This window comes from Catharus ustulatus, chromosome 23, assembly GCF_009819885.2.
Source record: "Catharus ustulatus isolate bCatUst1 chromosome 23, bCatUst1.pri.v2, whole genome shotgun sequence".
Taxonomy (NCBI): Eukaryota; Metazoa; Chordata; class Aves; order Passeriformes; family Turdidae; genus Catharus; species Catharus ustulatus.
Genome location: NC_046243.1, coordinates 5,897,483 through 6,030,512, shown reverse-complemented (window position 1 = coordinate 6,030,512; position 133,030 = coordinate 5,897,483). Strand labels below are relative to the sequence as shown.

General features: G+C 52.7%; 28 protein-coding genes across 29 annotated transcripts; 14 read left to right on the top strand and 14 right to left on the bottom strand.

Annotated features, from left to right (window-relative positions):
* Positions 1–3,462: 3,462 nt before the first annotated feature.
* On the top strand, positions 3,463–3,783 carry LOC117006470 (feather keratin 1-like). Its single transcript, XM_033078943.2, has one exon. The coding sequence runs from the start codon at positions 3,478–3,480 to the stop codon at positions 3,781–3,783; it is 306 nt and encodes a 101-aa protein (XP_032934834.1). The 5' UTR covers positions 3,463–3,477.
* A 10,067-nt stretch (positions 3,784–13,850) lies between these two features.
* On the bottom strand, positions 13,851–14,596 carry LOC117006453 (feather keratin 1-like). The gene has a single exon (XM_033078919.1). It carries the CDS (start codon positions 14,576–14,578, stop codon positions 14,273–14,275), a length of 306 nt encoding a protein of 101 aa, XP_032934810.1. The 5' UTR covers positions 14,579–14,596; the 3' UTR covers positions 13,851–14,272.
* A 3,119-nt stretch (positions 14,597–17,715) lies between these two features.
* LOC117006450 (feather keratin 1-like) lies at positions 17,716–18,198 on the top strand. Its single transcript, XM_033078915.1, has one exon. The coding sequence runs from the start codon at positions 17,734–17,736 to the stop codon at positions 18,037–18,039; it is 306 nt and encodes a 101-aa protein (XP_032934806.1). The 5' UTR covers positions 17,716–17,733; the 3' UTR covers positions 18,040–18,198.
* Positions 18,199–20,081: 1,883 nt separating this feature from the next.
* Positions 20,082–24,787, top strand: LOC117006451 (feather keratin 1-like). Its single transcript, XM_033078916.1, has 2 exons — positions 20,082–20,125; positions 24,461–24,787. The coding sequence occupies exon 2, from the start codon at positions 24,482–24,484 to the stop codon at positions 24,785–24,787; it is 306 nt and encodes a 101-aa protein (XP_032934807.1). The 5' UTR covers positions 20,082–20,125; positions 24,461–24,481.
* On the bottom strand, positions 21,575–21,898 carry LOC117006452 (feather keratin 1-like). Its single transcript, XM_033078918.1, has one exon. The coding sequence runs from the start codon at positions 21,878–21,880 to the stop codon at positions 21,575–21,577; it is 306 nt and encodes a 101-aa protein (XP_032934809.1). The 5' UTR covers positions 21,881–21,898.
* Positions 24,788–28,068: 3,281 nt separating the features above from the next.
* On the bottom strand, positions 28,069–28,777 carry LOC117006620 (feather keratin 1-like). The gene is made up of 2 exons (XM_033079157.1): positions 28,706–28,777; positions 28,069–28,395 (listed from the first exon to the last, which is right to left on the bottom strand). The coding sequence occupies exon 2, from the start codon at positions 28,372–28,374 to the stop codon at positions 28,069–28,071; it is 306 nt and encodes a 101-aa protein (XP_032935048.1). The 5' UTR covers positions 28,375–28,395; positions 28,706–28,777.
* Positions 28,778–31,272: 2,495 nt separating this feature from the next.
* Positions 31,273–31,596, top strand: LOC117006613 (feather keratin 1-like). Its single transcript, XM_033079149.1, has one exon. It carries the CDS (start codon positions 31,291–31,293, stop codon positions 31,594–31,596), a length of 306 nt encoding a protein of 101 aa, XP_032935040.1. The 5' UTR covers positions 31,273–31,290.
* Positions 31,597–33,577: 1,981 nt separating this feature from the next.
* Positions 33,578–38,874, top strand: LOC117006525 (feather keratin 1-like). 2 transcript variants are annotated; one of them, XM_033079044.2, is made up of 2 exons: positions 33,578–33,709; positions 38,548–38,874. In XM_033079044.2, exon 2 carries the CDS (start codon positions 38,569–38,571, stop codon positions 38,872–38,874), a length of 306 nt encoding a protein of 101 aa, XP_032934935.1. In that variant the 5' UTR covers positions 33,578–33,709; positions 38,548–38,568. The 2 variants fall into 2 exon arrangements, with proteins under 2 accessions (XP_032934935.1, XP_032934936.1); XM_033079045.1 differs by lacking the exon at positions 33,578–33,709 and adding an exon at positions 35,673–35,741.
* Positions 35,202–35,532, bottom strand: LOC117006527 (feather keratin Cos1-2-like). The gene has a single exon (XM_033079046.1). It carries the CDS (start codon positions 35,512–35,514, stop codon positions 35,209–35,211), a length of 306 nt encoding a protein of 101 aa, XP_032934937.1. The 5' UTR covers positions 35,515–35,532; the 3' UTR covers positions 35,202–35,208.
* A 3,210-nt stretch (positions 38,875–42,084) lies between the features above and the next one.
* LOC117006524 (feather keratin 1-like) lies at positions 42,085–42,484 on the bottom strand. The gene has a single exon (XM_033079043.1). It carries the CDS (start codon positions 42,464–42,466, stop codon positions 42,161–42,163), a length of 306 nt encoding a protein of 101 aa, XP_032934934.1. The 5' UTR covers positions 42,467–42,484; the 3' UTR covers positions 42,085–42,160.
* A 3,116-nt stretch (positions 42,485–45,600) lies between these two features.
* LOC117006563 (feather keratin Cos1-2-like) lies at positions 45,601–45,924 on the top strand. Its single transcript, XM_033079087.1, has one exon. The coding sequence runs from the start codon at positions 45,619–45,621 to the stop codon at positions 45,922–45,924; it is 306 nt and encodes a 101-aa protein (XP_032934978.1). The 5' UTR covers positions 45,601–45,618.
* A 2,683-nt stretch (positions 45,925–48,607) lies between these two features.
* Positions 48,608–48,931, bottom strand: LOC117006651 (feather keratin 1-like). The gene has a single exon (XM_033079196.1). The coding sequence runs from the start codon at positions 48,911–48,913 to the stop codon at positions 48,608–48,610; it is 306 nt and encodes a 101-aa protein (XP_032935087.1). The 5' UTR covers positions 48,914–48,931.
* An 11,216-nt stretch (positions 48,932–60,147) lies between these two features.
* LOC117006646 (feather keratin 1-like) lies at positions 60,148–66,260 on the bottom strand. Its single transcript, XM_033079192.1, has 2 exons — positions 66,182–66,260; positions 60,148–60,552 (listed from the first exon to the last, which is right to left on the bottom strand). Exon 2 carries the CDS (start codon positions 60,529–60,531, stop codon positions 60,226–60,228), a length of 306 nt encoding a protein of 101 aa, XP_032935083.1. The 5' UTR covers positions 60,532–60,552; positions 66,182–66,260; the 3' UTR covers positions 60,148–60,225.
* Positions 63,434–63,757, top strand: LOC122149450 (feather keratin Cos1-2-like). The gene has a single exon (XM_042779941.1). The coding sequence runs from the start codon at positions 63,452–63,454 to the stop codon at positions 63,755–63,757; it is 306 nt and encodes a 101-aa protein (XP_042635875.1). The 5' UTR covers positions 63,434–63,451.
* A 1,966-nt stretch (positions 66,261–68,226) lies between the features above and the next one.
* Positions 68,227–68,623, bottom strand: LOC117006656 (feather keratin 1-like). The gene has a single exon (XM_033079202.1). It carries the CDS (start codon positions 68,606–68,608, stop codon positions 68,303–68,305), a length of 306 nt encoding a protein of 101 aa, XP_032935093.1. The 5' UTR covers positions 68,609–68,623; the 3' UTR covers positions 68,227–68,302.
* A 2,499-nt stretch (positions 68,624–71,122) lies between these two features.
* On the top strand, positions 71,123–71,907 carry LOC117006643 (feather keratin 1-like). The gene is made up of 2 exons (XM_033079189.1): positions 71,123–71,194; positions 71,505–71,907. Exon 2 carries the CDS (start codon positions 71,526–71,528, stop codon positions 71,829–71,831), a length of 306 nt encoding a protein of 101 aa, XP_032935080.1. The 5' UTR covers positions 71,123–71,194; positions 71,505–71,525; the 3' UTR covers positions 71,832–71,907.
* Positions 71,491–78,324, top strand: LOC117006650 (feather keratin 1-like). Its single transcript, XM_033079195.1, has 2 exons — positions 71,491–71,510; positions 78,004–78,324. Exon 2 carries the CDS (start codon positions 78,019–78,021, stop codon positions 78,322–78,324), a length of 306 nt encoding a protein of 101 aa, XP_032935086.1. The 5' UTR covers positions 71,491–71,510; positions 78,004–78,018.
* Positions 75,112–75,435, bottom strand: LOC122149449 (feather keratin Cos1-2-like). The gene has a single exon (XM_042779940.1). The coding sequence runs from the start codon at positions 75,415–75,417 to the stop codon at positions 75,112–75,114; it is 306 nt and encodes a 101-aa protein (XP_042635874.1). The 5' UTR covers positions 75,418–75,435.
* A 4,515-nt stretch (positions 78,325–82,839) lies between the features above and the next one.
* On the bottom strand, positions 82,840–83,325 carry LOC117006644 (feather keratin 1-like). The gene has a single exon (XM_033079190.1). It carries the CDS (start codon positions 83,305–83,307, stop codon positions 83,002–83,004), a length of 306 nt encoding a protein of 101 aa, XP_032935081.1. The 5' UTR covers positions 83,308–83,325; the 3' UTR covers positions 82,840–83,001.
* A 2,734-nt stretch (positions 83,326–86,059) lies between these two features.
* Positions 86,060–86,768, top strand: LOC117006652 (feather keratin Cos1-2-like). Its single transcript, XM_033079198.1, has 2 exons — positions 86,060–86,131; positions 86,442–86,768. The coding sequence occupies exon 2, from the start codon at positions 86,463–86,465 to the stop codon at positions 86,766–86,768; it is 306 nt and encodes a 101-aa protein (XP_032935089.1). The 5' UTR covers positions 86,060–86,131; positions 86,442–86,462.
* A 4,177-nt stretch (positions 86,769–90,945) lies between these two features.
* LOC117006654 (feather keratin 1-like) lies at positions 90,946–91,251 on the bottom strand. The gene has a single exon (XM_033079200.1). It carries the CDS (start codon positions 91,249–91,251, stop codon positions 90,946–90,948), a length of 306 nt encoding a protein of 101 aa, XP_032935091.1.
* Positions 91,252–94,001: 2,750 nt separating this feature from the next.
* On the top strand, positions 94,002–94,709 carry LOC117006649 (feather keratin 1-like). Its single transcript, XM_033079194.1, has 2 exons — positions 94,002–94,073; positions 94,383–94,709. Exon 2 carries the CDS (start codon positions 94,404–94,406, stop codon positions 94,707–94,709), a length of 306 nt encoding a protein of 101 aa, XP_032935085.1. The 5' UTR covers positions 94,002–94,073; positions 94,383–94,403.
* Positions 94,710–98,676: 3,967 nt separating this feature from the next.
* On the bottom strand, positions 98,677–99,000 carry LOC117006645 (feather keratin 1-like). The gene has a single exon (XM_033079191.1). The coding sequence runs from the start codon at positions 98,980–98,982 to the stop codon at positions 98,677–98,679; it is 306 nt and encodes a 101-aa protein (XP_032935082.1). The 5' UTR covers positions 98,983–99,000.
* Positions 99,001–101,986: 2,986 nt separating this feature from the next.
* Positions 101,987–102,316, top strand: LOC117006647 (feather keratin 1-like). The gene has a single exon (XM_033079193.1). The coding sequence runs from the start codon at positions 102,005–102,007 to the stop codon at positions 102,308–102,310; it is 306 nt and encodes a 101-aa protein (XP_032935084.1). The 5' UTR covers positions 101,987–102,004; the 3' UTR covers positions 102,311–102,316.
* A 2,162-nt stretch (positions 102,317–104,478) lies between these two features.
* Positions 104,479–104,802, bottom strand: LOC117006653 (feather keratin 1-like). Its single transcript, XM_033079199.1, has one exon. The coding sequence runs from the start codon at positions 104,782–104,784 to the stop codon at positions 104,479–104,481; it is 306 nt and encodes a 101-aa protein (XP_032935090.1). The 5' UTR covers positions 104,785–104,802.
* A 4,159-nt stretch (positions 104,803–108,961) lies between these two features.
* Positions 108,962–109,456, top strand: LOC117006655 (feather keratin 1-like). Its single transcript, XM_033079201.1, has one exon. It carries the CDS (start codon positions 108,980–108,982, stop codon positions 109,283–109,285), a length of 306 nt encoding a protein of 101 aa, XP_032935092.1. The 5' UTR covers positions 108,962–108,979; the 3' UTR covers positions 109,286–109,456.
* Positions 109,457–114,925: 5,469 nt separating this feature from the next.
* On the bottom strand, positions 114,926–115,880 carry LOC117006642 (feather keratin 1-like). The gene is made up of 2 exons (XM_033079188.1): positions 115,782–115,880; positions 114,926–115,415 (listed from the first exon to the last, which is right to left on the bottom strand). Exons 1-2 carry the CDS (start codon positions 115,878–115,880, stop codon positions 115,089–115,091), a joined length of 426 nt encoding a protein of 141 aa, XP_032935079.1. The 3' UTR covers positions 114,926–115,088.
* A 4,458-nt stretch (positions 115,881–120,338) lies between these two features.
* On the top strand, positions 120,339–121,171 carry LOC117006553 (feather keratin 1-like). The gene is made up of 2 exons (XM_033079081.1): positions 120,339–120,473; positions 120,845–121,171. Exons 1-2 carry the CDS (start codon positions 120,339–120,341, stop codon positions 121,169–121,171), a joined length of 462 nt encoding a protein of 153 aa, XP_032934972.1.
* The last annotated feature ends 11,859 nt before the right edge of the window (positions 121,172–133,030 follow it).

The window sequence follows — 133,030 nt, the reverse complement described above, 5'->3', positions numbered from 1 at the left end:
CCCCAGGATGGCTGTGTGGGGTCACAGCCCAGGGTGCACAAGGGAACAGGGACACAGGAGGGAAAGGAGAGAGGGGCAGAGGGCAGAGGCAGGGATGGGCTGTGCTTGCCAAGAGCCCAGGCTGGCCCCATCCTTCTGCAGGAGCTGCTGGGGTTGCTCAGCCCCTGGGGAAGCCAAGAGCTGATGCTGCGTCCCCAGGGCGGTTCCATCCTGGCAGTCCCTGGCTTCCTTGCCCAGGGCCATGGCCAGCAGATTCAGCAGGGGAGGCACCTCGTGCCACAGAGGCCACTGCCCAAGCCTGAGAGGCCAAAGCCCCCAGAGCTGATGGGCACTCCCTGGGAGCTGAGGATGCTGCCAACAGCAGCAGAGGTGGAGGATCCCACCACGGTGTTCTGGGGGAAGGAGCTGAGGATGGGGCCAGGCAGGGTCACCACCACAGGCGAGGGTTCGATGATGACGGTGGAGTCCTGGCACTGCCTGACACAGGGCTCATTGCAGCTGTTGGCCAGTGGGGTGGGGCCACAGGGCTGGCAGGGCCAGCACGGGCTGTAGCAGGACATGGCTTGGGGCTGCAGGTGCACCTGAGAGACAGGGAAGGGGGAAGCAGAGCACAAGGAGTGGGTGAGGATCAGCCTCCCACCCCACCACTAAGATGACCCTGCTTCTCTTACTGCAGAAGGCCCCACAAATCATGACAAAGTCCATAGAGATCCCCACCTCACCAACTGCTCAGGAGACACCAAAGCCAAGCCCCAGTGTCAGTCTCTGCCACACCTTCTGCCTCCTTCCCTCACCCATGGCAAGGAGCCCCATTGCCCAGCTGAAGACCAGAAATGCTTTAGAAATGCATTCCAAGGAGGACAAGGAGGAGGAGAAATTCTCCAAACTCACCTTATTCCCAAGGAGCTGGAGATGTGAAGGGTGGATGAGAGAGTGAGGAGAAGGAGCTGCTTTTATACTGCTCCTGCACTGCCCCAGGTCCACAGTAACTGCACAGGGCCACAATTTTCCTACAGACTCATCTCCAAACTAAATATCCTCCCTAATGCCACAGGCTGTGTTTTGCTTTCCATTAACGTTGTCATTTAATTTCCTCATTTCTGACATCCCCACTAGGTCATGAAGATGCCTTTCATGTTAATGGATGAGAAGCCAAATGATTTTTCTTGCAGGAACACATGAGTAATGGTTGGACTCTATGATCTTGGAGGTCTTTGCCAGTCCTTGTGATTCTGGGATTCAATAATTCTCTGATCAGTGGCAGGAATCAAGTCTCAAACAGAGCCCTGGGCCATTGGGTTCCTCCTCAATATCTGGGGAGGTGTTGGGTGCCTGGACCGTTCCCTGGTGCTCCCTCTCTCCTCACCCACGACGCCCTTTGGCTGCACAGTGTGGAGCCTGACCTGGATGACACACAAGCACAGGCCACTTTTCCAACACATGCTGTCAGTGCTGAGAACACACATGACACGTGTGAGCTGCCAAGCATCCCTTTTCCCAATGCCAGGATGAAGCTGCCGGGTGATCCATCCCGGCCTTGGACAACCTGCAGACATCACACACTCCTGCCTTGGCCTCACACCTCAAGGCTGACACATGGCCAACCCAAAATTAGAGTGTGACTTGCCACTGGTAGGTAGAGTCTCTCCCTGCAGATTTGCCTACTGAAGGCATTCCCTGCTCTCCTGGGACGCGGCCCAGCTGCCTCCATGGCTGCAGGGCAGGGGAGTGCAGCACTCCTTGATGTATTTTGAGAGCTGCTTTTGTACCCAGGGTGTTTCTGAGCACATTCCCTCCCTGAGTACCCCCAGGGATGTGGCACTGCAGTTTCCCAAAGCTCTCACAGGCTGGGGAAATGGAGGAAGTTTCCTTCTCTCTCCAGTGGTGCTGGGCTGTTCTCTAGGCTGAGGAGGCACTTGGAGAATCAGAAAGGGGAGGGCTTATGTGCCAATGTCTGCAGAAGCCAGAGAGCTTTGCACCCTAGGATGTGTCCAAAGCAGTGGGGTGGTGTTTTCTGAAACCCTTCCTTTCAGCTCCTGCGCCCCCAGGAGAGCTCCCCTCCACAGCCAGGAGCCTCTGACCAGGGAGATGAGTCCTTGTGTCCATTCTGTCCCTCCATCAACATCTCCTCCTTTTTTCCTGTGTTTTGCCTTGACTTCCCATGTTCTTTTGAACCACGAGGCGCCCCTAAGATGCTGCCAGCTTTTCTGATCTCTTCTGCTCTTCTGAAGGCACATCTCACCTGCCAGATGCCTCAGTGGGTGGAAGAGTGTGAATGTTTGAAGTCCAGGGTCTGTATCCTCCCTGACCATCTCTTTCTCTCTGTCCTCAGCTGCACTCCCTGACTGCCAGCACCTCCCAAAGGAGCTCTGAGGTGTTTTCTTGAACACCAACACTCCTGTGCCCATCACATTTTGCTGTTGCCCTGTGTGCAAGATCTTCTTTCCCACCACAAGCTTTCCTGATTCAGCTCCAGGAGGCCTTTGGCTTTCCAGTCCTGGAATGCTCAGACAGCCTGGCCAACGTTCTGCATCAGCAGAGGCCATCAGGAGGAAGGGAGAGGAAAGCATTTCCCTGCAGAAGCAGTGTCCAGTGGGTGTTGGAGTGAGGTGAGAGGGAGGGGAGAGCAGCAGGCAGGACGTGCTGCGAGGACAGGAGCCTTTGGGTGCCCTGCTGCTCTGGGCAGGGCAGGGCAGAGCTGGGGCTGTCCCTGCAGAGGCAGCTGCCAGCAATGGCAAGGCACTGCCCGAGCCAACATCCCCTGCCTGCACGGCCCCTGCGGCACGGGGACACATCCTGTGCCTGCACAGACTCGCTCTGAGCCCAGGGATCCTCAGGCCTGGCATGGACACGGGAAAGGAGCTGCAACACACACCAAGCATGTCAGAAATGAGGAAATGAAATGGCAGCCTTGATGGAAATCAAACCACAGCGTGTGGTGTTAGGGAGGATATTTTGCTTTGGAGGTGAATGTGTTGGAAAATTACTGTCCTTGTGCAGTGCCTGTGGGCCTGGGGCAGTGCAGCAGCACTATAAAAGGGAGACCTTCTCCTTGCTCTCATCAACTCCTCTCACCTCCATCTCCTTGCAATCCAGGTGAGTCCAAAGCCTCTCTCCTCTTCATCTTTTGGGCTTTCTGATCACATTTCCTGCATTAATCCCATGTGGGTTCTTGAGAACAGCCTGTTATGGGAGAAGGAAAGGGCAGAAGATATGCCTGGAGAGAGGTTGGATTTTGTCTGAGATGTCTCCTGAGTTCCGACATAGGTGTGCAAGTCCCTGGGCTTGGTCACTCTGTAGGAGATTCCTGGGGGCGTGGGCAAACAGTGAGGCTGTTTGGCCACTCTAAGCAGCCACCTGCTGTCTTCTCCTTTGCTTTTCTCCATCATGGTGGGCCAAGAGACAGCTCTGACACTGCCCTTTCTCAATTCTGCTTCCCCCTTCCCTGTCTTTTAGGTGCACCTGCAGCCCCAAGCCATGTCCTGCTACAGCCCGTGCCGGCCCTGCCAGCCCTGTGGCCCCACCCCGCTGGCCAACAGCTGCAATGAGCCCTGTGTCAGGCAGTGCCAGGACTCCACCGTGGCCATCCAGCCCTCGCCCGTGGTGGTGACCCTGCCTGGCCCCATCCTCAGCTCCTTCCCCCAGAACACCGTGGTGGGATCCTCCACCTCTGCTGCTGTTGGCAGCATCCTCAGCTCCCAGGGAGTGCCCATCAGCTCTGGAGGCTTTGGCCTCTCAGGCTTGGGCAGTGGCCTCTGTGGCACGAGGTGCCTCCCCTGCTGAAGCTGCTGGCCATGGCCCTGGGCAAGGAAGCCAGGGACTCCAGGATGGAACCGCCCTGGGGACGCAGCATCGGCTCTTGGCTTCCCCAGGGGCTGAGCAACCCCAGCAGCTCCTGCAGAAGGATGGGGCCAGCCTGGGCTCTTGGCAAGCACAGCCCATCCCTGCCTCTGCCCTCTGCCCCTCTCTCCTTTCCCTCCTGTGTCCCTGTTCCCTTGTGCACCCTGGGCTGTGACCCCACACAGCCATCCTGGGGAGAACCTGCTGGCCCTGCTCCCTGTGTGGACACCTGATTGGAAAACTCATCTTGAAAAACAACTGCTGTTTTTCCCTGGTGCTCTCTGCATTGGCATCTCAGCTTGGATTGACCTAATTTTCCTGTTTTGACTCATTAAAGTTCTTTTGCATCGCAGCCCATGTTTTCCTCTCATTTCTTCCCCTGTAGATCCTCTCCCCACATGCCCAGAAAGAGAGGTGTTGCTCAGGGCTGGTTGTGGGAGGGGATTTTGGGGCATGGTTGTTCACACAGGCTCAATTTAAATATTCTTATTCATGCCCTATGTAACTCTGTTTTGTAATACCCTCTACTGACCTGGGGCTGTGGAGCATGGCTGGTGCTCTTCAATGATCATAGCCATGAGAAAGATGATTTTTGGTCTCCCCTAAAGCATTCTCTTGCCTACACTCAGCAATGGACCTTCCCTACACTGCCTGGGCCTTCAGCTCTTCTCTCCAGCCAAGTGCTCCAACCTCCTCACCATCCTGCTCACCTTACACCAAACTCACTGCTCTTGCTCCTGGCAGCTCTTGCATTTCAGCCTGTGCCCAGCACGGGGATGGCAGCAGGCGAGTGCTGAGCAGAGCAGCACCGTGGCTCCCACCCCTCTCCTGGTTCCACTGCAGCTGCTCACAGCCCAGGCTGCTGGTGCCAGCCCTCGGTGCCAGGGCACAGTGGGACAGTCGCCCCTGTTCTGACAGGGTCATGTGCTAATTTGAGAGTAAAGCAGTGGGGGAAAGGAACCCCTCACAAATACCTTGAGTTTTCAGGTTAGAGTTAAATGGTAATAAAAGTGAGAGCAATGTTGGATTTGTCTTTACAAACAAGCTTTGGGTCAGCTGGTAGACCTAAGTCTAGAATTGAGAGAAAAAAGAAACAATGGGAAGGATTCCTCTGACTGATGAATGGAAAAAGATATTTGCCTTTACAAACAAACTGTAGGTTTGCAGATAAATGAAATTGGATATTGGAAGATGAAAGAAGCAATGGGGAAAATCCATGAATTCTATAAGAATTAAAAATTCAATCAGAGGGTTATGAATTAGGGGGGAATCTCAGGTATCAGGTGTTCCGGGAAATCTGTGCCTGTCGAGTACCTCAGCAATGGGGATTTAAGAGAGGGAAATTCGGCCGAGTAATTGGGATAAAAAGGAGGCTGCGTTCTCCAAAAATTGGAGAGATCCCAGGGGAATGCCCCATGGCCTCTCCCTTTATTCAAATAAAGTAAAAGGACTCCTCTGTCTCCTTTTTGACATAAACCTCTGGTGTTTGTGGATAAATTCTCCTGACAATTACAGTATGCACCATGACACAGAAAAACTGCCTTAACCGCACAAAGTGTGAGCCCAGCGTAGCACACTGCGGGTCAGGGTGGTGGTCACAGTCTAAGTGGTGGTTGCAGTTTTGTCCAAAGCAATGTTCCTATGGAAGGTCTGGTCCTGCCCCACATCTGTCAAGCAGTGGTGTTGCCCCAAATCCCCTGAGCCCCAGAGGATACACAGTCAGGTTCAGGAGGTTCCTCCCCCAGGGCAGGCAGCTGCACAATGGAACGATTTAATCCCTGCTGAATGTTGCAGTTGTCTATTCCTGCTGGGGCCATCGAGGCCATGATGGAGCATTAGCAGAGATGAGCTCCTGAGGATGGGTGTGGTTATCCCAGCCCAGTCAGTTGTGAAGACAAAAAATCATTGCCTTGCAGAGTTTGGATCTTCTCCCCTAACACCCGGGCAGCGCTTGCAAATGATTCATGAGGAATGATGTCACTGAGAGGAGAATACATACTTTGGTTACATCCCACACTGAAACCCAGGACAGGTGAGTCCAAAAACTCTAACTCTGAATTTCTGTGTGTAAACAATGGCAGGAAAGGTCAGGTGGGTGTGCTTGATATGGGGAATTCTAGCAGGCGCCCAGGCTTGTGCAATTTTGCTATAAATAATCAGTGCCTTTTCCAAATGTGTGATTATTGAGTTGTGGCAGAGTGGGTAACAAATCTGATACTGTGGGCCACAGAACCAAACTCATTCTATGATTCCATGGGAATGCATGTCTGTGAGAAGGCAGCCCACTGCACTGTGGCATCCTTTTAGGAATCCTTTTGGGAATCCTTTTGGGAATTTGGATAGGATGGGACCTCCTGCAGTCTGATGGGAAGCTGGTGCCTTTGTCTTGTCAGTAACATATTCACTGCTGAGTACTTGTGTCAAATGTTCAGCTTAAAGAGGAAAGAAAAAAGAGGTGCATGGCTGGATTTGAACAAAGTAGGGAAATTTTATTCTGTTCTAGGGGAATTCTGTTCTGTTGATACAGCCCTGCCAAGAAGGACTTGGGGGTGCCTGTGGGATGATAGGCCTGCCATGAACCAGAGCTGTGCTGTGCCTGCCCAGAAAGCCACCTGTGTCCTGGGCTGCATCCAAAGCAGCTGGGGCAGCAGGACAAGGGAGGGGATTCTGCCACAGCCAGGGGAGACCCCACCTGCAGAGCTGCCTCCAGCTCGGGGCTCCCAGCACAGGGAGGACATGGAGCTGTTGCAGTGAGTCCAGAGGAAGCCAAGACTATCAGAAGATGGAGCAGCTGTGCTGTGAGACTGGGCTGGCATTGCTGGGATTGCTCAGCCTGGGGAGGAAAAGCTTTGAGGTGACAGAATTGTGGCCTTGCAGCACATGAAGGGAATTTGCAGTCACAATGGAGAGAGACAATTTACAGGAATGTGTAGTGGCAGGACAAGGGGAATGGCTTCACAATGACACAGAGTTTAGATTGTATATCAAGAAATATTCCTTTATTATAAGGGTGGGCAGGCCCTGGCACAGGGTGCCCAGAGCAGCTGTGGCTGCCCCAGGATCCCTGGAAGTGTCCAAGGCCAGGCTGGACAGGGCTTGGAGCAATCTGGGACAGTGGGAGGTGTCCCTGTCCATGGCAGGGGGTGGAACTGGATGAGCTTTAAGGTCCTTTCCAGCCCAAACCATTCTGGGATTTCATCATTCTTTTCAGATCCATTGGGACAGAGAAACTCAGCTCCCAGAGGGTCACTCAGGGCACACTGAGCACAGCCAGTGCCAGCCTGTGCTGACAGCCAGTGCAAAACCAGCCCCAACAACCCCCTCCCACAAACAGCCCTGGGACAACATCTCTGCCCTGGGAGAGTGTCTGCAGGGCAAAGGATGAATCAAAGGCAGGGGCTGGCATGCAGCAGAATTTATTGAGTCAAAAGAGGGAAATGAGGGCGATCCAGGGGGAGGCCACAGTGCAGGGAGCAGCTTTAGCAGGGAAAGCACCTCGTGCCACAGAGGCCACTGCCCAAGCCTGAGAGGCCAAAGCCCCCAGAGCTGATGGGCACTCCCTGAGAGCTGAGGATGCTGCCAACAGCAGCAGAGGTGGAGGATCCCACCACGGTGTTCTGGGGGAAGGAGCTGAGGATGGGGCCAGGCAGGGTCACCACCACAGGCGAGGGCTGGATGGCCACGGTGGAGTCCTGGCACTGCCTGACACAGGGCTCATTGCAGCTGTTGGCCAGCGGGGTGGGGCCACAGGGCTGGCAGGGCCGGCACGGGCTGTAGCAGGACATGGCTTGGGGCTGCAGGTGCACCTGAGAGACAGGGAAAGAAAAATCAAGGCATGAAAGGGATTGGACGTGCAACCTGTCACCCCATAATGAGTGAAATCCTTTCCCTCAGCACCAGTGAGCCCCAGCACGAACAATCAAGTCTATGGAGGCACCCATCTAGTCCATAGCACAGGGGACACCTTTTTCTATATCCATAATTTTCCATGGAATAGTTTTCCTCTCCCACGGTATGCAGTACTATGTTTTGGGAACGTGAGAAGAAGTCTCAAAAGAGGATTATGTGGAAAGAGAGGAAGGACAAGGAGAATGAGAAGGAGGACAAGAAAGGGCTCCGAACTCACCTTGTTCCCAGTCAGATGGAGGAGAGGTGAGTGGATGAGAGAGTGCTTAGCAGGGCCCATTTTTATACTGCTCCCACACTGCCCCAGGCCCACAGTCACTGCAGGAGGACAGCAATCATCCCACAGTCTCATCTCTAAAGCAAAATATTTGACCTAATGCCCCAGGTGGTGTTTTAATTCCCAGCAATGCTGCCGTTTCATTTCCTCATTTCTGACTCACCCTCTGGGTCACAGAGGCTCCTTTCAAGTACCTGGATGAGGAGCCCGAGGATTTCCTGCTCAGGTGCCCATCAGCACAGGCAGCAGATGTGCTCCACTCCCTGGAGGGGCTGTGCAGCCTGAGCTCTGGGCAGATCTGTTTGCAGCTCCTTGTGCAGGGCAATGTGCACATCTTCCCACCAAGGCAGTGGCTCTTGGACACCTAAAGGCCACTGTGCCAGACTATGGAGCCCATCCCTCTCCCTCCCTGCTGCTTCCCTGCTCAGCCAGGAGCCACTGGGCATTGCCTCTATAGACAGGTGGCCTGCACTGCTGTTGTCAGATGCCTTCACTCAAGGAAATCTCCTTCTGAGGGAACATCTGCCAGTTGAAAGTCATCCCTTCTTGTGGCAGTCTCTGGGGTCCACAAGCTGTATCATCATTAGGCTTGCAGAAGAATGTTGTTCTCTCCAATTCCTTGATTCCTCAATAAACCTCTGCTCTCTTGATGTCACCATGAGCTTTAGCAGCAGCTTTGGGCACTTCCAGCAGCAGAGTCAAAGACCTGGACTCCTTTTGCAGACACAGTGAGAGTCCTGCAAGCCCCCTGGGCTGAGGGAGTGCTGACAGGACATGGAGAGGGCAGTGGCCATGGGGCTGCCTGGAGCTGTCCTCCAGTGCTCAGAGATGGTTTTACTGGGACATGGTGGGGCTGCCCTGGCAGCAGGGGCATTCAGCTCTCTGTGGGCCAGCACACAGGATGCCAAAAGGCTGACACACAGTCAACCCAAAATTAGAGCGTGACTTGCCCCTGGTAGGGAGAGTCTCTCCCTGCAGATTTGCCTACTGAAGGCATTCCTGCCCTCCTGGGACACGGCCCAGCTGCCTCCATGGCTGCAGGGCAGGGAAGAGCAGCACTCCTTGGTGTGGTTTGAGAGCTGGGTTTGTAGCCAGGGCCCCTCTGAGCACATTCCCTCCCTGAGCATCGCAGGGATGTGGCACTGCAGAGTTTGAAAGCTGTGAGATCACAGCAGAGGTCTGTGCCCAGTGATTCAAGAGTTCTTCCTTTTGCAGTGCAAGATTTACTTTTTTGCCACCTTCTTGAAGGCAGAAAAACTTGCATGGGCCAAGTCCCCCAGTTCATTTCCAGTGCTCACATGCTTTTTGTGACAGCTGTGATTTCAAAGGGAGTTGAAAGTGACCTTTAGGTGACAACAACCATCGCTCCTATGAACACAGCATCAAATCAGACACACTTGTGTCAGGATAAAACATTTAAATGTTCCCACACTTATCCTGTTGCAGTCTGGAGAAATCTTCCCATTTCCTGACAACCCGAGGAGCATCAGGAACTCAAATTGCTGACAGCAATTCCTGCCAGTAAAGAACAAGTCCAAGAACCCCTGGAGTACCTCTGCCAGGCATGTAACCCTTGCCCTCAGGGGAGCTGCCCTGTTGAATACTGGAGTTTGCCAATGCTCCCCTTTTCCTGAAGACCTTCTTGTTGCCCTCCATGTGCTTTGCCTGATTCAGCTCCAGATGGGTTTTGGCTTTCCTAACCCCAGCCTGGATACTCCATCAGCCTGGCAAACATTCACCCCCCACCAGAGCAAAGGGCATCAAGAGGAAGAGAGATGAAACATTGGCTCAGACAGGGTGCCTGGAGGTGCTGCAGATCTCTACCCTTGTAGAGAGAGGGAAGAAAGGGACACATCCCTAAGCAGGAGGAACTTTTGGGACTCTGGTAACATTTGGGAGCACAGCTGGGCATGTCTTACACAGGCAGCTGCAAAGAATTGTACTTCAGTGCCCCAAGCCAACATCTCCTGCCTGCACGGGACCGTTCCAGCACCACTGGCCCAACTGACATGGCTCTGCCTGGGATATTCTTTAGCTGCTTACTGCACCACATGAAAGGATCCTGCAGAGGAGGGTGAGAATGTCACAAATGAGGAAATGAAGTGGCAAGGTAGATGGAAACATAACCTGAATCAGTGCCATCACATGGGATATTTTGTTTACAAGGTGAGTCTGTTGAAAAATTACTGCCCTTGTGCAGGACCGTGGGCCTGGGGCAATAAGAGAGCTGTATAAAAGCAGGCTCTTCTGCTCACTCTCACATTCACTCTGCTCACCTCCATCTCCTTAGAACAAGGTGAGTTTGAAGTGCACTCTCCATTTTCTCCTTGTCCTCTGGGATTTCTCAGCACATACCTGTGACTTTGTCCATGTGAGACCATGCAGATGCTTTTTTGGTGAGAGGTGGAAAGGAGTGGGAGATGTGTGACTGCTGGGTCTTGGCAGAAGCATTGCCCCAGTTTTGGGCTGGTTGGAGCTTGAGCTCTTGGTGGAGTTTGTGTGAGGGGAAGAGCCCAAGTGCCTCCACAAACCCCCATCAGCTCTCATTGCCAGCTCACACCTTGGGTACCTCATGGTGAGGTCACAGTTGGATCCTCACCTGCTCCTTGTGATTTACTTCCCTCGTCCCTCTCTCTCAGGTGCACCTGCAGCCCCAAGCCATGTCCTGCTACAGCCCGTGCCGGCCCTGCCAGCCCTGTGGCCCCACCCCACTGGCCAACAGCTGCAATGAGCCCTGTGTCAGGCAGTGCCAGGACTCCACCGTGGCCATCCAGCCCTCGCCTGTGGTGGTGACCCTGCCTGGCCCCATCCTCAGCTCCTTCCCCCAGAACACCGTGGTGGGATCCTCCACCTCTGCTGCTGTTGGCAGCATCCTCAGCTCTCAGGGAGTGCCCATCAGCTCTGGGGGCTTTGGCCTCTCAGGCTTGGGCAGTGGCCTCTGTGGCACGAGGTGCTTTCCCTGCTGAAGCTGCTCCCTGCATTGTGGCCTCCACCTGGATCCCCCTCATTTCCCTCTTTTGACTCAATAAATTCTGCTGCATGCCAGCCCCTGCCTTTGTGTCATCCTTTGCCCTGCAGACACTCTCCCAGGGCAGAGATGTTGTCCCAGGGCTGTTTGTGGGAGGGGGTTGTTGGGGCTGGTTTTGCACTGGCTGTCAGCACAGGCTGGCACTGGCTGTGCTCAGTGTGCCCTGAGTGACCCTCTGGGAGCTGAGTTTCTCTGCCTCTTTGGGTCAGCATAGAATTTCCCTACATTGTCCAGGAACAAACATCCACTCTGTTTGCACTTCTTTTCCTTTTCCTTACTCAGCTCAACACTGTGACACCAGTACTGAGCAGTGAATGTGTTGCTGACCAGACAGAGGCACTGGATTCCCATCAGACTCCAGCAGATCCCATGGATCTGAAAGGATTCTGAAAAGGAGGGACAGAGTGAATTGTGCTGCCCTCTCACAGACCCCTGCCATCATGGAACCCAGAATGGGTTTTGTTGGAAGAGATTGCTAAAAATCATTTAGTCCAACCCTCCTGCCATGGACAGTATCCCAGCTCCAGCTGGCCTATTCCCGTTTAAAACTCCTGCCCCTTGTCCAATCACTTGATAGAATGCCTCTCTCCAAATTACTTACGCCACCCCTTGATGTACTGAAAGGCTGCAGTGAGGTCCCTGAGATCCTGCTCTTCTCCTGACTCAAAGACCTCAGCTGCATCAGCTGCCCTTCAGAGCAGGGGGATGCACCCAGGTGTGCAGCTGTGACCATTTTTGCTGCCCTTCTCTGCAGGGCAAGCTCTCCTTCCATCCACCCCACAGTCTCTGTTGGTTTCTGACATTGCCCCAAAGCAGTGTCAGGACCTTGCCCTGGGCTTTGTTGAAGGTCCTGAGTTCCATGTGGGACCCTTCCTCAGTTCTGTCCTGACCCCTGTGGATTTAAACCCTCCCATCTAGCAGAGCCATTGCTCCCCTCAGCTTCATTTCATTGCTGAGAGTCACAAATCATTAAGTTTGGGGAAGACCTCTGAGATCATCCCCTTAACAAAATAGCCCTATGGCCACTAAAGCACACCACCAAGTGCTCTGAGGGTGCCCCCAACACCACTGTCCATGTCCCTGATGCTCACAGACACCGAGGGCTGGCACCAGCAGCCTGGGCTGTGAGCAGCAGTGGAACCAGGAGAGGGGTGGCAGCCACGGTGCTGCTCTGCTCAGCACTCGCCTGCTGCCATCCCCGTGCTGGGCACAGGCTGAAATGCAAGAGCTGCCAGGAGCAAGAGCAGTGAGTTCAGTGCAGCCAGCATGGTGAGGGGATCAGAGCACTTAATTTCGACCCAGGGATTGCTGAGTGTGGAGACAAGAATGGTTTGGTCAGAGAGATAAAATCACTCTCAGAGTAGTCAGGGCAGTGAAGAGGTTTGGTTCATTCTATCCATCTGCAGCCTGGGAGACACTGAAGCCTTAAGGGATAATGACTCCCAACATTCCCCCATTTGTGGAGACCAGGGTGCTTTGGTGAACTGGGGGAGGTGAGCTCTGGGTGTGTCATGGCCAACCTCTGACCTAGTAAGAGAGAGGGGGAATGATGGGCTTTGAATGAGGTAGGAGGTGGATGCTGGTGCCTCTGGTCACTCCAAGCTATCGACCCTTGAGCGAGAGATGGGCACTACTGACTTGTGATCAGAATCCAGATTTTACTGTGAGATACATATGCTTCTATTCCATTATCAGGAAGGCTAGGAATTATTTACTACATTCATTTAGTTAAACATCACAAAGACAAACTTTGTAATTCTTCTTAGTTCGGTCTTCTTTCCAGCCACCAGTCTTGATCCAATTCTCTTGTAATCTTCAAAGCTCAGCTTGCTCTTGCCAAGGCATCTTGGCTATCCAACTGCATATGCCAATTAAATCTTGGCTGCCCTCCCTTGCATAGACCGTGGGCTTGTGGGACTCCCTCTCTTCCCCAGGGGAAGCAGCAGGACATTCATGTGTGCCCTGACAGTGTTCATCTCTGCTGATGGGCCAGACTGGGCCAAAGCCAAAGCACCTGTGCTGGGTGTGCTGGGCAGCTGTGTTCTCCTAGAAGGTGCCAAGGGCTCCTGAAGTGTCCCATGAGCCACAACATTACAAGATCCAGTGTGAAGCTCCAACCTCCAGGGGAGGAACCTGAGCATCCCCACCTGAAGCTGAGTGAATATCAGCCAAGTAGAGTTTATGTTCTGTGGATTTTCCCAGGGATTTTCCCCCAACATTTCTCTGAGACTTACCCCTCCACCTGACAGGCCCAGTCTGGGACCACTTTGACCAAGACTGCCCAGCAGCCAAGTCTCATCCCAGGACTCATGGCTGCAGAGATCTTCACAATCTTGCCCTTTAGCTCTCTTCCTTTCTTTTGCCTTGTGTATGTCTCTGGGTGATGTGGTTGCATTTTCATCTTGCACTGCTTTCATGTTGTTCTATTGCTTTAGAGAATAATACCCAAAAAGGCCACAGATGTGTTTTCCTGTGCAATCACATTGTTTTACAATAACCCTCTGTGTGTACTTACAAACAGCCAACAGTGTTGGTTCTCTCTAACAAGCCCAAGGGATGTATTAACAAGAACCTGGGCTACCCCTCACCTTCTGCAGTGGGACGTAACACAGACACATGGAGGAGGAAAGAAAGCAGCAATTTCATAAAACAGCACAGTCAAATCTCCCATCTTAAAAGGCACTCAAACACCTTTTCCTAAATCTGTCACACAGAACCATCCCTGAGGAACACCTCCCTCCCTGGGAATCTTGGGAGACCGACAACAGGGAAAGGATGAGACAGAGGCGTGGGCTGGGATGCAACAGAAATTTAATGAGTCAAAAGATGAGAGCAAGGACACTCTGAGTAGAGGCCTCAGTGCAGAGAGCTCCAGGGTCAGCTTAGAATCTGCATCACATGGCTGTGGCAGAGATGCCAGCAGGTGTCCCTGTGCCTGACCCAGAGGGAGCAGGGCCAGCAGGTTCTCCCCAGGATGGCTGTGTGGGGTCACAGCCCAGGGTGCACAAGGGAACAGGGACACAGGAGGGAAAGGAGAGAGGGGCAGAGGGCAGAGGCAGGGATGGGCTGTGCTTGCCAAGAGCCCAGGCTGGCCCCATCCTTCTGCAGGAGCTGCTGGGGTTGCTCAGCCCCTGGGGAAGCCAAGAGCCGATGCTGCGTCCCCAGGGCGGTTCCATCCTGGCAGTCCCTGGCTTCCTTGCCCAGGGCCATGGCCAGCAGCTTCAGCAGGGGAGGCACCTCGTGCCACAGAGGCCACTGCCCAAGCCTGAGAGGCCAAAGCCCCCAGAGCTGATGGGCACTCCCTGAGAGCTGAGGATGCTGCCAACAGCAGCAGAGGTGGAGGATCCCACCACGGTGTTCTGGGGGAAGGAGCTGAGGATGGGGCCAGGCAGGGTCACCACCACGGGCGAGGGTTCGATGATGACGGTGGAGTCCTGGCACTGCCTGACACAGGGCTCATTGCAGCTGTTGGCCAGCGGGGTGGGGCCACAGGGCTGGCAGGGCCGGCACGGGCTGTAGCAGGACATGGCTTGGGGCTGCAGGTGCACCTGAGAGACAGGGGAGGGGGAAGCAGAGCACAAGGAGTGGGTGAGGATCAGCCTCTCACCCCACCACTAGGATGACCCTGCTTCTCTCAATGCAGAAGGCCCCACAAATCATGACAAGGTCCATAGAGATCCCCACCTCACCAACAGCTCAGGAGACACCAAAGCCAAGCCCCAGTGTCAGTCTCTGCCACACCTTCTGCCTCCTTCCCTCACCCATGGCAAAGAGCCCCAGTGCTCAGCTGAAGACCAGCAATGCTTTAGAAATGCATTCCAAGGAGGACAAGGAGGAGGAGCAATGCTCCAAACTCACCTTATTCCCAAGGAGCTGGAGATGTGAAGGGTGGATGAGAGAATGGGGAAAACGAGGTGCTTTTATACTGCTCCTGCACTGCCCCAGGCCCACAGTAACTGCACAGGGCCACAATTTTCCTACAGACTCATCTCCAAAGTAAATATCCTCCCTAATGCCACAGGCTGTATTTTGCTTTCTATTAACCTTGTCATTTAACTTCCTAATTTCTGACATTCCCACTAGGTCATGAAGATCCCTTTCATGTTAATGGATGAGAAGCCAAATGATTTTTCTTGCAGGAACACATGAGTAATGGTTGGACTCTATGATCTTGGAGGTCTTTGCCAGTCCTTGTGATTCTGGGATTCAATAATTCTCTGATCAGTGGCAGGAATCAAGTCTCAAACAGAGCCCTGGGCCATTGGGTTCCTCCTCAATATCTGGGGAGGTGTTGGGTGCCTGGACCGTTCCCTGGTGCTCCCTCTCTCCTCACCCACGACGCCCTTTGGCTGCACAGTGTGGAGCCTGACCTGGATGACACACAAGCACAGGCCACTTTTCCAACACATGCTGTCAGTGCTGAGAACACACATGACACGTGTGAGCTGCCAAGCATCCCTTTTCCCAGGGCCAGGATGAAGCTGCAGGGTGATCCATCCCTGCCTTGGACAGCCTGCAGACATCACATACTCCTGCCTTGGCCTCACACCTCAAGGCTGACACATGGCCAACCCAAAATTAGAGCGTGACTTGTCACTGGTAGGGAGAGTGTCTCCCTGCAGATTTGCCTACTGAAGGCATTCCCTGCCCTCCTGGGACGCGGCCCAGCTGCCTCCATGGCTGCAGGGCAGGGGAGTGCAGCACTCCTTGGTGTATTTTGAGAGCTGCTTTTGTACCCAGGGTGTTTCTGAGCACATTCCCTCCCTGAGCACCCCCAGGGATGTTGCACTGCACTTTCCCAAAGCTCTCACAGGCTGGGGAAATGGAGGAAGTTTCCTTCTCTCTCCAGTGGTGCTGGGCTGTTCTCTAGGCTGAGGAGGCACTTGGAGAATCAGAAAGGGGAGGGCTTATGTGCCAATGTCTGCAGAAGCCAGAGAGCTTTGCACCCCAGGATGTGTCCAAAGCAGTGGGGTGGTGTTTTCTGAAACCCCTCCTTTCAGCTCCTGCGCCCCCAGGAGAGCTCCCCTCCACAGCCAGGAGCCTCTGACCAGGGAGATGAGTCCTTGTGTCCATTCTGTCCCTCCATCAACATCTCCTCCTTTTTTCCTGTGTTTTGCCTTGACTTCCCATGTTCTTTTGAACCACCAGGTGCCCCTAAGATGCTGCCAGCTTTTCTGATCTCTTCTGCTCTTCCGAAGGCACATCTCACCTGCCAGATGCCTCAGTGGGTGGAAGAGTTGGAATGTTTGAAGTCCAGGGTCTGTATCCTCCCTGACCATCTCTTTCTCTCTGTCCTCAGCTGCAATCCCTGACTGCCAGCACCTCCCAAAGGATCTCTGAGGTGTTTTCTTGAACACCAACACTCCTGTGTCCATCACCAGGTCACACACTTCCATGGGTGCAGTCTGAATAAATGTTCCCACAGCTGATCCTCCTCCTCTGCTCTGGGGAGGTTTTCCTTACCCCTATTTCTGAGGAATATCAGGAGGTTGATCCTGTGACAGGAAAATTTGCCAGTGAAAACCAAAGCCCAGGAGCCTTGGAGAAGCTTCCCCTTTCCTGTAACCCCTGCCCCCAGTGAAGCTGCCCCAGCCAGCCTTGGCTAAAGCCTCCCTTTTGCTGTTGGCCCTTGTGCAAGATCTTCTTTCCCACCACCCCATCTTTCCTGATTCAGCTCCAGGAGGCCTTTGGCTTTCCAGTCCTGGAATGCTCAGACAGCCTGGCCAACGTTCTGCATCAGCAGAGGCCATCAGGAGGAAGGGAGAGGAAAGCATTTCCCTTCAGAAGCAGTGTCCAGTGGGTGTTGGAGTGAGGTGAGAGGGAGGGGAGAGCAGCAGGCAGGACGTGCTGCGAGGACAGGAGCCTTTGGGTGCCCTGCTGCTCTGGGCAGGGCAGGGCAGAGCTGGGGCTGTCCCTGCAGAGGCAGCTGCCAGCAATGGCAAGGCACTGCCCGAGCCAACATCCCCTGCCTGCACGGCCCCTGCGGCACGGGGACACATCCTGTGCCTGCACGGACTCGCTCTGAGCCCAGGGATCCTCAGGTCTGGCATGGACACGGGAAAGGAGCTGCAACACACACTAAGCATGTCAGAAATGAGGAAATGAAATGGCAGCCTTGATAGAAATCAAACCACAGCGTGTGGCGTTAGGGAGGATATTTTGCTTTGGAGGTGAATGTGTTGGAAAATTACTGTCCTTGTGCAGTGCCTGTGGGCCTGGGGCAGTGCAGCAGCACTATAAAAGGGGAACCTTCTCCTTGCTCTCATCAACTCCTCTCACCTCCATCTCCTTGTGATCCAGGTGAGTCCAAAGCCCTCTCTCCTCTTCCTCTTTTGGCCTTTCTGATCACATTTCCTGCTTTAATCCCATGTGGGTTCTTGAGAAAAGCCTGTTATGGGAGAAGGACAGGGCAGAAATTGTGCCTGGAGAGAGGTTGGATTTTGTCTGAGATGTCTCCTGAGTTCTGGCCTAGGTGTGCAAGTTCCTGGGCTTGGTCACTCTGTAGGAGATTCCTGGGGGCTTGGGCAAACAGTGAGGCTGTTGGGCCTCTCTTAGCAGCCTCCTGCTGTCTTCTCCTTTGCTTTTCTCCATCAGGGTGGGCCAAGAGACAGCTCTGACACTGCCCTTTCTCAATTCTGCCTCCCCCTTCCCTGTCTCTCAGGTGCACCTGCAGCCCCAAGCCATGTCCTGCTACAGCCCGTGCCGGCCCTGCCAGCCCTGTGGCCCCACCCCGCTGGCCAACAGCTGCAATGAGCCCTGTGTCAGGCAGTGCCAGGACTCCACCGTCATCATCGAACCCTCGCCTGTGCTGGTGACCCTGCCTGGCCCCATCCTCAGCTCCTTCCCCCAGAACACCGCCGTGGGATCCTCCACCTCTGCTGCTGTTGGCAGCATCCTCAGCTCTCAGGGAGTGCCCATCAGCTCTGGGGGCTTTGGCCTCTCAGGCTTGGGCAGTGGCCTCTGTGGCACCAGGTGCCTCCCCTGCTGAAGCTGCTGGCCATGGCCCTGGGCAAGGAAGCCAGGGACTGCCAGGATGGAACCGCCCTGGGGACGCAGCATCGGCTCTTGGCTTCCCCAGGGGCTGAGCAACCCCAGCAGCTCCTGCAGGAGGATGGGGCCAGCTGGGCTCTTGGCAAGCACAGCCCATCCCTGCCTCTGCCCTCTGCCCCTCTCTCCTTTCCCTCCTGTGTCCCTGTTCCCTTGTGCACCCTGGGCTGTGACCCCACACAGCCATCCTGGGGAGAACCTGCTGCCTCCCCCCTGTGTGGACACCTGCTTGGAAAACTCATCTTGAAAAACAACCAACTGCTGTTTTTCCCTGGTGCTCTCTGCATTGGCATCTCAGCTTGGATTGACCTAATTTTCCCGTTTTGACTCATTAAAGTTCTTTTGCATTGCAGCCCATGTTTTCCTCTCATTTCTTCCCCTGTAGATCGTCTCCCCACATGCCCAGAAAGAGAGGTGTTGCTCAGGGCTGGTTGTGGGAGGGGATTTTGGGGCATGGTTGTTCACACAGGCTCAATTTAAATATTCTTAGTCATGCCAGAGTTAACTTTGTTTTGTAATATTCTCTACTGACCTGGGGCTGTGGAGCATGGCTGGTGCTCTTCAATGATCATAGCCATGATAAAGATGATTTTTGGTCTCCCCTAAAACATTCTCTTCCCTACTCTCAGCAATGGACCTTCCCTACACTGCCTGGGCCTTCAGCTCTTCTCTCCAGCCAAGTGCTCCAACCTCCTCACCATCCTGCTCACCTTACACCAAACTCACTCCACTTGCTCCTGGCAGCTCTTGCATTTCAGCCTGTGCCCAGCACGGGGATGGCAGCAGGCGAGTGCTGAGCAGAGCAGCACCGTGGCTCCCACCCCTCTCCTGGTTCCACTGCTGCTGGCACAGCCCAGGCTGGTGGTGCCAGCCCTCGGTGCCAGGGCACAGTGGGACAGTCACCCCTGTTCTGACAGGGTCATGTGCTAATTTGAGAGTAAAGCAGTGGGGGAAAGGAACCCCTCACAAATACCTTGAGTATTCAGGTTAGAGTTAAATGGTAATAAAAGTGAGAGCAATGTTGGATTTGTCTTTACAAACAAGCTTTGGGTCAGCTGGTAGACCTAAGTCTAGAATTGAGAGAAAAAAGAAACAATGGGAAGGATTCCTCTGACTGATGAATGGAAAAAGATATTTGCCTTTACAAACAAACTGTAGGTTTGCAGATAAATGAAATTGGATATTGGAAGATGAAAGAAGCAATGGGGAAAATCCATGAATTCTATAAGAATTAAAATTCAATCAGAGGGTTATGAATTAGAGGATAATCTCAGGTATCAGGTGTTCCGGGAAGTCTGTGCCTGTCGAGTACCTCAGCAATGGGGATTTAAGAGAGGGAAATTCGGCCGAGTAATTGGGATAAAAAGGAGGCTGCGTTCTCCAAAAATTGGAGAGATCCCAGGGGAATGCCCCATGGCCTCTCCCTTTATTCAAATAAAGTAAAAGGACTCCTCTGTCTCCTTTTTGACATAAACCTCTGGTGTTTGTGGATTAATTCTCCTGACAATTACAGTATGCACCATGACACAGAAAAACTGCCTTAACCCCACAAAGTGTGAGCCCAGCGTAGCACACTGCGGGTCAGGGTGGTGGCCACAGTCTAAGTGGTGGTTGCAGTTTTGTCCAAAGCAATGTTCCTATGGAAGGTCTGGTCCTGCCCCACATCTGTCAAGCAGTGGTGTTGCCCCAAATCCCCCGAGCCCCAGAGGATACACAGTCAGGTTCAGGAGGTTCCTCCCCCAGGGCAGGCAGGTGCACAATGGAACGATTTAATCCCTGCTGAATGTTGCAGTTGCCTATTCCTGCTGGGGCCATCGAGGCCATGATGGAGCATTAGCAGAGATGAGCTCCTGAGGATGGGTGTGGTTATCCCAGCCCAGTCAGTTGTGAAGACAAAAAATCATTGCCTTGCAGAGTTTGTATTTTCTCCCCTAACACCCGGGCAGCGCTTGCAAATGATTCATGAGGAATGATGTCCCTGGCAGAATACATACTTTGGTTACATCCCACACTGAAACCCAGGACAGGTGACTCAAAAAACTCTAACTCTGAATTTCTGTGTCTAAACAATGGCAGGAAAGGTCAGGTGGGTGTGCTTGATATGGGGAATTCTAGCAGGCGCCCAGGCTTGTGCAATTTTGCTATAAATAATCAATGTCTTTTCCAAATGTGTGATTATTGAGTTGTGGCAGAGTGGGTAACAAATCTGATACTGTGGGCCACACAACCAAACTCATTCTATGATTCCATGGGAATGCAGGTCTGTGAGAAAGCAGCCCACTGCACTGTGGCCCTCCTTTTAGGAATCCTTTTGGGAATCCTTTTGGGAATTTGGTTGGGATGGGACCTCCTGCAGTCTGATGGGAAGCTGGTGCCTTTGTCTTGTCAGTAACATATTCACTGCTGAGTACTTGTGTCAAATGTTCAGCTTAAAGAGGAAAGAAAAAAGAGGTGCATGGCTGGATTTGAACAAAGTAGGGAAATTTTATTCTGTTCTAGGGGAATTCTGTTCTATTTTCACAGCCCTGCCAAGAAGGACTTGGGGGTGCCTGTGGGATGATAGGCCTGCCACGAACCAGAGCTGTGCTGTGCCTGCCCAGAAAGCCACCTGTGTCCTGGGCTGCATCCAAAGCAGCTGGGGCAGCAGGACAAGGGAGGGGATTCTGCCACAGCCAGGGGAGAACCCACCTGCAGAGCTGCCTCCAGCTCGGGGCTCCCAGCACAGGGAGGACATGGAGCTGTTGCAGTGAGTCCAGAGGAAGCCAAGATTATCAGAGGGATGGAGCAGCTGTGCTGTGAGACTGGGCTGGCATTGCTGGGATTGCTCAGCCTGGGGAGGAAAAGCTTTGAGGTGACAGAATTGTGGCCTTGCAGCACCTGAAGGGAATTTGCAGTCATGATGGAGAGAGACAATTTACAGGAATGTGTAGTGGCAGGACAAGGGGAATGGCTTCACACTGACACGGAGTTTAGATTGTGTATCAAGAAGTATTCCTTTATTATAAGGCTGGGGAGGCCCTGGCACAGGGTGCCTAGAGCAGCTGTGGCTGCCCCAGGATTCCTGGATGTGTCCAAGGCCAGGCTGGACAGGGCTTGGAGCAATCTGGGATAGTGGAAGTTGTCCCTGTCCATGGCAGGGGGTGGAACTGGATGAGCTTTAAGGTCCTTTCCAGCCCAAACCAAACTGGGATTTCATCATTCTTTTCAGATCCATTGAGATAGGGAAACTCAGCTCCCAGAGGGTCACTCAGGGCACACTGAGCACACCCAGTGCCAGCCTGTGCTGACAGCCAGTGCAAAACCAGCCCCAACAACACCCTCCCACAAACAGCCCTGGGACAACATCTCTGCCCTGGGAGAGTGTCTGCAGGGCAAAGGATGACACAAAGGCAGAGGCTGGCATGCAGCAGAATTTATTGAGTCAAAAGAGGGAAATGAGGGGGATCCAGGTGGAGGCCACAGTGCAGGGAGCAGCTTCAGCAGGGAAAGCACCTCGTGCCACACAGGCCACTGCCCAAGCCTGAGAGGCCAAAGCCCCCAGAGCTGATGGGCACTCCCTGAGAGCTGAGGATGCTGCCAACAGCAGCAGAGGTGGAGGATCCCACGGCGGTGTTCTGGGGGAAGGAGCTGAGGATGGGGCCAGGCAGGGTCACCACCACAGGCGAGGGCTGGATGGCCACGGTGGAGTCCTGGCACTGCCTGACACAGGGCTCATTGCAGCTGTTGGCCAGCGGGGTGGGGCCACAGGGCTGGCAGGGCCGGCACGGGCTGTAGCAGGACATGGCTTGGGGCTGCAGGTGCACCTGAGAGAAAGAGCAGAGGGGGGCAGACCATGAGGGGTGTTTCAAGAGTAACCCTTCACCACACCATGCAGCTGCCCTGTCAAGCCGAGATGGGAACAAGAGCTGGAGGGGTTGTACTGATGCCCACAGGCTTCTCCTTCCATTTAGCCAACAAGGTGCCTGCCAAGTGCCACCAACCCCGGGGTAATCCCACGTATCCCATTGTTCATTTCAGTCAAGTCCCAAACTCTGCCTGTGCACGCTTTCTGTTCCTCTCCCTCTGCCCTCTTAAGCAGCACCATGAGCTGCATAGAACAAAGGGGCAGTATGTGCAGAAAACAGAAGGAGAGAGAATACAAGGAGTCAGAGGAGAAAACCTTACCTTGCTCTCAGTGAGATGGAGACAAGAGGAGCGGATGGGAGAGTGAGAAGGTCCTGCTTTTATACAGCTCCTGCACTGCCCCAGGCCCACAGGCACTGCACAAGGACAGTAATTTTCCAACACACTCATCACCAAAGCAAAATATCCTCCCTAACGCCACAAGTTGTGCTTTTGTTTCTGTCAACACTGTCATTTCACTTCCTCATTTCTGACATTCCTGCTCTGCCTTGCATGATGCCAGAAGGAGAAGATATGCCATGAAGAGTCGTGGCAGTGAGTGCAGAAGTACAGGAGGGGTCCTGTGCAGGCAGATGTTGGCTTGGGGCATTGAAGTGCTGTTTGTAATTGCAGTGGGTGAGCTCCAAGTCAAGGATTGCCTCGAATACCCAACCCATGCAAGCAGAGGGTAGAAGGGATGCACAGGCCTCATCTACCTGGCCTGAGGCTTGTCTCAGGCTGTGCTGGGGGTCTCTCCTGAATGCTTTACAGAGTTAAAGGTTTGCAGAAAACATCTCCCCACCATCTGGGACACAGCCCTGGACTTCAGGTGACATGACTTCTCTGGACATTGGTGCTTTATCATGCTTCCTTTCCCCTGACACAAAGGCTGCTTCAGCCTGGAGCACAAATCAGCACCACTGGAGAAGCTGAAAACTTGCCCAAGTGCCCAGTGAGTGAGAGCTGGAAGGATCCTGTGGGACCACGTGCCTGGTGATGCTCAGGGAGGGGATGTGCTCAGAAGGGCCCTGGGTGCAAACCCAGCTCTCAAACCACATCAAGCAGGGCTGCACTTCCCTGCCCTGCAGACATGGAGGCAGCTGGGCCACATCCCAGGAGGGCAGGGAATGCCTTCAGTAGGCAAATCTGCAGGGAGAGACTCTCCCTACTTGTCAGGAGTCACAGTCTAATTTTGGGTTGGCCATGTGTCAGCATTGTGACGTGCTGTGTGCTGGCCCATGACCCACACACAGCTGAATTCCCCTCCAGCAAGGGCAGCTCCATCCACGCCTCAGGAAAACCATCTCCAATCACTGGGCTGTTCCTTGTACAGAGCTCCAGGCAGCTCAAACAGACATTGGCCTCAGCATGAATTTGCTGCCATCACTCCCACAGCTCAGGGGGCTTTCAGGACAACCAGCTTGTTTTGGAAATGTATCTTCAGCTACTATGGGGCAAAAGTGTATGGTGACCTGAGAGAGATGGGAAGATCCAGGTATTTACTGAACCTCCACACACCTCTACAAGAGTAGAAGGGACCCAACTCCATGAGGCAGCTCAGGGAGTCCAGGTGTTCAGGAGAGCAAAGTTATCTTCCCTCAAAACTGCTGATGGCCCACCGAGGTAACCCCACAAGGCTGCCATGAAAGGGGACAGCCTTGCCAAACAACCTGCCACATGAGGAGCAGACAGGCTGGTGGCAGGGTATGTTCAGCTGCCTGCAAAGAGGGTAGAAAACAACCCCAGATACATCCCCAGATAGGTGTCGGCTGTCTGCACAGACCCTCTGGCACATGCAACTCCTCTTCTGCACATACTGATGTGTCACTGCCCAGAAAACCCTTGGGTCTTCCACCTCAGTGCTTGAAAGAATCCTTGGAGGCCTACTGGTCACATCAGAAACGAGGAAATGAAAATGGCATCGCTGATGGAAACAAAAGCACAACCTGTGGCATTAGGGAGGGGATTTTGTTTGGGAGGTGAGTCTGTAGGAAAATTACTGCCCTTGTGCAGTGACTGTGGGCCTGGGGCAGTGCAGCAGCTGTATAAAAGCTGGAGATTCTCTTCACTCTCTCATTCACTCTTTTCAGCTCCATCCCACTGGGAACAAGGTGAATTTCAAAGACTTTTCTCTTTCCTCCTCCTTATCCTACATTTCTTCTTTTTGAGGTTATCTCAACACATACCTTTCTCAGTCATGTTCTGGAGCCCTGAGAATGCTTACTGAGGGACAGGAAAGGATGCAGGCAGTGGGGAAAGGAAAAGGTTCAGGCTCAGAAGAGATGTCTCTGGAGCCATGGGCGCAGTGGGGTCCTGCCTGGGTCTGCAATTCCTGCTGCATTCCTTGGAGGGAAAGGAGATGCCTCTGGGCTCCTGGGAAATACTTTAGGGCTGAGGAAAAGGATCTTGCTCATGTAGGTGGTGACACATTGCACTTCAACCATTCCTGATGCCTTGATTTTCCCTTCCCTATCTCTCAGGTGCACCTGCAGCCCCAAGCCATGTCCTGCTACAGCCCGTGCCGGCCCTGCCAGCCCTGTGGCCCCACCCCGCTGGCCAACAGCTGCAATGAGCCCTGTGTCAGGCAGTGCCAGGACTCCACCGTGGCCATCCAGCCCTCGCCTGTGGTGGTGACCCTGCCTGGCCCCATCCTCAGCTCCTTCCCCCAGAACACCGCCGTGGGATCCTCCACCTCTGCTGCTGTTGGCAGCATCCTCAGCTCTCAGGGAGTGCCCATCAGCTCTGGGGGCTTTGGCCTCTCAGGCTTGGGCAGTGGCCTGTGTGGCACGAGGTGCTTTCCCTGCTGAAGCTGCTCCCTGCACTGTGGCCTCCCCCTGGATCCCCCTCATTTCCCTCTTTTGACTCAATAAATTCTGCTGCATGCCAGCCCCTGCCTTTGTGTCATCCTTTGCCCTGCAGACACTCTCCCAGGGCAGAGATGTTGTCCCAGGGCTGTTTGTGGGAGGGGGTTGTTGGGGCTGGTTTTGCACTGGCTGTCAGCACAGGCTGGCACTGGGTGTGCTCAGTGTGCCCTGAGTGACCCTCTGGGAGCTGAGTTTCTCTGCCTCTTTGGGTCAGCATAGAATTTCCCTACATTCTCCAGGAACAAACATCCACTCTGTTTGCACTTCTTTTCCTTTTCCTTACTCAGCTCAACACTGTGACACCAGTACTCAGCAGTGAATGTGTTGCTGACCAGACAGAGGCACTGGATTCCCATCAGACTCCAGCAGATCCCATGGATCTGAAAGGATTCTGAAAAGGAGGGACAGAGTGAATTGTGCTGCCCTCTCACAGACCCCTGGCATCATGAAACCCAGAATGGGTTTTGTTGGAAGAGGTTGCTAAAAATAATTTAGTCCAGCCCTCCTGCCATGGACAGTATCCCAGCTCCAGCTGGCCTATTCCAGTTTAAAACTCCTGCCTCTTCTCCAATCACTTGATAGAATGCCTCTCTCCAAATTCCTTACACCACCCCTTGATGTACTGAAAGGCTGCAGTGAGGTCCCTGAGATCCTGCTCTTCTCCTGACTCAAAGACCTCAGCTGCATCAGCTGCCCTTCAGAGCAGGGGGATGCACCCAGGTGTGCAGCTGTGACCATTTTTGCTGCCCTTCTCTGCAGGGCAAGCTCTCCTTCCATCCAGCCCACAGTCCCTGTTGGTTTCTGACATTGCCCCAAAGCAGTGTCAGGACCTTGCCCTGGGCTTTGTTGAAGGTCCTGAGTTCCATGTGGGAGCATTCCTCAGTTCTGTCCAGACCCCTGTGGATTTAAACCCTCCCATCTAGCAGAGCCATTGCTCCCCTCAGCTTCATGTCATTGCTGAGAGTCACAAATCATTAAGTTTGGGAAAGACCTCTGAGATCATCCCCTTAACAAAATAGCCCTATGGCCACTAAAGCACACCACCAAGTGCTCTGAGGGTGCCCCCAACACCACTGTCCATGTCCCTGATGCTCACAGACACCGAGGGCTGGCACCAGCAGCCTGGGCTGTGAGCAGCAGTGGAACCAGGAGAGGGGTGGGAGCCACGGTGCTGCTCTGCTCAGCACTCGCCTGCTGCCATCCCCGTGCTGGGCACAGGCTGAAATGCAAGAGCTGCCAGGAGCAAGAGCAGTGAGTTCAGTGCAGCCAGCATGGTGAGGGGATCAGAGCACTTAATTTCGACCCAGGGATTGCTGAGTGTGGAGACAAGAATGGTTTGGTCAGAGAGATAAAATCACTCTCAGAGTAGTCAGGGCAGTGAAGAGGTTTGGTTCATTCTATCCACATGCAGCCTGGGAGACACTGAAGTCTTAAGGGATAATGACTCACAACATTCCCCCATTTGTGGAGGCCCAGGGTGCTTTGGTGAACTGGGGGAGGTGAGCTCTGGGTGTGTCACAGCCAACCTCTGACCTAGTAAGAGAGAGGGGGAATGATGGGCTTTGAATGAGGTAGGAGGTGGATGCTGGTGCCTCTGGTCACTCCAAGCTATCAACCCTTGACAGAGAGATGGGCACTACTGACTTGTGATCAGAATCCAAATTGTGCTGTGAGCTACATATGCTTCTATTCCATTATCAGGAAGGCTAGTAATTATTTACTACATTCATTTAGTCAAATATCACACAGACGATCTTTACATTTCTACTCAGTTCAGTCTTCTTTCCAGCCACCAGTCTTGATCCAATCCTCTTGTAATCTTCAAAGCTCTGCTTGCTCTTGCCAAGGCATCTTGGCTATCCAACTGCATATGCCAATTAAATCTTGGCTGCCCTCCCTTGCACAGACCGTGGCTTGTGGACTCCCTCTCTTCCCCAGGGGAAGCAGCAGGACATTCATGTGTGCCCTGACAGTGTTCATCTCTGCTGATGGGCCAGACTGGGCCAAAACCAAAGCACCTGTGCTGGGTGTGCTGGGCAGCTGTGTTCTCCTAGAAGGTGCCAAGGGCTCCTGAAGTGTCCCATGAGCCACAACATTACAAGATCCAGTGTGAAGCTCCAACCTCCAGGCGAGGAACCTGAGCATCCCCACCTGAAGCTGAGTGAATATCAGCCAAGTAGATTTTATGTTCTGTGGATTTTCCCAGGGATTTTCCCCCATCAGTTCTCTGAGACTTACCCCACCACCTGACAGGCCCAGTCTGGGACCACTTTGACCAAGAGTGCCCAGCAGCCAAGTCTCATCCCAGGGCCTATGGGTGCAGAGATCTTCACAATCTTGCCCTTTAACTCTCTTCCTTTCTTTTGCCTTGTGTATGTCTCTGGGTGATGTGGTTGCATTTTCATCTTGCACTGCTTTCATGTTGTTCTGTTGCTTTAGAGAATAATACCCAAAAAGGCCACAGATGTGTTTTCCTGTGCAATCACATTGTTCTACAATAACCCTCTGTGTGTACTTACAAACAGCCAACAGTGTTGGTTCTCTCTAACAAGCCCAAGGGATGTATTAACAAGAACCTGGGTAGTCCTCACCTTCTGAAGTGCGTCGTAAAACAGACACGTGGAGGAGGAGAGAAAACAGCAATATCATAAAAAAGCACAGTCAAATCTCCCATCTTAAAAGGCATTCAAACACCTTTTCCTAAATCTGTCACACAGAACCATCCCTGAGCAACACCTCCCTCCCTGGGAATCTTGGGAGACCGACAACAGGGAAAGGATGAGACAGAGGCGTGGGCTGGGATGCAACAGAAATTTAATGAGTCAAAAGATGAGAGCAAGGACACTCTGAGTAGAGGCCTCAGTGCAGAGAGCTCCAGGGTCAGCTTAGAATCTGCATCACATGGCTGTGGCAGAGATGCCAGCAGGTGTCCCTGTGCCTGACCCAGAGGGAGCAGGGCCAGCAGGTTCTCCCCAGGATGGCTGTGTGGGGTCACAGCCCAGGGTGCACAAGGGAACAGGGACACAGGAGGGAAAGGAGAGAGGGGCAGAGGGCAGAGGCAGGGATGGGCTGTGCTTGCCAAGAGCCCAGGCTGGCCCCATCCTTCTGCAGGAGCTGCTGGGGTTGCTCAGCCCCTGGGGAAGCCAAGAGCCGATGCTGCGTCCCCAGGGCTGTTCCATCCTGGCAGTCCCTGGCTTCCTTGCCCAGGGCCATGGCCAGCAGCTTCAGCAGGGGAGGCACCTCGTGCCACACAGGCCACTGCCCAAGCCTGAGAGGCCAAAGCCCCCAGAGCTGATGGGCACTCCCTGAGAGCTGAGGATGCTGCCAACAGCAGCAGAGGTGGAGGATCCCACCACGGTGTTCTGGGGGAAGGAGCTGAGGATGGGGCCAGGCAGGGTCACCACCACGGGCGAGGGTTCGATGATGACGGTGGAGTCCTGGCACTGCCTGACACAGGGCTCATTGCAGCTGTTGGCCAGCGGGGTGGGGCCACAGGGCTGGCAGGGCCGGCACGGGCTGTAGCAGGACATGGCTTGGGGCTGCAGGTGCACCTGAGAGACAGGGAAGGGGGAAGCAGAGCACAAGGAGTGGGTGAGGATCAGCCTCTCACCCCACCACTAGGATGACTCTGTTTCTCTCAATGCAGAAGGCTCCACAAATCATGACAAAGTCCATAGAGATCCCCACCTCACCAACTGCTCAGGAGACACCCAAGCCAATCCCCAGTGTCAGTCTCTGCCACACCTTCTGCCTCCTTCCCTCACCCATGGCAAGGGGCCCCAGTGCCCAGCTGAAGACCAGAAATGCTTTAGAAATGCATTCAGAGAAGGACAAGGAGGAGGAGAAATGCTCCAAACTCACCTTATTCCCAAGGAGCTGGAGATGTGAAGGGTGGATGAGAGAGTGAGGAGAAGGAGCTGCTTTTATACTGCTCCTGCACTGCCCCAAACCCACAGTATCTGCACAGGGCCACAATTTTCCTACAGACTCATCTCCAAACTAAATATCCTCCCTAATGCCACAGGCTGTGTTTTGCTTTCTATTAACCTTGTCATTTAACTTCCTAATTTCTGACATCCCCACTAGGTCATGAAGATCCCTTTCATGTTAATGGATGAGAAGCCAAATGATTTTTCTTGCAGGAACACATGAGTAATGGTTGGAATCTATGATCTTGGAGGTCTTTGCCAGTCCTTGTGATTCTGGGATTCAATAATTCTCTGATCAGTGGCAGGAATCAAGTCTCAAACAGAGCCCTGGGCCATTGGGTTCCTCCTCAATATCTGGGGAGGTGTTGGGTGCCTGGACCGTTCCCTGGTGCTCCCTCTCTCCTCACCCACGATGCCCTTTAGCTGCACAGTGTGGAGCCTGACCTGGATGACACACAAGCACAGGCCACTTTTCCAACACATGCTGTCAGTGCTGAGAACACACATGACACGTGTGAGCTGCCAAGCATCCCTTTCCCCAAGGCCAGGATGAAGCTGCAGGGTGATCCATCCCTGCCTTGGACAGCCTGCAGACATCACACACTCCTGCCTTGGCCTCACACCTCAAGGCTGACACACGGCCAACCCAAAATTAGAGTGTGACTTGCCCCTGGTAGGGAGAGTGTCTCCCTGCAGATTTGCCTACTGAAGGCATTCCCTGCCCTCCTGGGACGCGGCCCAGCTGCCTCCATGGCTGCAGGGCAGGGGAGTGCAGCACTCCTTGGTGTATTTTGAGAGCTGCTTTTGTACCCAGGGTGTTTCTGAGCACATTCCCTCCCTGAGCACCTCCAGGGATGTGGCACTGCACTTTCCCAAAGCTCTCACAGGCTGGGGAAATGGAGGAAGTTTTCTTCCCTCTCCAGTGGTGCTGGGCTGTTCTCTAGGCTGAGGAGGCACTTGGAGAATCAGAAAGGAGAGGGCTTATGTGCCAATGTCTGCAGAAGGCAGAGAGCTTTGCACCCCAGGATGTGTCCAAAGCAGTGGGGTGGTGTTTTCTGAAACCCCTCCTTTCAGCTCCTGCGCCCCCAGGAGAGCTCCCCTCCACAGCCAGGAGCCTCTGACCAGGGAGATGAGTCCTTGTGTCCGTTCTGTCCCTCCACCAACATCTCCTCTTATTTTCCTGTGTTTTGCCTTGACTTCCCATGTTCTTTTGAACCACGAGGTGCCCCTGAGGTGCTGCCAGCTTTTCTGATCTCTTCTGCTCTTCCGAAGGCACATCTCACCTGCCAGATGCCTCAGTGGGTGGAAGAGTTGGAATGTTTGAAGTCCAGGGTCTGTATCCTCCCTGACCATCTCTTTCTCTCTGTCCTCAGCTGCAATCCCTGACTGCCAGCACCTCCCAAAGGAGCTCTGAGGTGTTTTCTTGAACACCAACACTCCTGTGTCCATCACATTTTGCTGTTGCCCTGTGTCTAAGATCTTGTTTCCCACCACAAGCTTTCCTGATTCAGCTCCAGGAGGCCTTTGGCTTTCCAGTCCTGGAATGCTCAGACAGCCTGGCCAACGTTCTGCATCAGCAGAGGCCATCAGGAGGAAGGGAGAGGAAAGCATTTCCCTTCAGAAGCAGTGTCCAGTGGGTGTTGGAGTGAGGTGAGAGGGAGGGGAGAGCAGCAGGCAGGACGTGCTGCGAGGACAGGAGCCTTTGGGTGCCCTGCTGCTCTGGGCAGGGCAGGGCAGAGCTGGGGCTGTCCCTGCAGAGGCAGCTGCCAGCAATGGCAAGGCAATGCCCGAGCCAACATCCCCTGCCTGCACGGCCCCTGCGGCACGGGGACACATCCTGTGCCTGCACGGACTCGCTCTGAGCCCAGGGATCCTCAGGGCTGGCATGGACACGGGAAAGGAGCTGCAACACACACCAAGCATGTCAGAAATGAGGAAATGAAATGGCAGCCTTGATGGAAATCAAACCACAGCGTGTGGCGTTAGGGAGGATATTTTGCTTTGGAGGTGAATGTGTTGGAAAATTACTGTCCTTGTGCAGTGCCTGTGGGCCTGGGGCAGTGCAGCAGCACTATAAAAGGGAGACCTTCTCCTTGCTCTCATCAACTCCTCTCACCTCCATCTCCTTGCAATCCAGGTGAGTCCAAAGCCTCTTTCCTCTTCATCTTTTGGCTTTTCTGATCACATTCCCTGCTTTAATCCCATGTAGGTTCTTGAGAACAGCCTGTTATGGGAGAAGGAAAGGGCAGAAGTTGTGCCTGGAGAGTGGCTGGATTTTTCAGAGATATCTCCTGAGTTCTGACAGAGGTGTGGAAGTTCCTGGGCTTGGTCACTCTGTAGGAGATTCCTGGGGGCTTGGGCAAACAGTGAGGCTGTTGGGCCTCTCTTAGCAGCCTCCTGCTGTCTTCTCCTTTGCTTTTCTCCATCAGGTTGGGCCAAGAGACTGCTCTGACACTGCCCTTTCTCAATTCTGCTTCCCTCTTCCCTGTCTCTCAGGTGCACCTGCAGCCCCAAGCCATGTCCTGCTACAGCCCGTGCCGGCCCTGCCAGCCCTGTGGCCCCACCCCGCTGGCCAACAGCTGCAATGAGCCCTGTGTCAGGCAGTGCCAGGACTCCACCGTCATCATCGAACCCTCGCCCGTGGTGGTGACCCTGCCTGGCCCCATCCTCAGCTCCTTCCCCCAGAACACCGTGGTGGGATCCTCCACCTCTGCTGCTGTTGGCAGCATCCTCAGCTCTCAGGGAGTGCCCATCAGCTCTGGGGGCTTTGGCCTCTCAGGCTTGGGCAGTGGCCTGTGTGGCACGAGGTGCCTCCCCTGCTGAAGCTGCTGGCCATGGCCCTGGGCAAGGAAGCCAGGGACTCCAGGATGGAACCGCCCTGGGGACGCAGCATCGGCTCTTGGCTTCCCCAGGGGCTGAGCAACCCCAGCAGCTCCTGCAGAAGGATGGGGCCAGCCTGGGCTCTTGGCAAGCACAGCCCATCCCTGCCTCTGCCCTCTGCCCCTCTCTCCTTTCCCTCCTGTGTCCCTGTTCCCTTGTGCACCCTGGGCTGTGACCCCACACAGCCATCCTGGGGAGAACCTGCTGCCTCCCCCCTGTGTGGACACCTGCTTGGAAAACTCATCTTGAAAAACAACCAACTGCTGTTTGTCCCTGGTGCTCTCTGCATTGGCATCTCAGCTTGGATTGACCTAATTTTCCTGTTTTGACTCATTAAAGTTCTTTTGCATCTCAGCCCATGTTTTCCTCTCATTTCTTCCCCTGTAGATCCTCTCCCCACATGCCCAGAAAGAGAGGTGTTGCTCAGGGCTGGTTGTGGGAGGGGATTTTGGGGCATGGTTGTTCACACAGGCTCAATTTAAATATTCTTAGTCATGCCATACCAAACTCTGTTTTCTACTTTTCTCTACTGACCTGCGGCTGTGGAGCATAGCCGGTGCTCTTCAATGATCATAGCCATGAGAAAGATGATTTTTGGTCTCCCCTAAAGCATTCTCTTCCCTACACTCAGCAATGGACCTTCCCTACACTGCCTGGGCCTTCAGCTCTTCTCTCCAGCCAAGTGCTCCAACCTCCTCACCATCCTGCTCACCTTACACCAAACTCACTCCACTTGCTCCTGGCAGCTCTTGCATTTCAGCCTGTGCCCAGCACGGGGATGGCAGCAGGCGAGTGCTGAGCAGAGCAGCACCGTGGCTCCCACCCCTCTCCTGGTTCCACTGCTGCTGGTACAGCCCAGGCTGCTGGTGCCAGCCCTCGGTGCCAGGGCACAGTGGGACAGTCACCCCTGTTCTGACAGGGTCATGTGCTAATTTGAGAGTAAAGCAGTGGGGGAAAGGAACCCCTCACAAATACCTTGAGTATTCAGGTTAGAGTTAAAGGGTAATAAAAGTGAGAGCAATGTTGGATTTGTCTTTACAAACAAGCTTTGGGTCAGCTGGTAGACCTAAGTCTAGAACTGAGAAAAAAAGAAACATTGGGAAGGATTCCTCTGACTGATGAATGGAAAAAGATATTTGCCTTTAGGAACAAGCTGTAGGTTTGCAGAGAAATGAAATTGGATATTGGAAGATGAAAGAAGCAAAGGGGAAAATCCATTAATTCTTTAAGAAATAAAATTCAATCAGAGGGTTATGAATTAGGGGGGAATCTCAGGTATCAGGTGTTCTGGGAAGTCTGTGCCTCTCAAGTACCTCAGCAATGGGGAATCAAGAGCGGGAAATGCGGCTGAGAAATTGGGATAAAAAGGAGGCTGCATTCTCCAAAAGTTGCAGGGATCCCAGGGGAATGCCCCATGGCCTCTCCCTTTATTCAAATAAAGTAAAAGGACTCCTCTGTCTCCTTTTTGAGCATAAACCTCTGGTGTTTGTGGATTATTCTCCTGACAATTACAATGTACACCATGACACAGAAAAACTGCCTTAACCCCACAAAGTGTGAGCCCAGCGTAGCACACTGCGGGTCAGGGTGGTGGTCACAGTCTAAGTGGTGGTTGCAGTTTTGTCCAAAGCAATGTTCCTATGGAAGGTCTGGTCCTGCCCCACATCTGTCAAGCAGTGGTGTTGCCCCAAATCCCCCGAGCCCCAGAGGATACACAGTCAGGTTCAGGAGGTTCCTCCCCCAGGGCAGGCAGGTGCACAATGGAACGATTTAATCCCTGCTGAATGTTGCAGTTGCCTATTCCTGCTGGGGCCATCGAGGCCATGATGGAGCATTAGCAGAGATGAGCTCCTGAGGATGGGTGTGGTTATCCCAGCCCAGTCAGTTGTGAAGACAAAAAATCATTGCCTTGCAGAGTTTGTATCTTGTCCTCTAACACCCAGCTTGCCACCTGAGGGGTTGGGTGTGCACTGGGCAGCTCTTGCAAGTGATTCAAGAGGAATGATGTCACTGGGAGGAGAATACATACTTTGGTTACATCCCACACTGAAACCAGGTGAGTCCAAAAATCTCTTTCCCTGGGGCTGCTGCTTGCCAGGGGCTGAGGGAGGTGTGGGGAGACAGGGATGCTTCTGACTCTGAATTTCTGTGTGTAAACAATGGCAGGAAAGGTCAGGTGGGTGTGCTTGATATGGGCACCCAGGCTTGTGCAATTTTGCTATAAATAATCAATTTCTTTTCCAAATGTGTGATTATTGAGTTGTGGCAGAGTGGGTAACAAATCTGATACTGTGGGCCACACAACCAAACTCATTCTATGATTCCATGGGAATGCAGGTCTGTGAGAAGGCAGCCCACTGCACTCTGGCCCTCCTTTTGGGAATCCTTTTGGGAATCCTGTAGGAATTTGGTTAGGATGGGACCTCCTGCAGTCTGATGGGAAGCTGGTGCCTTTGTCTTGTCAGTAACATATTCACTGCTGAGTACTTGTGTCAAATGTTCAGCTTAAAGAGGAAAGAAAAAAGAGGTGCATGGCTGGATTTGAACAAAGTAGGGAAATTTTATTCTGTTCTAGGGGAATTCTGTTCTATTTTCACAGCCCTGCCAAGAAGGACTTGGGGGTGCCTGTGGGATGATAGGCCTGCCACGAACCAGAGCTGTGCTGTGCCTGCCCAGAAAGCCACCTGTGTCCTGGGCTGCATCCAAACCAGCTGGGGCAGCAGGACAAGGGAGGGGATTCTGCCACAGCCAGGGGAGACCCCACCTGCAGAGCTGCCTCCAGCTCGGGGCTCCCAGCACAGGGAGGACATGGAGCTGTTGCAGTGAGTCCAGAGGAAGCCAAGATTATCAGAGGATGGAACAGCTCTGCTGTGAGACTGGGCTGGCATTGCTGGGATTGCTCAGCCTGGGTAGGAAAAGCTTTGAGGTGACAGAATTGTGGCCTTGCAGCACCTGAAGGGAATTTGCAGTCACTATGGACAGAGACAATTTACAGGAATGTGTAGTGACAGGACAAGGGGAATGGCTTCACACTGATACAGAGTAGGTTTAGATTGTATATCAAGAAGTATTCCTTTATTATAAGGGTGGGCAGGCCCTGGCACAGGGTGCCCAGAGCAGTTGTGGCTGCCCCAGGATCCCTGGAAGTGTCCAAGGCCAGGCTGGACAGGGCTTGGAGCAATCTGGGACAGTGGAAGGAGACCCTGCCCATGGCCGGGGGTGGAACTGGATGAGCTTTAAGGTCCTTTCCATCCCAAACCAATCTGGGATTTCATCGTTCTTTACAGATCCATTGAGACAGGGAAACTCAGCTCCCAGAGGGTCACTCAGGGCACACTGAGCACAGCCAGTGCCAGCCTGTGCTGACAGCCAGTGCAAAACCAGCCCCAACAACACCCTCCCACAAACAGCCCTGGGACAACATCTCTGCCCTGGGAGAGTGTCTGCAGGGCAAAGGATGACACAAAGGCAGGGGATGGGATGCAGCAGAATTTATTGAGTCAAAAGAGGGAAATGAGGGGGATCCAGGGGGAGGCCACAGTGCAGGGAGCAGCTTCAGCAGGGAAAGCACCTGGTGCCACAGAGGCCACTGCCCAAGCCTGAGAGGCCAAAGCCCCCAGAGCTGATGGGCACTCCCTGAGAGCTGAGGATGCTGCCAACAGCAGCAGAGGTGGAGGATCCCACCACGGTGTTCTGGGGGAAGGAGCTGAGGATGGGGCCAGGCAGGGTCACCAGCACAGGCGAGGGCTGGATGGCCACGGTGGAGTCCTGGCACTGCCTGACACAGGGCTCATTGCAGCTGTTGGCCAGCGGGGTGGGGCCACAGGGCTGGCAGGGCCGGCACGGGCTGTAGCAGGACATGGCTTGGGGCTGCAGGTGCACCTGAGAGACAGGGAAAGAAAAATCAAGGCATGAAAGGAATTGGAAGTGCAACCTGTCACCCCATAATGAGTGAAATCCTTTTTCGCAGCCCCAGTGAACCCCAGCAAGAATAATCAAGTCTCTGGAGGAACCCTTCTTGCCCACAGCTCAGGAGACACCCTATTCTATATCCTTAATTTTCCATGGAATAGTTTTCCTCTGCCACGGTAAGCAGTACTGTGTTTTGGGAACGTGAGAAGAAGTCTCAAGAGAGGATTATGTGGAAAGAGAGGAAGGACAAGGAGAATGAGAAGGAGGCCAAGAAAGGGCTCCGAACTCACCTTGTTCCCAGTCAGATGGAGGAGAGGTGAGTGGATGAGAGAGTGCTTAGCAGGGCCCATTTTTATACTGCTCCCACACTGCCCCAGGCCCACAGTCACTGCAGGAGGACAGCAATCATCCCACAGACTCATCTCTAAAGCAAAATATTTGACCTAATGCCCCAGGTGGTGTTTTAGTTTCCAGCAATGCTGCCATTTCATTTCCTCATTTCTGACTCACCCTCTGGGTCACAGAGGCTCCTTTCAAGGACCTGGATGAGGAGCCCAAGGATTTCCTGCTCAGGTGCCCATCAGCACAGGCAGCAGATGTGCTCCACTCCATGGAGGGGCTGTGCAGCCTGAGCTCTGGGCAGATCTGTTTGCAGCTCCCTGTGCAGGACAACGTGCACATCTTCCCACCAAGGCAGTGGCTCTTGGACACCTAAAGGCCACTGTGCCAGACTATGGAGCCCATCCCTCTCCCTCCCTGCTGCTTCCCTGCTCAGCCAGGAGCCACTGGGCATTGCCTCTATAGACAGGTGGCCTGCACTGCTGTTGTCAGATGCCTTCACTCAAGGAAATCGCCTTCTGAGGAAACAATTGCCAGTTGAAAGTCATCCCTTCTTGTGGCAGTCTCTGGGGTCCACAAGCTGTATCATCATTAGGCTTGCAGAAGAATGTTGTTCTCTCCAATTCCTTGATTCCTCAATAAACCTCTGCTCTCTTGATGTCACCATGAGCTTTAGCAGCAGCTTTGGGCACTTCCAGCAGCAGAGTCAAAGACCTGGACTCCTTTTGCAGACACAGTGAGAGTCCTGCAAGCCCCCTGGGCTGAGGGAGTGCTGACAGGACATGGAGAGGGCAGTGGCCATGGGGCTGCCTGGAGCTGTCCTCCAGTGCTCAGAGATGGTTTTACTGGGACATGGTGGGGCTGCCCTGGCAGCAGGGGCATTCAGCTCTCTGTGGGCCAGCACACAGGATGCCAAAAGGCTGACACACGGCCAACCCAAAATTAGAGCGTGACTTGGCACTGGTAGGGAGAGTGTCTCCCTGCAGATTTGCCTACTGAAGGCATTCCTGCCCTCCTGGGACACGGCCCAGCTGCCTCCATGGCTGCAGGGCAGGGGAGTGCAGCACTCCTTGGTGTGGTTTGAGAGCTGGGTTTGTAGCCAGGGCCCTTCTGAGCACATTCCCTCCCTGAGCACCCCAGGGATGTGGCACTGCAGAGTTTGAAAGCTGTGAGATCACAGCAGAGGTCTGTGCCCAGTGATTCAAGAGTTCTTCTTTTTGCAGTGCAAGATTTACTTTTTGCCCCCTTCTTGAAGGCAGAAAAACTTGCATGGGCCAAGTCCCCCAGTTCATTTCCAGTGCTCACATGCTTTTTGTGACAGCTGTGATTTCAAAGGGAGTTGAAAGCGACCTTTAGGTGACACCAACCATCGCTCCTATGAACACAGCATCAAATCAGACACACTTGTGTCAGGATAAAACATTTAAATGTTCCCACACTTATCCTGTTGCAGTCTGGAGAAGTCTTCCCATTTCCTGACAACCCGAGGAGCATCAGGAACTCAAATTGCTGACAGCAATTGCTGCCAGTAAAGAACAAGTCCAAGAACCCCTGGAGTACCTCTGCCAGGCATGTAACCCTTGCCTTCAGGGGAGCTGCCCTGTTGAATACTGGAGTTTGCCAATGCTCCCCTTTTCCTGAAGACCTTCTTGTTGCCCTCCATGTGCTTTGCCTGATTCAGCACCAGATGGGTTTTGGCTTTCCTAACCCCAGCCTGGATACTCCATCAGCCTGGCAAACATTCACCCCCCACCAGAGCAAAGGGCATCAAGAGGAAGAGAGATGAAACATTGGCACAGACAGGGTGCCTGGAGGTGCTGCAGATCTCTACCCTTGTAGAGAGAGGGAAGAAAGGGACACATCCCTAAGCAGGAGGAACTTTTGGGACTGTAGTGACATGTGGGAGCAGAGCTGGGCATGTCTTACACAGGCAGCTGCAAACAATTGTACTTCAGTGCCCCAAGCCAACATCTCCTGCCTGCACGGGACCGTTCCAGCACCACTGGCCCAACTGACATGGCTCTGCCTGGGATATTCTTTAGCTGCTTACTGCACCACATGAAAGGATCCTGCAGAGGAGGGTGAGAATGTCACAAATGAGGAAATGAAGTGGCAAGGTAGATGGAAACATAACCTGAATCAGTGCCATCACATAGGATATTTTGTTTACAAGGTGAGTCTGTTGAAAAATTACTGCCCTTGTGCAGGACTGTGGGCCTGGGGCAATAAGAGAGCTGTATAAAAGCAGGCTCTTCTCCTCACTCTCACATTCACTCTGCTCACCTCCATCTCCTTAGAACAAGGTGAGTTTGAAGTGCACTCTCCATTTTCTCTTTCTCCTGTGGGATTTCTCAGCACATACCTGTGGCTTTGTCCATGTGAGATCTTGCAGATGCTTTTTGTGAGAGGTGGAAAGAAGTGGGAGATGTGTGACTGCTGGGTCTTGGCAGAAGCATTGCCCCAGTTTTGGGCCGCTTGGAGCTTGAGCTCTTGGTGGAGTTTGTGTGAGGGGAAGAGCCCAAGTGCCTCCACAAAAGCTGTCAGCTCTCATTGGCAGCTCACACCTTGGGTACCTCATGGTGAGGTCACAGTTGGATCCTCACCTGCTCCTTGTGATTTACTTCCCCCTTCCCTGTCTCTCAGGTGCACCTGCAGCCCCAAGCCATGTCCTGCTACAGCCCGTGCCGGCCCTGCCAGCCCTGTGGCCCCACCCCGCTGGCCAACAGCTGCAATGAGCCCTGTGTCAGGCAGTGCCAGGACTCCACCGTGGCCATCCAGCCCTCGCCTGTGGTGGTGACCCTGCCTGGCCCCATCCTCAGCTCCTTCCCCCAGAACACCGCCGTGGGATCCTCCACCTCTGCTGCTGTTGGCAGCATCCTCAGCTCTCAGGGAGTGCCCATCAGCTCTGGGGGCTTTGGCCTCTCAGGCTTGGGCAGTGGCCTCTGTGGCACAAGGTGCTTTCCCTGCTAAAGCTGCTCCCTGCACTGTGGCCTCCCCCTGGATCCCCCTCATTTCCCTCTTTTGACTCAATAAATTCTGCTGCATGCCAGCCTCTGCCTTTGTGTCATCCTATGCCCTGCAGACACTCTCCCAGGGCAGAGATGTTGTCCCAGGGCTGTTTGTGGGAGGGGGTTGTTGGGGCTGGTTTTGCACTGGCTGTCAGCACAGGCTGGCACTGGGTGTGCTCAGTGTGCCCTGAGTGACCCTCTGGGAGCTGAGTTTCTCTGCCTCTTTGGGTCAGCATAGAATTTCCCTACATTGTCCAGGAACAAACATCCACTCTGTTTGCACTTCTTTTCCTTTTCCTTACTCTGCTCAACACTGTGACACCAGTACTGAGCAGTGAATGTGTTGCTGACCAGACAGAGGCACTGGATTCCCATCAGACTCCAGCAGATCCCATGGATCTGAAAGGATTCTGAAAAGGAGGGACAGAGTGAATTGTGCTGTCCTCTCACAGACCCCTGCCATCATGGAACCCAGAATGGGTTTTGTTGGAAGAGGTTGCTAAAAATAATTTAGGCCAGCCCTCCTGCCATGGACACTATCTCACCTCCAGCTGGCCTATTCCCGTTTAAATCTCCTGCCCCTTGTCCAATAACTTGATAAAATGCCTCTCTCCAAATTCCTTACACCACCCCTTGATGTACTGAAAGGCTGCAGTGAGGTCCCTGAGATCCTGCTCTTCTCCTGACTCAAAGACCTCAGCGGCATCAGCTGCCCTTCAGAGCAGGGGGATGCACCCAGGTGTGCAGCTGTGACCATTTTTGCTGCCCTTCTCTGCAGGGCAAGCTCTCCTTCCATCCAGCCCACAGTCCCTGTTGGTTTCTGACATTGCCCCAAAGCAGTGTCAGGACCTTGCCCTGGGCTTTGTTGAAGGTCCTGAGTTCCATGTGGGAGCATTCCTCAGTTCTGTCCAGACCCCTGTGGATTTAAACCCTCCCATCTAGCAGAGCCATTGCTCCCCTCAGCTTCATGTCATTGCTGAGAGTCACAAATCATTAAGTTTGGGAAAGACCTCTGAGATCATCCCCTTAACAAAATAGCCCTATGGCCACTAAAGCACACCACCAAGTGCTCTGAGGGTGCCCCCAACACCACTGTCCATGTCCCTGATGCTCACAGACACCGAGGGCTGGCACCAGCAGCCTGGGCTGTGAGCAGCAGTGGAACCAGGAGAGGGGTGGGAGCCACGGTGCTGCTCTGCTCAGCACTCGCCTGCTGCCATCCCCATGCTGGGCACAGGCTGAAATGCAAGAGCTGCCAGGAGCAAGTGCAGTGAGTTCAGTGCAGCCAGCATGGTGAGGGGATCAGAGCACTTAATTTCGACCCAGGGATTGCTGAGTGTGGAGACAAGAATGGTTTGGTCAGAGAGATAAAATCACTCTCAGAGTAGTCAGGGCCAGTGAAGAGGTTTGGTTCATTCTATCCATCTGCAGCCTGGGAGACACTGAAGCCTTAAGGGATAATGACTAAAAACATTCCCCCATTTGTGGAGACCAGGGTGCTTTGGTGAACTGGGGGAGGGGAGCTCTGGGTGTGTCACGGCCAACCTCTGACCTAGTAAGAGAGAGGGGGAATGATGGGCTTTGAATGAGGTAGGAGGTGGATGCTGGTGCCTCTGGTCACTCCAATCTATCGACCCTTGAGAGAGAGATGGGCACTACTGACTGGTGATCAGAATCCAGATTGTGCTGTGAGCTACATATGCTTCTATTCCATTATCAGGAAGGCTAGGAATTATTTACTACATTCATTTAGTCAAATATCACACAGACGATCTTTACATTTCTACTCAGTTCAGTCTTCTTTCCAGCCACCAGTCTTGATCCAATCTTCTTGTAATCTTCAAAGCTCTGCTTGCTCTTGCCAAGGCATCTTGGCCATCCAACTGCATATGCCAATTAAATCTTGGCTGCCCTCCCTTGCACAGACCGTGGGCTTGTGGGACTCCCTCTCTTCCCCAGGGGAAGCAGCAGGACATTCATGTGTGCCCTGACAGTGTTCATCTCTGCTGATGGGCCAGACTGGGCCAAAGCCAAACCACCTGTGCTGGGTGTGCTGGGCAGCTGTGTTCTCCTAGAAGGTGCCAAGGGCTCCTGAAGTGTCCCATGAGCCACAACATTACACGATCCAGTGTGAAGCTCCCCCCTTCAGGGGAGGAACCTGAGAATCCCCACCTGAAGCTGAGTGAATATCAGCCAAGTAGAGTTTATGTTCTGTGGATTTTCCCAGGGGTTTTCCCCCAACATTTCTCTCAGACTTACCCCACCACCTGATAGGCCCAATCTGGGACCACTTTGACCAAGAGTGCCCAGCAGACAAGTCTCATCCCAGGGCTCATGGCTGCAGAGATCTTCACAATCTTGCCCTTTAGCTCTCTTCCTTTCTTTTGCATTCTGAATGTCCCTGGGCGATGTGGTTGCATTTTTATCTTGCACTGCTTTCATGTTGTTCTATTGCTTTAGAGAATAATACCCAAAAAGGCCACAGATGTGTTTTCCTGTGCAATCACATTGTTCTACGATAACCCTCTGTGTGTACTTACAAACAGCCAACAGTGTTGGTTCTCTCTAACAAGCCCAAGGGATGTATTAACAAGAACCTGGGCTACCCCTCACCTTCTGCAGTGGGACGTAACACAGACACGTGGAGGAGGACAGAAAGCAGCAATATCATAAAAAAGCACAGTCAAATCTCTCCCATCTTAAAAGGCACTCAAACACCTTTTCTTAAATCTGTCACACAGAACCATCCCTAAGCAACACCTCCCTCCCTGGGAATCTTGGGAGACCGACAACAGGGAAAGGATGACACAGAGGCGTGGGCTGGGATGCAACAGAAATTTAATGAGCCAAAAGATGAGAGCAAGGACACTCTGAGTAGAGGCCTCACTGCAGAGAGCTCCAGGGTCAGCTTAGAATCTGCATCACATGGCTGTGGCAGAGATGCCAGCAGGTGTCCCTGTGCCTGACCCAGAGGGAGCAGGGCCAGCAGGTTCTCCCCAGGATGGCTGTGTGGGGTCACAGCCCAGCGTGCACAAGGGAACAGGGACACAGGAGGGAAAGGAGAGAGGGGCAGAGGGCAGAGGCAGGGATGGGCTGTGCTTGCCAAGAGCCCAGGCTGGCCCCATCCTTCTGCAGGAGCTGCTGGGGTTGCTCAGCCCCAGGGGAAGCCAAGAGCCGATGCTGCGTCCCCAGGGCGGTTCCATCCTGGCAGTCCCTGGCTTCCTTGCCCAGGGCCATGGCCAGCAGCTTCAGCAGGGGAGGCACCTCGTGCCACACAGGCCACTGCCCAAGCCTGAGAGGCCAAAGCCCCCAGAGCTGATGGGCACTCCCTGAGAGCTGAGGATGCTTCCAACAGCAGCAGAGGTGGAGGATCCCACCACGGTGTTCTGGGGGAAGGAGCTGAGGATGGGGCCAGGCAGGGTCACCACCACAGGCGAGGGCTGGATGGCCACGGTGGAGTCCTGGCACTGCCTGACACAGGGCTCATTGCAGCTGTTGGCCAGCGGGGTGGGGCCACAGGGCTGGCAGGGCCGGCACGGGCTGTAGCAGGACATGGCTTGGGGCTGCAGGTGCACCTGAGAGACAGGGAAGGGGGAAGCAGAGCACAAGGAGTGGGTGAGGATCAGCCTCTCACCCCACCACTAGGATGACCCTGCTTCTCTCACTGCAGAAGGCCCCACAAATCATGACAAAGTCCATAGAGATCCCCACCTCACCAACTGCTCAGGAGACACCAAAGCCAAGCCCCAGTGCCAGTCTCTGCCACATCTTCTGCCTCCTTCCCTCACCCATGGCAAAGAGCCCCAGTGCCCAGCTGAAGACCAGAAATGCTTTAGAAATGCATTCAGAGGAGGACAAGGAGGAGGAGCAATGCTCCAAACTCGCCTTATTCCCAAGGAGCTGGAGATGTGAAGGGTGGATGAGAGAGTGAGGAGAAGGAGCTGCTTTTATACTGCTCCTGCACTGCCCCAAACCCACAGTAACTGCACAGGGCCACAATTTTCCTACAGACTCATCTCCAAACTAAATATCCTCCCTAATGCCACAGGCTGTGTTTTGCTTTCCATTAACGTTGTCATTTAATTTCCTCATTTCTGACATCCCCACTAGGTCATGAAGATCCCTTTCATGTTAATGGATGAGAAGCCAAACGATTTTTCTTGCAGGAACACATGAGTAATGGTTGGACTCTATGATCTTGGAGGTCCTTGCCAGTCCTTGTGATTCTGGGATTCAATAATTCTCTGATCAGTGGCAGGAATCAAGTCCCAAACAGAGTCCTGGGCCATTGGGTTCCTCCTCAATATCTGGGGAGGTGTTGGGTGCCTGGACCGTTCCCTGGTGCTCCCTCTCTCCTCACCCACGATGCCCTTTGGCTGCACAGTGTGGAGCCTGACCTGGATGACACACAAGCACAGGCCACTTTTCCAACACATGCTGTCAGTGCTGAGAACACACATGACACGTGTGAGCTGCCAAGCATCCCTTTTCCCAAGGCCAGGATGAAGCTGCAGGGTGATCCATCCCTGCCTTGGACAGCCTGCAGACATCACACACTCCTGCCTTGGCCTCACACCTCAAGGCTGACACACGGCCAACCCAAAATTAGAGCGTGACTTGCCACTGGTAGGGAGAGTGTCTCCCTGCAGATTTGCCTACTGAAGGCATTCCCTGCCCTCCTGGGACGCGGCCCAGCTGCCTCCATGGCTGCAGGGCAGGGGAGTGCAGCACTCCTTGGTGTATTTTGAGAGCTGCTTTTGTACCCAGGGTGTTTCTGAGCACATTCCCTCCCTGAGCACCCCCAGGGATGTGGCACTGCAATTTCCCAAAGCTCTCACAGGCTGGGGAAATGGAGGAAGTTTCCTTCTTTCTCCAGTGGTGCTGGGCTGCTCTCTAGGCTGAGGAGGCACTTGGAGAATCAGAAAGGGGAGGGCTTATGTGCCAATGTCTGCAGAAGGCAGAGAGCTTTGCACCCCAGGATGTGTCCAAAGCAGTGGGGTGGTGTTTTCTGAAACCCCTCCTTTCAGCTCCTGCGCCCCCAGGAGAGCTCCCCTCCACAGCCAGGAGCCTCTGACCAGGGAGATGAGTCCTTGTGTCCATTCTGCCCCTCCATCAACATCTCCTCCTTTTTTCCTGTGTTTTGACTTGACTTCCCATGTTCTTTTGAACCATGAGGCGCCCCTAAGATGCTGCCAGCTTTTCTGATCTCTTCTGCTCTTCCGAAGGCACATCTCACCTGCCAGATGCCTCAGTGGGTGGAAGAGTGTGAATGTTTGAAGTCCAGGGTCTGTATCCTCCCTGACCATCTCTTTCTCTCTGTCCTCAGCTGCAATCCCTGACTGCCAGCACCTCCCAAAGGAGCTCTGAGGTGTTTTCCTGAACACCAACACTCCTGTGTCCATCACCAGGTCACACACTTCCATGGGTGCAGTGTGAATAAATGTTCCCACAACGGATCCTCCTCCTCTGCTCTGGGGAGGTTTTCCTTACCCCTATTTCTGAGGAATATCAGGAGGTTGATCCTGTGACAGGAAAATTTGCCAGTGAAAACCAAAGCCCAGGAGCCTTGGAGAAGCCTCCCCTTTCCTGTAACCCCTGCCCCCAGTGAAGCTGCCCCAGCCAGCCTTGGCTCAAGCCTCCCTTTTGCTGTTGCCCTGTGTGCAAGATCTTCTTTCCCACCACAAGCTTTCCTGATTCAGCTCCAGGAGGCCTTTGGCTTTCCAGTCCTGGAATGCTCAGACAGCCTGGCCAACGTTCTGCATCAGCAGAGGCCATCAGGAGGAAGGGAGAGGAAAGCAATTCCCTGCAGAAGCAGTGTCCAGTGGGTGTTGGAGTGAGGTGAGAGGGAGGGGAGAGCAGCAGGCAGGACGTGCTGCGAGGACAGGAGCCTTTGGGTGCTCTGCTGCTCTGGGCAGGGCAGGGCAGAGCTGGGGCTGTCCCTGCAGAGGCAGCTGCCAGCAATGGCAAGGCACTGCCCGAGCCAACATCCCCTGCCTGCACGGCCCCTGCGGCACGGGGACACATCCTGTGCCTGCACGGACTCGCTCTGAGCCCAGGGATCCTCAGGCCTGGCATGGACATGGGAAAGGAGCTGCAACACACACCAGGCATGTCAGAAATGAGGAAATGAAATGGCAGCCTTGATGGAAATCAAACCACAGCGTGTGGTGTTAGGGAGGATATTTTGCTTTGGAGGTGAATGTGTTGGAAAATTACTGTCCTTGTGCAGTGCCTGTGGGCCTGGGGCAGTGCAGCAGCACTATAAAAGGGGAACCTTCTCCTTGCTCTCATCAACTCCTCTCACCTCCATCTCCTTGTGATCCAGGTGAGTCCAAAGCCTCTCTCCTCTTCATCTTTTGGCCTTTCTGATCACATTTCCTGCTTTAATCCCATGTAGGTTCTTGAGAACAGCCTGTTATGGGTGAAGGACAGGGCAGAAGATAGGCCTGGAGAGAGGTTGGATTTTGTCTGAGATGTCTCCTGAGTTCTGACCTAGGTGTGCAAGTCCCTGGGCTTGGTCACTCTGTAGGAGATTCCTGGGGGCTTGGGTAAACAGTGAGGATGTTGGGCCAGTCGTAGCAGCCACCTGCTGTCTTCTCCTTTGCTTTTCTCCATCATGGTGGGCCAAGAGACTGCTCTGACACAGCCCTTTCTCAATTCTGCTTCCCCCTTCCCTGTCTCTCAGGTGCACCTGCAGCCCCAAGCCATGTCCTGCTACAGCCCGTGCCGGCCCTGCCAGCCCTGTGGCCCCACCCCGCTGGCCAACAGCTGCAATGAGCCCTGTGTCAGGCAGTGCCAGGACTCCACCGTGGCCATCCAGCCCTCGCCTGTGGTGGTGACCCTGCCTGGCCCCATCCTCAGCTCCTTCCCCCAGAACACCGTGGTGGGATCCTCCACCTCTGCTGCTGTTGGCAGCATCCTCAGCTCTCAGGGAGTGCCCATCAGCTCCGGGGGCTTTGGCCTCTCAGGCTTGGGCAGTGGCCTCTGTGGCACGAGGTGCTTTCCCTGCTGAAGCTGCTGGCCATGGCCCTGGGCAAGGAAGCCAGGGACTGCCAGGATGGAACCGCCCTGGGGACGCAGCATCGGCTCTTGGCTTCCCCAGGGGCTGAGCAACCCCAGCAGCTCCTGCAGAAGGATGGGGCCAGCCTGGGCTCTTGGCAAGCACAGCCCATCCCTGCGTCTGCCCTCTGCCCCTCTCTCCTTTCCCTCCTGTGTCCCTGTTCCCTTGTGCACCCTGGGCTGTGACCCCACACAGCCATCCTGGGGAGAACCTGCTGCCTCCTCCCTGTGTGGACACCTGATTGGAAAACTCATCTTGAAAAACAACCAACTGCTGTTTTTCCCTGGTGCTCTCTGCATTGGCATCTCAGCTTGGATTGACCTAATTTTCCTGTTTTGACTCATTAAAGTTCTTTTGCATCGCAGCCCATGTTTTCCTCTCATTTCTTCCCCTGCAGGTCCTCTCCCCACATGCCCAGAAAGAGAGGTGTTGCTCAGGGCTGCTTGTGGGAGGGGATTGTGGGGCATGGTTGTTCACACAGGCTGTGATATATGTTATAATTCGTGTTTATATAAAAGGATTGTATGAAATAAAATAAAGTAAAAAGAATCTTAAGACACCAAGCACCCGGGGCCATAGACAAGGGCCGTAATTAGCATATCAACAGACCTAGCTCAGCGATCTCCACAATGGACTGGAAAAGGATCTGTTAAGTACCACATATCAGACAGCTGATCACCTTCGCTGGTTCCCTTAAGCACTCCCAAGGAAAATTACACATCAATGCAGAGCAGACACAGCCTTCATCAACACGCAGGAAGGACTTTTGTCCAGGGCAGGACCAGAAAAAGATTTAATCTAAATATGAGAATCTGCAGCAGAAACAAAGGAAATTCTCGCCTCAGGCCAGGAAAAACTGTATAAAGCTGGACTCTGAGATGGCAGGTTGTGAACACAGGGGGGTCTGATGCAATAGAGGTCAGATCAGCGTGTGTGTCCACCCAGCGCCGACCCCGGGCTCGGCGCTGTCGTGTTTTCGCTTGTGGCTTCCCAGGACCGTATTTTCGGTCGCAAAAATAAAAATTGCTGTTTTGCTATTTAATTCGACTTGATTCGGTTATTATCTAAAACAGGCTCAATTTAAATATTCTTAGTCATGCCCTATGTAACTCTGTTTTGTAATATTCTCTACTGACCTGGGGCTGGGGAGCATGGCCGGTGCTCTTCAATGATCATAACCATGAGAAAGATGATATTTGGTCTCCCTAAAGCATTCTCTTCCCTACTGTCAGCAATGGACCTTCCCCACACTGCCTGGGCCTTCAGCTCTTCTCTCCAGCCAAGTGCTCCAACCTCCTCACCATCCTGCTCACCTTTCACCAAACTCACTGCACTTGCTCCTGGCAGCTCTTGCATTTCAGCCTGTGCCCAGCACGGGGATGGCAGCAGGCGAGTGCTGAGCAGAGCAGCACCGTGGCTCCCACCCCTCTCCTGGTTCCACTGCTGCTGGCACAGCCCAGGCTGCTGGTGCCAGCCCTCGGTGTCTGTGAGCATCAGGGACATGGACACTGGTGTTGGGGGCACCCTCAGAGCACTTGGTGGTGTGGTTTAGTGGCCATAGGGCTATTTTGTTAAGGGGATGATCTCAGAGGTCTTTCCCAAACTTAATGATTGGTGACTCTCAGCAATGACATGAAGCTGAGGGGAGCAATGGCTCTGCTAGATGGGAGGGTTTAAATCCACAGGGGTCTGGACAGAACTGAGGAAGGGTCCCACATGGAACTCAGGACCTTCAACAAAGCCCAGGGCAAGGTCCTGACACTGCTTTGGGGCAATGTCAGAAACCAACAGGGACTGTGGGGTGGATGGAAGGAGAGCTTGCCCTGCAGAGAAGGGCAGCAAAAATGGTCACAGCTGCACACCTGGGTGCATCCCCCTGCTCTGAAGGGCAGCTGATGCAGCTGAGGTCTTTGAGTCAGAAGAAGAGCAGGATCTCAGGGGCCTCACTGCAGCCTTTCAGTACATCAAGGTGTGGTGTAAGGAATTTGGAGAGAGGCATTTTATCAAGTGATTGGACAAGGGGCAGGAGTTTTAAACTGGAATAGGCCAGCTGGAGCTGGGATACTGTCCATGCTAGGAGGGCTGGACGAATTTATTTTTAGCAATCTCTTCCAACAAAACCCATTCTGGGTTTCATGATGGCAGGGGTCTGTGAGAAGGCAGCACAATTCACTCTGTCCCTCTTTTTCAGTAACCATTCAGATCCATGGGATCTGCTGGAGTTTGATGGGAATCCAGTGCCTCTGTCTGGTCAGCAACACATTCACTGCTCAGTACTGGTGCCACAGTGTTGAGGTAAGGGAAAGGAAAAGAAGTGCAAACAGAGTGGATGTTTGTTCCTGGACAATGTAGGGAAATTCTATGCTGACCCAAAGAGGCAGAGAAACTCAGCTCCCAGAGGGTCACTCAGGGCACACTGAGCACAGCCAGTGCCAGCCTGTGCTGACAGCCAGTGCAAAACCAGCCCCAACAACCCCCTCCCACAAACAGCCCTGGGACAACATCTCTGCCCTGGGAGAGTGTCTGCAGAGCAAAGCATGACACAAAGGCAGGTGCTGGCATGCAGCAGAATTTATTGAGTCAAAAGAGGGAAATGAGGGGGATCCAGGGGGAGGCCACAGTGCAGGGAGCAGCTTCAGCAGGGAAAGCACCTCGTGCCACACAGGCCACTGCCCAAGCCTGAGAGGCCAAAGCCCCCAGAGCTGATGGGCACTCCCTGGGAGCTGAGGATGCTGCCAACAGCAGCAGAGGTGGAGGATCCCACGGCGGTGTTCTGGGGGAAGGAGCTGAGGATGGGGCCAGGCAGGGTCACCACCACAGGCGAGGGCTGGATGGCCACGGTGGAGTCCTGGCACTGCCTGACACAGGGCTCATTGCAGCTGTTGGCCAGCGGGGTGGGGCCACAGGGCTGGCAGGGCCGGCACGGGCTGTAGCAGGACATGGCTTGGGGCTGCAGGTGCACCTGAGAGACAGGGAAAGAAAAATCAAGGCATGAAAGGGATTGGAAGTGCAACCTGTCACCCCATAATGAGTGAAATCCTTTCCCTCTGCCCCAGTGAGCCCCAGCAAGAACAATCAAGTCTATGGAGGAACCCATCAAGCCCATAGCTCAAGAGACACCTTTTTCTATAGCCATCATTTTCCATGGAATAGTTTTCCTCTCCCACGGTAAGCAGTACTGGGTTTTGGGAATGTGACAAGAAGTCTCAAAAGAGGATTATGTGGAAAGAGAGGAAGGACAAGGAGAATGAGAAGGAGGCCAAGAAAGGGCTCCGAACTCACCTTGTTCCCAGTCAGATGGAGGAGAGGTGAGTGGATGAGAGAGTGCTTAGCAGGGCCCATTTTTATACTGCTCCCACACTGCCCCAGGCCCACAGTCACTGCAGGAGGACAGCAATCATCCCACAGACTCATCTCTAAAGCAAAATATTTGACCTAATGCCCCAGGTGGTGTTTTAGTTTCCAGCAATGCTGCCATTTCATTTCCTCATTTCTGACTCACCCTCTGGGTCACAGAGGCTCCTTTCAAGGACCTGGATGAGGAGCCCAAGGATTTCCTGCTCAGGTGCCCATCAGCACAGGCAGCAGATGTGCTCCACTCCCTGGAGGGGCTGTGCAGCCTGAGCTCTGGGCAGATCTGTTTGCAGCTCCCTGTGCAGGACAATGTGCACATCTTCCCACCAAGGCAGTGGCTCTTGGACACCTAAAGGCCACTGTGCCAGACTATGGAGCCCATCCCTCTCCCTCCCTGCTGCTTCCCTGCTCAGCCAGGAGCCACTGGGCATTGCCTCTATAGACAGGTGGCCTGCACTGCTGTTGTCAGATGCCTTCACTCAAGGAAATCTCCTTCTGAGGAAACAATTGCCAGTTGAAAGTCATCCCTTCTTGTGGCAGTCTCTGGGGTCCACAAGCTGTATCATCATTAGGCTTGCAGAAGAATGTTGTTCTCTCCAATTCCTTGATTCCTCAATAAACCTCTGCTCTCTTGATGTCACCATGAGCTTTAGCAGCAGCTTTGGGCACTTCCAGCAGCAGAGTCAAAGACCTGGACTCCTTTTGCAGACACAGTGAGAGTCCTGCAAGCCCCCTGGGCTGAGGGAGTGCTGACAGGACATGGAGAGGGCAGTGTCCATGGGGCTGCCTGGAGCTGTCCTCCAGTGCTCAGAGATGGTTTTACTGGGACATGGTGGGGCTGCCCTGGCAGCAGGGGCATTCAGCTCTCTGTGGGTCAGCACACAGGATGCCAAAAGACTGACACACAGTCAACCCAAAATTAGAGCGTGACTTGGCACTGGTAGGGAGAGTGTCTCCCTGCAGATTTGCCTACTGAAGGCATTCCTGCCCTCCTGGGACACGGCCCAGCTGCCTCCATGGCTGCAGGGCAGGGAAGAGCAGCACTCCTTGGTGTGGTTTGAGAGCTGGGTTTGTAGCCAGGGCCCTTCTCAGCACATTCCCTCCCTGAGCACTCCAGGGATGTGGCACTGCAGAGTTTGAAAGCCGTGAGATCACAGCAGAGGTCTGTGCCCAGTGATTCAAGAGTTCTTCTTTTTGCAGTGCAAGATTTACTTTTTGCCACCTTCTTGAAGGCAGAAAAACTTGCATGGGCCAAGTCCCCCAGTTCATTTCCAGTGCTCACATGCTTTTTGTGACAGCTGTGATTTCAAAGGGAGTTGAAAGTGACCTTTAGGTGACACCAACCATCGCTCCTATGAACACAGCATCAAATCAGACACACTTGTGTCAGGATAAAACATTTAAATGTTCCCACAATTATCCTGTTGCAGTCTGGAGAAGTCTTCCCATTTCCTGACAACCCGAGGAGCATCAGGAACTCAAATTGCTGACAGCAATTGCTGCCAGTAAAGAACAAGTCCAAGAATCCCTGGAGTACCTCTGCCAGGCATGTAACCCTTGCCTTCAGGGGAGCTGCCCTGTTGAATACTGGAGTTTGCCAATGCTCCCCTTTTCCTGAAGACCTTCTTGTTGCCCTCCATGTGCTTTGCCTGATTCAGCTCCAGATGGGTTTTGGCTTTCCTAACCCCAACCTGGATACTCCATCAGCCTGGCAAACATTCACCCCCCACCAGAGCAAAGGGCATCAAGAGGAAGAGAGATGAAACATTGGCTCAGACAGGGTGCCTGGAGGTGCTGCAGATCTCTACCCTTGTAGAGAGAGGGAAGAAAGGGCCACATCCCTAAGCAGGAGGAACTTTTGGGACTGTAGTGACATGTGGGAGCAGAGCTGGGCATGTCTTACACAGGCAGCTGCAAAGAATTGTACTTCAGTGCCCCAGGCCAACATCTCCTGCCTGCACGGGACCGTTCCAGCACCACTGGCCCAACTGACATGGCTCTGCCTGGGATATTCTTTAGCTGCTTACTGCACCACATGAAAGGATCCTACAGAGCAGGGTGAGAATGTCACAAATGAGGAAATGAAGTGGCAAGGTAGATGGAAACATAACCTGAATCAGTGCCATCACATAGGATATTTTGTTTACAAGGTGAGTCTTTTGAAAAATTACTGCCCTTGTGCAGGACTGTGGGCCTGGGGCAATAAGAGAGCTGTATAAAAGCAGGCTCTTCTCCTCACTCTCACATTCACTCTGCTCACCTCCATCTCCTTAGAACAAGGTGAGTTTGAAGCACATTCTCCATTTTCTCCTTCTCCTCTGGGATTTCTCAGCACATACCTGTGACTTTGTCCATGTGAGATCATGCAGATGCTTTTTTTGTGAGAGGTGGAAAGGAGTGGGAGATGTGTGACTGCTGGGTCTTGGCAGAAGCATTGCCCCAGTGTTGGGCTGTTGGGGCTTGAGCTCTTGGTGGAGTTTGTGTGAGGGGAAGAGCCCAAGTGCCTCCACAAACCCCCATCAGCTCTCATTGCCAGCTCACACCTTGGGTACCTCATGGTGAGGTCACAGTTGGATCCTCACCCACTCCTTGTGATTTACTTCCCTCGTCCCTCTCTCTCAGGTGCACCTGCAGCCCCAAGCCATGTCCTGCTACAGCCCGTGCCGGCCCTGCCAGCCCTGTGGCCCCACCCCGCTGGCCAACAGCTGCAATGAGCCCTGTGTCAGGCAGTGCCAGGACTCCACCGTGGCCATCCAGCCCTCGCCTGTGGTGGTGACCCTGCCTGGCCCCATCCTCAGCTCCTTCCCCCAGAACACCGCCGTGGGATCCTCCACCTCTGCTGCTGTTGGCAGCATCCTCAGCTCTCAGGGAGTGCCCATCAGCTCTGGGGCCTTTGGCCTCTCAGGCTTGGGCAGTGGCCTGTGTGGCACCAGGTGCTTTCCCTGCTAAAGCTGCTCCCTGCACTGTGGCCTCCACCTGGATCCCCCTCATTTCCCTCTTTTGACTCAATAAATTCTGCTGCATGCCAGCCCCTGCCTTTGTGTCATCCTTTGCCCTGCAGACACTCTCCCAGGGCAGAGATGTTGTCCCAGGGCTGTTTGTGGGAGGGGGTTGTTGGGGCTGGTTTTGCACTGGCTGTCAGCACAGGCTGGCACTGGGTGTGCTCAGTGTGCCCTGAGTGACCCTCTGGGAGCTGAGTTTCTCTGCCTCTTTGGGTCAGCATAGAATTTCCCTACATTGTCCAGGAACAAACATCCACTCTGTTTGCACTTCTTTTCCTTTCCCTTACCTCAACACTGTGACACCAGTACTGAGCAGTGAATGTGTTGCTGACCAGACAGAGGCACTGGATTCCCATCAGACTCCAGCAGATCCCATGGATCTGAAAGGATTCTGAAAAGGAGGGACAGAGTGAATTGTGCTGCCCTCTCACAGACCCCTGGCATCATGGAATCCCAGAATGGGTTGGAAGAGGTTGCTAAAAATAATTTAGTCCAGCCCTCCTGCCATGGACGGTATCTCACCTCCAGCTGGCCTATTCCCGTTTAAATCTCCTGCCCCTTGTCCAATCACTTGATAGAATGCCTCTCTCCAAATTACTTACGCCACCCCTTGATGTACTGAAAGGCTGCAGTGAGGTCCCTGAGATCCTGCTCTTCTCCTGACTCAAAGACCTCAGCTGCATCAGCTGCCCTTCAGAGCAGGGGGATGCACCCAGGTGTGCAGCTGTGACCATTTTTGCTGCCCTTCTCTGCAGGGCAAGCTCTCCTTCCATCCACCCCACAGTCCCTGTTGGTTTCTGACATTGCCCCAAAGCAGTGTCAGGACCTTGCCCTGGGCTTTGTTGAAGATCCTGAGTTCCATGTGGGAGCATTCCTCAGTTCTGTCCAGAGCCCTGTGGATTTAAACCCTCCCATCTAGCAGAGCCATTGCTCCCCTCAGCTTCATGTCATTGCTGAGAGTCACAAATCATTAAGTTTGGGAAAGACCTCTGAGATCATCCCCTTAACAAAATAGCCCTATGGCCACTAAAGCACACCACCAAGTGCTCTGAGGGTGCCCCCAACACCACTGTCCATGTCCCTGATGCTCACAGACACCGAGGGCTGGCACCAGCAGCCTGGGCTGTGAGCAGCAGTGGAACCAGGAGAGGGGTGGGAGCCACGGTGCTGCTCTGCTCAGCACTCGCCTGCTGCCATCCCCGTGCTGGGCACAGGCTGAAATGCAAGAGCTGCCAGGAGCAAGTGCAGTGAGTTCAGTGCAGCCAGCATGGTGAGGGGATCAGAGCACTTAATTTCGACCCAGGGATTGCTGAGTGTGGAGACAAGAATGGTTTGGTCAGAGAGATAAAATCATTCTCAGAGTAGTCAGGGCCAGTGAAGAGGTTTGGTTCATTCTATCCATCTGCAGCCTGGGAGACACTGAAGCCTTAAGGGATAATGACTCACAACATTCCCCCATTTGTGGAGACCCAGGGTGCTTTGGTGAACTGGGGGAGGTGAGCTCTGGGTGTGTCACAGCCAACCTCTGACCTAGTAAGAGAGAGGGGGAATGATGGGCTTTGAATGAGGTAGGAGGTGGATGCTGGTGCCTCTGGTCACTCCAAGCTATCAACCCTTGAGAGAGAGATGGGCACTACTGACTGGTGATCAGAATCCAGATTGTGCTGTGAGCTACATATGCTTCTATTCCATTATCAGGAAGGCTAGGAATTATTTACTATATTCATTTAGTCAAATATCACAGAGACGATCTTTACATTTCTACTCAGTTCAGTCTTCTTTCCAGCCACCAGTCTTGATCCAATCTTCTTGTAATCTTCAAAGCTCTGCTTGCTGTTGCCAAGGCATCTTGGCTATCCAACTGCATATGCCAATTAAATCTTGGCTGCCCTCCCTTGCACAGACCGTGGCTTGTGGGACTCCCTCTCTTCCCCAGGGGAAGCAGCAGGACATTCATGTGTGCCCTGACAGTGTTCATCTCTGCTGATGGGCCAGACTGGGCCAAAACCAAAGCACCTGTGCTGGGTGTGCTGGGCAGCTGTGTTCTCCTAGAAGGTGCCAAGGGCTCCTGAAGTGTCCCATGAGCCACAACATTACACGATCCAGTGTGAAGCTCCCCCCTTCAGGGGAGGAACCTGAGCATCCCCACCTGAAGCTGAGTGAATATCAGCCAAGTAGATTTTATGTTCTGTGGATTTTCCCAGGGATTTTCCCCCATCACTTCTCTGAGACTTACCCCACCACCTGACAGGCCCAGTCTGTGGCCACTTTGACCAAGAGTGCCCAGCAGCCAAGTCTCATCCCAGGGCCTATGGGTGCAGAGATCTTCACAATCTTGCCCTTTAGCTCTCTTCCTTTCTTTTGCCTTGTGCATGTCTCTGGGTGATGTGGTTGCATTTTCATCTTGCACTGTTGTCCCGGTTTAAAGGGACAGTATTACCAGGAAAAGGGAATTCAGGAACTCGCAGGCACAAAAAAGGTATAGGTTGGGAATAACAGTTCTTTACTGAAACATTTATAAGACAAACAAAAACAGCATCAGCTATACGAAAGAACAAAAACCAGTGACAGAACAGAATGGAATTCAGTCCCAGTCCCTTTTTCAGTCACCGATGGCTCTCCAATGGACCAGGGCGGGCGGCTTCTTAGTCGCGGCTGCTGCAGGGGCAGGGGAGGGGGCCAGGTGGCCTCACCGCCTCAGGTGGAAGAAAAGGGTGAGGAAGGAACTCTGCTCACCGTGGGCGTCCCAGTTCCCAGTTGTTCAGAGGAAGCAGGAAGCTTTAGCAGTCCAAATCCAAGAAGCCTGATCCCAACAGGAGAAAAAGAACCTCTCTCCTCGAGTTCGGCCGGCGAGCTGTAGAGTTCTCCTACCCCCAGTGTCCTCTTACTTGCCGAAAACAAAAGCAGGACTCCACCTTTCCCTAATGGGCCATCATTGCTTCAGCTAGTCCTTTGTCTCCAGCTCTTAACGGCTAATAGGAGAGCCATCCCGGCTAGCTTAACATAATAATGGGAAAAAATTTCTAAACCTCGCCAACCCACAACATTATCCACCCCAAATTTTTTCCATGCTAACATACTACATTAAATTAGAACCTTTAAATTACATACATACATGCAGTTACATACACAGTATCATAGGTAGTTCACCCCAGAACAAGGTCTCCTTGGGGTATGCATCGGGTTTCTCCATCCTTTTGCATCACCCACCAGGTACAACCTGGTCCTTGAGCAAAAACCACCCCACGGACAGGATTGTCTTTGCTGGAGGCAGAGTTTACCCAAACAGTTTTCCCTAGCATACCTCTCATGTGTACCACTGGAACCTTATCCCCATCTGGTGTTCCCAAGAGCTCAGATTGGGCAGGGCCTGCTCAGTTAGTGGAACCTCGGGTATTCACTAACCACGTGGCCTTTGGTAGATTACTTTCCCAGTTCTTGAAAGTCCCCCCACTAAGTGCCTTCAAGGTGGTTTTAAGCAGGCCATTGCACCGTTCGACCTTCCCAGCTGCTGGTGCGTGGTAGGGGATGTGGTACACCCACTCAATGCCGTGTTCCCCCACACAATGATGTAATCTATGTATTGCAGGTGTTCTGGAGCCTCACCCTTTTCCAGTGCAGCCTGGATCAATCCATGATAGATGGTGGGGCTGTGTTTCCACCCCTGGGGCAGACGATTCCATGTGTACTGCACGCCCCTCCATGTAAAGGCAAACTGAGGCCTGCACTCTGCTGCCAGGGGAATGGAGAAAAATGCGTTGGCAATGTCAATGGTGGCATACCACCTTGCTGCCTTGGACTCCAGCTCGTACTGGAGCTCCAGCATGTCCGGCACAGCAGCACTCAGCGGTGGAGTCACTTCGTTCAACGCACGATAGTCCACAGTCAATCTCCATTCTCCATCAGACTTGCGCACGGGCCAGATGGGGCTGTTGAAGGGTGAGTGGGTTTTGCTGACCACCCCTTGGCTCTCCAGCTCACAGATGATCCTATGGATGGGGATCACGGCATCTCGATTCGTCCGGTACTGCCGGCGGTGCACTGTTGAGGTGGCAATTGGCACTTGTTGCTCTTCCACCTTCAGAAGTCCCACTGCAGATGGGTTTTCTGACAGTCCAGGCAAGGTGTTCAACTGCTCAATGCCCTCTGCCACTACAGCAGCTATTCCAAAAGCCCATCTGTATCCCTTTGGGTCTTTGTAGTAGCCACTCCTGAGAAAATCTATGCCTAGAATGGGCGGTGCCTCTGGGCCAGTTACAATCGGATGTTTCTGCCACCCCTCTCCTGTCAGGCTCACCTCAGCTTCCAGCAAAGACAATTCCTGTGATCCCAGTCACCTCAACAATGGAAACACGCTCTTCCCCCACATGTTCTGATGGTATAAGGGTGCATTGTGAACCAGTATCAACTAATACCCTGTATTCTTGTGGTTCTGATGTGCCAGGCCATCGGACCCACACCATCCAATAGACTCTGTTATCCCGTGCCTCTCCCTGGCTAGAGGCAGGGCCCCTTTAGCCCTGGCTATTACTCCTTTCCTGAACATACATAGTGGAGGTTCCTTCAAGTGGGTCTGACAGATCATCCTCCCTTCTGTAATGCCCAGCACCTTGGTCATGGGAGGTTGAGGCTACCTTCACTTTAGTGTAGCTCCCTCGGTTAGCATTTCCCTCCCTGAGTTGACGCACCCGTGCTGCCAAGACAGAAGTGGGTTTCCCATCCCATTTTCCCATGTCTTCCCCATGGTCACGCAGGAAAAACCATAGGTCAGCTCGTGGGGTGTACCCTCTTCCACTAGCTGAGGGGCGCGGGGCTGTAACCTTGGGGTATGAGGCTCGCACTGGTGCTGCCTTGATCTTCCTGATCTCCTCCCTCATCTCACTTATGTCACCTCTCATCCCCCTCACCTCCCTGATCTCCTCCCTCATCCCCCTCATCTCTTGGACCACGGAAGAAACCTGGGCCTGCACTATGCCATTCATCATACTGTGAAAATCCCTAAGCTTGTTAGCAACAGAGCTCACTGTTTCTCGGTGCTCATCAGCATTAATCATTGCAATGAAGGTGGTGTATTGAGATGGCCCTCGGTTTGCCAGGTTCCACAGCATGTGCCCTGTGCACCTGACCTTGTCAGGGTCATTGTCATGCTGTCCATCCCTCCCAAAGAGTACCTCCAGTACCACCACCTCTCTCAGCTGTTGAATTCCTTCCTCAACGGTTTTCCAATGCGTTCTATTATGGTACTCCTGCATTCTTTCTTTGTTGACAAACCTCTCTCTTACACTCATTAAAAGCCACTCCCAGAGGGGAAGGGGGCCTGGCTCCCTTACGAATATTTGGTCCACACCTGAGTCCTGGGACAAGGATCCCAAATTCCTTGCCTCTGTACCATCCAAGTGCACACTTGTACCTATAAGGTCCCAGACCCGAAGTAACCAAGTTGTCAAAGCCTCCCGGCCCCGTCGTGCAATATCTTTCCATAGATTGCGGAGATTTTCATAAGACAGGGACTCAGTGATGATTTCAACCTCTGGCTCCCCTGCTGGTTGTGAGGGCCCTCCTCTCTGGTCCTCTTTGTCTAGGTGCCTTGCTTTCATTTTAGACTTCCTAGTTTCTACAGGGGCGACTGCTGCTGGCTGTGAGTGCCCTTGCAATTCAGCTGGACCCTGGGCAGATGTAACACCTATGGGTTCCACTACAGCATCCCTGGATTCTCCCCCTTTATGGCAGGGCTTGTCACCAGCTGGGGAGAGGTACTCCTTCATCATCTGGCCCATCTCACGTATCTCCTTCACTAGAACCCCCACCCACTCCGGCTGGTTTCTTCCTGAGATGGGCTGTGGGGCAGGGTCAGGCTCTGGGGCAGCATCCCTAGTCTCTGGGGCAGGGTCAGGCTCTGGGGCAGCACCCCTATTTCCTGGAGTAGGTATCAGAGTTGTTATCCAGCTCAATCCCCCGTTATCTCTTAATGTTAAATAGGACAAGCCTATCAGTAACACCAGCCACTGTACGATATCATTAGCATTCAGAGGAAATCTGAACTCTTCAAAAACTGGTGGGGTAGACCCAAAAATTTGGGTGAGGGGTTGGGAGAAAATTTCCCCTGGTGTTATTCCCTCACAGTAGGTGCCATTATTAAAGTAATCCCAAAAACATGCATTTAGTGTGTGGTATCCCTGAATCTATGTACCCGCCGTCCAAAGGAAGTTAAAAATCCATGAATTCCTCACCTTATCAACTCATAAAGCAAGTTCGATAACAGTCACAGTAACCTTAGTTACAGGGCTCATGCTTATGTAAGGGTTTGCAAATGGGAGATATACATGTATGAACACGTGCAGCCCAAACCAGATTAAACTGGACCACATGTTGCTAGCACACAAAAAGACAATCTCAGGCAACTGAAGAACTGTTATTCTTTAACCTCGTGCCCCACGTTGGGCGCCAAGATCTGTCCCGGTTTAAAGGGACAGTATTACCAGGAAAAGGGAATTCAGGAACTCGCAGGCACAAAAAAGGTATAGGTTGGGAATAACAGTTCTTTACTGAAATATTTATAAGACAAACAAAAACAGCATCAGCTATACGAAAGAAAAAAAAACAGTGACAGAACAGAACGGAATGCAGTCCCAGTCCCTTTTTCAGTCACCGATGGCTCTCCGATGGACCAGGGCGGGCGGCTTCTTAGTCGCGGCTGCTGCAGGGGCAGGGGGGCCAGGTGGCCTCACCGCCCCAGGTGGAAGAAAAGGGTGAGGAAGGAAACGCTGCTCACCGTGGGCGTCCCAGTTCCCAGTTGTTCAGAGGAAGCAGGAAGCTTTAGCAGTCCAAATTCAAGAAGCCTGATCCCAACAGGAGAAAAAGAACCTCTCTCCTCGAGTTCGGCCGGCGAGCTGTAGAGTTCTCCTACCCCCAGTGTCCTCTTACTTGCCGAAAACAAAAGCAGGACTCCACCTTTCCCTAATGGGCCATCATTGCTTCAGCTAGTCCTTTGTCTCCAGCTCTTAACGGCTAATAGGAGAGCCATCCCGGCTAGCTTAACATAATAATGGCAAAAAATTTCTAAACCTCGCCAACCCACAACAACTGCTTTCATGTTGTTCTATTGCTTTAGAGAATAATACCCAAAAAGGCCACAGATGTGTTTTCCTGTGCAATCACATTGTTCTACAATAACCCTCTGTGTGTACTTACGAACAGCCAACAGTGTTGGTTCTCTCTAACAAGCCCAAGGGATGTATTAACAAGAACCTGGGCTACCCCTCACCTTCTGCAGTGGGCCGTACCACAGACATGTGGAGGAGGAGAGAAAGCAGCAATATCATAAAAAAGCACAGTCAAATCTCTCCTCTTAAAAGGCATTCAAACACCTTTCCCTAAATCTGTCACACAGAACCATCCCTGAGCAACACTTCCCTCCCTGGGAATCTTGGGAGACCGACAACAGGGAAAGGATGACACAGAGGCGTGGGCTGGGATGCAAGAGAAATTTAATGAGTCAAAAGATGAGAGCAAGGACACTCTGAGTAGAGGCCTCAGTGCAGAGAGCTCCAGGGTCAGCTTAGAATCTGCATCACACGGCTGTGGCAGAGATGCCAGCAGGTGTCCCTGTGCCTGACCCAGAGGGAGCAGGGCCAGCAGGTTCTCCCCAGGATGGCAGTGTGGGGTCACAGCCCAGCGTGCACAAGGGAACAGGGACACAGGAGGGAAAGGAGAGAGGGGCAGAGGGCAGAGGCAGGGATGGGCTGTGCTTGCCAAGAGCCCAGGCTGGCCCCATCCTTCTGCAGGAGCTGCTGGGGTTGCTTAGCCCCTGGGGAAGCCAAGAGCCGATGCTGCGTCCCCAGGGCGGTTCCATCCTGGCAGTCCCTGGCTTCCTTGCCCAGGGCCATGGCCAGCAGCTTCAGCAGGGGAGGCACCTCGTGCCACAGAGGCCACTGCCCAAGCCTGAGAGGCCAAAGCCCCCAGAGCTGATGGGCACTCCCTGAGAGCTGAGGATGCTGCCAACAGCAGCAGAGGTGGAGGATCCCACCACGGTGTTCTGGGGGAAGGAGCTGAGGATGGGGCCAGGCAGGGTCACCACCACAGGCGAGGGCTGGATGGCCACGGTGGAGTCCTGGCACTGCCTGACACAGGGCTCATTGCAGCTGTTGGCCAGCGGGGTGGGGCCACAGGGCTGGCAGGGCCGGCACGGGCTGTAGCAGGACATGGCTTGGGGCTGCAGGTGCACCTGAGAGACAGGGCAGAGGGAAGCAGAGCACAAGGAGTGGGTGAGGATCAGCCTCTCACCCCACCACTAGGATGACTCTGCTTCTCTCAATGCAGAAGGCCCCACAAATCATGACAAGGTCCATAGAGATCCCCACCTCACCAACAGCTCAGGAGACACCCAAGCCAATCCCCAGTGTCAGTCTCTGCCACACCTTCTGCCTCCTTCCCTCACCCATGGCAAAGAGCCCCAGTGCCCAGCTGAAGACCAGAAATGCTTTAGAAATGCATTCAGAGGAGGACCAGGAGGAGGAGAAATGCTCCAAACTCACCTTATTCCCAAGCAGCTGGAGATGTGAAGGGTGGATGAGAGAGTGAGGAGAAGGAGCTGCTTTTATACTGCTCCTGCACTGCCCCAAACCCACAGTAACTGCACAGGGCCACAATTTTCCTACAGACTCATCTCCAAACTAAATATCCTCCCTAATGCCACAGGCTGTGTTTTGCTTTCCATTAACCTTGTCATTTAACTTCCTAATTTCTGACATCCCCACTAGGTCATGAAGATCCCTTTCATGTTAATGGATGAGAAGCCAAATGATTTTTCTTGCAGGAACACATGAGTAATGGTTGGAATCTATGATCTTGGAGGTCTTTGCCAGTCCTTGTGATTCTGGGATTCAATAATTCTCTGATCAGTGGCAGGAATCAAGTCTCAAACAGAGTCCTGGGCCATTGGGTTCCTCCTCAATATCTGGGGAGGTGTTGGGTGCCTGGACCGTTCCCTGGTGCTCCCTCTCTCCTCACCCACGATGTCCTTTGGCTGCACAGTGTGGAGCCTGACCTGGATGACACACAAGCACAGGCCACTTTTCCAACACGTGCTGTCAGTGCTGAGAACACACATGACACGTGTGAGCTGCCAAGCATCCCTTTTCCCAAGGCCAGGATGAAGCTGCAGGGTGATCCATCTCTGCCTTGGACATCCTGCAGACATCACACACTCCTGCCTTGGCCTCACACCTCAAGGCTGACACACGGCCAACCCAAAATTAGAGCGTGACTTGCCCCTGGTAGGGAGAGTGTCTCCCTGCAGATTTGCCTACTGAAGGCATTCCCTGCCCTCCTGGGACGCGGCCCAGCTGCCTCCATGGCTGCAGGGCAGGGGAGTGCAGCACTCCTTGGTGTATTTTGAGAGTTGCTTTTGTACCCAGGGTGTTTCTGAGCACATTCCCTCCCTGAGCACCCCAGGGATGTGGCACTGCAGCTTCCCCAGAGCTCTCACAGGCTGGGGAAATGGAGGAAGTTTCCTTCCCTCTCCAGTGGTGCTGGGCTGTTCTCTAGGCTGAGGAGGCACTTGGAGAATCAGAAAGGGGAGGGCTTATGTGCCAATGTCTGCAGAAGGCAGAGAGCTTTGCACCCCAGGATGTGTCCAAAGCAGTGGGGTGGTGTTTTCTGAAACCCTTCCTTTCAGCTCCTGCGCCCCCAGGAGAGCTCCCCTCCACAGCCAGGAGCCTCTGACCAGGGAGATGAGTCCTTGTGTCCATTCTGTCCCTCCACCAACATCTCTTCCTTTTTTCCTGTGTTTTGCCTTGACTTCCCATGTTCTTTTGAACCACGAGGCGTCCCTAAGATGCTGCCAGCTTTTCTGATCTCTTCTTCTCTTCCGAAGGCACATCTCACCTGCCAGATGCCTCAGTGGGTGAAGAGTGTGAATGTTTGAAGTCCAGGGTCTGTATCCTCCCTGACCATCTCTTTCTCTCTGTCCTCAGCTGCACTCCCTGAGTGCCAGCACCTCCCAAAGGAGCTCTGAGGTGTTTTCTTAACACCAACACTCCTGTGTCCATCACATTTTGCTGTTGCCCTGTGTGCAAGATCTTCTTTCCCACCACAAGCTTTCCTGATTCAGCTCCAGGAGGCCTTTGGCTTTCCAGTCCTGGAATGCTCAGACAGCCTGGCCAACGTTCTGCATCAGCAGAGGCCATCAGGAGGAAGGGAGAGGAAAGCATTTCCCTGCAGAAGCAGTGTCCAGTGGGTGTTGGAGTGAGGTGAGAGGGAGGGGAGAGCAGCAGGCAGGACGTGCTGCGAGGACAGGAGCCTTTGGGTGCCCTGCTGCTCTGGGCAGGGCAGGGCAGAGCTGGGGCTGTCCCTGCAGAGGCAGCTGCCAGCAATGGCAAGGCACTGCCCGAGCCAACATCCCCTGCCTGCACGGCCCCTGCGGCACGGGGACACATCCTGTGCCTGCACGGACTCGCTCTGAGCCCAGGGATCCTCAGGCCTGGCATGGACATGGGAAAGGAGCTGCAACACACACCAAGCATGTCAGAAATGAGGAAATGAAATGGCAGCCTTGATGGAAATCAAACCACAGCGTGTGGCGTTAGGGAGGATATTTTGCTTTGGAGGTGAATGTGTTGGAAAATTACTGTCCTTGTGCAGTGCCTGTGGGCCTGGGGCAGTGCAGCAGCACTATAAAAGGGGAACCTTCTCCTTGCTCTCATCAACTCCTGTCATCTCCATCTCCTTGTTATCAACGTGAGTCCAAAGCCTCTCTCCTCTTCCTCTTTTGGCCTTTCTGATCACATTCCCTGCTTTAATCCCATGTGGGTTCTTGGGAAGAGCCTGTTACAGGAGAGGGACAGGGCAGAAATTGTGCCTGGAGAGAGATTGGATTTTGTCTGAGAGGTCTCCTGAGTTCTGACCTAGGTGTGCAAGTCCCTGGGCTTGGTCACTCTGTAGGAGATTCCTGGGGGCTTGGGCAAACAGTGAGGATGTTGGGCCACTCTAAGCAGCCTCCGGGTTTCTTCCCCTTCTCTTTGCTTTTCTCCATCAGGGTGGGCCAAGAGACAGCTCTGACACTGCCTTTTCTCAATTCTGCTTCCCCCTTCCCTGTCTCTCAGGTGCACCTGCAGCCCCAAGCCATGTCCTGCTACAGCCCGTGCCGGCCCTGCCAGCCCTGTGGCCCCACCCCGCTGGCCAACAGCTGCAATGAGCCCTGTGTCAGGCAGTGCCAGGACTCCACCGTGGCCATCCAGCCCTCGCCTGTGGTGGTGACCCTGCCTGGCCCCATCCTCAGCTCCTTCCCCCAGAACACCGTGGTGGGATCCTCCACCTCTGCTGCTGTTGGCAGCATCCTCAGCTCTCAGGGAGTGCCCATCAGCTCTGGGGGCTTTGGCCTCTCAGGCTTGGGCAGTGGCCTCTGTGGCACGAGGTGCTTTCCCTGCTGAAGCTGCTCCCTGCACTGTGGCCTCCACCTGGATCCCCCTCATTTCCCTCTTTTGACTCAATAAATTCTGCTGCATGCCAGCCCCTGCCTTTGTGTCATCCTTTGCCCTGCAGACACTCTCCCAGGGCAGAGATGTTGTCCCAGGGCTGTTTGTGGGAGGGGGTTGTTGGGGCTGGTTTTGCACTGGCTGTCAGCACAGGCTGGCACTGGCTGTGCTCAGTGTGCCCTGAGTGACCCTCTGGGAGCTGAGTTTCCCTGTCTCAATGGATCTGAAAAGAACGATGAAATCCCAGAATGGTTTGGGCTGGAAAGGACCTTAAAGCTCATCCAGTTCCACCCCCGGCCATGGGCAGGGACTCCTTCCACTGTCCCAGATTGCTCCAAGCCCTGTCCAGCCTGGCCTTGGACACTGCCAGGGATCCAGGGACAGCCACAGCTGCTCTGGGCACCCTGTGCCAGGGCCTACCCAGCCTTACTGTACTTCTTGATATACAATCTAAACCTACAGCAATTTCACGGTTATAGGCCGCACCATTTTGACTAAAATTTTGGTCTGAACCCGAAGTGCAGCTTATAATCAGGTGAGGCTTTTATATGGACAAAGAACGAAAAGTTGCTTTTTTAGTTTGGAGCACAGGTGTCTGCTAAGAAAGGCAGGAGCTTCTCTTTGAAATGGAGAATGTAAACCTCCTCCCTTCAAATTATTATAATTTTGAAATCAAGGGGCTCTCAGGCAAAGATATGGAAATTAGGAATAACAGTTCTGTACTAGGGAAATTAAAATAGAAATACAGTACTACAGAGAAACAAACCCCAAACACTGACAGAGTCAGAGTACAACCTGACACCCGTCAGGCAGGGTGTTGGTAGCAGTCCCATTAAATGATGGTTGCAGTCCTCTTGCAGTGACAGATGTGATTCAGTTGGAGCAGTGCTCCTGTATAAGATGCAGTTTCCCCCCAGAGGTCCAGTGGTGATGTGGAGAAATCCGGTTTTCCTCTGGAGTCCAGTGGAGAAAGGGGCTCCCTTAGTGTCCCAAAACCTCTGTTTTTATCTTGGTAAGAAATGTTGGGCTCTTTCCCCTGGCTGGAGCAACTTCCAATGGGATGCAGTAATTTTATCAGTCCCACAGTGGGACTCAAAGGGCCATTAGCAGAAAATTACTCTCTGTAGGAAGGATGGGTTATGAAAAGATAAAGAACAATGCCCCCCCTGGTTTCAATGGATGGCCCATTAGCAGAATATCTCCCATGGAGGTAAGGATCACTGCCCCACCTTCAACAGATGGTGATAGAATAGAAACCTTTTATCACACTCTGTATTGTAATGTGAGGCTTATAATCAGGTGCGGGTTATGTATGGACAGAGAATGAAAAGTTGCTGGCAGCCGGAAGTGCGGCTTATGATCAGTGCGGTTTATAATTGTGAAATTACTGTACTCTGTGTCAGTGTGAAGCCATTCCTCTTGTCCTGCCACTACACATTCCTGTAAATTGTCTCTCTCCATCGTGACTGCAAATTCCATTCGGTGCTGCAAGGCCACAATTCTGTCACCTCAAAGCTTTTCCTCCCCAGGCTGAGCAATCCCAGCAATGCCAGCCCAGTCTCACAGCACAGCTGCTCCATCCCTCTGATAATCTTGGCTTCCTCTGGACTCACTGCAACAGCTCCATGTCCTTCCTGTGCTGGGAGCCCCGAGCTGGAAGCAGCTCTGCAGGTGGGGTCTCCCCTGGCTGTGGCAGAATCCCCTCCCTTGTCCTGCTGCCCCAGCTGGTTTGGATGCAGCCCAGGACACAGGTGGCTTTCTGGGCTGGCAGAGCACAGCTCTGGTTCGTGGCAGGCCTATCATCCCACAGGCACCCCCAAGTCCTTCTTGGCAGGGCTGTGTAAATTGAACAGAATTCCCCTAGAACAGAATAAAATTTCCCTATTTTGTCCAGAGAGAGCCGTACACCTCTTTTTTCTTTCCTCTTTAAGCTGAACATTTGACACAAGTCCTCAGCAGTGAATATGTTACTGACAAGACAAAGGCACCAGCTTCCCATCAGACTGCAGGAGGTCCCATCCTAACCAAATTCCCAAAAGGATTCCCAAAAGGATTCCCAAAAGGAGGGCCAGAGTGCAGTGGGCTGCCTTCTCACAGACCTGCATTCCCATGGAATCATAGAATGAGTTTGGTTCTGTGGCCCACGTATCAGTTTTGTTACCCACTCTGCCACAACTCAATAATCACACATTTGGAGAAGGCATTGATTATTTATAGCAAAATTGCACAAGCCTGGGTGCCCATATCAAGCACAGCCACCTGACCTTTCCTGCCATTGTTTACACACACAAATTCAGCGTTAGAAGCATCCCTGTCTCCCCACACCTCCCTCAGCCCCTGGCAAGCAGCAGCCCCAGGGAAAGAGGGTTTTGGACTCACCTGTCCTGGGTTTCAGTGTGGGATGTAACCAAAGTATGTATTCTCCTGCCAGTGACATCATTCCTCATGAATCATTTGCAAGCGCTGCCCATTGCACACCCAACACCTCAAGTGGCAAGCTGGGTGTTAGAGGAGAAGATACAAACTCTGCAAGGCAATGATTTTTTGTCTTCACAACTGACTGGGCTGGGATAACCACACCCATCCTCAGTAGCTCATCTCTGCTAATGCTCCATCATGGCCTCGATGGCCCCAGCAGGAATAGGCAACTGCAACATTCAGCAGGGATTAAATCGTTCCATTGGGCAGCTACCTACCCTGGGGGAGGAACCTCCTGAACCTGACTGTGTATCCTCTGGGGCACTGGGGATTTGGGGCAACACCACTGCTTGACAGATGTGGGGCAGGACCAGACCTTCCATAGGAACATTGCTTTGGACAAAACTGCAACCACCACTTAGACTGTGACCACCACCCTGACCCGCAGTGTGCTACGCTGGGCTCACACTTTGTGGGGTTAAGGCAGTTTTTCTGTGTCATGGTGTACATTGTAATTGTCAGGAGAATTAATCCACAAACACCAGAGGTTTATGTCAAAAAGGAGACAGAGGAGTCCTTTTACTTTACTCCAATAAAGGGAGAGGCCATGGGGCATTGCCCTGGGATCTCTGCAATATTTGGAGAACACAGCCTCCTTTTTATCCCAATTTCTCGGCCACATTTCCCTCTCTTGATTCCCCATTGCTGAGGTACTTGAGAGGCACAGACTTCCCGGAACACCTGATACCTGAGATTCCCCCCTAATTCATAACCCTCTGATTGAATTTTAATTCTTATAGAATTCATGGATTTTCCCCATTGCTTCTTTCATCTTCCAATATCCAATTTCATTTATCGCCAAAACTATGGTTTGTTTGTAAAGGCAAAAACACCTTTTTCCATTCATCAATCAGGGGAATCCTTCCCATTATTTCTTCTTTCTCTCAGTTCTAGCCTGATCTACCAACTGACCCAAAGCTTGTTTGTAAAGACAAATCCAACATTGCTGTAATTTTTATTACCATTTAACTCCAACCTGAAAACTCACGATATTTGTGTGGGATTCCATTCCCCCACTGCTTTACTCTCAAATTAGCACATGACCCTGTCAGAACAGGGGTGACTGTCCCACTGTGCCCTGGCACCGAGGGCTGGCACCAGCAGCCTGGGCTGTGCCAGCAGCAGTGGAACCAGGAGAGGGGTGGGAGCCACGGTGCTGCTCTGCTCAGCACTCGCCTGCTGCCATCCCCGTGCTGGGCACAGGCTGAAATGCAAGAGCTGCCAGGAGCAAGTGGAGTGAGTTTGGTGTAAGGTGAGCAGGATGGTGAGGAGGTTGGAGCACTTGGCTGGAGAGAAGAGCTGAAGGCCCAGGCAGCGTAGGGAGGGTCCATTGATGAGTGTAGGCAAGAGAATACTTTAGGGGAGACCAAAAATCATCTTTCTCATGCTTATGATCACTGAAGAGCACCGGCCATGCTCCCCAGCCCCAGGTCAGTAGAGAGTATTACAAAACAGAGTTACATAGGGCATGACTAAGAATATTTAAATGGAGCCTGTGTGAACAACCATGCCCCAAAATCCCCTCCCACAACCAGCCCTGAGCAACACCTCTCTTTCTGGGCATGTGGGGAGAGGATCTGCAGGGGAAGGAATGAGAGGAAAACATGGGCTGCGATGCAAAAGAAGTTTAAAGAGTCAAAACGGGAAAATTAGGTCAATCCAAGCTGAGATGCCAATGCAGAGAGCACCAGAGACAAACAGCAGTCGGTTGTTTTTCAAGGTGTGTTTTCCAAACAGGTGTCCACACAGGGGGGACGCAGCAGGTTCTTCCCAGGATGGCTGTGTGGGGTCACAGCCCAGGGTGCACAAGGGAACAGGGACACAGGAGGGAAAGGAGAGAGGGGCAGAGGGCAGAGGCAGGGATGGGCTGTGCTTGCCAAGAGCCCAGGCTGGCCCCATCCTTCTGCAGGAGCTGCTGGGGTTGCTCAGCCCCAGGGGAAGCCAAGAGCCGATGCTGCGTCCCCAGGGCGGTTCCATCCTGGCAGTCCCTGGCTTCCTTGCCCAGGGCCATGGCCAGCAGCTTCAGCAGGGGAGGCACCTCGTGCCACAGAGGCCACTGCCCAAGCCTGAGAGGCCAAAGCCCCCAGAGCTGATGGGCACTCCCTGAGAGCTGAGGATGCTGCCAACAGCAGCAGAGGTGGAGGATCCCACCACGGTGTTCTGGGGGAAGGAGCTGAGGATGGGGCCAGGCAGGGTCACCACCACGGGCGAGGGTTCGATGATGACGGTGGAGTCCTGGCACTGCCTGACACAGGGCTCATTGCAGCTGTTGGCCAGCGGGGTGGGGCCACAGGGCTGGCAGGGCCGGCATGGGCTGTAGCAGGACATGGCTTGGGGCTGCAGGTGCACCTGAGAGACAGGGAAGGGGGAAGCAGAATTGAGAAAGGGTTGTGTCAGAGCTGTCTCTTGGCCCACCCTGATGGAGAAAAGCAAAGGAGAAGACAGCAGGAGGCTGCTACGACTGGCCCAACATCCTCACTGTTTGCCCAAGCCCCCAGGAATCTCCTACAGAGTGACCAAGCCCAGGGACTTGCACACCTAGGTCAGAACTCTGGAGACATCTCAGACAAAATCCAATCTCTCTGCAGGCACAATTTCTGCCCTGTCCCTCTCCCATAACAGGCTGTTCTCAAGAACCCACATGGGATTAATGCAGGGAATGTGATCAGAAAGGCCAAAAGATGACGAGGAGAGAGGCTTTGGACTCACCTGGATTGCAAGGAGGTGGAGGTGAGAGGAGTTGATGAGAGCAAGGAGAAGGTTTCCCTTTTATAGTGCTGCTGCACTGCCCCAGGCCCACAGGCACTGCACAAGGACAGTAATTTTCCAACACATTCACCTCCAAAGCAAAATATCCTCCCTAACGCCACACGCTGTGGTTTGATTTCCATCAAGGCTGCCATTTCATTTCCTCATTTCTGACATGCTTGGTGTGTGTTGCAGCTCCTTTCCCGTGTCCATGCCAGGCCTGAGGATCCCTGGGCTCAGAGCGAGTCTGTGCAGGCACAGGATGTGTCCCCGTGCCGCAGGGGCCGTGCAGGCAGGGGATGTTGGCTCGGGCAGTGCCTTGCCATTGCTGGCAGCTGCCTCTGCAGGGACAGCCCCAGCTCTGCCCTGCCCTGCCCAGAGCAGCAGAGCACCCAAAGGCTCCTGTCCTCGCAGCACGTCCTGCCTGCTGCTCTCCCCTCCCTCTCACCTCACTCCAACACCCACTGGACACTGCTTCTGCAGGGAAATGCTTTCCTCTCCCTTCCTCCTGATGGCCTCTGCTGATGCAGAACGTTGGCCAGGCTGTCTGAGCATTCCAGGACTGGAAAGCCAAAGGCCTCCTGGAGCTGAATCAGGAAAGCTTGTGGTGGGAAAGAAGATCTTGCACACAGGGCAACAGCAAAATGTGATGGACACAGGAGTGTTGGTGCTCAAGAAAACACCTCAGAGCTCCTTTGGGAGGTGCTGGCAGTCAGGGAGTGCAGCTGAGGACAGAGAGAAAGAGATGGTCAGGGAGGATACAGACCCTGGACTTCAAACATTCCAACTCTTCCACCCACTGAGGCATCTGGCAGGTGAGATGTGCCTTCAGAAGAGCAGAAGAGATCAGAAAAGCTGGCAACATCTCAGGGGCACCTCGTGGTTCAAAAGAACATGGGAAGTCCAGGCAAAACACAGGAAACAAGGAAGAGATGTTGGTGGAGGGACAGAATGGACACAAGGACTCATCTCCCTGGTCAGAGGCTCCTGGCTGTGGAGGGGAGCTCTCCTGAGGGCGCAGGAGTTGAAAGGAGGGGTTTCAGAAAACACCACCCCACTGCTTTGGACACATCCTGGGGTGCAAAGCTCTCTGCCTTCTGCAGACATTGGCACATAAGCCCTCCCCTTTCTGATTCTCCAAGTGCCTCCTCAGCCCTGAGAACAGCCCAGCACCACTGGAGAGGGAAGAAAACTTCCTCCATTTCCCCAGCCTGTGAGAGCTTTGGGAAAGTGCAGTGCCACATCCCTGGGGGTGCTCAGGGAGGGAATGTGCTCAGAAACACCCTGGGTACAAAAGCAGCTCTCAAAATACACCAAGGAGTGCTGCACTCCCCTGCCCTGCAGCCATGGAGGCAGCTGGGCCACGTCCCAGGAGGGCAGGGAATGTCTTCAGTAGGCAAATCTGCAGGGAGACACTCTCCCTACCAGGGGCAAGTCACACTCTAATTTTGGGTTGGCCGTGTGTCAGCCTTGAGGTGTGAGGCCAAGGCAGGAGTGTGTGATGTCTGCAGGCTGTCCAAGGCAGGGATGGATCACCCTGCAGCTTCATCCTGGCCTTGGGAAAAGGGATGCTTGGCAGCTCACACGTGTCATGTGTGTTCTCAGCACTGACAGCATGTGTTGGAAAAGTGGCCTGTGCTTGTGTGTCATCCAGGTCAGGCTCCACACTGTGCAGCCAAAGGGCATCGTGGGTGAGGAGAGAGGGAGCACCAGGGAACGGTCCAGGCACCCAACACCTCCCCAGATATTGAGGAGGAACCCAATGGCCCAGGGCTCTGTTTGGGACTTGATTCCTGCCACTGATCAGAGAATTATTGAATCCCAGAATCACAAGGACTGGCAAAGACCTCCAAGATCATAGAGTCCAACCATTACTCATGTGTTCCTGCAAGAAAAATCATTTGGCTTCTCATCCATTAACATGAAAGGCATCTTCATGACCTAGTGGGGATGTCAGAAATTAGGAAGCTAAATGACAAGGTCAATAGAAAGCAAAACACAGCCTGTGGCATTAGGGAGGATATTTACTTTGGAGATGAGTCTGTAGGAAAATTGTGGCCCTGTGCAGATACTGTGGGTTTAGGGCAGTGCAGGAGCAGTATAAAAGCAGCTCCTTCTCCTCACTCTCTCATCCACCCTTCACATCTCCAGCTCCTTGGGAATAAGGTGAGTTTGGAGCCTTGCTCCTCCTCCTTGTCCTCCTCGGAATGCATTTCTAAAGCATTTCTGGTCTTCAGCTGGGCACTGGGGCCCCTTGCCATGGGTGAGGGAAGGAGGCAGAAGGTGTGGCAGAGACTGACACTGGGGCTTGGCTTTGGTGTCTTCTGAGCTGTTGGTGAGGTGGGGATCTCTATGGACTTTGTCATGATTTGTGGGGCCTTCTGCAGTGAGAGAAGCAGGGTCATCCTAGTGGTGTGGTGAGAGGCTGATCCTCACCCACTCCTTGTGCTCTGCTTCCCCCTTCCCTGTCTCTCAGGTGCACCTGCAGCCCCAAGCCATGTCCTGCTACAGCCCGTGCCGGCCCTGCCAGCCCTGTGGCCCCACCCCGCTGGCCAACAGCTGCAATGAGCCCTGTGTCAGGCAGTGCCAGGACTCCACCGTCATCATCGAACCCTCGCCTGTGGTGGTGACCCTGCCTGGCCCCATCCTCAGCTCCTTCCCCCAGAACACCGTGGTGGGATCCTCCACCTCTGCTGCTGTTGGCAGCATCCTCAGCTCTCAGGGAGTGCCCATCAGCTCTGGGGGCTTTGGCCTCTCAGGCTTGGGCAGTGGCCTCTGTGGCACGAGGTGCCTCCCCTGCTGAAGCTGCTGGCCATGGCCCTGGGCAAGGAAGCCAGGGACTGCCAGGATGGAACCGCCCTGGGGACGCAGCATCGGCTCTTGGCTTCCCCTGGGGCTGAGCAACCCCAGCAGCTCCTGCAGAAGGATGGGGCCAGCCTGGGCTCTTGGCAAGCACAGCCCATCCCTGCCTCTGCCCTCTGCCCCTCTCTCCTTTCCCTCCTGTGTCCCTGTTCCCTTGTGCACCCTGGGCTCTGACCCCACACAGCCATCCTGGGGAGAACCTGCTGGCCCTGCTCCCTCTGGGTCAGGCACAGGGACACCTGCTGGCATCTCTGCCACAGCCATGTGATGCAGATTCTAAGCTGACCCTGGAGCTCTCTGCAGTGAGGCCTCTACTCAGAGTGTCCTTGCTCTCATCTTTTGTCTCATTAAATTTCTGTTGCATCCCAGCCCACACCTCTGTGTCATCCTTTCCCTGTTGTCGGTCTCCCAAGATTCCCAGGGAGGGAGGTGTTGCTCAGGGATGGTTCTGTGTGACAGATTTAGGAAAAGGTGTTTGAGTGCCTTTTAAGAGGAGAGATTTGACTGTGCTTTTTTATGATATTGCTGCTTTCTCTCCTCCTCCACGTGTCTGTGTTACGTCCCACTGCAGAAGGTGAGGGGTAGCCCAGGTTCTTGTTAATACATCCCTTGGGCTTGTTAGAGAGAACCAGCATTGTTGGCTGTTTGTAAGTACACACAGAGGGTTATTGTAGAACAATGTGATTGCACAGGAAAACACATCTGTGGCCTTTTTGGGTATTATTCTCTAAAGCAATAGAACAACATTAAAGCAGTGCAAGATGAAAATGCAACCACATCACCCAGGGACATGCACAAGGCAAAAGAAAGGAAGAGAGCTAAAGGGCAAGATTGTGACGATCTCTGCAGCCATGAGCCCTGGGATGAGACTTGGCTGCTGGGCAGTCTTGGTCAAAGTGGTCACAGACTGGGCCTGTCAGGTGGTGGGGTAAGTCTCAGAGCAGTGATGGGGAAAATTTCTGGGAAAATCCACAAAACATAAAATCTACTTGGCTTATATTCACTCAGCTTCAGGTGGGGATGCTCAGGTTCCTCCCCTGGAGGTTGGAGCTTCACACTGGATCATGTAATGTTGTGGCTCATGGGACACTTCAGGAGCCCTTGGCACCTTCTAGGAGAACACAGCTGCCCAGCACACCCAGCACAGGTGCTTTGGTTTTGGCCCAGTCTGGCCCATCAGCAGAGATGAACACTGTCAGGGCACACATGAATGTCCTGCTGCTTCCCCTGGGGAAGAGAGGGAGTCCCACAAGCCCACGGTCTGTGCAAGGGAGGGCAGCCAAGATTTAATTGGCATATGCAGTTGGATAGCCAAGATGCCTTGGCAAGAGCAAGCAGAGCTTTGAAGATTACAAGAAGATTGGATCAAGACTGGTGGCTGGAAAGAAGACTGAACTGAGTAGAAATATAAAGTTTGTCCGTGTGATGTTTAACTAAATGAATGTAGTAAATAATTCCTAGCCTTCCTGATATTGGAATAGAAGCATATGTAGCTCACAGCACAATCTGGATTCTGATCACCAGTCAGTAGTGCCCATCTCTCTCTCAAGGGTCAGTAGCTTGGAGTGACCAGAGGCACCAGCATCCACCTCCTACCTCATTCAAAGCCCATCATTCCCCCTCTCTCTTACTAGGTCAGAGGTTGGCTGTGACACACCCAGAGCTCACCACCCCCAGTTCACCAAAGCAGCCTGGGTCTCCACAAATGGGGGAATGTTGTGAGTCATTATCCCTTAAGGCTTCAGTGTCTCCCAGGCTGCAGATGGATAGAATGAACCAAACCTCTTCACTGGCCCTGACTACTGCAAGACTGATTTTATCTCTCTGACCAAACCATTCTTGTCTCCACACCCCGCAATCCCTGGGTCGAAATTAAGTGCTCTGATCCCCTCACCATGCTGGCTGCACTGAACTCACTCCACTTGCTCCTGGCAGCTCTTGCATTTCAGCCTGTGCCCAGCACGGGGATGGCAGCAGGCGAGTGCTGAGCAGAGCAGCACCGTGGCTCCCACCCCTCTCCTGGTTCCACTGCTGGTCACAGCCCAGGCTGCTGGTGCCAGCCCTCGGTGTCTGTGAGCATCAGGGACATGGCAATGGTGTTGGGGGCACCCTGAGAGCACTTGGTGGTGTGGTTTAGTGGCCATAGGGCTATTTTGTTAAGGGGATGATCTCAGAGGTCTTTCCCAAACTTAATGATTTGTGACTCTCAGCAATGACATGAAGCTGAGGGGAGCAATGGCTCTGCTAGATAGGAGGGTTTAAATCCACAGGGGTCTGGACAGAACTGAGGAATGGTCCCACATGGAACTCAGGATCTTCAACTAAGCCCAGGGCAAGGTCCTGACACTGCTTTGGGGCCATGTCAGAAACCAACAGGGACTGTGGGGTGGATGGAAGGAGAGCTTGCCCTGCAGAGAAGGGCAGCAAAAATGGTCACAGCTGCACACCTGGGTGCATCCCCCTGCTCTGAGAGGGCAGCTGATGCCGCTGAGGTCTTTGAGTCAGGAGAAGAGCAGGATCTCAGGGACCTCACTGCAGCCTTTCAGTACATCAAGGGGTGGTGTAAGGAATTTGGAGAGAGACATTTTATGAAGTGATTGGACAAGGGGCAGGAGTTTTAAACTGGAATAGGCCAGCTGGAACTGGGATACTGTCCATGGCAGGAGGGCTGGACTAAATGATTTTTAGCAATCTCTTCCAACAAAACCCATTCTGGGTTTCATGATGCCAGGGGTCTGTGAGAGGGCAGCACAATTCACTCTGTCCCTCCTTTTCAGAAACCTTTCAGATCCATGGGATCTGCTGGAGTCTGATGGGAATCCAGTGCCTCTGTCTGGTCAGCAACACATTCACTGCTCAGCACTGGTGTCACAGTGTTGAGGTAAGGGAAAGGAAAAGAAGTGCAAACAGAGTGGATGTTTGTTCCTGGACAATGTAGGGAAATTCTATGCTGACCCAAAGAGGCAGAGAAACTCAGCTCCCAGAGGGTCACTCAGGGCACACTGAGCACAGCCAGTGCCAGCCTGTGCTGACAGCCAGTGCAAAACCAGCCCCAACAACCCCCTCCCACAAACAGCCCTGGGACAACATCTCTGCCCTGGGAGAGTGTCTGCAGGGCAAAGGATGACACAAAGGCAGGGGCTGGGATGCAGCAACATTTATTGAGTCAAAAGAGGGAAATGAGGGGGATCCAGGTGGAGGCCACAGTGCAGGGAGCAGCTTCAGCAGGGAAAGCACCTCGTGCCACAGAGGCCACTGCCCAAGCCTGAGAGGCCAAAGCCCCCAGAGCTGATGGGCACTCCCTGAGAGCTGAGGATGCTGCCAACAGCAGCAGAGGTGGAGGATCCCACCACGGTGTTCTGGGGGAAGGAGCTGAGGATGGGGCCAGGCAGGGTCACCACCACAGGCGAGGGCTGGATGGCCACGGTGGAGTCCTGGCACTGCCTGACACAGGGCTCATTGCAGCTGTTGGCCAGCGGGGTGGGGCCACAGGGCTGGCAGGGCCGGCACGGGCTGTAGCAGGACATGGCTTGGGGCTGCAGGTGCACCTGAGAGACAGGGAAAGAAAAATCAAGGCATCAGGAATGGTTGAAGTGCAATGTGTCACCCCCTACATGAGCAAGATCCTTTTCCTCAGCCCTAAAGGATTTCCCAGGAGCCCAGAGGCATCTCCTTTCTCTCCAAGGAACACAGGAGGAATCGCAGACCCAGGCAGGAGCCCACTGCGCCCATGGCTCCAGAGACATCTCTTCTGAGCCTGAACCTTTTCCTTTCCCCACTGCCTGCATCCTTTCCTCTCCCTCAGTAAGCATTCTCAGGGCTCCAGAACATGACTGAGAAAGGTATGTGTTGAGATAACCTCAAAAAGAAGAAATGTAGGATAAGGAGGAGGAAAGAGAAAAGTCCTTGAAATTCACCTTGTTCCCAGTGGGATGGAGCTGAAAAGAGTGGATGAGAGAGTGAAGAGAAGCTCCTGCTTTTATACAGCTGCTGCACTGCCCCAGGCCCACAGTCACTGCACAAGGGCAGTAATTTTCCTACAGACTCACCTCCCAAACAAAATCCCCTCCCTAATGCCACAGGTTGTGCTTTTGTTTCCATCAGCGATGCCATTTTCATTTCCTCGTTTCTGATGTGACCTGTAGGCCTCCAAGGATTCTTTCAAGCACTGAGGTGGAAGACCCAAGGGTTTTCTGGGCAGTGACACATCAGTACGTGCAGAAGAGGAGTTGCATGTGCCAGAGGGTCTGTGCAGACAGCTGACACCTATCTGGGGATGTATCTGGGGTTGTTTTCTACCCTCTTTGCAGGCAGCTGAACATACCCTGCCACCAGCCTGTCTGCTCCTCATGTGGCAGGTTGTTTGGCAAGGCTGTCCCCTTTCATGGCAGCCTTGTGGGGTTACCTTGGTGGGCCATCAGCAGTTTTGAGGGAAGATAACTTTGCTCTCCTGAACACCTGGATTCCCTGAGCTGCCTCATGGAGTTGGGTCCCTTCTACTCTTGTAGAGGTGTGTGGAGGTTCAGTAAATACCTTGATCTTCCCATCTTCCTCAGGTCACCATACACTTTTGCCCCATAGTAGCTGAAGATACATTTCCAAAACAAGCTGGTTGTCCTGAAAGCCCCCTGAGCTGTGGGAGTGATGGCAGCAAATTCATGCTGAGACCAATGTCTGTTTGAGCTGCCTGGAGCTCTGTACAAGGAACAGCCCAGTGACTGGAGATGGTTTTCCTGAGGCGTGGATGGAGCTGCCCTTGCTGGAGGGGAATTCAGCTGTGTGTGGGTCATGGGCCAGCACACAGCACGTCACAATGGTGACACATGGCCAACCCAAAATTAGACTGTGACTCCTGACAAGTAGGGAGAGTCTCTCCCTGCAGATTTGCCTACTGAAGGCATTCCCTGCCCTCCTGGGATGTGGCCCAGCTGCCTCCATGTCTGCAGGGCAGGGAAGTGCAGCCCTGCTTGATGTGGTTTGAGAGCTGGGTTTGCACCAGGGCCCTTCTGAGCACATCCCCTCCCTGAGCATCACCAGGCACGTGGTCCCACAGGGTCCTTCCAGCTCTCACTCACTGGGCACTTGGGCAAGTTTTCAGCTTCTCCAGTGGTGCTGATTTGTGCTCCAGGCTGAAGCAGCCTTTGTGTCAGGGGAAAGGAAGCATGATGAAGCACCAATGTCAAGAGAAGTCATGTCACCTGAAGCCCAGGGCTGTGTCCCAGATGGTGGGGAGATGTTTTCTGCAAACCTTTAACTCTGTAAAGCATTGAGGAGAGACCCCCAGCACAGCCTGAGACAAGCCTCAGGCCAGGTAGATGAGGCCTGTGCATCCCTTCTACCCTCTGCTTGCATGGGTTGAGTATTCAAGGCAATCCTTGACTTGGAGCTCACCCACTGCAATTACAAACAGCACTTCAATGCCCCAAGCCAACATCTGCCTGCACAGGACCCCTCCTGTACTTCTGCACTCACTGCCAGGACTCTTCATGGCATATCTTCTCCTTGTGGCATCATGCAAGGCAGAGCAGGAATGTCAGAAATGAGGAAGTGAAATGACAGTGTTGACAGAAACAAAAGCACAACTTGTGGCGTTAGGGAGGATTTTTTGCTTTGGTGATGAGTGTGTTGGAAAATTACTGTCCTTGTGCAGTGCCTGTGGGCCTGGGGCAGTGCAGGAGCTGTATAAAAGCAGGACCTTCTCACTCTCCCATCCACTCCTCTTGTCTCCATCTCACTGAGAGCAAGGTAAGGTTTTCTCCTCTGACTCCTTCTATTCTCCCTCCTTCTGTTTTCTGCACATACTGCCCCTTTGTTCTATGGCATCTCATGGTGCTGCTTATGAGGGGAGACAGAGAGGAATAGAAAGCGTGCACAGGCAGAGTTTGGGACTTGACTGAAATGAACAATGGGATAGGTGGGATTACTCTGGGCTTGGTGGCTCTTGGCAGGCAACTTGTTGGCTAAATGGAAGGAGAAGCCTGTGGGCATCAGTACAACCCCTCCAGCTGTTGTTCCCATCTCGGCTTGACAGGGCAGCTGCATGGTGTGGTGAAGGGTTACTCTTGAAACACCCCTCATGGTCTGCCCCTCTCTGCTCTTTCTCTCAGGTGCACCTGCAGCCCCAAGCCATGTCCTGCTACAGCCCGTGCCGGCCCTGCCAGCCCTGTGGCCCCACCCCGCTGGCCAACAGCTGCAATGAGCCCTGTGTCAGGCAGTGCCAGGACTCCACCGTGGCCATCCAGCCCTCGCCTGTGGTGGTGACCCTGCCTGGCCCCATCCTCAGCTCCTTCCCCCAGAACACCGCCGTGGGATCCTCCACCTCTGCTGCTGTTGGCAGCATCCTCAGCTCTCAGGGAGTGCCCATCAGCTCTGGGGGCTTTGGCCTCTCAGGCTTGGGCAGTGGCCTCTGTGGCACGAGGTGCTTTCCCTGCTGAAGCTGCTCCCTGCACTGTGGCCTCCACCTGGATCCCCCTCATTTCCCTCTTTTGACTCAATAAATTCTGCTGCATGCCAGCCCCTGCCTTTGTGTCATCCTTTGCCCTGCAGACACTCTCCCAGGGCAGAGATGTTGTCCCAGGGCTGTTTGTGGGAGGGGGTTGTTGGGGCTGGTTTTGCACTGGCTGTCAGCACAGGCTGGCACTGGGTGTCCTCAGTGTGCCCTGAGTGACCCTCTGGGAGCTGAGTTTCTCTGCCTACTTGCATCAGGATGGAATTTCTGTAAACCAGTCTGTGGCTAACTTGTACTTTCTTCACAGACTTTTTGATTTTTTCTCACTCATCTCAGCACTGCATTGGAAGTACCAAGCAGTGACTGTGGCACTGCAGGGACACAGGTTCCAGCTTCCCATCAAGTGCCAGGCAAACCCCTCCTAACAGCACTGTGCCACTATTTCTGATATTCAAATTTCCATTAAATCTAACACTGGACACTTCCCATGATGGGACATGCCATTTTCCATTTCCCAGCACATCAGTAACTTCTTCCATCCACATCTACCCTATTTCAGTTTAAAAGTGCTGCTCCTTGTCCAATCACTGCAGGCCTTGATAAAATGTCTCTCTCCAACTTCCTTATCTGTCCCCTTTACATATCAAAATGCGGCAACAAGGTCTCCCCAGAGCCTGCTCTTCTTCTGCCTGAACAAACTCAAATCCTCCACCCTTTGTCCAAGGCAGGGATGATGCACCCATGTGGTCATTTCTGCAGCTCTTGTCTGGAGCTGCTCTAACAGGTCCATGCCTATTTCAACTGAAGATTCCAAACTGGATACAACACTCCAGGTGGGGTCTAACCAGAGTTGACTTGTTGGCCATGTTTGTGTTTGTGCAGACCAGGACACGTTTGAATTTCTGGGTGTCAAGAACACATTGCTAGCTCAAGTTCAATTCTTCTACCTTCATTATTTGTGGTTCCTTCTCTGCAGGCCTGGTCTAAACCATTTCTCTTCCAGTCTTGGCCTTGTTGAGGTTCCTGAGTCTCACATGGAACCATTCTCAAATCTCTGAATTGAAACACTTTCCTCAAGCCTCAGCTTGGTGCCATTCACAACTCCTTGAGCATCCACTCTGTCTTAGCATCTATGATATTGATGAATGTATTAAGAAATATTGATCCTTGCACTGATCCCTCATGGACACCAGTCATCACTGGTTTCCACTTGGACATTGAGCCCATGCGTATAAATCCTTGGATGCTCCCAGAATTCTACTGGAACACTGTAACTTGCAGGTGAGGAAAGAAGTCGTGACTCCAACTGACGCCCTGACCATCCGATCCAGCTTTGCTCAGACCTCCCTCCTGGCTTTGGTGCTCATTCTGCAGAAGGGGCATGTGGCCACTGCTGCCACTGGCAGAGAAGCCGGGGTTGTGGAGGGCCCTGGAAGGGCAGAAATCCCAAAAGTCTCATGGAAGTGGACAGGAGGAGAGAGGAAGAGAAAGGAAACTTCGGGAGATGGAAGAGAGGACCAGTTGTTATGACCTGATTATTAAGAAGTGCCTCTGCCCAAATTAAGGTGAAGATGAGATCATATGCCAAAGTCAAAAGTATGAATTTTATTGAATGGTGAATGTGAGGGATAGATAGAAAGAAACAGAGATAGAGAAAGATGTGAGAGAGGAACAGAGAGAACAAGGGACAATTGAAGTTGAAAGGTATCACCACCTTGTGGATCCAGTGGCATCCTGTTGGTTTTTCCTTGTGGTCTTCTCAGTGCTGGGGGTCTCCGAGTCATTCTTCTGGGGTATCACCTTTGTACAATCCACATTGTGGGTACCCTCAGGCTGTAGATACAGTTCCCATAGCTTGGGAAGGAATGTGCACAAGCAGTCCTTTCCCACAGTGGGAATTTTGGTTTGGATGCCGCAACAAGGATGCTCCCCAGATCCTCATCAGGCCTGGAGTTACCACCTTTCAGTTGTAAATTCCTATCCCTGTGCTAATCTCAAGTCCCCACTGCAGTGGCTTATCTCATTCTGTGGCCTTGACAGTGTTTAAGGCAATTGTGGTCTGTAAGTCTCATACACAAGCCCGTACTGGTGCTGGAGGTCAGTCTTCAGAGCAGCCAATACTGTTCTGTGCCTCAAATGTGTGGCTAAACCAGTGCAAAGCACACACCAAAGCCTGACCTGTGCTGCACAGGGCTGGCCCACCATCAAGACCATCTCTCTTTCTCATGCTGCATCACCCACAATGGAGGCCAGGAGTGGGCAGGCAGCTGGAGCTGATACTGTCCCTGTCCATGAGCTTTGGCCAGCTCTGACCCCACCAGTGCAGGGACTGCAGTGGGTGCACCTCAGGAGCGGATTCACCTGAAATGCAGCTGAAGAGCTATTAGCTCTACAGGGGAAACGCGGCAAAGGAGAGGCAACGAGGCAGAGGAGATCTTCAGTACCAGTTCGGGAAAAGCCTCACTCCAAAGGGGTCAGGAACAGAAAGGAAGAAAAGGGGCTCCTGCAGCCACTTTTAAACTGGGGAGGTGCGATGGGAGGGTGCAGAGGAACAACCAATAGGGGTATAGCATGGGAGGAGACAAAGGTGGGGCGATGTGCACAACATCCAATGAAGGACAGTTCAGGGAGGGGTGACACTACACAATCCAGTAAACATCGAATAACTGGTAACAGGCACAGAACTTTCTAGTGGAGAAGGCAGGAACTGGGGAAGATTGACAACGCAGGGGAGGCGGTGAGGAACAGAGCATTTGGGAGCTATGGGTGTGGCAACCAAGGATTGACATCTGATTGGGAGGGGAAAACTTGAGGAAGGAACCATTGAGCATTCAGTGAAGGGGAGAACAAATTAAGGGGAAAGGAACATAACAGAGCGAAGTACAACATGATACAACCAGGAGAAATGACCCCAGCTGGATATTCCAGGTCATGTAGAGTCACTGGATCACTTAAGTATGAAAAGACCTTTAAGATTAAGGGGTCCAACCATTAACCTGACTCTTCCAAACTCAACACTAGACCTTGTCCCCAAGTGTCACAACTAGATGTCTTTTAAATCCCTCTAGGGATGGTGATTCCACCACGACTCTGGGCAGATATAATATCATACTTAGCAATGAAGCTGTGGACAGTCTTCCCAGAGTAGCCATTCTTTGAACACTGCCTGGGCATTGGTCTGGTGGTGTTAAGCAATAGCCTTGGAAATATGTGGTGTTGTCTTTTTCTCCCATTCCGTCATAGAATGTCCTAATCTTGACACCAGGTATGTCACCCTCTTGCTTTTCCAATTCTCCCCCTTCCCACTGGGTGAGCAGATCATGAGAATCACTACTCAGTGCTTAGTGCTGATCATACCACTACACGGATCCATAGGCAGTGATTTTCCTCTTTGCAGTGCTCCTTGCTTGTCTCTGCCCAGGGCTTCCTAGGAAGGTTTTTGGAGAGGTGGAGGCAGGAAAAGGCATTGGTCAGGAAGAAAGGCAGCAGGTATGGGGCTGAGTGACTCAAAGGCCTGTCCAGAACCAGCTGAGGGATGGCTGAACTGCTGCAGGACACAGCTGGGCACGGTGACACACACAGCCCAGAGCACTGAAGGGCAGCTGACTTGGGACCAGCTAGCCCTGTCTCCCCACACCTCCCTCAGCCCCTGGCAGGGCCAGGGAAAGGGGCTTTTGCAGTCTGCACATCAGAACAGGGGTGACTGTCCCACTGTGCCCTGGCACCGAGGGCTGGCACCAGCAGCCTGGGCTGTGCCAGCAGCAGTGGAACCAGGAGAGGGGTGGGAGCCACGGTGCTGCTCTGCTCAGCACTCGCCTGCTGCCATCCCCGTGCTGGGCACAGGCTGAAATGCAAGAGCTGCCAGGAGCAAGTGGAGTGAGTTTGGTGTAAGGTGAGCAGGATGGTGAGGAGGTTGGAGCACTTGGCTGGAGAGAAGAGCTGAAGGCCCAGGCAGTGTAGGGAAGGTCCATTGCTGAGTGTAGGCAAGAGAATGCTTTAGGGGAGACCAAATATCATCTTTCTCATGCTTATGATCATTGAAGAACATCAGACCATGCTCCGCAGCCCCAGGTCAGTAGAGAATATTACAAAACAAAGTTAAGTCTGGCATGAATAAGAATATTTAAATGGAGCCTGCGTGAACAACCATGCCCCACAATCCCCTCCCACAACCAGACCTGAGCAACACCTCTCTTTCTGGGCATGTGGGGAGAGGATCTGCAGGGGAAGGAATGAGAGGAAAACATGGGCTGCGATGCCAAAGAACTTTAATGAGTCAAAACAGGAAAATTAGGTCAATCCAAGCTGAGATGCCAATGCAAAGAGCACCAGGGAAAAAAATCAGTTGGTTGTTTTTCAAGATGAGTTTTCCAAGCAGGTGTCCACACAGGGGGGAGGCAGCAGGTTCTCCCCAGGATGGCTGTGTGGGGTGACAGCCCAGGGTGCACAAGGGAACAGGGACACAGGAGGGAAAGGAGAGAGGGGCAGAGGGCAGAGGCAGGGATGGGCTGTGCTTGCCAAGAGCCCAGGCTGGCCCCATCCTTCTGCAGGAGCTGCTGGGGTTGCTCAGCCCCTGGGGAAGCCAAGAGCCGATGCTGCGTCCCCAGGGCGGTTCCATCCTGGCAGTCCCTGGCTTCCTTGCCCAGGGCCATGGCCAGCAGCTTCAGCAGGGGAGGCACCTCGTGCCACAGAGGCCACTGCCCAAGCCTGAGAGGCCAAAGCCCCCAGAGCTGATGGGCACTCCCTGAGAGCTGAGGATGCTGCCAACAGCAGCAGAGGTGGAGGATCCCACCACGGTGTTCTGGGGGAAGGAGCTGAGGATGGGGCCAGGCAGGGTCACCACCACGGGCGAGGGTTCGATGATGACGGTGGAGTCCTGGCACTGCCTGACACAGGGCTCATTGCAGCTGTTGGCCAGCGGGGTGGGGCCACAGGGCTGGCAGGGCCGGCACGGGCTGTAGCAGGACATGGCTTGGGGCTGCAGGTGCACCTGAGAGACAGGGAAGAGGGAAGCAGAATTGAGAAAGGGCTGTGTCAGAGCAGTCTCTTGGCCCACCATGATGGAGAAAAGCAAAGAGAAGGGGAAGACAGCAGGTGGCTGCTTAGAGGGGCCCAACAGCCTCACTGTTTGCCCACGCCCCCAGGAATCTCCTACAGAGTGACCAAGCCTAGGGACTTGCACACCTAGGCCAGAACTCAGGAGACATCTCAGACAAAATCCAATCTCTCTGCAGGCACAATTTCTGCCCTGTCCCTCTCCCATAACAGGCTTTTCTCAAGAACCCACATGGGATTAATGCAGGAAATGTGATCAGAAAGCCCAAAAGAAGAGGAGAGAGGCTTTGGACTCACCGGGATCACAAGGAGATGGAGGTGAGAGGAGTTGATGAGAGCAAGGAGAAGGTTCCCCTTTTATAGTGCTGCTGCACTGCCCCAGGCCCACAGGCACTGCACAAGGACAGTAATTTTCCAACACATTCACCTCCAAAGCAAAATATCCTCCCTAACGCCACACGCTGTGGTTTGATTTCCATCAAGGCTGCCATTTCATTTCCTCATTTCTGACATGCTTGGTGTGTGTTGCAGCTCCTTTCCCGTGTCCATGCCAGCCCTGAGGATCCCTGGGCTCAGAGCGAGTCCGTGCAGGCACAGGATGTGTCCCCGTGCCGCAGGGGCCGTGCAGGCAGGGGATGTTGGCTCGGGCAGTGCCTTGCCATTGCTGGCAGCTGCCTCTGCAGGGACAGCCCCAGCTCTGCCCTGCCCTGCCCAGAGCAGCAGAGCACCCAAAGGCTCCTGTCCTCGCAGCACGTCCTGCCTGCTGCTCTCCCCTCCCTCTCACCTCACTCCAACACCCACTGGACACTGCTTCTGCAGGGAATTGCTTTCCTCTCCCTTCCTCCTGATGGCCTCTGCTGATGCAGAACGTTGGCCAGGCTGTCTGAGCATTCCAGGACTGGAAAGCCAAAGGCCTCCTGGAGCTGAATCAGGAAAGCTTGTGGTGGGAAAGAAGGTCTTGCACACAGGGCAACAGCAAAAGGGAGGCTTGAGCCAAGGCTGGCTGGGGCAGCTTCACTGGGGGCAGGGGTTACAGGAAAGGGGAAGCTTCTCGAAGGCTCCTGGACTTTGGTTTTCACTGGCACCTTTTCCTGTTATAGGATCAACCTCCTGATATTCCTCAGAAATAGGGGTAGGGAAAACCTGCCCAGAGCAGAGGAGGAGGATCAGCTGTGGGAACATTTATTCAGACTGAACCCATGGAAGTGTGTGACCTGGTGATGGACACAGGAGTGTTGGTGTTCAAGAAAACACCTCAGAGCTCCCTTTGGGAGGTGCTGGCAGTCAGGGATTGCAGCTGAGGACAGAGAGAAAGAGATGGTCAGGGAGGATACAGACCCTGGACTTCAAACATTCACACTCTTCCACCCACTGAGGCGTCTGGCAGGTAAGATGTGCCTTCGGAAGAGAAGAAGAGATCAGAAAAGCTGGCAGCATCTTAGGGGCACCTCGTGGTTCAAAAGAACATGGGAAGTCAAGGCAAAACACAGGAAAATAGGTGGAGATGTTGATGGAGGGACAGAATGGACACAAGGACTCATCTCCCTGGTCAGAGGCTCCTGGCTGTGGAGGGGAGCTCTCCTGGGGGTGCAGGAGCTGAAAGGAAGGGTTTCAGAAATCACCACCCCACTGCTTTGGACACATCCTGGGGTGCAAAGCTCTCTGCCTTCTGCAGACATTGGCACATAAGCCCTCCCCTTTCTGATTCTCCAAGTGCCTCCTCAGCCTAGAGAACAGCCCAGCACCACTGGAGAGAGAAGGAAACTTCCTCCATTTCCCCAGCCTGTGAGAGCTTTGGGAAAGTGCAGTGCCACATCCCTGGGGGTGCTCAGGGAGGGAATGTGCTCAGAAACACCCTGGGTACAAAAGCAGCTCTCAAAATACACCAAGGAGTGTTGCACTCCCCTGCCCTGCAGCCATGGAGGCAGCTGGGCCGCGTCCCAGGAGGGCAGGGAATGTCTTCAGTAGGTAAATCTGCAGGGAGACACTCTCCCTACCAGGGGCAAGTCACGCTCTAATTTTGGGTTGGCCGTGTGTCAGCCTTGAGGTGTGAGGCCAAGGCAGGAGTGTGCGATGTCTGCAGGCTGTCCAAGGCAGGGATGGATCACCCTGCAGCTTCATCCTGGCCTTGGGAAAAGGGATGCTTGGCAGCTCACACGTGTCATGTGTGTTCTCAGCACTGACAGCATGTGTTGGAAAAGTGGCCTGTGCTTGTGTGTCATCCAGGTCAGGCTCCACACTGTGCAGTCAAAGGGCATCGTGGGTGAGGAGAGAGGGAGCACCAGGGAACGGTCCAGGCACCCAACACCTCCCCAGATATTGAGGAGGAACCCAATGGCCCAGGGCTCTGTTTGAGACTTGATTCCTGCCACTGATCATAGAATTATTGAATCCCAGAATCACAAGGACTGGCAAGGACCTCCAAGATCATAGAGTCCAACCATTACTCATGTGTCCCTGCAAGAAAAATCATTTGGCTTCTCATCCATTAACATGAAAGGGATCTTCATGACCTAGTGGGGATGTCAGAAATGAGGAAGTTAAATGACAAGGTTAATAGAAAGCAAAACACAGCCTGTGGCATTAGGGAGGATATTTAGTTTGGAGATGAGTCTGTAAGAAAATTGTGGCCCTGTGCAGTTACTGTGGGCCTGGGGCAGTGCAGGAGCAGTATAAAAGCAGCTCCTTCTCCTCACTCTCTCATCCACCCTTCACATCTCCAGCTCCTTGGGAATAAGGTGAGTTTGGAGCATTGCTCCTCCTCCTTGTCCTCCTCTGAATGCATTTCTAAAGCATTTCTGGTCTTCAGCTGGGCACTGGGGCTCTTTGCCATGGGTGAGGGAAGGAGGCAGAAGGTGTGGCAGAGACTGACACTGGGGCTTGGCTTTGGTGTCTCCTGAGCTGTTGGTGAGGTGGGGATCTCTATGGACTTTGTCATGATTTGTGGGGCCTTCTGCAGTGAGAGAAGCAGGGTCATCCTAGGGGTGGGGTGAGAGGCTGATCCTCACCCACTCCTTGTGCTCTGCTTCCCCCTTCCCTGTCTCTCAGGTGCACCTGCAGCCCCAAGCCATGTCCTGCTACAGCCCGTGCCGGCCCTGCCAGCCCTGTGGCCCCACCCCGCTGGCCAACAGCTGCAATGAGCCCTGTGTCAGGCAGTGCCAGGACTCCACCGTGGCCATCCAGCCCTCGCCTGTGGTGGTGACCCTGCCTGGCCCCATCCTCAGCTCCTTCCCCCAGAACACCGTGGTGGGATCCTCCACCTCTGCTGCTGTTGGCAGCATCCTCAGCTCTCAGGGAGTGCCCATCAGCTCTGGGGGCTTTGGCCTCTCAGGCTTGGGCAGTGGCCTCTGTGGCACGAGGTGCTTTCCCTGCTGAATCTGCTCCCTGCACTGTGGCCTCCCCCTGGATCCCCCTCATTTCCCTCTTTTGACTCAATAAATTCTGCTGCATCCCATCCCCTGCCTTTGTGTCATCCTTTGCCCTGCAGACACTCTCCCAGGGCAGAGATGTTGTCCCAGGGCTGTTTGTGGGAGGGGGTTGTTGGGGCTGGTTTTGCACTGGCTGTCAGCACAGGCTGGCACTGGCTGTGCTCAGTGTGCCCTGAGTGACCCTCTGGGAGCTGAGTTTCTCTGCCTACTTGCATCAGGATGGAATTTCTGTAAACCAGTCAGTGGCTAACTTGTACTTTCTTCACACACTTTTTGATTGTTTCTCACTCATCTCAGCACTGCATTGGAAGCACGAAGCAGTGACTGTGGCACTGCAGGGACACAGGTTCCAGCTTCCCATCAAGTGCTAGGCAAACCCCTCCTAACAGCACTGTGCCACTATTTCTGATACTCAAATTTCCATTAAATCTAACACTGGACACTTCCCATGATGGGACATGCCATTTTCCATTTCCCACCACATCAGTAACTTCTTCCATCCACATCTACCCTATTTTAAAGTGGTGCTCCTTGTCCAATCACTGCAGGCCTTGATGAAATGTCTCTCTCCAACTTCCTTATCTGTCCCCTTTACATATCGAAATGCTGCACAAGATCTCCCCAGAGCCTGCTCTTCTTCTGCCTGAAAAAACTCAAATCCTCCACCCTTTGTCCATGGCAGGGATGATGCACCCATGTGGTCATTTCTGCAGCCCTTGTCTGGAGCTGCTCTAACAGGTCCATGCCTATTTCAACTGAAGATTCCAAACTGGATACAACACTCCAGGTGGGGTCTAACCAGAGTTGACTTGTTGGCCATGTTTCTGTTTGTGCAGACCAGGACACGTTTGAATTTCTGGGTGTCAAGAACACATTGCTAGCTCAAGTTCAATTCTTCTACCTTCATTATTTGTGGTTCCTTCACTGCAGGTCTGGTCTAAACCATTTCCCTTCCAGTCTTGGCCTTGTTGAGGTACCCAAGTTTCACAGGGGACCATTCTCAAATCTCTGAATTGAAACACTTTCCTCAAACCTCAGCTTGGTGCCATTCACAACTCCTTGAGCATGCACTCAGTCTTAGCATCTATGATATTGATGAATATATTAAGAAATATTGATCCTTGCACTGATCCCTCATGGACACCAGTCATCACTGGTTTCCACTTGGACATTGAGCCCATGCGTATAAATCCTTGGATGCTCCCAGAATTCTCCTGGAACACTGTAACTTGCAGGTGAGGAAAGAAGCCGTGACTCCAACTGACGCCCTGACCATCAGATCCAGCTTTGCTCAGACCTCCCTCCTGGCCTTGGTGCTCATTCTGCAGAAGGGGCATGTGGCCACTGCTGCCACTGGCAGAGAAGCCGGGGTTGTGGAGGGCCCTGGAAGGGCAGAAATCCCAAAAGTCTCATGGAAGTGGATAGGAGGGGAGAGGAAGAAAAAGGAAACTTCGGGAGATGGAAGAGAGGACCGGTTGTTATGACCTGATTATTAAGAAGTGCCTCTGCCCAAATTAAGGTGAAGATGAGATCATATGCCAAAGTGAATAGCATGAATTTTATTGAATGGTGAATGTGAGGGATAGATAGAAAGAAACAGGAGATAGAGGAGGATGTGAGAGAAGAACAGAGTGACCAAGGGACAATTGAAGTTGAAAGATATCACCACCTTGTGGATCCAGCGGCACCCTGTTGGTTTTTCCTTGTTGTCTTCTCAGTGCTGGGGGTGTCCGAGCCATTCTTCTGGGGTATCACCTTTGTACAATCCACATTGTGGGTATCCTCAGGCTGTAGATACAGTTCCCTTAGCTTGGGAAGGAATGTGCATAAGCAGTCCTTTCCCACAGTGGGAATTTTGGTTTGGATGCCTTAACAAGGATGCTCCCCAGATCCTCATCAGGCCTGGAGTTACCACCTTTCAGTTGTAAATTCCTATCCCTGTGCTAATCTCAAGTCCCCACTGCAGTGGCTTATCTCATTCTGTGGCCTTGACAGTGTTTAAGGCAATTGTGGTCTGTAAGTCTCATACACAAGCCTGTACTGGTGCTGGAGGTCACTGTCTTCAGAGCAGCCAATACTGTTCTGTGCCTCAAATGTGTGGGTAAACCAGTGCAAAGCACACACCAAAGCCTGACCTGTGCTGCACAGGGCTGGCCCACCATCAATACCATCTCTCTTTCTCATGCTGCATCACCCACAATGGAGGCCAGAGCATTTGGGAACTATGGGTGTAGCAACCAAGGATTGACATCTGATTGGGAGGGGAAAACTTGAGGAAGGAACCATTGAGCATTCAGTAAAGGGGAGAACAAATTAAGGGGAGAGGAACATAACAGAGCGAAGTAGAACCTGGTACAACCAGGAGAAATGACCCCAGCTGGATATTCCAGGTCATGTAGAGTCACTGGATCACTTAAGTATGAAAAGACCTTTAAGATTAAGGGGTCCAACCATTAACCTGACTCTTCCAAGCTCAGCACTCGACCATGTCCCCAAGTGTCACAACTAGATGTCTTTTAAATCCCTCTAGGGATGGTGATTCCACCATGACTCTGGGCTGATATAATATCATGTTTAGCAATGAAGCTGTGGACAGTCTTCCCAGAGTAGCCGTTCTTTGAACACTGCCTGGGCAATGGTCTGGTGGTGTCAAGCAATAGCCTTGGAACATGTGGTGTTGTCTTTTTTCTCCCATTCCGTCACAGAATGTCCTAATCTTGACACCAGGTATGTCACCCTCTTGCTTTTCCAATTCTCCCCCTTCCCACTGGGTGAGCAGATCATGAGAATCACTGCTCAGTGCTTAGTGCTGGTCATACTAGTACATGGATCCACAGGCAGTGATTTTCCTCTTTGCTGTGCTCCTTGCTTGTCTCTGCCCAGGGCTTCCTAGGGAGGTTTTTGGAGAGGTGGAGGCAAGAAAAGACATTGGTCCGGAAGAAAGGCAGCAGGTATGGGGCTGAGTGACTCAAAGGGCTGTCCAGAACCAGCTGAGGGATGGCTGAACTGCTGCAGGACACAGCTGGGCACGGTGACACACACAACCCAGAGCACTGAAGGGCAGCTGACTTGGGACCAGCTAGCCCTGTCTCCCCACACCTCCCTCAGCCCCTGGCAGGGCTAGGGCAAGGGGCTCTTGCAGTCTGCACATCAGAACAGGGGTGACTGTCCCACTGTGCCCTGGCACCGAGGGCTGGCACCAGCAGCCTGGGCTGTGCCAGCAGCAATGGAACCAGGAGAGGGGTGGGAGCCACGGTGCTGCTCTGCTCAGCACTCGCCTGCTGCCATCCCCGTGCCGGGCACAGGCTGAAATGCAAGAGCTGCCAGGAGCAAGTGCAGTGAGTTTGGTGTAAGGTGAGCAGGATGGTGAGGAGGTTGGAGCACTTGGCTGGAGAGAAGAGCTGAAGGCCCAGGCAGTGTAGGGAAGGTCAATTGCTGAGTGTAGGGAAGAGAATGCTTTAGGGGAGACCAAAAATCATCTTTCTCATGGTTATGATCATCGAAGAGCACTGGCCATGCTCCCCAGCCCCAGGTAAATAGAGAAGAATACAAAACAGAGTTACATAGGGCATGACTAAGAATATTTAAATTGAGCATGTGTGAACAACCATGCCCCAAAATCCCCTCCCACAACCAGCCCTGAGCAACACCTCTCTTTCTGGGCATGTGGGGAGAGGATCTGCAGGGGAAGGAATGAGAGGAAAACATGGGCTGCGATGCCAAAGAACTTTAATGAATCAAAACGGGAAAATTAGGTCAATCCAAGCTGAGATGCCAATGCAGAGAGCACCAGGGACAAACAGCAGTCGGTTGTTTTTCAAGATGAGTTTTCCAAGCAGGTGTCCACACAGGGGGGAGGCAGCAGGTTCTCCCCAGGATGGCTGTGTGGGGTCACAGCCCAGGGTGCACAAGGGAACAGGGACACAGGAGGGAAAGGAGAGAGGGGCAGAGGGCAGAGGCAGGGATGGGCTGTGCTTGCCAAGAGCCCAGGCTGTCCCCATCCTTCTGCAGGAGCTGCTGGGGTTGCTCAGCCCCTGGGGAAGCCAAGAGCCGATGCTGCGTCCCCAGGGCGGTTCCATCCTGGCAGTCCCTGGCTTCCTTGCCCAGGGCCATGGCCAGCAGCTTCAGCAGGGAAAGCACCTGGTGCCACAGAGGCCACTGCCCAAGCCTGAGAGGCCAAAGCCCCCAGAGCTGATGGGCACTCCCTGAGAGCTGAGGATGCTGCCAACAGCAGCAGAGGTGGAGGATCCCACGGCGGTGTTCTGGGGGAAGGAGCTGAGGATGGGGCCAGGCAGGGTCACCACCACGGGCGAGGGCTGGATGGCCACGGTGGAGTCCTGGCACTGCCTGACACAGGGCTCATTGCAGCTGTTGGCCAGCGGGGTGGGGCCACAGGGCTGGCAGGGCCGGCATGGGCTGTAGCAGGACATGGCTTGGGGCTGCAGGTGCACCTGAGAGACAGGGAAGGGGCAAGCAGAATTGAGAAAGGGCAGTGTCAGAGCAGTCTCTTGGCCCACCCTGATGGAGAAAAGCAAAGAAAAGGAGAAGACAACAGGAGGCTGCTACGAGTGGCCCAACATCGTCACTGTTTGCCTACGCCCCCAGGAATCTCCTACAGAGTGACCAAGCCCAGGAACTTGCACACCTAGGTCAGAACTCAGGAGACATCTCAGACAAAATCCAATCTCCCTCCAGGCACAATTTCTGCCCTGTCCCTCTCCCATAACAGGCTTTTCTCAAGAACCCACATGGGATTAATGCAGGGAATGTGATCAGAAAGCCCAAAAGAAGAGGAGAGAAGCTTTGGACTCACCTGGATGACAAGGAGATGGAGGTGAGAGGAATTGATGAGTGCAAGGCGAAGGTCTCCCTTTTATAGTGCTGCTGCACTGCCCCAGGCCCACAGGCACTGCACAAGGACAGTAATTTTCCAACACATTCACCTCCAAAGCAAAATATCCTCCCTAATGCCACACGCTGTGGTTTGATTTCCATCAAGGCTGCCATTTCATTTCCTCATTTCTGACATGCTTAGTGTGTGTTGCAGCTCCTTTCCCGTGTCCATGCCCGGCCTGAGGATCCCTGGGCTCAGAGCGAGTCTGTGCAGGCACAGGATGTGTCCCCGTGCCGCAGGGGCCGTGCAGGCAGGGGATGTTGGCTCGGACATTGCCTTGCCATTGCTGGCAGCTGCCTCTGCAGGGACAGCCCCAGCTCTGCCCTGCCCTGCCCAGAGCAGCAGGGCACCCAAAGGCTCCTGTCCTCGCAGCACGTCCTGCCTGCTGCTCTCCCCTCCCTCTCACCTCACTCCAACACCCACTGGACACTGCTTCTGCAGGGAAATGCTTTCCTCTCCCTTCCTCCTGATGGCCTCTGCTGATGCAGAACGTTGGTCAGGCTGTCTGAGCATTCCAGGACTGGAAAGCCAAAGGCCTCCTGGAGCTGAATCAGGATAGCCTGTGGTGGGAAAGAAGATCTTGCACACAGGGCAACAGCAAAAGGGAGGCTTGAGCCAAGGCTGGCTGGGGCAGCTTCACTGGGGGCAGGGGTTACAGGAAAGGGGAAGCTTCTCGAAGGCTCCTGGGCTTTGATTTTCAATGGCACCTTTTCCTGTCACAGGATCAACTTCCTGATATTCCTCAGAAATAGGGGTAGGGAAAACCTCCCCAGAGCAGAGGAGGAGGATCAGCTGTGGGAACATTTATTCAGACTGCACCCATGGAAGTGTGTGACCTGGTGATGGACACAGGAGTGTTGGTGTTCAGGAAAACACCTCAGAGCTCCTTTGGGAGGTGCTGGCAGTCAGGGAGTGCAGCTGAGGACAGAGAGAAAGAGATGGTCAGGGAGGATACAGACCCTGGACTTCAAACATTCCAACTCTTCCACCCACTGAGGCATCTGGCAGGTGAGATGTGCCTTCGGAAGGGAAGAAGAGATCAGAAAAGCTGGCAGCATCTTAGGGGCACCTCGTGGTTCAAAAGAACATGGGAAGTCAAGTCAAAACACAGGAAAACAGGAGGAGATGTTGATGGAGGGGAAGAATGGACACAAGGACTCATCTTCCTGATCAGAGGCTCCTGGCTGTGGAGGGGAGCTCTCCTGGGGGCGCAGGAGCTGAAAGGAGGGGTTTCAGAAAACACCACCCCACTGCTTTGGACACATCCTGGGGTGCAAAGCTCTCTGGCTTCTGCAGACATTGGCACATAAGCCCTCCCCTTTCTGATTCTGCAAGTGCCTCCTCAGCCTAGAGAACAGCCCAGCACCACTGGAGAGAGAAGGAAACTTCCTCCATTTCCCCAGCCTGTGAGAGCTTTGGGAAACTGCAGTGCCACATCCCTGGGGTGCTCAGGGAGGGAATGTGCTCAGAAACACCGTGGGTACAAAAGCAGCTCTCAAAATACACCAAGGAGTGTTGCACTCCCCTGCCCTGCAGACATGGAGGCAGCTGGGCCGCGTCCCAGGAGGGCAGGGAATGTCTTCAGTAGGCAAATCTGCAGGGAGACACTCTCCCTACCAGGGGCAAGTCACGCTCTAATTTTGGGTTGGCCGTGTGTCAGCCTTGAGGTGTGAGGCCAAGGCAGGAGTGTGTGATGTCTGCAGGCTGTCCAAGGCAGGGATGGATCACCCTGCAGCTTCATCCTGGCCTTGGGAAAAGGGATGCTTGGCAGCTCACACGTGTCATGTGTGTTCTCAGCACTGACAGCATGTGTTGGAAAAGTGGCCTGTGCTTGTGTGTCATCCAGGTCAGGCTCCACACTGTGCAGCCAAAGGACATCGTGGGTGAGGAGAGAGGGAGCACCAGGGAACGGTCCAGGCACCCAACACCTCCCCAGATATTGAGGAGGAACCCAATGGCCCAGGGCTCTGTTTGAGACTTGATTCCTGCCACTGATCAGAGAATTATTGAATCACAGAATCACAAGGACTGGCAAAGACCTCCAAGATCATAGAGTCCAACCATTACTCATGTGTTCCTGCAAGAAAAATCGTTTGGCTTCTCATCCATTAACATGAAAGGCATCTTCATGACCTAGTGGGGATGTCAGAAATTAGGAAGTTAAATGACAAGGTTAATAGAAAGCAAAACACAGCCTGTGGCATTAGGGAGGATATTTAGTTTGGAGATGAGTCTGTAGGAAAATTGTGGCCCTGTGCAGTTACTGTGGGCCTGGGGCAGTGCAGGAGCAGTATAAAAGCAGCTCCTTCTCCTCACTCTCTCATCCACCCTTCACATCTCCAGCTCCTTGGGAATAAGGTGAGTTTGGAGCCTTGCTCCTGCTCCTTGTCCTTCTCTGAATGCATTTCTAAAGCATTTCTGGTCTTCAGCTGGGCACTGGGGCTCCTTGCCATGGGTGAGGGAAGGAGGCAGAAGGTGTGGCAGAGACTGACACTGGGGCTTGGCTTGGGTGTCTCCTGAGCTGTTGGTGAGGTGGGGATCTCTATGGACTTTGTCATGATTTGTGGGGCCTTCTGCACTGAGAGAAGCAGGGTCATCCTAGTGGTGCGGTGAGAGGCTAATCCTCACGCATTCCTTGTGTTCTGCTTCCCCTTCCCTGTCTCTCAGGTGCACCTGCAGCCCCAAGCCATGTCCTGCTACAGCCCGTGCCGGCCCTGCCAGCCCTGTGGCCCCACCCCGCTGGCCAACAGCTGCAATGAGCCCTGTGTCAGGCAGTGCCAGGACTCCACCGTCATCATCGAACCCTCGCCCGTGGTGGTGACCCTGCCTGGCCCCATCCTCAGCTCCTTCCCCCAGAACACCGTGGTGGGATCCTCCACCTCTGCTGCTGTTGGCAGGATCCTCAGCTCTCAGGGAGTGCCCATCAGCTCTGGGGGCTTTGGCCTCTCAGGCTTGGGCAGTGGCCTCTGTGGCACGAGGTGCCTCCCCTGCTGAAGCTGCTGGCCATGGCTCTGGGCAAGGAAGCCAGGGACTGCCAGGATGGAACCGCCCTGGGGACGCAGCATCAGCTCTTGGCTTCCCCAGGGGCTGAGCAACCCCAGCAGCTCCTGCAGAAGGATGGGGCCAGCCTGGGCTCTTGGCAAGCACAGCCCATCCCTGCCTCTGCCCTCTGCCCCTCTCTCCTTTCCCTCCTGTGTCCCTGTTCCCTTGTGCACCCTGGGCTGTGACCCCACACAGCCATCCTGGGGAGAACCTGCTGGCCCTGCTCCCTCTGGGTCAGGCACAGGGACACCTGCTGGCATCTCTGCCACAGCCATGTGATGCAGATTCTAAGCTGACCCTGGAGCTCTCTGCACTGAGGCCTCTACTCAGTGTCCTTGCTCTCATTTTTTGACTCATTAAATTTCTGTTGCATCCCAGCCCACGCCTCTGTGTCATCCTTTCCCTGTTGTCGGTCTCCCAAGATTCCCAGGGAGGGAGGTGTTACTCAAGGATGGTTCTGTGTGACAGATTTAGGAAAAGGTGTATGACTGCCTTTTAAGATGGGAGAGTTGAATGTGATTTTTTATGATATATATGCTTTCTGTCCTCCTCCACGTGTCTGTTTTACATCCCACTGCAGAAGGTGAGGGGTAGCCCAGGTTCTTGTTAATACATCCCTTGGGCTTGTTAGAGAGAACCAACACTGTTGGCTGTTTGTAAGTACACACAGAGGGTTATTGTAGAACAATGTGATTGCACAGGAAAACACATCTGTGGCCTTTTTGGGTATTAGTCTCTAAAGCAATAGAACAACATGAAAGCAGTGCAAGATGAAAATGCAACCACATCACCCAGGGACATGCATAAGGCAAAAGAAAGGAAGAGAGTTAAAGGGCAAGATTGTGACGATCTCTGCACCCATAGGCCTTGGGATGAGACTTGGCTGCTGGGCAGTCTTGGTCAAAGTAGTCCCAGACTGGGCCTGTCAGGTGGTGGGGTAAGTCTCAGAGAAGTGATTGAGGAAAATCTCTGGGAAAATCCACAGAACATAAAATCTACTTGACTTATATTCACTCAGCTTCAGGTGGGGATGCTCAGGTTCCTCCCCTGGAGGTTGGAGCTTCACACTGGATCTTGTAATGTTGTGGCTCATGGGACACTTCAGGAGCCCTTGGCACCTTCTAGGAGAACACAGCTGCCCAGCACACCCAGCACAGGTACTTTGGTTTTGGCCCAGTCTGGCCCATCAGCAGAGATGAACACTGTCAGGGCACACATGAATGTCCTGCTGCTTCCCCTGGGGAAGAGAGGGAGTCCCACAAGCCCACGGTTGTGTCATTATGCCTTAAATCTTCAGTGTCTCCCAGGCTGCAGATGGATAGAATGAATCAAACGTCTTCACTGGCCCTGACTACTCCAAGACTGATTTTATCTCTCTGACGAAACCATTCTTGTCTCCACACTCAGCAATCCCTGGGTCAAAATTACAGTAAATTCACGAATACAAGCCGCACTGAGTATAAGCCGCATCCCTGGGTGTTGGCAAATATTTCGTTTTTTGTCCATAAATAAGCCGCACCTGAATATAAGGCGCTCTGTCGTTCGCAGCGAGGACCCGCGTGCAACAAAGTTGCCAAATAGTAACAGAACGGCGGCAGGGTGGGGTTTACTGGCTCAGCTAAGGCCGTGCAGGCTCGACCCGCTCAGGACTGCCGACGGGGCCAGGTAGCCCAACCCGGCGCTGCCGCTCGGTGGGGCCACTTGGGGCCAACCGCCGCTGCCACTGGGCTCGGTCACCATGGCCCGGTGCTGCTCTGTGGTGGCAGGCAGGGACAGAGTACCCCGTCGCCTCCCCGAGCCGCGGCAGTGATGGCCCGGGTCCCCCCCCTCCTCCCCGGGCCGCGGCAATGGCGGCGCGGGGCCCCCCCGTCTCTCCCCTGGGCTGTGGTAGAGGAGGGAAGGAGGGAGCTCTCCCGCCTCTCTCCCCACCCCCCCCGCCGTGCTGCCTGCAGGCAGCCAGGCTCCATCCGTGGTGCAACAGAGTAACAATTTGTAACAATCGCAAAATGCCGACTTTGCAGCAACTCGGCTCAGCACTCTGGCTGGCACTTCTGAGGTTGTAAATGTCAGAAAATTATTGACATATTAGCCGCTCCTGAGTATTAGCGGCATTTCCGGTTTAGGAGCAAAATCTTAGTCAAATTGGTGCGGCTTGTATTCGTGAAATTACTGTAAGTGTTCTGATCCCCTCACCATGCTGGCTGCACTGAACTCACTCCACTTGCTCCTGGCAGCTCTTGCATTTCAGGCTGTGCCCAGCACGGGGATGGCAGCAGGCAAGTGCTGAGCAGAGCAGCACCGTGGCTCCCACCCCTCTCCTGGTTCCACTGCTGCTCACAGCCCAGGCTGCTGGTGCCAGCTGAGAATCCAGTGCTTCTGTGTGGTCAGTAACACATTCACTGCTGAGTACTTTTGATGCCTTAAGTTCTGAGTTTTTCTGTTCTACTTGAGGGTGTTATTCTGTGTCCTAGTTTGGTTGGCAGGTGTCTGCTAAGAAAGACAGGAGCCTCTCTTTGAAATGGAGAATGTAAACCCCCTCCCTCCAAATTATTATGATTTTGAAATCAAGGAGCTCTCAGGCAAAGATATGGGAATTAGGAATAACAGTTCTTTACTAGGGAAATTTAAATAGAGATACAGTACTACAAAGAAACCCCAAGCCCTGAAAAAGTCAGAGTATAACCTGACACCCCATCAGGCAGGGTGTTGGCAGCAGTCCCATTCCATGGTGGCTGCATCCTCCTGCAGTGACAGATGTGGCTCAGTTGGAGCAGTGCTCCTGTACAAGGTGCAGTTTCCCTCCCAAGCTCCAGTGGGGATGTGCAGAAATCCGGTTTTCCTCTGGAGTCCAGTGGAGAAAGGGGCTCTCTTAGTGTCCCAAAACCTCTGTTTTTATCTTGGTAAGAAATGTTGGGCTCTTCCCCCTGGCTGGAGCAACTCCCAATGGGATGCAGTAATTTTATCAGTCCCACAGTGGGACTCAATGGCCATGAGCAGAAAATGACTGGCTGGAGGAAGGATGGGTTGTGAAAAGATAAGGAACAATGCCACACCTGGTTCCAATGGATGGCCCATTAGCAGAATATCTCCCATGGAGGTAAGGATCACTGCCCCCACCCCACAGATGGTGATAAAATAGATACCTTTTATCACATTCTGTATTGTAACCCAAGATATTCTTCTGTGCCTGGATGATGAAGACAAAAAAGACCTTTTCCAGCTGAGGGCTCAAGGAGAGTTTTTTCAAACATATGGTCATAACCATAAACAACATGAAAAGATGAGGGCGAGCCAGCAAGCAAGCAAGCAAGCAAGAAGGATAAAACCTCATGATTGGAGATTATTAATTGGACAGTTGATGCTTGCATGCAAATGGTCTAAAATCTATAAAGGTGTTAGATCTTGTGACCAAAACCTCTTTTGCATCCATCTTGGAGCCATCCAGGAAGGGGCCACAACTGGTTCTGCAGGGTTGTGGCCTTTGAAAGCCTCTCAATAAATACCCATTTTATTCCCCTTAACTGTGTAGTCTCTGTTCCAGCTCCTCTAGGAATCACTTGTATCACAGTGTTGAGCTGAGTAAGGAAAAGGAAAAGAAGTGCAAACAGAGTGGATGTTTGTTCCTGGACAATGTAGGGAAATTCTATGCTGACCCAAAGAGGCAGAGAAACTCAGCTCCCAGAGGGTCACTCAGGGCACACTGAGCACACCCAGTGCCAGCCTGTGCTGACAGCCAGTGCAAAACCAGCCCCAACAACCCCCTCCCACAAACAGCCCTGGGACAACATCTCTGCCCTGGGAGAGTGTCTGCAGGGCAAAGGATGACACAAAGGCAGAGGCTGGCATGCAGCAGAATTTATTGAGTCAAAAGAGGGAAATGAGGGGGATCCAGGGGGAGGCCACAGTGCAGGGAGCAGCTTCAGCAGGGAAAGCACCTCGTGCCACAGAGGCCACTGCCCAAGCCTGAGAGGCCAAAGCCCCCAGAGCTGATGGGCACTCCCTGAGAGCTGAGGATGCTGCCAACAGCAGCAGAGGTGGAGGATCCCACGGCGGTGTTCTGGGGGAAGGAGCTGAGGATGGGGCCAGGCAGGGTCACCACCACAGGCGAGGGCTGGATGGCCACGGTGGAGTCCTGGCACTGCCTGACACAGGGCTCATTGCAGCTGTTGGCCAGCGGGGTGGGGCCACAGGGCTGGCAGGGCCGGCACGGGCTGTAGCAGGACATGGCTTGGGGCTGCAGGTGCACCTGAGAGACAGGGACGAGGGAAGCAGATTGTGAGGGGTATTTGAAGAGCAATCTCACCACACAATGAGGTAGATCCTTTCTCTCAGCTCCTATGAGCACCACCAAGAAGGCCAAAGACAGGGACAACCCCCCCCAGCCCATAGCTGACAACACACCTCAGTCTATATCCAACCTCTCTCCACCATACATCTGCCCTCTCCCAGGGGAAGGAGCCCCAAGGCACAGCAGGGAAAACGGAGGGAGGTGTATGACCAGAAATCCCAGAGAAGTATGAGGTGGAAGACCAAGGCAAGGAGGAAGGGCACAAGGAGAACCCAGAGGAAGACAAGAATGGGCTCAAAACTCACCTTGTTCCCAACAAGATGGAGCTGAGGGAGTGGATGTGAGAGTGAGGAGAAGCTCCTGCTTTTATACTGCTCCTGCATTGCCCCAGGCCCACAGTCACTGCACAGGGGCCGTAATTTTCCTGCAGACTCATCTCCAAAGCAGACTGTCCTCCCAAATGCCCCAGGTTGTGTTTTGGTTTCTGCCAACGCTGCCGTTTCTTTTCCTCATTGCTGACATGGCCATTAGGCCACAGAGGATCTTTTGAAGTTTTGGGATGCAAGTCCTGAGGCTTTCCCGAGCGTGATCATGTCAGCACCAGCAGAAGATGTGCCCCCATGTGCTGGAGAGGGCTGTGCAGGCAGAGCAGTGGCTGTGCGGAAACACCTGTGAGGAATCAAGGTCGTGTCCTTCCACCACTGCAATCCCCTCCTGAGTAGCTGAAGGCCTCCCTCAATGTGGGCGTGCTGCATCCCTCTCCCTCCCTGCTGCCTCCCTGCCCAGGCCTCGAGTCACTGGGCACTGGCTCTATGGGCAGCTTTGTTACATTGCTGCTTTCAAACTGCTTTGCCCAAAGAAAGCTTCTCCTTTAGGGAGGACATTTCATGGTTGATTTGGCAGACTTGTCTCCTCTCACTGCCATCTCTGGGTTACCCCAACTGGTGCTGTCAGCAGGCTTGTGTGAGGAGAGCCCTATCCTCTCCAAACCCCTTGATCACTGAACAAATTCTCTGCACTCAGGTGCCTCTCTTCTCCCCACGTGAGGGATGTGTTGTCTCTTGGGACACTGCTCTCTTTCTCTCCCTCTCCTCACTCCATGCTGCAGTTTGGCTGCACCCCTGTGCACTCTGGGGTGCACACAAAGTGCTGCCCAGTTTTTCCATACACACTGTCAGTGCTGAGAACACCCCAGAGCTGCCAGGCAGGTCAGGCTGAGGCAATGGTCTTTGGGGCTGCCTGGAGCTGTGCAGTGTGGAACAGCCCAGTGCTTGAGGTTGGTTTTCCTAGAAAAGGAATGGAGTTGCCTAAAAGATTTAGACCTGGCATGATCCTGCAGTGGCACATCCCTGGAGATGCTCAGAGAAGGAATGCACTCAGAAATGCCCTAGGTACAAAAGCAGCTCTCAAAATACACCAAGGAGTGCTGCACTCCCCTGCCCTGCAGCCATGGAGGCAACTGGGCCGCATCCCAGGAGGGCAGGAATGCCTTCAGTAGGCAAATCTGCAGGGAGACACTCTCCCTACCAGGGGCAAGTCACGCTCTAATTTTGGGTTGGCCGTGTGTCAGCCTTGAGGTGTGAGGCCAAGGCAGGAGTGTGTGATGTCTGCAGGCTGTCCAAGGCAGGGATGGATCCCCCTCCAGCAAAGACAGCTTCATCCTGGCCCTGGGAAAAAGGGATGCCTGTCAGATCTTTCATGGGTCAGGGGTGCTTGCAGAAATGACATTGTGCATTCAAAATGTGGCCCATTTTTGTGTGTCCTGCAGATTATGGTACAACATGTGCAGGAAATACCATTTTGGGGTGAAAAGAGATGAATATTACGCAATCACAAGAGCCAGCAGACCTCTCTGACAGAGGGGGCAGACAGGCCCAAACTTAAAGGGCTTCTTCAGGAATCACAGGATTATTGAGGGCAAAAATCTCTTTCCACAAGCCTGCTGACAGCACCAGTTGGGGTAACCCAGAGATGGCAGTGAGAGGAGACAAGTCTGCCAAATCAACCATGAAATGTCCTCCCTAAAGGAGAAGCTTTCTTTGGGCAAAGCAGTTTGAAAGCAGCAATGTAACAAAGCTGCCCATAGAGCCAGTGCCCAGTGACTCGAGGCCTGGGCAGGGAGGCAGCAGGGAGGGAGAGGGATGCAGCACGCCCACATTGAGGGAGGCCTTCAGCTACTCAGAAGGGGATTGCAGTGGCGGAAGGACACGACCTTGTTTCCTCACAGGGGTTTCCGCACAGCCACTGCTCTGCCTGCACAGCCCTCTCCAGCACATGGGGGCACATCTTCTGCTGGTGCTGACGTGATCACGCTCGGGAAAGCCTCAGGACTTGCATCCCAAAACTTCAAAAGATCCTCTGTGGCCTAATGGCCATGTCAGCAATGAGGAAAAGAAACGGCAGCGTTGGCAGAAACCAAAACACAACCTGGGGCATTTGGGAGGACAGTCTGCTTTGGAGATGAGTCTGCAGGAAAATTACGGCCCCTGTGCAGTGACTGTGGGCCTGGGGCAATGCAGGAGCAGTATAAAAGCAGGAGCTTCTCCTCACTCTCACATCCACTCCCTCAGCTCCATCTTGTTGGGAACAAGGTGAGTTTTGAGCCCATTCTTGTCTTCCTCTGGGTTCTCCTTGTGCCCTTCCTCCTTGCCTTGGTCTTCCACCTCATACTTCTCTGGGATTTCTGGTCATACACCTCCCTTCATTTTCCCTGCTGTGTCTTGGGGCTGCTTCCCCTGGGAGAGGGCAGATGTATGGTGGAGAGAGGTTGGATATAGACTGAGGTGTGTTGTCAGCTATGGGCTGGGGGGGGTTGTCCCTGTCTTTGGCCTTCTTGGTGGTGCTCATAGGAGCTGAGAGAAAGGATCTACCTCATTGTGTGGTGAGATTGCTCTTCAAATACCCCTCACAATCTGCTTCCCTCGTCCCTGTCTCTCAGGTGCACCTGCAGCCCCAAGCCATGTCCTGCTACAGCCCGTGCCGGCCCTGCCAGCCCTGTGGCCCCACCCCGCTGGCCAACAGCTGCAATGAGCCCTGTGTCAGGCAGTGCCAGGACTCCACCGTGGCCATCCAGCCCTCGCCTGTGGTGGTGACCCTGCCTGGCCCCATCCTCAGCTCCTTCCCCCAGAACACCGCCGTGGGATCCTCCACCTCTGCTGCTGTTGGCAGCATCCTCAGCTCTCAGGGAGTGCCCATCAGCTCTGGGGGCTTTGGCCTCTCAGGCTTGGGCAGTGGCCTCTGTGGCACGAGGTGCTTTCCCTGCTGAAGCTGCTCCCTGCACTGTGGCCTCCCCCTGGATCCCCCTCATTTCCCTCTTTTGACTCAATAAATTCTGCTGCATGCCAACCTCTGCCTTTGTGTCATCCTTTGCCCTGCAGACACTCTCCCAGGGCAGAGATGTTGTCCCAGGGCTGTTTGTGGGAGGGGGTTGTTGGGGCTGGTTTTGCACTGGCTGTCAGCACAGGCTGGCACTGGGTGTGCTCAGTGTGCCCTGAGTGACCCTCTGGACGCTGAGTTTCTCTGCCTCTTTGTGTCAGCATAGAATTTCCCTACATTGTCCAGGAACAAACATCCACTCTGTTTGCACTTCTTTTCCTTTTCCTTACTCAGCTCAACACTGTGACACCAGTACTGAGCAGTGAATGTGTTGCTGACGAGACAGAGGCACTGGATTCCCATCAAACTCCAGCAGATCCCATCCTAACGCAGGATATTTTTGGAGGGTGGGACAGAGTGCATGGGGGTGTCTTCTGACAGACCCCTTTTATCATGGGATCACAGAATGGGTCTGGCTGGAAGAGACCATTAAGGTTTATCTAGTCCAACCCTGTCGCCATGGACACTGATATCCTTCACTGCATCACATCAGGTTTGAGCAAACTGGACCTTGAACACTTGCCAAGATGGGACACCTCATCATTCTCTAGGCAACATTTCCCATTGTCTTATCACACTCATCACAGTGAAATTCTTACTTGTGTCCCATCTGTATTTATCCTGTTTCAGTTGAAAACTCTTGCTCCTTGTCCAATTTCTGCAGGCCTTGAGAAAACATCTCTCTTCGACTTCTTCATTTATCCCCTCTACATATCAAAAGGCTGCAATAAGGTTTCCCCAGAGCCTGCTCTTCTCCTGCCTCAAAAACCTCAATTCCATTCAGCCTTTCTGCATAGAAAGGGCAATGCATACATGTGGTCAATTTTGTAGCCCTTGTCTGGGGGTGCTGACGGGTCCTCCTTTGAATTGAGGACTCCAGACTGCATTCAGGACTGCAGGTGAGGTCTAACCAGAGCAGATAAGAAGTGGAGAATTCTGTCCTTTTACCTGCTGGCCATGTTTCTCTTTGTGCAGCCCTGGCCCTGATGGAATTTCTGAGCTGCCAATGCACATTGCTGGCTCATGTCCAGTTTTCAATCTCCAGTGTCCCCATGTCTTCCTTAAAGGTTTGCTCTCAGTCCTTTCTTCTTTCTTCAGGCTGTTCTGATATTGTGGATTTCCAGAATGCAATGTTCCTAGGGGAGTTTCTGGAGACAGGGCGGCAGGGAGAGGCATCAGGTGTGGGCTGAAGGTTTCACAGGGCCGTTCAGGATCATCTGAGGGAGGCGAGTGGCTGAACTGCTGCAGGACACAGGTGAGCACAATGACACATGTCCATGCAGAGCCCAGACTTGAAGTTGGCTTTGTCAACATCCTTCAGTGTCTGAAAAGTAGGGCCCAGGTGAGAAGCTTTTGTGGAAACATCATTAAAGCAGGAGGAACTCCCAGGAGTGTTCCTGGATACCAAGGATTTGTCATTGACATCCTGGGCTATCAGAGCATGACTTGCCACAGGATATGAATGGGAGCAAAGACCCCACTCTGTTCAGCACTCCCCAGGTGGCATCAGGCATTCTGTGTTGTCTGCTGGACTGTAACACAGATCTCCAGCAAGGGAAGTGAAATACATGAAGATTGACCAGAGTGGTGAGTAAGGTGGGACATTTACTTGTGGATGAGAGGCTGAGGACACAGGCTTGCTAAAAACAGAGAGGAGAAAGCTTTGGGCTTTGATGGGAGAACTAATAGTGTTCTTGGAATATCTGAATTGTATCAAGTAGAGAGAGGCAGAGTAATTTAGGAAGGTGACACCTAATATGAGTAATCAATGCTGTGTAAACATAATGACTGTGATGCTGACAACCATGACAATACCACTTCCAATAACACTCTCCAGGAACCACACAGTAACACCTCTTTCACTGGACACATTGGGTGAGCCTGGGCAGGGGAAAGGATCACACAGATGAATGGGCTGGGACGCAGCAGAGCTTTAATGAGACAAAAGATGAGAAAGAAGTCACTCTGAGTGGTAGATAGAGCACTGATGCTCTATCTCTGGGTTTGTGCTGTCCTGGGAGTGCCTGGCTTCTTTCCCCAGGGCCATGGCCAGCAGCTTCAGCAGGGGAGGTACCTCGTGCCACACAGGCCACTGCCCAAGCCTGAGAGGCCAAAGCCCCCGGAGCTGATGGGCACTCCCTGAGAGCTGAGGATGCTGCCAACAGCAGCAGAGGTGGAGGATCCCACGGCGGTGTTCTGGGGGAAGGAGCTGAGGATGGGGCCAGGCAGGGTCACCAGCACAGGCGAGGGCTGGATGGCCACGGTGGAGTCCTGGCACTGCCTGACACAGGGCTCATTGCAGCTGTTGGCCAGCGGGGTGGGGCCACAGGGCTGGCAGGGCCGGCACGGGCTGTAGCAGGACATGGCTTGGGGCTGCAGGTGCACCTGAGAGACAGGGAAGGGAGAAGCAGAGCACAGGACTGAGGGGAGTCTGTTGGTCCATCCAGCCTCACTTCCTACTCAGCCCTGAGGAATCCCCTTAAGAGCACACAAGCCCGAAGGCTCTTCCACAGCTCATGAGACACTTCAGCCAAAACCAAACCTCTTTGCTTACACAACTTCTGTCCCTTCCCTATCCCATATCAAGCACTTCTCAAGAATCCACATGGGACCACAGGGGTGGACACGCTCAGAAAACTGCCATTTCATTTCCTCATTTCTGACATGCTTGGTGTGTGTTGCAGCTCCTTTCCCATGTCCATGCCAGGCCTGAGGATCCCTGGGCTCAGAGCGAGTCTGTGCAGGCACAGGATGTGCCCCCGTGCCGCAGGGGCTGTACAGGCAGGGGATGTTGGCTCGGGCATTGCCTTGCCATTGCTGGCAGCTGCCTCTGCAGGGACAGCCCCAGCTCTGCCCTGCCCTGCCCAGAGCAGCAGGGCACCCAAAGGCTCCTGTCCTCGCAGCACGTCCTGCCTGCTGCTCTCCCCTCCCTCTCACCTCACTCCAACACCCACTGGACACTGCTTCTGCAGGGAAATGCTTTCCTCTCCCTTCCTCCTGATGGCCTCTGCTGATGCAGAACGTTGGCCAGGCTGTCTGAGCATTCCAGGACTGGAAAGCCAAAGGTCTCCTGGAGCTGAATCAGGAAAGCTTGTGGTGGGAAAGAAGATCTTGCACACAGGGCAACAGCAAAAGGGAGGCTTGAGCCAAGGCTGGCTGGGGCAGCTTCACTGGGGGCAGGGGTTACAGGAAAGGGGAAGCTTCTCCAAGGCTCCTGGGCTTTGGTTTTCACTGACACCTTTTCCTTTCACAGGATCAACGTCCTGATATTCCTCAGAAATAGGGGTAGTGAAAACCTCCCCACAGCAGAAGAGGAGGGAACATTTAATCAGACTGGACTGACATGAGTGTGTCTAACCTGGTGATGGACACACGAGCCTTGATGTCAGTGAAAACACCTCAGAGCACCCTTTGGGAGGTGCTGGCAGTCAAGGAATGCAGCTGAAGGCTGGGAGAAAGACAATGGGCATCCTGACTTCTAGAGGGCCATGACTGAAATCTGCTTGGCTGCAGGTCTTCAAGAATTGTGATTAATGGGATGAAGTGCAGCTGGCAGAGACTGACTCTGGGTGCGGCACAGGGCCCAGACTCAGGCCAGTACAGTAATTTCACTATTATAAGCCGCACCATTTTGACTAAAATTTTGCTCCCGCCCCAGAAATGCGGCTTACACTCAGGAGTGACTGATATGTGAAAAACTTTTCTGAAATTTCCAACCCCGGAAGTGCAGCCGAGGTGCCAAGCTGAGCAGCTGCCAGTAAAACCCGGGATTGCGCGATTGTTACAAATTGGTTACTCTGTTGCATGGTGGGTGGAGCTGGTGGGTTCCCTCCTTCAGGCAGAGCAGCCCGGGGGGAGAGGCGGGGGGTTCTGTGTTGCCATCCCCGCAGCTCGGGGGGGAGGCAGGGACCCCTCCTGCCGGCCCTGTGGCCCCGGGGGGAGGTGGGCGCCTCCTGCCCATGCCTGCCACCACCACTGCAGGAGCAGTCATGCTCCGTCCCCACCTGTCGCCGCTGCTGTGGGTGCCAGCGGGCTCCATCCCCACCCGCCACCGCGGGGCGGTTCTGGGCCAGGGTGAGCAAACCCAGCGGCAGCGGTGGCCGGCCCCGAGCGGCCCTGCCGAGCGGCAGCACCGAGCTGGGCCACCTGGGCCCGTCGGCGGCCCCGAGCGGGCCGAGCCCGCACGGCCCGAGCCGAGCCTGTAAACCCCGCGATCCCACGATTCTGTTACTAATTGGAAACTTTGTTGCATGCGGGTCCTCGCTGCGAACGACAGAATGGCTTATAATCAGGTGCGGTTTGTGTATGGACAAAGAACGAAATGTTTGTCAACACCCAGAGATGTGGCTTATAGTCAGTGCGGCTTGTATTCGTGAAATTACTGTACTCTTTAACCCCTTTGGGCAAAGTCCTGCAAGGCTGGAGGGAGAAACTCCTGCCTCCCACAGGCTGGGGCTTTGGGGCAGCTGAAGAGCTTTGCAGTACAGAAAGGGTTCTGCAGGGCATCAGGACACAGCCCTGGGCCTTTGTGGAACTGGCACCTGACAGCATCCAAGACTGCACTAGGAAGGGGTTTGCTCTCCAGCTGTGGAACATGACCCCTTTCCTCTGCTCCACAGTGCTGAGAAATCAGTGCCACAAAGAGCAGCTGCCCAGTGTAAGAGAGGTACAGTCATACTGGTGCAGGTCCAACAAAAGGCCTCAGAGCCCATGAGGGGACTGGGACAGGAGGTGAGGTTGTTCACCCCAGAGGAGAGGGGGCATCTGGTCACCCTGCTCAGCAATGGCTAAAAGAGCTGTGGGAGGGGTCCAGAACACAGAGCTAGACTCTCCTGAGTCTTCTCCAGAGAACAGACAAGAGGAAATAGGCCCACTGGAAATACGAGAAATTCCAGGGAAACATTAAAAAACAGATGTTGTTCATTTGAGGGTGATAAAGAACTTGCCTGTGGTTGACACAGGCAGGTTGAGGATTGTTCACACCTGTAGAAATTCAGGACTTGGCCCTGAACATCCTCCAAGAGCTGATCATGCTGTGTAGAGGGACTGTTGGACTAGGTGATCTCCAGGGCTTCCTTCCAGTCTCATGAAGTCTGTCATGCAGGAAGAAATGGTGATGCACAGCTGCCTCTGAGAAGGATGAACTGGATGCGAATACTGGAATCAAGAACAGCCTTGGCTGTCACACCAAGGAAAGTGGAGAGAAGAGAAGGTGTCATGGAGGAAATGAGTAGCAATGTACAACCCCTGAACATCAAAAATCTTACACCCAGTCAGGCATTTGTCAGGTTGGATAGCATGGAGGCACCTGTGAAGAGTAAAAGAAGTCAGAAAATCTGACAGTAGCTTAGGCATCCTGTGGTCAAGGATTAAGAAAGGTCTAGGAAAAACACAGGAAACCAAGAGGAGATTCTGAGCATAGGGGATGTGCTCAAGAGGGTCCTGAGTACAAAATCAGGCTACATCAAGGAGTGCTGCACTTCCCTGCCCTGCAGACATGGAGGCAGCTGAGCTGTCACCTGGGAGGGAAGGGAATGCCTTCAGTAGTCAAATCTCCAAGGAGAGACTCTCCCTACCAGTGCCAAGTCACGCTCTAATTTTGGGTTGACTATGTGTCAGCCTTCTGGTGTGAGGTCAAGCCAGGAGGGTGTGATGTCTGCAGGCTTTGTTCCAGGCCAGGATGAGTTCCCCTCCAGTAAGGGAAGCTCCATCGATGCACAGAGAATACATCTCCAAACATCTGGGTTGCAGCCAAGCCCAGAGCAACCACTACACACCTCGCCCTCAGCAGGACCTTATTGTCTGCAAAAGAGGGTGGAAATCTGTGGTTTTCCACCATTTTTCCCTGGTCCCATGATCCCTTCCTTCCAGAGATGCCTGTAGCACCTGTGCCTGTACTGATGTATCCCTGCCTGGGAATTCCTTTGGTCTTTCATCTCGATACTTGAAAGGATCCTTGGACACCTAATGATCACGCCAGGAATGAGGAAAAGAAATGGCAATGTTGATGGAAATAAAAGCACAACCTGTGGCATTAGGGAGGATATTTTGCTTTGGAGGTGAGTCTGTAAGAAAATTACTACCCTTGTGCAGTGACTGTGGACCTGGGGCAGTGCAAGGGCAATATAAGAGAGAGCTCATCCTCACTCTCTCATCCACTGCTCTTGCCTCAGTCTGTTTGGAATCAAGGTGAGTTGGGTCACTTTTCTCCTTTTTCTTCCTCTTCCTCCTCTTATTTTTCACTGAATACCTGCCACTTGGCCCTGGGCTGCATCATGGGCCTACTCTCTGTGTGAGGTGAAATGTGAGAGATGGTCATATGAAGGGAGGCTGGGGCTTTGCTAAAGTGAGTGATGGTCCAGGCAGCAAGCTTCTGAGACTGGTTGCTCTTGGCAGGGAACTTGTGGGCTAAATGTGAGAAAAAACCTGCAGGCATCCCTGCATCTCTTGCTCTTGTCTCTGTCTTGGCTTGAGTGATGGTGACACGTTGCTCTTCAAACACCCCTCATGGTCTACTCCTTGATGTCCTCTCTCTCAGGTGCACCTGCAGCCCCAAGCCATGTCCTGCTACAGCCCGTGCCGGCCCTGCCAGCCCTGTGGCCCCACCCCACTGGCCAACAGCTGCAATGAGCCCTGTGTCAGGCAGTGCCAGGACTCCACCGTCATCATCGAACCCTCGCCCGTGGTGGTGACCCTGCCTGGCCCCATCCTCAGCTCCTTCCCCCAGAACACCGCCGTGGGATCCTCCACCTCTGCTGCTGTTGGCAGCATCCTCAGCTCTCAGGGAGTGCCCATCAGCTCTGGGGGCTTTGGCCTCTCAGGCTTGGGCAGTGGCCTCTGTGGCACGAGGTGCCTCCCCTGCTGAAGCTGCTGGCCATGGCCCTGGGCAAGGAAGCCAGGGACTGCCAGGATGGAACCGCCCTGGGGACGCAGCATCGGCTCTTGGCTTCCCCAGGGGCTGAGCAACCCCAGCAGCTCCTGCAGAAGGATGGGGCCAGCCTGGGCTCTTGGCAAGCACAGCCCATCCCTGCCTCTGCCCTCTGCCCCTCTCTCCTTTCCCTCCTGTGTCCCTGTTCCCTTGTGCACCCTGGGCTGTGACCCCACACAGCCATCCTGGGGAGAACATGCTGGTCCTGCTCCCTCTGCATCAGGAAGATGGACACCTTCTGTCCCTCATGCTCTCTGCACTGGGACCTTCAGACAGGGCAGCCTCATTTCTGTATTTTGTCTCATTAAATTTTTGTTGCATCCCAGCCCATGTGTCTGTGTCATTCTTTTCTCAGTGGGTTCTTTCTCAATATGCCCCAGGAAAAGAGGTTTTTAATGGCTGTTTTTGTGAGGGTTGGGATGAATATTTGGTGATGGATAACAGCATTGTTCATGTTCTACACGACATGGAGTTCAATATCACCAAATGAATACTTCTACTGGCTCTTTGCAGTTGGAGCTAGAATAGTGCTCATAACACCGAAATCTTTCAGGTTTTTCTGGGCAGTGCTTACCCAGCTTCAACCCTGTCTCTCCACCCTCCTCTGCAAAAGGCCATGGATGTGGTGGAAGTGGTCAAGACGTTGAGAGAGGACAGTCAGGTTGCCTGACCCACACTGACCAAAGGGATATTCGATACCATGTGACATCATGGTCAGCTAATAGTTCTGAGAGAAAGGAGGAGGAGGGTGGCAGGGGAGCATTTATTTACAGATTATTTGTCAAGAAAGAAACTGCTAAGTGTGCTGTATCCTGGCTTCCCAGGAGAGGCTGGACATTTCTATTTGATGGAATGTGATAATAAAACTTTTTTTTTTTTTCTGTGTTTTTGCAGTCTTTTCTTGCTTCTCTTCATTAAACTGTCTTTATCTCAACACAACAGTACTTTGATTTTATCTTCTCCCAGCCTATTCTCTGAGGAGAGGGATTGATTGAACATTTTGATGGGCACCTGAGGGTAAGGAAAGATGTGACTGTGCTGGAGGAACTGTCTTGTATGGGGGATGAGCAAATAGAATTCTTCATTCTCATCCATGAGTGATGCAGGTTGTTTTGTTGTGCAGGCTCACAAAGCCCTTTTTCATCTTAGTGTGAGGTGTTTAAAAATACTAATTAACTCTATTGACGTAATGTGGTGTTTGAAGTATCTGGTTTGAGGGTGGTGTAAGAAGAGAGAATTTTTTGGTGTAGCAACAGTGAAATTTGTCTTGAGGTGGCTGGTGGCAGTTTTAATACAACTCTGGAGCTATCAGAGGCACGGGTCCAGGCAGGGCCCAAATCACTCCTGAAAATGTCACAAGTGAGTCGTGTATCTGACCTACATTTAAGAACACAGTAGTTGACACAGACACCCAAATCACACATGAGAACACCAGGGCTGAGATAAGGACCCAAACAACACCTCTGGTAATTGTCACAGTCGTGGAAAAAAATCCTGGACAAGGAGGTCAATGGGACCATCTCATTGGTGAATTGAGTGAAGGGCAGAAAGGGTCTGGTCAGGAATCCAGTCCTTCAGCAAAGAGGATGCACGGTGTGTGGGACAGAATCTTCCTGGCTCTGAAAGTCTGGGGAAAATCTCTCTCCTGTCCTCACAGGCCAGCACCCCAGCTGGGAGGGGTGATGGAAGGGTGACCCATGGAACCTGTCCTCTCCCACTGAGATCACTGGGAAAGGCGGGTCCAGGCTCGCACTGGGTGGCCTCTCTGGTTCTTCCTGCATGAACAGGGGGAGGATGGAGGAGGTGGGGTGGTGAGAGCCTGCCCCTGAGGTGGAAGTTGGTGTACGTGAACTGAAGGGGAAAGACAGCTGAAAGAAGTCTGTCAGTTTTCTTGCAGAAGTGTTTGAGAAGTGTAAAAGCATAATTCCAACTCTTCTGGAAGGTGAATTGCCCATGAAATGTTGCCGGGCCAACAGGGGGCAGGGGGGATGTTGTGGCATCCCTGTGGATGTGATCAGTAAGTTAATAATTATGTCTCCACCACCTGGTAGTCAGAACCACCATAAGAATGATTGTTTACTGTATGTTCTGTGGATATTGTAGTGGTGAGGAGAGCAGTGTCCTGAGGGAGTTAGGGGTGTGTGCTGAGCCTTCAACAGTCACAAAAGGAAGGGAGAATGGGGCACAGTGCAGTGGGTCTCCTTTGGGTGCTATGATTTGGAGGTTTGGAGGTCATCCATGACCTTCAAAGGTAATGGGAGGCAAGGCAAAGAGTAGAGAGGAGAGGAGAAGAGAGAGGTAAAGTAACAATTCTTCCTTCTCTGGCTGTCACTGTGCCAGAGGAGGAGAATTAAGTAGGAAATTAAGCTGAATTGATGAAAGGGCTGTGCCATGCCATATAACATGCTCAGCAAAAGACCTGTAGACAGTCTCTCCAAAGTAGCTGTCCTTCAGAGCCTGTCTGGGCATTGGTCTGCTGGTGCATGGTAGTGGGTGGTTGCATTTGTAAAACTTGTGGTTTTTTCTGTTTTGTCCCTTTGCTTGCCAAACAGCCCTCATCTTGACCTGAGGGTATTTCACTCTCTTGCTTCTCCAGTTCTTGGTTGTGTGACAGTTGAGAGAATATAAACGGCCAGTGGGAGCTTAGTGCTGACCAAGATAAACACACCACACACCACACAAGAGCTGCTGGCAGCTCTTGTTCCTCTCACCTGTCTGTGTCTGGGACTTCCTGGAAAAATACATTGAGAGATGGATGCAGGGAGAAACTCAGGCCAGGAATACAGTCAGCAGGTGTGTGCTGGGTGTCTGAAAGGGCTGTCCAGGAGCTCTCCAGAGCAATGCAGTGGCAGAAGCAGAGACTGCAGAGACTTGCAGCTGAGGGAGGGGAGTGACTGAGCTGCTGTAGGACACGGCTGCACGTGGTGACACACATCCCCCCAGAGCCTTCATCAGAAGTTGACTTGGTAGCAGTCAGTTGTCCTCCCTCTGAGTAATAGCAGCTCAAATGCAAGACCAGGAAAAGGTGCTTTTGTGGCAATGCCCTCAAAACAGGTGCCACTGCCAGAACTATTTCTGGACACCAGAACTATTTTCAGACACTGAGGACTGGCACCAAAATCCTGGAATGTATGAGTAAGAGCCCAGTCAGGAGATCAATGGGGTGATGATCCCACTCCACTCAGAACACAGTTGATGGCATCTAGAATACTGTCGTGGGTTTTGGGGTCTAATGTGAGAAAGATGAATGTGCAAGAAGGGCTAGAAGGAGCATCCAGAGAACTACAGGCCTGTCAGTCTGACCTTGGCACCAGGGAAGGTTATGGAGCAGGTCATCTTGAGCACAATCAGATGGCACATACAGGACAGTCAGGTTATCAGGCCCAGTCAGAATGTCTTTATGAAACACACACTCTACTTGGTTAACCTGATTGCCTGTGACAAGATTACCCACTGAGTGGACAAGGGAAATGTTGTAGAAATTGTTTACCTGGGCTTTAATAAAGTCTTTGACACCATTTCCCACCAAATTTTATTAGAGAAACTGGCTGCTCTTAACTTGAATGTGGGTTGTATTCACTGGATAAAGATTTGGCTTTATGGCCAGGCTCAGAGAGTGGTGGTGAATAGAGTTAAGTTCAGTTGATGGTCAGTCACTAGTGGTATTGCCCTGGGCTCAGTATTTGGTCCAGTTCTGATTAGTATCTTTGTGGATGACCAGGGCCAGGGCATCAAGTCTACCCTCGGTAAGTTTGCAGATGACTCCAAGCTGGATGTCATTGTTGATATCCTAGAGGTAGAAAGGTTCTACAGAGGGATCTGGACAGGTTGTATTAATGGACCAAGGCCAACTGTATAAGGTCCAACTAGAAGAAACGCTGGGTCCAACAGTCCCCTGCATCACTACAGTTTTGGGGCAGAATGGCTGGAAAGTTGCCTTGGGGGAAAGGACCTGGGGGTGCTGGTTAGCAGCAGTGGAACATGAGCCCAGACTCCATTGTAAATGCTGGGATGGTTGACAGGCTGAACCTGGGATGCTTACTGCATAAGAACCACACTCTGCACACCGAATACTTTTATCAGGGATTAGAGCTTGTCCTCGTACTTCTTTGAATACATTTTTGCAGTCAGATACTATCACTCGCAATCTTTGAACTGTAACCTGTCACAGGTTTATATTATGAAGAATATTATTCCATAAATTGTCAGTGTCAGTCCTTCACTGTTGTTTGCAGTCTCCAGCAGCAGGGAACTTACTTGAATACAGTGGAACACCCACTAAGGGGTCAAAAAATGGGAAGACCTGCTGAGGGGTGTCCCTGAGGCTGATGGGTGTTTCCATGACTGAGTCAGTCAAGCTGCCCTCTGATCCAGCAGGATGGCTCAGTGGGGTCTCCCTAATTGGGCACTGAAAGGTTGTTTGGGCACAATGGTCTCAGCTTTCCTGGGGCACTGACAGACAGGTTAAACACTAAGGGTCAAGTAAATCTCCCTATTTCATGTGATAGCATCTCTGATGGAGCTCTGTAAATGTGGCAATTGCACCACTTAATTAGTGACTTGTCTTAATTTTCTTCTGTCTTCACTCAGAGCCAGGATTAAAAACATGAAGGAGATGAATTTTCTCGTGTTTGGGCTTGAGTGTTTATTAAATCTTATCTAAAGTACAGGGAGTTCTGCAACACTTCTAGCTACCAGCTAAAATTGAGCAAAATGGAGCTGAATCAAGCTGATTACAAGGTCTCTTAAAGCTAAACAGTCCAATAGAGAATTAACACCTGTATTATTTATACTTCCAGCCCAATAACCAAACTCCTGTGACCTTCAGTGCAGCACTAACTGTCCAACCAGAAACTACCTGGAATCATGAAGAAGAAGGAAGAAGAAGACAGAAAGAGACAACACCCAAAATCCTCCATCTTGTCCCATACCTATTATTATATTATAAATATCTCAAATTTAAAACCCTTCACCATGTGAAATCACACACTTCTAGTTGAACTACACACCAGTGATTTTAACTTCATCACTCAAATTTGGAAGCCTACTCCAAGGCTTCAAGTCAAAAGCAGTGTTTTCCAGGGGGTCAGTGCCAGAAAGCACAGAAAGCTCAAAACTCCCAGGTTTCTGGGTTCCAACAGAGCTCTAGTCACTGAACTGTATTGAATCATTCCATCCAGCCCTAGATAGGTAGAGACGTTTGAAAAACAGAGGTTCATGGTCTAAGCATAGTCAAAGCAATCCTGTGATAATGGTCCCCTCACAAGCATGCCCAATAACTCCCCTGGCCATTTGGTGAGGGCATATACAGGGGAAATTATGACAAAAAGGCAAGGGCTCAAATGCAGAGTAACTTTAATGAGTCAAAAGATGACAACTAGGTAAATCTGAGTCAAAGGAGCACCAGAGGCAGATAGGAGTCTACATCAAATAACTGTGGTAGAGATCTCAGGAGATGTCCAGAGGGAGCAGGGCCAGCAGGTTCTCCCCAGGATGGCAGTGTGGGGTCACAGCCCAGGGTGCACAAGGGAACAGGGACACAGGAGGGAAAGGAGAGAGGGGCAGAGGGCAGAGGCAGGGATGGGCTGTGCTTGCCAAGAGCCCAGGCTGGCCCCATCCTTCTGCAGGAGCTGCTGGGGTTGCTCAGCCCCTGGGGAAGCCAAGAGCCGATGCTGCGTCCCCAGGGCGGTTCCATCCTGGCAGTCCCTGGCTTCCTTGCCCAGGGCCATGGCCAGCAGCTTCAGCAGGGGAGGCACCTCGTGCCACACAGGCCACTGCCCAAGCCTGAGAGGCCAAAGCCCCCAGAGCTGATGGGCACTCCCTGAGAGCTGAGGATGCTGCCAACAGCAGCAGAGGTGGAGGATCCCACGGCGGTGTTCTGGGGGAAGGAGCTGAGGATGGGGCCAGGCAGGGTCACCACCACGGGCGAGGGCTGGATGGCCACATGGGAGTCTTGGCACTGCCTGACACAGGGCTCATTGCAGCTGTTGGCCAGCGGGGTGGGGCCACAGGGCTGGCAGGGCCGGCACGGGCTGTAGCAGGACATGGCTTGGGGCTGCAGGTGCACCTGAGAGACAGGGATGGGAAGCACAACAGAAACTGTGATGAAGAGCTGTCTTTCACCCCACTAAAACTGAGATAAGTCACAAGTTGGAGAAAAGAGCTGGGGACTTTGCAGTGAGATACACAGTTAACACTTTCCTTTCTGCCCAAAAAAACCCTCTGGAGAGCAGCCAAGCCCAAAGAGGTTTTTTCTTGGTCCGTAGCTCATGAGACACTTAACCACATGTCAGCATCTGGTGATGACAGAATTTCCTCCCCTTCCCTGTCCCTTGACAGCAGTTGCAAGACCCCATGTAGGACTGGGACAGGTATGAACTGAGGTGCATTGGAGAAATATGAAGAAAAAGAGGAGAAAAATCCTCAGACTTACCTTGTACTGAAGGAGATGGAGGCGAGAGGAGTGGATGAGAGAGTGAGGAGAAGGACCTGCTTTTATAGCGCTCTTGTACTGCCCCAGGCCCACAGACATTGCATGACAGCAGTAATTTTCCAGCAGACTCACCTCAAAAACAAAATGTTCTACCTAGTGGCGCAAGTTGTATTTTGTCAACCTGTGCTGCCATTTCATTTCCTCATTTTCAACATTCCTGCTCTGCTTTTATGTGCTGAGATGAGGCATCCAAGGATATTCTGGGTGGTGCTGTGTCACTGAAAGTAGAAGATATGTTGGAAGTGTTGATGGTGTCCCATGAACGCTGGGGATTTTGGCTTGGTGCAGCAAATTGCAATTGTATACAGCTCTCCTTGCAGCAAGAAGTTTCAGCTCTCTTCCTGTTACTGAGCTTTTCTCTGGGTAGAATGTTTGCCAGTTTGAGTATGCAGGACTAGGGACAACCAAAGCCTGCCAGGGTTTGAACCAGGCAAAATACGTGGCAGGCTGTCTTGGTTTAGTTTGCCAATTTTAATCTACTAATTTTAATCTACTAAATTTCTGTTGTGAGATAGGATTAGGAGTAAAAACAAGGTAGGTTTAAAACTTAAAAGGGTATAAAGAAAAACTTTATTAACAACATAGAGAAAATAAGGAATTCTGGATAAGATTTTTCAGACCACTCCGTTCTCTCCCTCCACCTCCTACACCTTCTTAACAACAACATACAGACACACTTCAGTCAGTTCTTCACTTAATAATTTCAGTTCACTTTAGGGAGGAGAGTTTCTTCTTGTTTGGTTATAGGGATTTTTTTCCAAGAGAAAAATAAAGTTCTCTTGTGTCTTCACTTTCACGACAGCAGCTGCCCAGGAGTCTGCAAAATTATGAAACTTCTCCCATTTTCACAGCCTTCCCAGAGCTGTGTTTGTGGGCCATGTAAAACTCATGGGATATTACTTTTAATGATAAGCTGTTCAAAGGCAAAAGTCTCTTCATCTTTTTTCCCTCATATTTGTCTGTTCATGCTTCATTCTCAGGAACAGAGGTCCCTCCTCTCCCTCGGGGCAATGGATCTTTTTCTCAAACACTTCAAGCCCCCATGTTTTCTCCATGATTTATAGGAATCTTCATTGCAGTACAGTTCACTCCTAGCTTACAAAAAGATTTTTTAGCCAACTTTCATGGCATCTCCTCAGTGTCTTCCCATTTGGAGTCTTGGCTCTTACTTCACTAACTTGGGTGTGTTCTTTCTGCTCAATTTCCTCTTACTCAAGGGAGGATAGGAGGTCTGCAAGTCTTATCTGAGCACTAGGTTAAAATTTCATGCAGTGGATGCAGGGGCCTGGGCCAGGCCATGCTGGAGCGGTGCCAGGATCTCAGTCTGCCCAGGCCATGCTGGAGGTCTGGATGAAACTGCAAAGTCCAGCCAAGTGTGTGGAGGGGGGGCTCTGCTAGAACGGAGCCCAGCTGCCTCCCCCCAGGGCTGCTCAGAGCCGGCAGCAGGGCCCTGCCGAGCTGGGGCAAAGGGCCTCTCCTCCCCGCTGGCCACCAGGGCCCCTGGCTGAGGACAGGGCCTGGCAGCTCCCGAGCCCAGCCCCGCCCGGCCTGGGCCGCTTGGGGCGGGGGACAGGCCGATGGTACCTGATGAAAGGCCAGAAATGAAAGAGAAATGAAAGAGGGCTTTTCTGACGTTTCCTTGCTTCATCAGTCTGATTCATGGAGCGGACTAGCTTCTCTAATTGGTTTCCCAGGCTGTCAACCACTAAATCAGCCTCCAATTGGTCCTATCAATTCACAGAGGAAGTTCTAATGGAAAAAACTTCTGAGCGTGCCTCCTGCCAGGTTGCCTTCAATGCAAAACCAGCACACAGGCATAAGAAATTATTCCAGGTAGATGAGAATTCTAAAAGCTGACTGGAGCAGCTTCATTGAGAACAAGGGTTACAGTAAAGGTGGAGATATCCAAGGGATTCTTGGCCTTGGTTTTTACTAGCAGGAATTGGGCTCTTCGGAAAGTCATCAGCAGGAAAGGATTACCTGACTAGGGCAGGATCAGGTGTGGGAACATATTAACAGATGGACTGAGATGAGTGTGTGTGACTTGATGCTGTGCACTCTATGAGGTTGGTGTCTCGCTCTCAACTCCCTTTGAAAGACTCAGCACTCATTAAATACATCTCAGGACTGCAAGAATGCCAGTGGACTTCTTGTCTTCAAGAAGGCCATGAGGAAGGAGCCATGTCAGTCAGCCTCACCTCAATCCCTACAAAAGTAATGGAGTAAATCAATCTGGAAGCAATTTCTCAGGATAAGAGAAGTTGCGTTTGAGGGGTCAGCATGGATTTCTGGAGGCCTGACAATCTCATTACATTGTCTGATTTTGTGCCTAGCTCTAGTGGGTGGAGGGAAGTTTGGCAAATGTTCGTCTCATCTAACTTAGGTCTTTGGTGCTGTTGTCTGTAACAATCCTTAGAGAAAAACTGGCAAAATACCAGCTGGGGAAGAGTAGTAGAGAGAACTGAAATCTGTGAAAATGGTTGGTCTCCAAGGGTTGGGATGAGATGCACAAAGTCCAGCTGGCAGACACTCACACCTGGTGCACTGCAGAGCCTAGACTGGGGCCAGCAGTGTTTAACTGGGTCCCTGGGGGGGAAAAAACTCTCCTCCCCACCACAGACTGGAGCTGATTTGCTGCCAAAGAGCTTTGCAGCAAAGGGCAGGGGTTCTGGAGAGCATCATGAGACAGCCCTGGGCCCTTGTGGAAATGGCATCTGACAATATCCTGGTAAGGAAGGGGGTGTCTCTCAGATGATAGAAGGTAATCTCAGAAGTGTGCAGATAGAGGAGACAATGCCTCTCTCAGTCTTAACCTACAAAATCTCCCAGGCTGCTGCATCCCCTGAAAGAGTTCTGAGAAGATGGGGAAGCGTTTCCCAGCAGTAAATGGGTGTCAGAAAAAAGACAAGAGTCACCCAGTGAAAGCCTGCTAATGCATTCCTGGTCATGGCTTCTATAAAGTTATCTGGAGAACTGGGCCACAGGAGCCCTCTGGCATTCAAGAAAGATGGCAAGGTCTGCACTTGGAAACTAAAAACTTCTTCCAGCAGTATGGGCTGGAGAATGAACTATGCTGCAATCTTAGAGTTCTCAGATCTTTTTTCTCTTGTGAGAAGAGATGTGCCTAGGGGAGAGACTTGGAAGGTGGAGTGCATGTACAAGCCCCATCCTCCTGGCCAAAGAGACCGTGATGTGTTGAGGAGCTCTCCTGCATGCTCTGTGGACAGACAGAAGGGGCTGCAGAAAACATCTTCCCCCTGGTTGGAGCTCATCAGTTGTCCCATGCATTGAGTATTCTCTTTGCGTTTGTGCTTCAGCATACCTTGTTTCTCAGACCCAAAAAGATTCATTTGGAGAGCAACCCAGCACCCTTGGGGAAGCAGAAAATTGTCCAACTCCCTAGTAAATGAGGGTTATCAGTGATAACCCCTGCAGTACCACGTATCTGAGAACACTGATGGAGGGGATGAGCTCAAGAGGGCCCTGGGTACAAAACCGAGCTCTCAAATGACGTCAAGGACTGATGCGCTTCTCTGCCCTGCAGACATGAAGGCAGCTGGGATGCGTCCCAGAAAGGCAAGGGAATGCCTTCGGTAGGCAAATTTTCAGGGAGAGACTATCCCTACCTGGCGAGTCACACTCTAATTTTGTGTTAGCCATGTGTCAGCCTTTTGGTGTGAGGTCAAGCCAGGAGGGTGTGTTGTCTGTAAATCCATGTCCCTTGCAGGGACACAACTGCCCTCCAGCAAGGGCAGATCCATCCATAGCACAGGAAAGCTGGTGCAAGCACTGGACTGTAACCGAGTACACAGCTTCAGGCAGCCACAACAGCCATTACTGTCAGCATAACCTTCTTGCCAATACTCCCACAGCTTCAGGGGCTCACAGGACAGTCAACATGTTTTGGAAAAGTCTCTCCTGCTGATCAGGTTTAAGGCATGCAAAAGTTCATGGCACTGTGAGGAAAATGGGACAAACAAGGTGCTGCGCCAAGTCCCAATACACTTCTCATGTACCACCAGAACTGTTATCAAGATCCTTAGGAAGGGTTTTCTTTCTTCATGGTGACTTTAAGCAGTGATACAAGACAGCCAGAGACTGGCATAAGAGGAGATGACTCTTCCCAGTAAATCTGTAAAGGATTGAGGGAGAAGGATAAATCATGTCATTAGGCACAGGAGCCTTTGTGTACCCAGGACAGACTCCTGCATTGGCAGAGGGAAAGTCAAACCTTTCTGTAATGGGGTTTGAAAGGAACATGGCCAGATTTCCCAGTTCCATGTCCTACATCTGCACATGCCCCTCCTGCACTTGAGGGTACCTCTTCTGGTGACAGTGCCATGATCCATCTTGGGAAATCATTGGATCTGTCATCCTGGAACTTGAAAGGAGCCTACATAGCATAATGGGTACGTCAGAAATGAGGAAATGTACTGGCAATGGCGATGAAAAACAAAACACAACCTGGGGCATTAGGTGGGATATTTTGCTTTGGAGATGAGTCTGTTGGGAAATTACTGCCCTCATGCAGTGGCTGTGGGCCTGGGGCAGTGTTGGAGTAGTATAAAAGCTGCTCCATCTCCTCACTCTCTCATCCACTCCTCTCCTCCACTCAAGATTCTTCAGAACAAGGTAAGTCTGAAGTTCTTAATTCTTCTTTTATTCATTCTCATAATTATCCTTCCATGGGATTTTTCAGCACAATACTCTCTTTGTTCTATACCTGATTCTGGGATTGCTTTCTATGGGAGAGGGAAGGGTGCAAAAAGACATGGAGAGAGGTAGGAGGTCAGTTTGGTGTCTCTGTGGTATGGGTTCAGAAGGGATCTCTCAAGGCTTGGTTGTGTTTTGTATGTCTCTTTCAGGCTTTAGAGAAGGAGAAGCCTGTGGTCTCCTTTTGATCCTTCCAGCTCTTTGTGTGAACTCATGTCTTCTCTCCCTTGTGGTGGTTACAGGCATCTACTCACCTCTTAATCTTTTCTACCCCCTGTCCTCTCTCTCAGGTGCACCTGCAGCCCCAAGCCATGTCCTGCTACAGCCCGTGCCGGCCCTGCCAGCCCTGTGGCCCCACCCCGCTGGCCAACAGCTGCAATGAGCCCTGTGTCAGGCAGTGCCAGGACTCCCATGTGGCCATCCAGCCCTCGCCCGTGGTGGTGACCCTGCCTGGCCCCATCCTCAGCTCCTTCCCCCAGAACACCGCCGTGGGATCCTCCACCTCTGCTGCTGTTGGCAGCATCCTCAGCTCTCAGGGAGTGCCCATCAACTCTGGGGGCTTTGGCCTCTCAGGCTTGGGCAGTGGCCTCTGTGGCAGGAGGTGCTTCCCCTGCTGAAGCTGCTTGCGATGATTCCAGGGTATGAACTGAGGAGCTCAACAAGATGGTACTTCACTGGGGATGGGGGCTCAGCCTGTTGCTTCCTGAGAGGCTGAGCAACTCCAGCAGCCCTTGCAGAAGGACTCTTGGGAAGCACAGCCCATCCCTGCCTCTGCTCTCTGCCCTGTCTCCTTTCCCTCCTGTGTCCTTTTTGTCTTGTGCTCTCCTCAGCTGAGTCCCACACATCCAGCCCAGGGAGGACCTGCTGGCTCTGCTCCCTCTGTAGGGCAGGCAGATGGACTTCTAGAGGGTTCTCAGCCACAACCATGGGGCACAATCTCTTATCTCTCTCTCATGCTCACTGCACCATGACCATCACTCAATGTCCTAATTTCCTTCTCTTGACTCATTAAAGTTATGTTGCATTTGAGCCATTGCCTCTGTGTCATTTCCCCTGCAGATGTTTTCCCAAGACCACTAGGGAAAGAGACATTGCTCAATCTTTTTTCTGGGAGGAGGTGTATAGGATGCCTCTGAAGCGACTGGTAGCACAGGTTTACATAAAGTTTGCTTAGTCGGACATTGGATTACTTTCTGCTTTCTAAATTTTGAAAAACTAACAACATGATGATATTCCAGATGCCAAAGTGATTTTATTTCTAAAGGCACCCATGGCCAACTTTAATCTCCGTGGATGGAAAGTTCATACAGGGCACCACTCTTTCTCTAGTGCACCAGGATAACTTGGGCCACATCTGCCAATCCTTTCCATGCCATGAAATTTCCACTTCTTTGTGGTTAGAAGGTCCCCTACCCACAAAAACTGCATGCCAGAATCCCTTTTGTTATGCTTAAATGCTCCACCTGGAAACAATCAATTTTTTTTTTTGTGGGATAAAAACCTCTGCAAAGACCATAAAAGTTTTTGTCACAGAACTGTTGGACTTGTTGGAGCCTTTAACAGTTTCTTTCAGTCCTTGGAACAGTGCAGTGAGACCAGGCAAATGTAGGCAAATATAGTCTACAAGGAAATGTGGTCTTGGGAAATGGAGAGATAAAATTTCCGCTGTAGAATCTTTTCACTACTTTATCCATCCTCTGAAAAGTGGTTGCTATCAGAAAGAGGTTCATTGACTGGACATGTCTGGCTGTGGAGGTGAAATAGCAACTGCACCTGGAGCTCAATCTTCATAGAATCACCAAATACTCTGAGCTGGAAGGCACCCACAAGGATCATCGAGTCCAAATCCTGGCCCTGCACAGACACCACTGCCGTCCCACCCTGTGTCTGAGAGCGTTGTCCAAATTTTCCTTGGGTTCTGGCAGCCTTGGTTCTGTCACCATTCCCTGGAGAGCGTGTTCAATATCTGACTGCGCTCTAGGGGAAGATCCTTTCCCTGATATCCAAACTAAACCTGCCCTGACACAGCTCCAGCCATTCCCTCATGTCCTGTCACTGATCACCAGAAAGTAAAGGTCAACCCTTGCCCCTCCACTCCCCCTCATGAAGAAGCTGCACTCTGGGATGAGGTCTCCTCTTGGTCTCCTCCAGCCTGAACATGCCAAGTGACCTAAACTTCTCATCCCAGCTTCCCCTTCAACCCTTCACGATCTTTGTGTCCCCTGCACAGGAACACCTCTCTTTCCCAGGCTTTTGCCCAGACTTTTGCCTGCACCAGGGTAGCATGGACAGCACAGAGGAACTAACCGGCATTAGAGACTGGAAATTCCTCCAGCTGCTGGAGACTGTATTTCCCCACGATGTTAAGCCATGTGCTGAGTTGACTGTTGTGCTTGGGACCAGCTGCTGTGGGATATGAGAGCAGATGTGTGTTGGCCTTCCCTGTGCTGGTACCAGAACACGGCACCAACGTTGTATGTTTGATAAGAGCAAAAGTGCCTCTTTCCTCCAGAGTGACTAATCTCTTGTGCTCACTGACACTGGTCTTTCTGATGTGTAACGGTTTAAAAAACTCAGTGTGGAAAAGTTAAGGCTGTTTGACACCCCTCAGGACCCCTGAAATTCCATAGTTGAGCATACCCCTGTTGGACCTTATTAGCAGTGGCTATAGAGAGTTCAGGGATCCTTTTCATCCACTAATAAAGGAATAAATGTTGTGCCACCATCCCAAGGTTATATAATCCATGGCAGTGTGCTCTTGCTGCTCCTCTGCAGGCAAGTTTCTAAAAATTCCTGTAAATCCTCTGGAGTGTAGGGCCATTTGACCTTTACCCCTCTGCCTGTCAGATCCTGCTGCCCTTCCCTTTGTATGAGGGGTTGTACTTCTACCACGTCCTACCACATCTGCTGAGTTTGCCTCAAACTCAGTCTTGGAGTTCGTCCAGGTATTTTCATCCCATGCCTCAGGATCCTATGAGGGTTTCTAAAAAAGAACACAAACTTGGGAAATCAAGACCTTACTTTTCCCATAATTCTGCCTATGTTTGTTAGCAGTGTGCCCCTGCAGCTGTTCAATAGTGAGTTGTTGCTCACAGCATTGCTGCTTTGGAGCAAGGTATGCTTCTCACACAATTTCCTTTGCATGGTTTAAAGCACTCTCACTGGTTTATCAGCTCTCTCACTTGGTCAAAAGCTCTGAGATCAGTGACTAATAACCAGCTGTCTTGGGTTGGAATGCAGGATGTGACCAAAAGTATCTATTCTAGCACTTTCTGTTGAGACCTGGTGGGGCAGTGATCCTTATCTCTGCAGGAGATATTCTGCTAATGGGCCATCCAGTGAAACCAGGCGGGGCATTGTTCTTTATCTTTTCATGACCCATCCTTCCTGCAGGGAGCTATTTTCTGCTAATGGCCCATTGAATCCCACTGTGTGACTGATAAAATTTCATCATCCCATTGGGAGATGCTCCATCCGGGGGAAAGAGCCAAGCCTTTCCCACCTAGATAAAAACTGAGATTTGGGATACCAAGGTAGCCATTTTTCCACTGGATTCCAGAGGAAAACTGGACCTTTCCACATCACCACTGGACCTTCGGAGGGAAATGGCACCCCTCTACAGGACCACTGCTTCAACTGAACCACATCTGTCACTGCAGGAGGATACAGCCACCACTTAATGGAACTGCCACCAACACCCTGCCTGACGGGGTGTCAGGTTGTACTCTGACTTTGTCAGTGTTTGGGGTTTGTTCTTGGTAGTACTGTATTTTTATTTTAATTTTCCTAGTAAAGAACTGTTATTCCTAATTCTCATATCTTTGCCTGAGAACCCTTTAATTTCAAAATTATAATAATTTGGAGGGAGGGGGTTTACATTCTCCATTTCAAAGAGAGGTTCCTGCCTTTCTTAGCAGACACCTGTCCACCAAACTAGGACACCATCCCAACCTCCCTGCTAATTTCTGAGCAGACTTAGATGCTGCTTTTTGTACGAAGTGAATCAAAGCAATGCAGAGTCCCCAGGCAGGTGCAAAGAAGAGCCACTTTAAGGCCTTTTATAAACAGTTACCTGTCACTGTATAGGCAGGTGAGACACACACGTAGACACTCCACACTTCAGAAGGCCAAATCTGTTTACTACAACACAAGTTGTCTTTTATACCCTCTAGACAGTTTACACTTTCTTAGTTGGCTACAATAAATCAACATAATGATCTTTAGTGGAAAAATCCCCACCTCTATTCTCCCAGGGTCCTTCTAAAAATATGTTCCCCAGTTGCAGGGCTTTTTTCTTGGTTATCTTCTTTTCTCCTTCTTCTCGGTTATCTTCTTTTCTCCTTCTTCTCTTCTTGGTCTCCTGCCAACAGCCTTGGTCAGAGAATACTTCTCAAAACAAACCTCATTCATTAACCTTCTCTAACCCAAGACCAGCTGTGGGTCCTACTATAATTAGCCCATTATCAGGTACATTCCATTCAATTATAACAAATATAATTCAGCCAACCACCATAAACCATGATGTGTGCATGTTATATAACTTGTTTTTATAACTTCGTTTTCTACCTCCAATTCAGCTGAGTCACTTTCCCATAGTCCTTTTCTGCTTAGCCAAAGTAGCAGGCCTGAGCTATGATTTTACCAGGATAAGAAGACCCCTATTTTATAAGGTTTTACCTATATGCAATAGCTTTCCACGGTTATTCTCACACAACCGATTTGATTGTGGAGTGACCACAGGTGCATCATCAACTTCAAACCATGGCAGAGCCATGGTTGATGGGAAGGTAGCCACAGGGATCCAGTGCTCAGTGCTGGGCCATCCCAAAATGTGGGGATTCACTGTTAGAGCCTCCCCAGTCCCCAACCTCTTTCATAGCCATGACATGCTTGCTCCTAGCAGTCGCCAACTGCAACAAACTTGTGAACTGAAATACATGCAGGTAACCAAGATGGACAAAATCTACGCCTAAAGTGTGAAGGGTAGATGTATTCCATTATCACGGTGGCAAAATGGGGAGACAGACACTGCTGAGCTTATTCCATCTTATAAGTGACAGAAGGTGTGTGCGATAGGCCTCTGCCCTGCTTAACTCAGAGCCCATTCTTTCACACGGTTGTGTTTTTATAAACTCTGAGTTTCTAAACTCACTTCCCCTGCTACAAGGAGGCCCAAGCCTATGGGAAAAATGCTTTGAAGTACAGTAATTTCATGACTATAAGGTGCACTGGATTATAAGGCGCACCTCCGGGAGTTGGCAAATGTCGCAACTTTGTACATAATATAAGGCGCACTGGATGATAAGGCGCACTTTTTTTTTGCAGTGAGAAGCTGTGCCGTGCGCAACAAAGTAACGAATTACTGGTAGGTGCTTGATTTGCAAACATTTTTCACAGATCGGTGTAGCCTTGAAACGCAGCCCCAGGTGCCCTCCCCATGCCGCAGGCCTCGGCACTCCCGCCTGCCCCGGCGCTGGCTGGCACGGTTTGCGGCTCCCAGCTCCCACCACACAGCCGCATCGCGTCCCGTCATCCCCCTGCCTGGCGGCCGCGGTGGTTCCCAGTATCCCCCCAGCCGGCGGCCGTGCTGCATCCTGGCGTTCCCCTGGCCAGGGGCTGCACCATGTCCCGGCGTGCCCCCAGCTGGCGACTGCCCCACATCCCGGCGTGCCCCCGGCCAGCGGACACGGCTCCCATGGTTCCCCCCGTGCAGCCGCAGCTCCCTTGGGTTCCGGCTCGGCTTGCAGCTCGCACTTCCAGGTTCACAAATTTCCGAACTTTGTCCATATATAAGGTGCATCCGGATTATAAGGCACACTTCTGGGTTTGGACCAAAATTTTAGTCAAAAGGGTGCACCTTATAGTAGTGAAATTACTGTACTTAAAAATATCTTGGTCTCATTTCTGAGAGAATTTAGTTTATTTCAGCTGGCAGAAAACAATCCAAAGCAAACACAAATGATTGAAATTTCCACACTGACTATTTTTGGCATCTCTCAGGTGGAAGTTTGGCCTTTGAGTGACAAGAACTCAAAAATCAACTTACATTCTTTCTCCTTGCCATTCCTCCATTTTAGTTCTTTCCTTCCAACAAATATCCACTGTGCAGCTAGGGAGATGGACACCTCAAGAGAAGACCACTTGGGCTCCACATGACCTGCAGGGTGTTCTCAAAGGCTGAGGAGGGATTTTGCATTTGGGGTGCAGTAAGGCAGGGCCTCATGACTCCTGGCTCTGCAGGAGACAGGAATATCTTCCCTAGCTACAGGAAACAGTCTCCAGGCAGCAGGCTGTGTCTTGCCCTTCCCTCCCTGCAGGAAGACAGAGGGCTCTGATCTGTGCCTGCCACATCCCCCGAGAGCAACACCTTTCTCTCTGGCAGATGGAGACAGTGTGGGAAGAGAGAAGGACCACACGGAGGCACAGGCTGGGATGCAGAAAAACTTTAATGAGTTGGAAGAGGGAAACAAGGTCCTCTGAGTGTGCACTGTGGTGCAGGGAGCACCAGGGGGATGTAGTAGACTCTGTCCCTTGGTCAAGGTGCAGTTCACAGCTTGGATGGGGCTTAGCCAGTGATCACAGCCCAGGGGAGGACATGAGAGCAGAGACAAGAAAGAAGAGCAGGAGAAACAGGCAAGTTAGACAAGGACCATGGTTCTGGAGAGCCCAGGCACAGCTCCTCCCGAATACCATGGATGCTCATTGTCTCTAAATGACCATGCTCAGTCCATTTCCATCTTCTGGATTCCAGGGGGGTCCTTCTGCGGGGCTGTCACCAGCAGCTTTAGCAGATCCTGTTGCAGTAGCGGTTGGTGATGCAGGAGAGGTCAAAGCCCCCGGAGCTGATGGGCACTCCGCCAGAGCTGAGGACGCTGCCAACAGCAGCAGAGGTGGAGGATCCCACCACGGTGTTCTGGGGGAAGGAGCTGAGGATGGGGCCAGGCAGGGTCACCACCACAGGGGAGGGTTCAATGATGATGGTGGAGCTCTGGCACTGCCTGACACAGCACTCATTGCAGCTGTTGGCCAGCGGGGTGGGGCCACAGGCCGGGTAGCAGGGGGGACAGGGCTGGCACCAGGGCGGGCAGGGCTGGCACCAGGGGGGGCAGGGCTGGCAGCTGGACATGGCTCTGAGTCACAGGTGCACCTGGGAGAGAAGAAAGAGACAAGATGGGGATAGTTGAGGAGCCACCTCTCCACACACCACAAGGGAGCCAAGACACAGCCTGGCCTGGGAAATGCAGTCAGTGCAGGGAGCACCACACAACTCTTTGCCTGATCCCCACCACTGAGCAAGGACAGACAGGCCCACAAAAGCACTTTCTTAGTCAAGAGACCAAGAGCTCCCCCAGCCCAGACACAGTCCCTGTCCACACCAAACCCTCTGTCCCCCTCCCCTCCCCAAACAGGCAGCCTCAAGCCCACTATAGGATAGAGCTTCCAACTCACTTGCTTCCAAAGGAGAAGAAGGACAGTGAAGTGGATGAGAGAGTGAAAAGCTGAGATGCCTTTTATACTGGTCCTGCACTGCCCCAGGTCCAGAGGAAGTCTCTCTGGCAACAATAATTTTCTGAGAAGCTCATTTCAAGTGCAAAACATTCCAATTAATGATATGGGCTGTGTTTTGTTTTCCTGTATGGCCGCATTTTCATTGCCTTCTTTGGCCACACACGTTTCACCCTGAAGGCTCCTTTTTAGAGCTGGGCAGGGAAGCCTATGGACTTCTGGGACAGGAGCTCATTGGTGCCAGCAGAAGATGAGTCTGGAGTGCCAGAGGCATTGCCTGCAGTCTGGGGACATTGGCTTGGGGCACTCCCCTGGGCTTGTTTGCATCCCCGTGGGCAGGAAGGACCCTGCTGCTCCAAGCCCTGGAATGCTTGCTCAGATGCCAAAGGCTTACTGTATGTGTTGATGTGCCACGTCCCCTTCCTCCCACCCTCCAAAATCTCTGATTCACACTGGCCATTGCCTTTGCAGCTTGGTCATCAGCGCTGCTGCTCTTGTCTCTCTCCCTCTGAATGCTGCTCTTAGGAGTCCTTGGTGCAGTTGTTTGGCCTCCTCCACTACATGGGGTCTCTCTGATAGTCCCCTACTAACACAAACAACCTCATCATGTCCTCTGCCAGGATGCTCCAGCCTTGCCCATCCAGAAGGTTTCTCTGAGTCTCCCTTACCACATGAGTCCTCAGCTACTCATGGGGAGGCAAGGCTGTTTGCTCAGTGATGCTTGCACAACATCAAGGCCTCTTCTGCTTCTCACATTGCCTCACCAGTTAGTGGGGCACAAGATTGTGGATGCGCAAGAAGTGGGGGCCATGAAAATGCACCGTACTCTAAAGGAGTGCCCACGACGCAGGGGAGTTGTGGAGATGCTTCTCAGCTGCTGTATAAAGGCAGGACTCTCTGGTCAAAACCACTGTCATTTGCCCCAGTTTTTCCATGGCAGCCCCTCCAATTCGTGGTGATGGCAATGGGTAGTTCTGATAAGCAAAGGATTGGAGAATGGTCATGTTGTAACCCCCTTTGGTATCTCACCACACACAGCTAGTCACTCCCTACACCATTGTGGGACAGAGGGGAGAATCAGAAGAGTAAAAGTGAGAAAACCCATGGGCTGAGAGAAAGGTAAAATAAAGCTGCACATACAAGCAGAGCAAAACCAGGTATTCGTTCACTACTCCCCATGTTCAAACAGGTATTCAGCCATTCCCAGGACAGCAGGCATCCATCATGTATAATGGTTAAATGGGAAGACAAATGCCTTCTCTCCAAACATTCCTGCCATGCTGCAAAGGCAATGGCCAGTGTGAATCAGAGATTTTGGAGGGTGGGAGGAAGGGGACGTGGCACATCAACACATACAGTAAGCCTTTGGCATCTGAGTAAGCATTCCAGGGCTTGGAGCAGCAGGGTCCTTCCTGCCCACGGGGATGCAAACAAGCCCAGGGGAGTGCCCCAAGCCAATGTCCCCAGACTGCAGGCAATGCCTCTGGCACTCCAGACTCATCTTCTGCTGGCACCAATGAGCTCCTGTCCCAGAAGTCCATAGGCTTCCCTGCCCAGCTCTAAAAAGGAGCCTTCAGGGTGAAACGTGTGTGGCCAAAGAAGGCAATGAAAATGTGGCCATACAGGAAAACAAAACACAGCCCATATCATTAATTGGAATGTTTTGCACTTGAAATGAGCTTCTCAGAAAATTATTGTTGCCAGAGAGACTTCCTCTGGACCTGGGGCAGTGCAGGACCAGTATAAAAGGCATCTCAGCTTTTCACTCTCTCATCCACTTCACTGTCCTTCTTCTCCTTTGGAAGCAAGTGAGTTGGAAGCTCTATCCTATAGTGGGCTTGAGGCTGCCTGTTTGGGGAGGGGAGGGGGACAGAGGGTTTGGTGTGGACAGGGACTGTGTCTGGGCTGGGGGAGCTCTTGGTCTCTTGACTAAGAAAGTGCTTTTGTGGGCCTGTCTGTCCTTGCTCAGTGGTGGGGATCAGGCAGAGTTGTGTGGTGCTCCCTGCACTGACTGCATTTCCCAGGCCAGGCTGTGTCTTGGCTCCCTTGTGGTGTGTGGAGAGGTGGCTCCTCAACTATCCCCATCTTGTCTCTTTCTTCTCTCCCAGGTGCACCTGTGACTCAGAGCCATGTCCAGCTGCCAGCCCTGCCCGCCCTGGTGCCAGCCCTGTCCCCCCTGGTGCCAGCCCTGTCCCCCCTGCTACCCGGCCTGTGGCCCCACCCCGCTGGCCAACAGCTGCAATGAGTGCTGTGTCAGGCAGTGCCAGAGCTCCACCATCATCATTGAACCCTCCCCTGTGGTGGTGACCCTGCCTGGCCCCATCCTCAGCTCCTTCCCCCAGAACACCGTGGTGGGATCCTCCACCTCTGCTGCTGTTGGCAGCGTCCTCAGCTCTGGCGGAGTGCCCATCAGCTCCGGGGGCTTTGACCTCTCCTGCATCACCAACCGCTACTGCAACAGGATCTGCTAAAGCTGCTGGTGACAGCCCCATAGAAGGACCCCCCTGGAATCCAGAAGATGGAAATGGACTGAGCATGGTCATTTAGAGACAATGAGCATCCATGGTATTCGGGAGGAGCTGTGCCTGGGCTCTCCAGAACCATGGTCCTTGTCTAACTTGCCTGTTTCTCCTGCTCTTCTTTCTTGTCTCTGCTCTCATGTCCTCCCCTGGGCTGTGATCACTGGCTAAGCCCCATCCAAGCTGTGAACTGCACCTTGACCAAGGGACAGAGTCTACTACATCCCCCTGGTGCTCCCTGCACCACAGTGCACACTCAGAGGACCTTGTTTCCCTCTTCCAACTCATTAAAGTTTTTCTGCATCCCAGCCTGTGCCTCCGTGTGGTCCTTCTCTCTTCCCACACTGTCTGCAGCTGCCAGAGAGAAAGGTGTTGCTCTCGGGGGATGTGGTAGGCACAGATCAGAGCCCTCTGTCTTCCTGCAGGGAGGGAAGGGCAAGACACTGTAGCAGGATGCTCTGCCCTGCAATGTGGTCAAGCAATTTCAAGAATGCCCTATTTGCTGGGGTCTTGGTAGTGAACTGAGGGGGGCCCTCCATTGGCCCATCAAACCCTAAACAAAATCTTTACATTGCTGCAACCACAGACACGTGACTGAGAGTCCATCACTCAATACTACAGAAATTTTGTCCAGTTTTATGCAATAGTTTATTCTAACATTTTCCTGCTGGGATGTGTGCGTGAACTTTCCTGTCTTGGAGTGGAAATGCCCCTTCAGGAATACTCCTTTATGTCAATTAAAAGAGGTCTGCCCACGAGCGTTGGTATGCTGAGTGGTACCAATATCTATTTTAATAGATGAGTTTTTTTGCTAGCTTTAATATAATTGCTTTAATATAATAACTTTGTTATAGTGCACTGTCCTATCATATTCTATACAATACTAATAGTTTTAGGTTTTATACTGAGTTTTCCAGCCTTGCTAATGAGGTAGATGGGGTGGCAGACTCCATTCAATATGATCTTCCCACCCTTCATTCATTGTCAGAGGAGTTTAACGCAGTAAAGACAAACTCCCTGCCTCACCCTAAACTCTGCCAACTTGTAAAAACTGAATTAATTTATGAGGTAGGGCCCATTGTAACAACTAAAAGTAAACCTAGCACTGTGATGCAATTGGTTGAACTGTGAGAGCCAGGTCACAAGGATTCCAAAGAAATCAAACCAGGCCACCTCCTCTATCAGAGCACACAGTCATGCCCAGAAGCAGGATGGCACAGAGGGCCCCTATATTAGGCCCATTTATGTAAGTTAGGTGCTACGTAGGATGGCAAATATAATCTTTACCTTTAGGTTACAAGCACTCTGCATATAACAGCCATAACCATGAACATTCTGTCAAGCCCAGGACCTGGAGCACAGGTTTCATTCATAAAAGTCCATATCCTGGCAGAACAGAGGTCCCATCTTTCCTGTAACAGAATGAAGCAAAAGGGAGGGAAGAGTGTCCTGGTTTAAAAGACAGATGTCTGCCAAGGAATGTGGGAACCTCCCTTGGAATCAAGAATATGACCCCTTCCCTCAAAATTATTATAACTTTGAAATTAGGAGCTTTCAGGCAAAGACATGGGAAAAGGAACACCAGTTCTTTATCAGTATGTGTGTGTATAACAATTCAAACAAATGACACCGTGGGCAGCACCAAAGAGAAGCAGACACCAGGCCCAGCTGCTCTCGGCTGCAGGCAGTTTCCCCTTGGGTGCAGTTCCAGGCACAGCCAGCAGGGGCGCTGCTGGCTCCCGGCCGGGCAGGGCGGGTGCGATGATTGCCCTGCAGGGGGCGCTGTGGCGCCAGCTCAGCCGCCTTTTCACGCTGTTAATGGGGGCTGGGGGGGAAGGGATGGAGAAGGGGCTCCCTTTACAGACGCCAGGGATGGAGAAGGGGCTCCCTTTACAGACCCCAGGGATGGAGAAGGGATCCATTTATAGACCCAACGGATGGAGAAGGGGCTCCTTTTACAGACCCCAGGGATGGAGAAGGGGCTCCCTTTATAGACCCAAGGGATGGAGAAGGGGTTCCCTTTATAAACCCACAGGAGCAGCCAGTGTCGGTGCCCCTCCTGATGATGAAATGAGAGCTGTAGCAGGACTGGTGGCTGGAATGGCAGAGGCAGGCATACCCTGGGGTGGTGATAAAAATGTAACAGAAAACTCAACAGCCTTAGCAGGAGCCGTGAAGGTCAGAGACATGGGATGTTGGGTTAGAGTGTAGTGAAAAAGCCCAAGGCAGCAGCAGAAAGCAGTGGGCTGGGCAGCAGCAGCTGGGCATCTCTGTAGCAGCTGCTGTGTGCAGCCAGGGGATGCACCCTCGGGATGGGGGAGGGGGTCAAGGTCCCATGCTTTTCCCCTGAGGCACCTGAGTAGATGGTGAGGGTCCTTTCCAGTCAGATCAAGTGTTACTAAGGTCCAGTTCACTGGCTGCTCTAATGGGCAGAGGCTCACCCATGGTAAA

Bases quoted from the DNA above. Each gene is read 5' to 3' on its own strand.
- LOC117006470 (XM_033078943.2), top strand. From the start codon at position 3,478: ATGTCCTGCTACAGCCCGTGCCGGCCCTGCCAGCCCTGTGGCCCCACC.
- LOC117006453 (XM_033078919.1), bottom strand. From the start codon at position 14,578: ATGTCCTGCTACAGCCCGTGCCGGCCCTGCCAGCCCTGTGGCCCCACC.
- LOC117006450 (XM_033078915.1), top strand. From the start codon at position 17,734: ATGTCCTGCTACAGCCCGTGCCGGCCCTGCCAGCCCTGTGGCCCCACC.
- LOC117006452 (XM_033078918.1), bottom strand. From the start codon at position 21,880: ATGTCCTGCTACAGCCCGTGCCGGCCCTGCCAGCCCTGTGGCCCCACC.
- LOC117006451 (XM_033078916.1), top strand. From the start codon at position 24,482: ATGTCCTGCTACAGCCCGTGCCGGCCCTGCCAGCCCTGTGGCCCCACC.
- LOC117006620 (XM_033079157.1), bottom strand. From the start codon at position 28,374: ATGTCCTGCTACAGCCCGTGCCGGCCCTGCCAGCCCTGTGGCCCCACC.
- LOC117006613 (XM_033079149.1), top strand. From the start codon at position 31,291: ATGTCCTGCTACAGCCCGTGCCGGCCCTGCCAGCCCTGTGGCCCCACC.
- LOC117006527 (XM_033079046.1), bottom strand. From the start codon at position 35,514: ATGTCCTGCTACAGCCCGTGCCGGCCCTGCCAGCCCTGTGGCCCCACC.
- LOC117006525 (XM_033079044.2), top strand. From the start codon at position 38,569: ATGTCCTGCTACAGCCCGTGCCGGCCCTGCCAGCCCTGTGGCCCCACC.
- LOC117006524 (XM_033079043.1), bottom strand. From the start codon at position 42,466: ATGTCCTGCTACAGCCCGTGCCGGCCCTGCCAGCCCTGTGGCCCCACC.
- LOC117006563 (XM_033079087.1), top strand. From the start codon at position 45,619: ATGTCCTGCTACAGCCCGTGCCGGCCCTGCCAGCCCTGTGGCCCCACC.
- LOC117006651 (XM_033079196.1), bottom strand. From the start codon at position 48,913: ATGTCCTGCTACAGCCCGTGCCGGCCCTGCCAGCCCTGTGGCCCCACC.
- LOC117006646 (XM_033079192.1), bottom strand. From the start codon at position 60,531: ATGTCCTGCTACAGCCCGTGCCGGCCCTGCCAGCCCTGTGGCCCCACC.
- LOC122149450 (XM_042779941.1), top strand. From the start codon at position 63,452: ATGTCCTGCTACAGCCCGTGCCGGCCCTGCCAGCCCTGTGGCCCCACC.
- LOC117006656 (XM_033079202.1), bottom strand. From the start codon at position 68,608: ATGTCCTGCTACAGCCCATGCCGGCCCTGCCAGCCCTGTGGCCCCACC.
- LOC117006643 (XM_033079189.1), top strand. From the start codon at position 71,526: ATGTCCTGCTACAGCCCGTGCCGGCCCTGCCAGCCCTGTGGCCCCACC.
- LOC122149449 (XM_042779940.1), bottom strand. From the start codon at position 75,417: ATGTCCTGCTACAGCCCGTGCCGGCCCTGCCAGCCCTGTGGCCCCACC.
- LOC117006650 (XM_033079195.1), top strand. From the start codon at position 78,019: ATGTCCTGCTACAGCCCGTGCCGGCCCTGCCAGCCCTGTGGCCCCACC.
- LOC117006644 (XM_033079190.1), bottom strand. From the start codon at position 83,307: ATGTCCTGCTACAGCCCGTGCCGGCCCTGCCAGCCCTGTGGCCCCACC.
- LOC117006652 (XM_033079198.1), top strand. From the start codon at position 86,463: ATGTCCTGCTACAGCCCGTGCCGGCCCTGCCAGCCCTGTGGCCCCACC.
- LOC117006654 (XM_033079200.1), bottom strand. From the start codon at position 91,251: ATGTCCTGCTACAGCCCATGCCGGCCCTGCCAGCCCTGTGGCCCCACC.
- LOC117006649 (XM_033079194.1), top strand. From the start codon at position 94,404: ATGTCCTGCTACAGCCCGTGCCGGCCCTGCCAGCCCTGTGGCCCCACC.
- LOC117006645 (XM_033079191.1), bottom strand. From the start codon at position 98,982: ATGTCCTGCTACAGCCCGTGCCGGCCCTGCCAGCCCTGTGGCCCCACC.
- LOC117006647 (XM_033079193.1), top strand. From the start codon at position 102,005: ATGTCCTGCTACAGCCCGTGCCGGCCCTGCCAGCCCTGTGGCCCCACC.
- LOC117006653 (XM_033079199.1), bottom strand. From the start codon at position 104,784: ATGTCCTGCTACAGCCCGTGCCGGCCCTGCCAGCCCTGTGGCCCCACC.
- LOC117006655 (XM_033079201.1), top strand. From the start codon at position 108,980: ATGTCCTGCTACAGCCCGTGCCGGCCCTGCCAGCCCTGTGGCCCCACC.
- LOC117006642 (XM_033079188.1), bottom strand. From the start codon at position 115,880: ATGTCTGTGGGCCTGGGGCAGTACAAGAGCGCTATAAAAGCAGGTCCT. The intron at 115,416-115,781 runs GTAAGTCTGAGG...CCTGTCTCTCAG, and splicing joins TCCATCTCCTTCAGTACAAG to GTGCACCTGCAGCCCCAAGC.
- LOC117006553 (XM_033079081.1), top strand. From the start codon at position 120,339: ATGAGTCTGTTGGGAAATTACTGCCCTCATGCAGTGGCTGTGGGCCTG. The intron at 120,474-120,844 runs GTAAGTCTGAAG...CCTCTCTCTCAG, and splicing joins TCAAGATTCTTCAGAACAAG to GTGCACCTGCAGCCCCAAGC.